The 135252-nt window shown below is 49.3% G+C and overlaps 12 protein-coding genes across 21 annotated transcripts; 7 read left to right on the top strand and 5 right to left on the bottom strand.

Annotated features, from left to right (window-relative positions):
- The first annotated feature begins 276 nt into the window (after nt 1-276).
- ANAPC1 (anaphase promoting complex subunit 1) lies at nt 277-25301 on the top strand. The gene is made up of 47 exons (XM_040059367.2): nt 277-526; nt 1301-1462; nt 1614-1665; nt 2232-2341; nt 2516-2598; nt 3443-3516; nt 3752-3897; nt 4520-4740; nt 5368-5577; nt 5858-5953; nt 6205-6295; nt 6385-6450; nt 6590-6727; nt 7060-7200; nt 7435-7495; nt 7774-7961; nt 8355-8429; nt 8570-8835; nt 9045-9136; nt 9426-9574; nt 10566-10644; nt 10721-10757; nt 10848-10918; nt 11033-11211; nt 13142-13368; nt 14511-14629; nt 15042-15313; nt 15826-16060; nt 16767-16858; nt 16999-17133; nt 17252-17334; nt 17447-17525; nt 17823-17897; nt 18424-18500; nt 18690-18780; nt 18874-18927; nt 19200-19393; nt 19621-19707; nt 20071-20188; nt 20956-21033; nt 21357-21424; nt 22376-22514; nt 22946-23032; nt 23469-23564; nt 23734-23932; nt 24399-24533; nt 25019-25301. Exons 1-47 carry the CDS (start codon nt 314-316, stop codon nt 25132-25134), a joined length of 5856 nt encoding a protein of 1951 aa, XP_039915301.1. The 5' UTR covers nt 277-313; the 3' UTR covers nt 25135-25301.
- A 14646-nt stretch (nt 25302-39947) lies between these two features.
- Nucleotides 39948-50442, bottom strand: BCL2L11 (BCL2 like 11). The gene is made up of 3 exons (XM_040059178.1): nt 50085-50442; nt 45377-45489; nt 39948-43067 (listed from the first exon to the last, which is right to left on the bottom strand). Exons 1-3 carry the CDS (start codon nt 50440-50442, stop codon nt 42978-42980), a joined length of 561 nt encoding a protein of 186 aa, XP_039915112.1. The 3' UTR covers nt 39948-42977.
- A 4411-nt stretch (nt 50443-54853) lies between these two features.
- Nucleotides 54854-66836, bottom strand: BUB1 (BUB1 mitotic checkpoint serine/threonine kinase). Of its 4 annotated transcripts, none has more exons than XM_040058654.1 (25): nt 66749-66836; nt 66536-66595; nt 66305-66449; nt 65790-65986; nt 65249-65289; nt 64891-64985; nt 64541-64587; nt 64247-64437; nt 63921-64069; nt 63199-63533; nt 62493-62545; nt 61854-61994; nt 60986-61078; nt 60573-60663; nt 60109-60187; nt 59403-59583; nt 58828-58906; nt 58209-58432; nt 57663-57803; nt 56964-57079; nt 56175-56336; nt 55895-56052; nt 55635-55812; nt 55372-55478; nt 54854-55188 (listed from the first exon to the last, which is right to left on the bottom strand). In XM_040058654.1, the coding sequence occupies exons 1-25, from the start codon at nt 66763-66765 to the stop codon at nt 54993-54995; spliced, it is 3276 nt and encodes a 1091-aa protein (XP_039914588.1). In that variant the 5' UTR covers nt 66766-66836; the 3' UTR covers nt 54854-54992. The 4 variants fall into 4 exon arrangements, with proteins under 4 accessions (XP_039914588.1, XP_039914590.1, XP_039914589.1 ...); XM_040058656.1 differs by having other exon boundaries at nt 63199-63416; XM_040058655.1 differs by having other exon boundaries at nt 63924-64069; nt 66749-66821.
- A 505-nt stretch (nt 66837-67341) lies between these two features.
- LOC120750238 (uncharacterized) lies at nt 67342-78774 on the bottom strand. 3 transcript variants are annotated; one of them, XR_005699938.2, is made up of 20 exons: nt 78708-78774; nt 78524-78606; nt 77826-77940; nt 76619-76747; nt 76303-76419; nt 75497-75615; nt 75251-75352; nt 74512-74638; nt 73421-73622; nt 72540-72684; nt 71353-71538; nt 71033-71097; nt 70663-70750; nt 70398-70467; nt 69631-69850; nt 69320-69410; nt 68950-69063; nt 68437-68555; nt 68030-68228; nt 67686-67816 (listed from the first exon to the last, which is right to left on the bottom strand). XR_005699938.2 is itself a non-coding variant. In XM_040058657.2 (19 exons), exons 1-19 carry the CDS (start codon nt 78726-78728, stop codon nt 67671-67673), a joined length of 2259 nt encoding a protein of 752 aa, XP_039914591.1. In that variant the 5' UTR covers nt 78729-78774; the 3' UTR covers nt 67342-67670. The 3 variants fall into 3 exon arrangements, 2 of the variants coding, with proteins under 2 accessions (XP_039914591.1, XP_039914593.1); XM_040058657.2 differs by lacking the exon at nt 68030-68228 and having other exon boundaries at nt 67342-67816; XM_040058659.2 differs by lacking the exon at nt 68030-68228 and having other exon boundaries at nt 67342-67816; nt 78524-78637; nt 78708-78731.
- Nucleotides 78775-78823: 49 nt separating this feature from the next.
- MTLN (mitoregulin) lies at nt 78824-79584 on the top strand. The gene has a single exon (XM_040058653.1). It carries the CDS (start codon nt 78838-78840, stop codon nt 79012-79014), a length of 177 nt encoding a protein of 58 aa, XP_039914587.1. The 5' UTR covers nt 78824-78837; the 3' UTR covers nt 79015-79584.
- A 1268-nt stretch (nt 79585-80852) lies between these two features.
- On the top strand, nt 80853-92501 carry NPHP1 (nephrocystin 1). Its single transcript, XM_040060053.1, has 20 exons — nt 80853-80921; nt 81027-81091; nt 81790-81850; nt 82253-82389; nt 82723-82918; nt 83110-83211; nt 83693-83784; nt 83905-83944; nt 84240-84324; nt 84921-85015; nt 85299-85427; nt 86233-86307; nt 86575-86685; nt 87632-87714; nt 88608-88684; nt 88967-89066; nt 89174-89286; nt 90538-90611; nt 90716-90760; nt 92168-92501. The coding sequence occupies exons 1-20, from the start codon at nt 80853-80855 to the stop codon at nt 92444-92446; spliced, it is 2028 nt and encodes a 675-aa protein (XP_039915987.1). The 3' UTR covers nt 92447-92501.
- Nucleotides 92502-94112: 1611 nt separating this feature from the next.
- On the top strand, nt 94113-96681 carry MALL (mal, T cell differentiation protein like). 2 transcript variants are annotated; one of them, XM_040057739.2, is made up of 4 exons: nt 94113-94264; nt 95335-95502; nt 95717-95845; nt 96194-96681. In XM_040057739.2, exons 1-4 carry the CDS (start codon nt 94163-94165, stop codon nt 96254-96256), a joined length of 462 nt encoding a protein of 153 aa, XP_039913673.1. In that variant the 5' UTR covers nt 94113-94162; the 3' UTR covers nt 96257-96681. The 2 variants fall into 2 exon arrangements, with proteins under 2 accessions (XP_039913673.1, XP_039913674.1); XM_040057740.2 differs by lacking the exon at nt 94113-94264 and adding an exon at nt 94292-94431.
- A 76-nt stretch (nt 96682-96757) lies between these two features.
- On the bottom strand, nt 96758-110199 carry ASB3 (ankyrin repeat and SOCS box containing 3). Of its 4 annotated transcripts, XM_040057732.2 has the most exons (11): nt 107119-107243; nt 105776-105835; nt 103426-103655; nt 102965-103126; nt 102066-102178; nt 101565-101700; nt 101189-101366; nt 99659-99856; nt 98705-98956; nt 97824-97957; nt 96758-97259 (listed from the first exon to the last, which is right to left on the bottom strand). In XM_040057732.2, the coding sequence occupies exons 2-11, from the start codon at nt 105790-105792 to the stop codon at nt 96913-96915; spliced, it is 1767 nt and encodes a 588-aa protein (XP_039913666.1). In that variant the 5' UTR covers nt 105793-105835; nt 107119-107243; the 3' UTR covers nt 96758-96912. The 4 variants fall into 4 exon arrangements, with proteins under 4 accessions (XP_039913666.1, XP_039913668.1, XP_039913669.1 ...); XM_040057734.2 differs by lacking the exons at nt 105776-105835; nt 107119-107243 and adding an exon at nt 110147-110199; XM_040057735.2 differs by lacking the exons at nt 105776-105835; nt 107119-107243 and adding an exon at nt 110107-110130.
- Nucleotides 104195-108972, top strand: CHAC2 (ChaC glutathione specific gamma-glutamylcyclotransferase 2). Its single transcript, XM_040057737.1, has 3 exons — nt 104195-104359; nt 106276-106311; nt 107056-108972. Exons 1-3 carry the CDS (start codon nt 104225-104227, stop codon nt 107437-107439), a joined length of 555 nt encoding a protein of 184 aa, XP_039913671.1. The 5' UTR covers nt 104195-104224; the 3' UTR covers nt 107440-108972.
- On the top strand, nt 110171-118456 carry ERLEC1 (endoplasmic reticulum lectin 1). Its single transcript, XM_040057736.1, has 14 exons — nt 110171-110476; nt 110992-111096; nt 111188-111268; nt 111696-111773; nt 111893-111956; nt 113041-113081; nt 114786-115009; nt 116065-116194; nt 116506-116667; nt 116968-117027; nt 117121-117245; nt 117744-117821; nt 117991-118066; nt 118197-118456. The coding sequence occupies exons 1-14, from the start codon at nt 110171-110173 to the stop codon at nt 118266-118268; spliced, it is 1602 nt and encodes a 533-aa protein (XP_039913670.1). The 3' UTR covers nt 118269-118456.
- A 3795-nt stretch (nt 118457-122251) lies between these two features.
- LOC120751074 (toll-like receptor 2 type-1) lies at nt 122252-127748 on the top strand. The gene has a single exon (XM_040060400.2). The coding sequence runs from the start codon at nt 122834-122836 to the stop codon at nt 125489-125491; it is 2658 nt and encodes an 885-aa protein (XP_039916334.1). The 5' UTR covers nt 122252-122833; the 3' UTR covers nt 125492-127748.
- Nucleotides 127749-129387: 1639 nt separating this feature from the next.
- Nucleotides 129388-130920, bottom strand: GPR75 (G protein-coupled receptor 75). Its single transcript, XM_040060786.1, has one exon. The coding sequence runs from the start codon at nt 130918-130920 to the stop codon at nt 129388-129390; it is 1533 nt and encodes a 510-aa protein (XP_039916720.1).
- Between the last annotated feature and the right edge of the window lie 4332 nt (nt 130921-135252).

Below are 135252 nucleotides of genomic sequence, written 5' to 3'. Positions count from 1 at the left end.
CGCCCGGCACCGCAGTGCCAGCGCTGGGCGGAACTGTGGCCCCCAAACGGCATTTTGGGGAAGCTCTCCCCTCAGGATACGCCGGGAGGCGCTGGATTCCCCCGGGGATACGCCGGGAACGACAGGAACGCCCCGGGCGCGGCGCGGGACCCCCGCGAGGCGCGGCCATGGCGGCGCCGGCGCGCGCGGGGCAGGGCGGGAGCGCCAAGATGGCCGCGCCCGCGTGAGGGGCCGCCGGTGCCGCTCGCCGCGCGTCCCGGTGCCCGCGGGAGCCGCCGGAGCGTCCCGGAAATAATGTGGATATCGGGGCCCCATGTCGGACCACTGTGACGAGAGGGCGACGATGATTGCGGCCGGCGACCTGCAGGAGTTCGCGCCGCGGGGCCGCGAGCAGAGCCGGCGGCACCCGAGCGCCCTGAGCCTACAGCTGCGGCGGCTCCAGCCCGCGCCGGAGCTCTGCTCCTCCGACGGCGCCGCAGGGCTCGTGGGCTCCCTCCGAGAGGTCACGATCCACGACCGGCACCAGGTACGAGCCTTCCTGAGCTAGCGGTTCCAAGGGGGTTACGAGGGAAGGGAACTTAAAGTCCATCCGGTTCCCGCCCGCCGCCGTGGGCTGCGACACCTTCCACCAGACCCGGCTGCTCCAAGCCTCCTCCAGCCTGGCCTTGACATCCCGGGATGGGGCAACCTGTGCCAGGGCCGCACCACCCTCCCCGGGAAGAATTCCTTCCCAATATCTTATCTATCCCTGCCCTCTGGCAGTGGGGAGCTATTCCTGTCGCTCCAGACCCGTGTCCAAGTCCCACCCCAGCTCTCTTGGAACCCCTTTAGGTACTGGAAGGGGTTTTAAGGTCTCCTTGGAGGCTTCTGTTCTCCAGGTGAAGACCCCCAGCTCTGATGAAGATCGAGCTGAAGAGTGGTTCCATCCGCATCCCACTTCCTCTCTGAGAAGCAGTTTAGGGAGCAAAGGGGTTCACTCTACATCTCAGAACTCCATAAAGGCTCTCCCATACCCATTCCTCCATGGCTTCTATCAAAGTAAATCTAAATGGATCCTGATTGTTCTTTACTGTGGGATGCCAGGGTTTTTTGGGTTGGAAGGAATCTTATGGATCATCTCATTCCACCCCCTGCCATGGGCAGGGACACCTTCCACTATCCCAAGTTGCTCCAAGCCCTGTCCAGCCTGGCCTCCAGGGATGGGGAGCTGCAGCTTCTCTGTGCCAGCACCTTGTAGCTGGCCAAACTCATCACACCTGTGGGTCTTGTGGCTTTTCCTCCACAAACCCCTGTTTTCCAGGAAAGTTGGCAGCTGAGGAAAGGCATCAGTGAGGTTGGGGAGGAGGTGGACTATGACGAGGAGCTGTACGTGGCCAGCAATGTGGTCATCTGGAGCAAGGGCAGCAGGAGCCAAGCATCCACCGTGTACAAGGCATTCACCGTCGACAGCCCCGTCCTGCAGGTACGGAAATGTGGGAAAGGGGCGCTGAGGGAATCCACAAACCCTTTCCAGACAGTGTTTTGGGGTGGGGTTAGTTGGGAGAACACGGGAGGGTGACGATGTTGGGGAACAGCTCATTCTGGATAATTAATGACGCTGTGTTGGGTTTCAGGCCTTGTGGTGCGACTTCACTATCCCCCAGGAAAAATCGGAGAAAGCTGATGGTGAGTGTCTTGCTTCTTGTGCTGCTGGGCAAATACTCTGAGCTCAGCTCCCTTGGCTTGGAGTCATGGAATTGTTTAGGCTGGGAAAGCCCTCGGAGACCATGGAGTCCAGCTGTTGCCAAGGCCACCACAAAACCACATCTCCAAGCGCCACATCCACATGGTTTTTATAGCCCTGTGCTGTGTCAGGGCTGGATACCCTTTTGGGGAGGAAACTTTCCCAAAACCCAGCCTGAATCTCCCCTGGTGCAACTTGGGGCTGTTTCCTCTCATTCTGCCCCTTTTTCCCTGGAAGCAGAGCCTGACCCCCAGCTGGCTACACCCTCCTGTCAGGGAGTTGTGCAGAGCCAGAAGGTCCCCCCTGAGCCTCCTTTTCTCCAGGATGAGCTTTCTCAGCCATTCCTTGTTTTCCAGCCCCTTCCCAGCTCCATTCCCTTCTCTGGACGCAATTCTCCTTTTCAGGAGCTCATTCACTACGACTTGAAATGTCAGAATTTACTTTTTGTGTATAAAAGATGTCTGAAACAGAGTGAAACTTCACTGTGTGATTGTTTTTTCCTTTCCAGTTTCAGGCAGTGAGGAATTAGTGGAGAAATGTATCTGCATTTTGCAGAATTCCTGCATAAATGTGCACAGCATGGAAGGGAAGGATTACATCGCTGCTTTGCCTTTCCAGGTGACTTCTGCCTTGCTTTTTGTCCACAACCGGAATGTTTTTTGTCCACATTTACATTCCTCAGCTCTCCATAAAAAGCTGGAATGTCTTATTTTCCTGTAAAACCCCCAAATATAATCAATACAGCAGATGGTTAGTCTTTTTTTCCCCTATAAATCCATAATTTTTTTATAGGTTGCAAATGTCTGGCCAACCAAATATGGGTTATTATTTGAGCGCAGCAGTTCTTCCCATGAGGTGCCTCCAAGTCCACCCAGGTATGGGATGAGGAATTTGGGTGGTTTCCTGTTGGATAGTCTAATAAGGAATGGAGGAGTTGGAGGGCAGTGGTGAAAGATCCATGTGTTTCTGATAGGAAAAGGTAAAGTCAGGTGGAAAAGGTAGAAGCTGTGGTTGGCCCATCCTTGGAAGTACTCATGAACAGCTTGGATGGGGCTTGGAGCAACCTGGGATAGTGGAAGTGTCCCTGCCTGTGGCAGGGCATGAAATGGGATCATTTTAAGGTCCCTTCCAACCCAAACCAGTCTGGGATTTTATTGATGTGATTCTTCCAGTCTTTTTATCCCATCCCAGTGACTCTGAGTGCGCGCTCTCAATGCCAAATGTTAAAAACTATTTGGGAGTGCTGGTCCTGGGAACAGGATCTGAGAAGCAGCAGCCTGATTCCATTAAGGTTTGTCCTGAGAATTGATTCCAGGCTGTCATGGACGACTGGGAGAGTCACTGAGGGATTGTCATCGAGACAGTTTCTCTCAGCTATGGGATCTCATTCCCTGTTGTCAGAGGATTCCATTCCCGGTTGGCTGAGGATCCCATTCCTTGCTGGGTGGGAATCCCATTCCCTGTTGGCTGGGGCTCCCGGCCCCAGTGGAAGCCCTCTGTGGATCCCTAAGGAAGCAGTTGGACAATGCACTGATGAGCAGCTTTAATCAACTCTTTTGGGTTTTCCCCTGGGATTCTCTAGTCCTCGGAAGAGCTGGGATTTTAGGAATAGAGGTCCTGAAAAGCTGAGTCTACTTGGTCGATCCAACAAGCCTTTGGAGATGGAATCTGTGTCCCTGCTGTCACATTCCAGGCTCTGATTTGTCTGGCTTTTCCTAGGGAGCCTTTGCCGACAATGTTCAGCATGCTGCACCCCTTGGATGAGATCACCCCTCTGGTCTGGAAGTCTGGAGGTATGTTGGATGTCACTGGAGTCCCTCAGGGTGGCAGCAAATCCCAGTGTGTCCCCTGGAGTATTCCCTGTATCAAAAAATTTGGGAAGTCACTTCCAAGGATGCAGTTAGAGCAGCTGCATGAACAGGGAAGGTGCTCAGGGAAGAACCCCAGTTTGTGGAAGGCAGAGAGTGTGGGAAATGCTCATAGTATTGTTGTGGAGCTGATCCTTTGGAGTGCATCCCTGTTTTCCAGGATTGTTTGGATCATCCCGGGTGCAGTACGTGGCTGACCACACGCTGAGGATTGTGTTCCTCAGCGCTGACCCTTCCATTGTGATGACCTACGACACTGTGCAGAGCTTACACATGGTCTGGGCCCTCAGGAGAGTCAAGCCAGAGGTACGCTTTATTCTCTGGGGAATAAAGATCCCTGCAAAACAGCTGTGTGCATTTCCATGCCCTTATGTGTGTTAGGAATGCCTGGGATTTGGGATTTGTTTCATTTATAAGAGTAAGATGCTGGGTGGGGCTGGTTGTTTTGGTTTTTAAGAAGTTTTTTCCATGAATTTGCCTGGAGCAGGGAGATCGTTTGGTGGTGATGGTCATGGATTATGTTATTGACATAATTGGACCAGAAAGTTTAAGAAAAGTGGGAAGTAACATAGTGCCATGAAAAATTTGACAGTGAAGGTTGTGAGGCCCTGGCAGAGTTTCCCAGAAAATCTGTGGCTGCTCCATCCCTGGAAATGTTCCAGGTTGGACGGTGCTTGGAGCCACCTCGGATAGGGGAAGGTGTTAACATGGTGGGGGGTGGAACTGGCTGGGTGTTAAGGTCTTTTCCAACCAAATCCTGGGATTTTGTGAAAACCATTGGAGCAGTTTCTGTGGGAGTGGAAGAGCAGTTGATGGGATTAACTCCGTAGGCTGAGCATGGATTTATAACACGTAACTGTCAGGAAAAGCTGTTGAAAAAACCTCTCCCTGGCTGTCCTTGCCCACATGCCATTGGTTTTCCTCCCAGGAGCAGAGCCTGGTGCTGAAATTCCCAGAGCAGGGGGGCACCCCCCAGCACATGGCCACCAGCAGCACCCTGACCGCTCATCTCCGGAGCCTCTCCAAAGGAGACTCCCCTGGGGGCTCCCCTTTCCAGAACTACTCGTCCATCCACAGCCAGAGCAGATCCGGCTCCTCTCCCAACCTGCAATCCCGCTCTCCCACCATCTCCAACATGGCTGCTTTGAGGTGGGCACCCACAGCAAATCCCAAAGGATGGGAGCTACGGAATACTGTGGACTCGTTTTGTTCTCTTGTCTTTCCATCCGAGGCTCAGGTGCCCCTTGTGTTGCAGCAGCTGAAATTCCCTTGGAATGCCCTTCCTGTGCCATTATCCCGATAGCACAGGACGATAATGCCTATGCCAGAGCCACGGGGACTGCTCTGTCGTGGATCAAGGAATGTCTGCAGTATCTTTGAGTCTCAGGAGTGTTTTGGGCTGACTTCTCTAAACAACTTACAGGGAAGAGGTTGGGAGGGATTTTTGATGGAATGGACCATCTAAAATCCTTTTGAAATCTCTTCTGTTGGATTTGGACAGGGATGCCTGGAAAATAACTAGAGAATTGTTCTCCTGTGCTAGAAAACTAAAGGAAGCTAACAGTGAGCTAGTTCCTGGTTTAGGGTTTGGTTGGGTTTTAAAGTCAGTACATGAGCTCCCTGGGATTCTCTCTGATTTTGAAGATCCACTTTTCAGCCGTATCCAATGTCCGATTCTATCTCAATTTTGTAGATCCACTTTTTGGCCATGTCAATGTCTGATTTTTCTGTGATGTTGAAGATCCCCTTCTCATCTATATCCTGTCTCTGTTGCAGCCGCTCTCATTCCCCAGCCCTGGGAGTCCATTCCTTCTCTGGAGTGCAGAGGTTCAACTTTTCCAGCAGTGCCCAGTCCCCGAGGAGACCCAGCATTACCCATTCCCCAAATTCCGTTTCCAATGACTCCTTCCTTGTGCCAGAGACAGAGCCGATCGTTCCTGAGCTCTGCATCGACCACCTGTGGACAGAAACAGTCCCAAGCATGAGGTCAGGTGGTTTTCTTGGGATGACAGTTGGGAAGCAGGAATTAAAGTGAAAACCCAGCTTATCTGTGTGTTTTTTCTGCAATTGGAGCCACCTTGGGGCCAATTCATGGCCTTGCACTCCCTGATGTTTTGGGGAAATGATGCTCCCTGAGTGCCTGGCTCCCTTGCAGAGGACTGAGCACTTGGAGCAGTTTTCCCTGGTGTGCTATCCCAGGCTTTCTGAATGGTTTCACGAAGTCTCCAAAGCAGGTTTTAACCTGCTCTTTGTGTCTCTTTTCCAGAGAGAAGAATTCCCAGGCATCCAAGGTGTTCATTTCTACTGACCTTTGTGGGCAGAAATTCCTGTGCTTTTTAGTGGAATCCCAGCTCCAGCTGAGGTGAGCATTCCTTGGTGACAGGTGAACCAGGTGACAGGAGAAGCACTCCAGAAATTCCGAGCTTGAAATACATCAGGGGTTTTAATTAACTAGAAAATTTAAAATAAGTTGATATATTTTGGGAAAAGCAGGGAAAAGGAGGAAGGAACCACAAAACCCACAAAAAATTCACTACACTGTTGGAAGTCTGTATTCTTTCTATGACAACACCCAGAACAAACCTTTTGTTTCCTGTTCTCCCTGATCCCTAGGTGTGTAAAATTCCAGGAGAGCAATGATAAATCACAGCTGATCTTTGGATCTATCACCAATATTCCAGCAAAGGATGCGGCTCCAGTGGAGGTATTGTTACCTGTGGAATGTCCTTGTCGTCCAGCTGTTGCCTCCTTAATTAAGCACAAGGACCTGAATGTGCTGCTTGATTATTCCAGGGAATTGACACTCTGCTGGTTCTGGAAGGCAGTGGGAATCTGGTGCTTTATTCCGGAGTGGTTCGGGTAAGCGACATTTACATGCAGTGCTGAAGGGGGAAGCATCCTGAAGCATCCATGACATTAAGGGGACAATTAAATCATTTTTCTGGGGGTTATTTTCAGAGAAAAACTTAACTTTTTGTTTCCTTTTCCCACCAAAAAGGTGGGAAAGGTTTTCATTCCCGGGCTTCCTGCTCCATCCCTGACAATGTCCAACCCAATGCCTCGGCCAAGCACTCCCTTGGATAGTGCCAGTACTCCATCCAAGTCTTTGAACAAGCACCTGGGGCCCCTGGAAGAGGTAAGAAATGAGGAAATATTCCTTTTGTTGTAGTGATTGGTGGTTGTTTATCTTCTGAGGTGTCTTTTGGAGTTGAATCTTTCCTTCTTGTTCTGTAAATCCTCTAAATAAACTGTGTTTAAAGAAGATTTTTGTGGTTTTGCCCTGTTTGTTTATTTCTGTTTGCCATAAAACTTCCAAGGCAGGGATTTGAAAGATTTGTAGTTGTTTCCAAGATTCTTGTCAGTACTTTAAACCAAACGATTTTAGCTGTTCTTGCCTCAGATCCACTTTAATTCTGAATACCAGTTCAATTTGAACTCTAAAATGGGCTCATATTTCCCACTTTCCAGAGCGTGCTTTTGTCACCGGTTCCAGAATTAAGGGATTCTTCCAAGCTCCACGACTCCCCCTACATTGAGGACTGCACTTTCCAGCAGCTTGGGACTTTCATCCAAGCTCTGAGGGATCCTGTCCACAACAGAGTAACTTTAGTAGGTATTTCCCTTTCATTTAGGGCAACGCTTTTGGTAGCAAAGATTATTCTAAGATAATTCCAAGGTTTCCAGTGTTTCACAGAGCTGGCACCTGAATTCCACGTCTTAGTGTAGCAGAAGCTGGGATTTGGGAATATCGTCACCACTAAGGAGTTCTGAATTGATAGAAAAGGACTTTGCCTGCACTTGATGCATTCCCTGATTTATCTCCACTTTTGTTGGATTTTCTAGGAGCTCAGCAATAACACCATGGTTCGGATCAGTATTCCTGAAATCGCCACCTCGGAATTAGGTAGGTTTCCAAAGCTTTAGATGGCTTTTGGTTTGCTTGGGGAAGGCAGGTTCAGACATGGCTGGTTTCAGTAATGAGCAAAATAAGGAGTATTTTTCCTTATTTTTGTTCCAAATCAGAGGATTTGTGCTCGGCTCAAGGAAGAGCTGTTGGACTTTTGTGGCTTTATCTAGAGTTAAAATCAGGTCCAGCAAGAGGAACCTGTGGAGATTTCCACCACTGATGAAGCAAATCCCAGCAAACCAGAGTTGATGGATGATTTTCGTCTTTTCCAACAGTGAAAAAATGCCTGCAGGGGGTGAAAGCCATCCTGCCGAAGGAAACAGCTGTGCAGATGTTGGTGAAATGGTACAATGCCTACAACGCCCCGGGAGGGCCCAGCTACCACTCAGAGTGGAACTTATTTGTCACCTGTCTCATGAACATGATGGGTTACAACACTGAGAGGCTCTGCTGGACACGGAATGTGAGCAAATTCATTCTTCACTTCTCGTTTTCAGGCCTGTTTTACTCTTGTGTTTGTCATGAGATGCATTTACAAGGTTCTTATTGTAAAAATAAATCACGATGATTTGACTCCAGCTCACACCTAACACTGCTGCATTGAATTTGGTTCATCTCATCCGTATTAAATTGATTCTGAGTTTAAGCACAGGTCACAACTCAGATTGTTGTTCCTTAAAGAGGATTTTGGATTTCTGAGGTTTGTTCAGCAAATCCAAAACTACCTTAAGCCACATCATGTCCTGCTTGGCTTGAGTTCAGATGTTGTGATTCACCTAGAAAACCTTGGGAATTTCACTCCTGAGCTGCTTTTATTTCATTTTCTATTTATTTCTTTTTATTTTATTTGTTGCAGCTCGATTTTGAAGGATCACTCTCTCCAGTCATTGCTCCAAAGAAGGCAAGGCCATCAGAAACTGGGTCAGATGAGGTAAGAAATGGTTCCTTCAGTTATATTTTGCTTGTTTTTTAGGGAAAAAAAATCTTCTGTAACAGTGCTTTGGAATTACCTTTCTGGAAATTATGTTCACTGTGGATCTTCTCTCTTTCTTCCCTGTTTCTTTGCTCTAGGACTGGGAGTATCTTCTGAGCTCTGACTACCACAAGAATTTCGAGTCTCATCCCATTGCCAAAGCTCTGCGCCTGGACCCTCTGGAAGTTCCGGCTTCCAAGGATGACTTTTCCCAGTGCCTTAGTTTGGATTCCTCCACCCTCCTTTTCTCCCACATTCCTGCCATTTTCTTTGTTCTCCACCTTGTCTATGAGGAGCTCAAACTGAATAGTCTGATGGGAGAAGGACTTCGCTCCCTCGTGGTTCTCCTGGTGCAGCTGGCCAGGTATTCCCACTGGGAAATCTTTTTGTTTGATGGGATTGCCCAAATTGGAGTAAACTTGCCCTGTATTTGAAGGAAAGGAATATTTAAAACCTTTCCTATCTGTTCCATGGCTCCAAATTCTTCCCCAGTAGTGCAACTGCCCAAAGGTGGCATCCATGAGGTTGGAATGTTTTTTTCCCAGTCTGTGACTTCCCTGCCTCTCATTCCAGGGATTTAAAACTGGAAGCGTACATGGATTATTACTACAGGGACTACCCAGCCCTTGTCAAAACCTCCAGGCAGACCTGCATAATTGACCAGGGTGAGTCTAAGCCTTTGGCTATTCCATGATATTTGGGTATTCCTTTTGTTTTTAGCATTCCCCTCATTCCGGAGGATTATCCCCTGCTTATTCCTTTAAGATAGTTTTTCTTCCTACATAGATACCTTGAGTTTTCATTCCTGTCAAAAAATCCCATCTGACAGGAGGGATCTGTAAAATTTTGGGGGGAAATGCTGGATTTTTGTTGTTGAAGGAAATACTGGAGGAAATGGTGAGGAATTCTTGTGCCTTTTCACTGGAGCTCATTGTCTTTGTTGTTCATCTTAAGTCCAAACAGGTTTCATGCTCCATCCCTCCTTTTTTTCTCTTGAGCCTCCAAGTATCTTCCAGTGGCTGAGTTCCTGCCTGAAGGGAGAGGCAGTGCAGCCTTATCCCTACTTACCAGGGATCTGTGAAAGGAGCAAACTGGTGGTACTGGTGAGTACTGGGGTGCAGGGAATACAGGGAATTGCCTTGCTCTGTCAGCATTGCCCTGTGGGCAGGCTTTGCTCCAGCAGCTGAATTTCCCGGGAGTGAAACATCCCTAAGGGAAGGTGAAATAACAGAGGGATTCATTTACTTGATGGATTTTTCAGGTGGGAAGGATGAATTGGAGCTGAGCAGCTTCACCGCTTCTGTGTTTTTCTGTGGTTTGTGTGAAGTCATGATGGAACTTGGAGTTATCTGTATTTTGGGAATGAAAATTCCCCGTTTTCCTCCTTGGGTATGCCCCAACATCAATATTTAGTCCTGTGAGTGCTCATGGTATCTCCTGGTCAGTTTCACTTCCTTACTCCTTGATGGGAAAACCCTTCCAACTGGGAGCAGAAGTGTTAAGCCTGAGGTTCCTAAGGAGAAAAACAGGGAGAAAAAGCCAGGACCTATTTTCCTCCTCTCTCTGCCTGATCTGTCCTTGCAGAGCTCAAAGTTGAAAGATCTTCATAAAGCCCACAAAATCATTTTACCTGGATATGATTTTTCCAGAATTGTTCAAATAGAGTGACTGATCCCTTGGATTTTGCTGGCTGGACCCAAGAGCTTTTCACTTGGAACCTTTACAAAATATCCAAGATGTGGAGGAAACCAAGTGGAAAAGGGTGTCTGCAAACTGTGTGTGTCTTGCAGGAGGAATGGAATATGAGAAACACAAGAAAGATAACTGGGAACCTGTTTTTGCATTGGGAAGATATTTATCTTTTATCTCTGGAGCAATGAGGGAAAATTCAGTGCATTGTTTCAGGGTGGATTTTTTTTCCAAAAGTTTAAAGCTAAAAAGTTTGTTGTTGTTCAGTTGTTTCAATCTCCTTCTCCTCACAATACACCTGCCCCACTTCTGAGTTTGTGTTCCAGTTATTTCCTGCTGTTTTTCTGGGAAGCAAAGGAATGTCGGCTCCCAAATGACTTTTTTGTTGTTGTCTCTTCTCCCCAGAGTGTGGCTCTGTATATCCTTGGGGATGAGAGCGCCGTGCTGAATGAAGCCTCCCATTACTTGTACAAGATCACATCAGGTAAGAATGTTTTGACTCCATCCTGGGAGTGCCTCAAGCTTGGAAAACATGGAATTAACAGTCTTGTCTTCTGTAGGCCAACGGAAGCAGCAGGTGGAGCAGGATGACAATCGGTATGGAGGCTTTTGGTGTTGTTTTAATGAGTTCGTGACTTCCTGCTGACTTCTGGATGAGCTTTCATTGGCTTCTCCATAATTTTCCAGGTGCAGTTTCAAAACCAGCATTTCTGTTTCCAGCCTGGCTGAAAAATTGGTCCTATGGATGACCAGTGTTGGTAAGAGCAGAACAACAACATTCCCAAATAACCATATGCTTGGATAACAGGGAACACTCTTTGTCTGGGATTGATAACACTTATTTGGGGTTTTTTTTCCTCCTTAATCTTAAGGTTTCACCTTGAGGGATCTGGAATCTCTTCCCTTTGGCGTGGCCCTTCCCATCCGAGACGCCATCTACCAGTGCCGGGAGCAGCCGGCCTCGGACTGGCCGGAAGCTGTTTGCCTCCTCATTGGCCGCCAGGATTTGTTCAAACAGGCCTGGGAAGGGAGCCTGCAGAAGGGAAAATCCGTGAGTATGGCCACAAAGGGATTTCCTAATCCCAGAGTTTGGGCAGAGCATTCAGCTCAGGAATTTCCAGCTTAATTCCCAAATTGAAGGCGACAAAATGGAGACTCTACATGTACAAGGTTTTGGTGTGAAAACCAGCATCCAGGAGGGATGGATAATCATGGATAGCTGGGAAGACTCAAGATAAATCACATTTTCAAATTTAGACAGAAGTTTTGCCTCCAGAGCTGTTGGATTCCTCCTTCTCCCATCCTTTGGTGCTTTCTCCAGAGGCTCTGCCATCAAACCATGGCAGAAGGAGAAGGAAGGGGGCATTTATCAGTGGCTTCTTGTGTTGTCATGGCTGGCATCCTCCTTTCCACTAGAAGAGCTAGATTTGGAAATAGACTTGCCATATTTCTCTTTTTTTTCCCAAAAAAAAAAGGTTTTAGTTATTTGTATCCCAAGGTAAAATGGTTTAAAAACCAGTGTGGTGCTTTTCTCTTCAACATTTTCTTCTGGTGGTGGCAATCACCAGCATCCCAAGGAATTGCATCTTACTGAAATGTCCTTTGTTGGAAGCTAAAAATCCTCTTAAGGCTGACGTAAAACCCTTTCATGGCAGAAGACTGGAGCCTTTTCCAAAGTCAGGAGTTGGGATTTGGAATCCCAAGTCCATCTTGGTCAAGATACTTTTTTGCTGTCTCAGCTTTGAAAGGGATATTAAAGTTGTTCCCATTTTTTATAATGAAGGCTTTATGACTAATTGCGTATCAAAGCTGTAATTAATTTGGCAGAAAGGTCAGTTAAGTCTAGGTCAAACCCCACCTGCCACCACATGAAAAATCCTTTTTGTTTGCTGCTGGTAGAAGCCGTGCCCAACCGAAACCCTCATGAATCGTCAAAAATGATGATAAATTTGATTTTATCAGTGACTTTATAACAATGCCTCAAATTAATGTGACCTTAAAAGGCCAAAGTGAGCTTCAAACCTCAAATTGTTTGTCATTTCTCAGGAGGGCAGGGTGGAGTTTCCTGTTTCAGAACGGACCCTGCTGCTCTGGGTGGTGCAGTTGCTTGTTGAGATTGAGCGTGGATTTACCAGAAGAAATTTGGTTTCATTCATCAGCTCTTCATTTACTCGCCTTCCTGGGGCCACATGTTCCCGGAGAACCACAGGAAGATCTGTTCCCTTTGGGTCCCCTCATCACCTCTGTGATGTAGCAAACAGGAGAGCAGGGTTTTAGAAAAGCATTTCTTAAATCTTGCAAAAAAAAAAAAAAAAAAAACACCTTGAAAAAGGGTGTTCCAAGACTGCTTCTAAGCTTTGATGCTTTTCTAGTCGTGTGTAGAAGTTGCAAAACCATTCTGGTGCTGTGGTGAACCGCAGATTGCCTGATAGTGAGGAATTTGGGGATTTTCTGCTGTGCAGGCTGTTTGTTTTAATGGGTAATTTGCTTTTCCAAGGTGGTTGTGGAGGGAATCCAAACTGATGTGTGAAAATGTTGACACTTTGAAAAATAATGCAGGATTTGGAACAGAGCTGCAAAACCGCAGCACTGGCTGGGCTGATCACAAACTGGGCTGATCACAAACTGGGCTGATAGTGTAGGGAGGGAAAGGAAACCTCTTTCCTATGACTGCTCTGAAACAAAGAAGGGCTTTGAAAGGACAAGAACTCCGTCGCACGTCACCTCCTCACTCTATTTGAGGTGTCATCTCTTGCCTTCAGTTATTTATCCCATTTGGTTGTACAAAAGTACTTGATTTCCATGTTTGGAAATCCTTCAGGCCTTTAAATTCCTGTGAGGAGCATGACAATGCTGTTACCCTCCATCCGTGTGTCCATCCCTTTGGTGTACAGACCCATCATTGTGCTGGGTGAGTTCAGGGTGTGGTGCCCTCCTGACAGTTTTCCCCCCTGGAACTGTATTTTCCCTTTCCCTCGCAGTCCGTGGGCACGGTGCTGTCCTCGGATATTCCATCGGCAGCCGAGTCGGAGGAAGATGAGGATGGCATGAACGACATGAACGAGGAGGTGATGTCCCTGATCTGGAGCGAGGACCTGAGGGTGCAGGAGGTGCGGAGGCTCCTCCAGAGCGCCCGACCTGTCCGGGTCAACGTGGTGCAGATGCCGGAAGCAAGTGACCACGAGTACATCGAGGAGAAGGAAAACAGGTAAGGAATCCTGGAAGCATGGAATGGATTGGGTTGGGTTGGGATGGGTTTGGAAGGACCTTAAAGCTCATCTCATTCCAAACTCTGCCATGGCCATGGATGCCTCCCACTATCCCAGGCTGCTCCAAGCCCCATCCAGTGTGGTCTTGGAACTTTCTCCGTTTCCAGCTGTCTTTATTTCGCAATATTTTGTTCAGCTGAAAGGTTGTGAGGATACTTTTGGAGGCTCAGAATCTAATTTAAAAAAAAGAAAAATCATAATCCAAGTCTTTGGAGTTCCGTGGATATCAAAGGTCTGCTGTGTTGGAGTTGGTGGCTCTTAGGAAGAGCAATTTGTGTGGACTCCAAACATCACATTGAGGTCAGTTGGGGTTGCAAAGATTTTGTATCACTTTCTTCTGGCCAAAAAACGAAATATAAGCAGCACATACTCTGTAGAGACCAAACCATCCATGCCCTGCCTAAAGCTGGAGAATCCTTTGTGATAGGCTGGCCTTGAATCAGGAGACCTTGGACTTCCACAGAAAGCACATTCACTGTCCCATTTCATTCCTTCAAACCTGTGCCCAGTAGCCTCAATTATCCCTGCCCTGCTTCTTTATTCACTTTTTTTTGTGGGGGCATGGTGTTTAAAAACCTCTCCTTTAAAAACCAAATTAAAAAGCAAACCTGAGAACACCATTACCATGCGACATGCTCTGAGTCTGACCTAGGGAGCTGAGTAATCTAATGAGTCTAGAAAGTGTTTCCAGACTAAATCATAGAGAATTGTGGTCGGCATTCTTGGGAGCGCCTTATTACATCTGTACGTGGGTTATTACTCGGTGTTATCACCACTCATAGCAGGATCCCACAGGGCAACCACCTTTGCTTGGCTTTCTCCTCTCACCTCGCTTCCGACACGGCTGGGAAGGGTCCGTGGGATGGATTTATTGAACCAGCTTTAAGAGAAAAGTAGTCCCAGGTTCCAACAGCTAAAAGGTATCTTGGAGATGAACCTTGTAAGGACCAAAGGTTTGGTTCAAAAGGAGAAGGAAAAAGTCACAATGAGGGAAAAATGGTTCTGTCTCATGCCTGTTGTTTGTAGGTCATTTATATTTGGGAAAATTTTCCACATGGTTTTGGATTCACCTCCCCACCAGGTTGCTGCAGCTGTGCCAGCGAACCATGGCACTCCCAGTTGGACGAGGAATGTTCACCTTGTTCTCCTACCATCCTGTGCCAACGGAGCAGCTGCCCATCCCTAAGCTGAACCTCACTGGTACGTTGGTCAGGGGTTCCTTCCCAGTCCATCCCAGAGCAGGATGGGCTTTCTTCCAGCTGTTATCTCATTACTGTAATTTTTATGGCATCTTCTCCACCAAGAACTTCACAGCTCAATTGTGGGTTTTGTGAGAAGCAGCTCCTTTGGGCTTTGAATTTCCCACCTGGAATGGTGGAAGGTCCTTCTGGAATGGTCAGGGCCACTGTTATCAAATTCCAAGACCTTTTATTTGGTACAGTAGGAGAGAGAAGTGGAAAACTGGCCTAAATTGCTCCGCACTGGGGTCATACAGGATGGAGATTCTGCAAAGGGCTGTCCTGACATTCCTGGATCACAGCTGTTCCCTCACTTGATACTGGATGAAGAGCTTGGCTTTTCCTGACTGCTGTTATCCCCTCTCCCATGGCAGGCCGTGCTCCTCCAAGGAACACCACTGTGGATCTGAACAGCGGGAACATCGATGTCCCCCCCAACATGGCCTGCTGGGCCAGCTTCCACAACGGGGTGGCTGCTGGCCTGAAGATCGCTCCTGCTTCCCAGATCGACTCCGCCTGGATCGTCTACAACAAGCCCAAAATTGCCGAGCTGGCCAATGAGTACGCGGGGTTCCTCATGGCCTTGGGCCTCAACGGGCACCTCACCAAGCTGGCCACCCTCAACATCCACGACTACCTAACAAAGGTGAGGCCCTCTGGCACATCCAAGAGCCAGATCCCGCTGGGATTGGATTCTGTAGGCAAAACAAGGAAGGAAAAGTCAACAGGTTTCTTTGAATTGTTGGACTGGAAGTTTCCTGGTGTGAGAGAATGTCTGAGTTGCTTCATTGTAGTCGTGGTGCATGGTTTGGGTTCGAAGGATCCTTTCTCAGTGTGAGGAAGGACTTCTTTCCATGGAACTGGTGGAGAGCTGCCTGTCCAGGGGAGGCATGGAGCCTCTGAAGAAACTCCATTCCTGGATGCATTCCTGTGTCACCTGCAGTGGGTGAGCAGGGGGGATGGACTGGATGATCTCCAGAGGTCCCTTCAGTTGTAGATATTCTGTGATTCTGTAGAATGAGGAAACTTCATTTCCGCTCAAGGATTTCCAGCAGTTTTACCACCAGACCTTTCCACCCAGCGCACTGGGATAGGCCACGGGGATAGGCATTTTCCCTGTCCTGGACGTGCCTCACTGCTCCTTTTCTCCTTGTCCAGGGCCACGAGATGACGAGTATCGGGCTTCTGCTGGGCGTCTCTGCTGCCAAGCTGGGCACCATGGACATGGCCATCACCCGCCTGCTGAGCATCCACATCCCCGCCCTGCTGCCGCCCACCTCCACAGAGCTGGATGTCCCCCACAACGTCCAGGTGGCTGCCGTCGTTGGGATAGGCCTGGTCTACCAGGGCACTGCCCACAGGCACACTGCTGAGGTGCTGCTGGCTGAGATAGGTGGGTGCCGACACTGGAAAAACGGGATGAGGGCTGGGATAGTCACCGTGTGCACCGGGGATTCGGGAGTTGTAACGTTGGCACCTTCCCACCGCGACGTTCTCCCATTTTCCAGACCTCACGGTCCCTGCTGGGAGCTTGTGCAGCATAAAAAGGAAAGTCACGGGATTTAGGAAAAGAAACGTGGCAGCATCGTTATTGTTCCTACTTCTTCCACCTGGAAATTTGGGATCCTACTGTTTGGAACATTGAGCAGTATTGACCACTAGGCTTTAAGAGCTGATGTGAACAGCAGATTTATGATCTCACTTGCGCTCTCATTCTGAATCCGTTTGTAACAGCTTTTCTCCATGTTTACATGGGACTATACTTGGAGACTGTGGTTTATTAAACAGGGAACGGGATAAATTTTAAGGGTGAAATTGTTGCATTTCTGGAAATTGGATATGTGCAATCCTTTTTTAGCAACAGCATTTGGATTGGTTCAGGATCTTAAAGTATCCTCAGTTAAATTAGCATTTTAACCATGGCTTTAAACTCCAACCATAACATTTCGGAGAGTGGGTGGATGAACTGCCAGTTCCTTGTCATTCCACTAAGGATTTCCCTAGGGAAGGACAGTTTTTTTTTTTTTCCTCCTTTTTATAGGAATTAAGCAATAAGCTGGAATTTTCAAAGGTGAATTTTGCTGGTTTGATTTCTCCAGGGCGTCCCCCCGGCCCGGAAATGGAATATTGCACGGACAGAGAGTCCTATTCCCTGGCATCAGGGCTTGCCTTGGGAATGGTGTGCCTTGGGGTAAGTTAGCTGCAGTTGGGAGACTCATTATCCATTGGGATGGCATTCCAAGAGTGTTACATCCTTGGCTCCCAGCTGCTTGTGGGTTTTTTCTCCTAGAGGAAGACACTTCCATGCTTTTCCTTCCTTCCATTCCTTAGCATGGCAGTAACCTGATTGGGATGTCAGACCTCAACGTTCCCGAGCAGCTCTACCAGTATATGGTGGGGGGACACAGGAGATTCCAGGCGGGAATGCACAGGGAGAAGCACAAATCTCCCAGTTACCAAATCAAGGTACGTGGTGCCAGTGCTGGCTCATTTAAGTTGGAAGTCTGACAGGTGTCTCCATGGCCTTGGGAGCATCATTCCCTTCCAAGTGAACCTGTGGGAGGTGTTCCCTGTGTTTTCCCAGGAAGGAGACACCATCAATGTGGATGTGACCTGTCCAGGTGCCACCCTTGCACTTGCCATGATCTACCTGAAGACCAACAACAGGTATTGACCTGGGAATTCCTGCAGGGTTGAACTGCCCTAGTGTTGGCTCTGCTGAGGTTTGAAATTGCTGGAATGTGACCTGGAAACCCTTTTCCTTTGCCATGCCCTGCAGATCCATTGCTGACTGGCTCAAAGCACCAGACACCATGTATCTGCTGGACTTTGTCAAACCGGAATTCCTTTTGTTGAGGGTAAGATTTTCCTTGGGTTCATTCCTCAGTCTGTTTAAATGATGGAGTTTAGGAATTCCAGCCCAACATGCCCATCATCCAGAATCCTTTGCTTCCCAGCCAAACTCACCCCTTCCAACAATTCCTCCTGGTAGTGTGGCAGCTTCCTTGTCATGGAGACAGAATTTAGGGAGAAATAGATGAAAGACACAATTTATGGGGAAAGATACATTAGATTTTTAGGTGTATTTTTATAGCTTTTCCCAATTCCATAGATAAATTTTCTCCCTCATGGTTTGGTTTTCTCCCTTTTTCCAGACCCTGGCTCGATGCCTGATTTTGTGGGATGACATCCTGCCTAACTCCAAGTGGGTCAACAGCAATGTGCCTCAGGTGGGTGTTTGTTCCTGTGTGGTGCGTTTGCTTCCCGGTTTTACACCCCCCTGGATTGTTTTCTATAGGGTATTTCCGTAGTCATGTCAGGAGCACAGGGAAATGAGCATTAACATGACAGAGGGGACTGTTCCTTGGGATTCCTGGATTTTAGGAGCACCAGGGACTGGAAAGGAGATGATTGAGGAGGAATGGGATTGTTCCAGACACAAAATGATGTGAGGGAAAGGAAGGGATTAAACTTTCCCTGCATTGCCAGGTCCAAAACTGCTTCATGGAGTTGAGCATTAGGAGGAAGTTCCCAACAGCGAAATCAGTGATATTCCAAGATACTGTATGGAATTTTTAAGACCAAATGAGTTAAATACCCATGAGAACTACAGGATGCTGATGGTCTCTGCTGGCGAAGAAACAGCTTTCCCTTCCCTTAGACCTGTTTGGTATAACTTATGAACTCTTGATGGCCAGAGCTTCATTTCATCATCAGTTTTCCCTTGGATTTATTTTGGTTTCCTGCTTTTTACAGATCATAAGAGAGAACATTATCTCTCTTCATGCAACAGAGCTGCCTTCCTCGGAAGACCTGAGTTTGGAAACACTGGCGTGAGTAACATCCCAAAAATCTCCTCGTAGGGAATTTTACTGTCCTGTAAAGGAGAGTTTTGTTATATGGGATGTCCTATAAAGGACGAGTCTTCCCTTTTACTTTTAAGGGATGAAGGAGTTTGTGCTGTGTATTTGGATGAGGAGAAGAGGAACACTTAGTCATTTCCTGTTTATGTTGTTCCTTAGGCAAGCTCATGTCTACATCATCGCCGGAGCGTGTTTATCCCTGGGATTTCGCTTTGCTGGGTCGGAAAACCTGGCAGCATTTCAGTGCCTGGTAAGGGGAGGGTTATTTTATTCCATTCACTTCCCAGGGAACTGTCGCTCACCTTTTGGATCCGTATTCACTGAGCATTTCTTTTCTTTCTAGTACAAATATGCCACGGATTTCCTGAAGTGTTTGTCAGCTCCAACAGCGTCCATAGTAAGTTTTTCTAACTTTTCTTCCCGCAAAAAGATGGCTTTGTGTGACCCTCAGCAAAACCTCAGTGGGAACAAGCCCAGCCCTTTTAATTCCCTGAATTACATGTTATATAGGATGTGGCAGGGCTGTGAATCATTGAAGGACTTTGCTGGCTCTCCCTCTTTCTGGGGAATGTGGTTTCCAAGCTCCGGGGTAGAAAGTGGTGGATCATCCCACCCAGAATATGTTGTTGGCCATGGAACTGGGATGAAACCTCTCTGTTGTACTTGAAGACAGGTCACTATAACCTGGAAACGTGCCTGAGTGTCCTGCTCCTGGCCCTGGCCATGGTCATGGCTGGCTCTGGGAACCTCAAAGTGCTCCAGCTTTGCCGTTTCATGCACAAGAAGACAGGAGGAGAGATGAACTACGGCTTCCACCTGGCTCACCACATGGCTTTGGGCCTCCTCTTCCTGGGAGGAGGAAGGTAATGGGCCTTTTCCAAAGGCAGATCTCAGTCCTTATTTCCATTTCCTCCATTTCCCTTTTTTTTATTATAATATGGATGCATAAAGGCATCTTCTGCTGGAAGAGAAAGTCTTGTTGTCTTCATGCACTTTTGAAAGTTCCTTTCCTCATCTCAACAAAATATTTTGGCCTCTTGTGTTTTTTTAGAAGGAAAACTAAAGGATAATGACTTTTTTTTTCCTACAGATATTCCCTGAGCACGTCCAACTCCTCCATTGCTGCTCTCCTCTGTGCTCTGTACCCTCACTTCCCTGTTCACAGCACAGACAATCGGTAAGGCTTTCATGGGGATCCCATTTCCTTCAACTGAACCATCTTCTTACAAAAGATAAATTTTTGGAGGTTCTCCATTTAAAAAAAAGTGGGAAACGGAAGAAATAAGTGACAGTGGTAGGGGTCCTTGGTCAGTGAGGAAGCACCAGCTCTGCTGTGCTCCTGTGGTGTGGCTGCTCCAGTTTGCTCAGCTGGAAAGATCTGTCCCTTATGCCCCTTAATCACTTTTGGTTCTGCTCCGTTAAGCCCTGTTCTGCTAATTAACCAATGCCGTGGCTACACCAGCTGTATTTGAGTGTGGAGCTGGAATTGGGTGTCTGGGATCGTTCCCAGCCCGTGCTGAGCTCCTGGTCCCCACCCCAGGTACCACCTGCAGGCTCTGCGTCACCTGTACGTGCTGGCAGCGGAGCCCAGGCTCCTCACTCCCGTGGATGTGGATTCCAACACCCCCTGCTACGCCCTCATAGAGGTCACCTACAAGGTAATGTGGCTGGGAGGCCCTGAAGAGCTTTGGGATGACGCTCGGATTTATCCCAGTTTTCGTTGGAGCGGCCTCCAGTCTTGGGTTTGGTTTCAAGCTGTGGTGGAGACGCGGTGAATTCTGTGAAAATAAGTGAAGGGTTGGGCTCGACCCACTCACACCTCAGATGTGCTTTGGTGGCATCTGGAGAGCAGAAAGAGACAGGGAGAGTCACCAGAGTCTTCAGACAGGCGAGGAAGGGTGTCCTGATTGACCCAGGTTCTTCTCCCTCTTCAGAAGGATTTCCAAAGACACAGAGGTGGCGAGAAGGCACAGAGGTGGTTTTTAAAGCCTTCTCCTAATTCTGAGATGAGCAACTTGGTGTTTCTCCTTGATGCTTCCATCAGGTGTCCTTCAGGGAAGAGTCCTTTCTGTGGGATTTATTTTATATGGCAGAAGGGAGATGCTCAGGATTGAGTTCTTGGAATTTTTAAGGGGAAGAGGTGCAGCTCTGCAGTTCTGACAAAGACTTCTCCATGGTCCCATTACAGCTTGCTTCCCAAACCTTCACATTTCAGCCTTGCCCAGCGTTAGGTGTTGATCCATCCATCCATGGCAAAAATGGCTTGGGAAGTCTGTGGTTCCTGACAGGAGTCCTGTGTTTACTTAGGAACAAAACCCCCTGCCTGCTGCCAGGGCAGTTGTTTCACGTGTTCCCCGTGCCCTTTTCCTTCCTTCTCCCATGGAAAGGAGCTTTTCTAATCTGTGGCTCCCGTGACGTTTTGCAGGGCACGCAGTGGTATGGGGAGGCCACCGAGGAGCTGATGGCACCCACGCTTCTCCCAGAGCTCCACTTACTGAAGCAGGTAGAGGAAATCTCTGTTTTAATGGAAAATCACCTGGATTTTGTGTCACAGATCTCAAGAGCTGAGATCTGATGGTTTTTGATTCCTTAGCCTGACTCAGGATGACATTGTCCCATTACGATTCCAAAGACAATTCTCTATCTTCTGTCTTGACCAAGATCTTCCAGCATCTGATGCAGCAGCGAATTCCCTGTAGGAGACACAAACCTTCTGAATTTTCTGTGTGGGCAACACTATAAAACAGCCCAGAAAAAAAAACCAGTAGAAACCTCTTAATTCAATGATTCTGGTTATGTTTAGTAATAAAATGTTTCTATTGACAGATCAGAGTGAAGGGGCCCCGATACTGGGAATTATTAATAGATTTAACCAAGGGAACGACTCATCTCCAGTAAGTGTTTTTTTAATGCTCAACTGAATCGTGACTTCGTAGTAATCGTATTTCATGTTTTTTTTAAACCCTCCCACAGCTCAGAAAGAAACCTGGGTTTCATCAAGTCACTGTTGTGCATCTGACAGCACTTTAGGGGGGAAGAAAGAAACTGCAGAGTTGGGTTTCACCCATTGAGGTGAATAATTCATGCAAAAAAACAGGGTCGGGGAAAACCTGATAGTAAAACCCACAGAGGCTGGCGGTGGATGGAGGCACCAGAGAGCAGCTACAGCTCATGGTTTTGGTTCGGTTTTGAGTGGCGGTGATGTCACGTTTCCCAGACTGTTGGGAACTGTTACTGCCCTGTGAAGTGCTTTTTCTCGTGTCACTACGTGTCACAAAGTGCCACCCGCCCTCGTGACACACTTGAAACGTGGAGGGCAGCTGTGGGAACCAGAGATTTTACCGGAACACAGGATTGGGCTGGGGGTGGAAATCGTTTTCATCTTTGCATTCCCCAGTGAGGGGTGGGAGAAATCAGCTGCATCTTTGCTCAGTCCTGTGGTGCTTTAAGGTCGTTTACTTGCCATTAATCAATTCCAGGATCATTTAGGTTGGAAAAGACCTCCCAAGATTGTGAGTCCAAACATTGACCGCCCTCTTGTCAACCAGAAGGATCAAACTGAGCACAGTCCACTAGCACAGCATGCTTTGGGTTGGAAGGGATTTATGGATCACCCAGTTCCACCCCCTGCCATGGGCAGGGATGCCTTCCACAACCCCAGGTTGCTTCAAGCCCTGTCCCAGCCTGGCCTTGGACACTTCCAGGAATAGGGCATTCACAGCTTCTCTGGGCAACCTGTGCCAGGGCCTCCCCACCCGCACAGGGAAGAATTCCTTGCCAATATCCAGCCTGATTTTCCTCTCTTTGAACCAATTCCATAAATCGGTCCCATTGTGCCGTTCCAGGTCGATCCTTTCCAAGGGTGGCATCCTGTACGTGAAGCTCCGAGCTGGGCAGCTCTCCTACAAGGAGGATCCCATGGGCTGGCGCAGCCTCCTGGCAGAGACCGTCACCCACCGCAACGCCGAAGCGCGGGCGTTCAAGGTACCAATCCCAGGATGGCTCCTGCCAGGAATGCTGCTGAGGGAGGGAATTCTGATGGCTTTGACAGGACAGCCATGTGTAGCTGCATCTGCCGTGGGCAGAGACAAGTGTTGGACGCGTCCAGCCCATGAAGGTGCTTATCATGGAATCATTTAGGGTGGAAAAGCCCTCCAGGGTCATGGAGTCCAACCTTTAGGTCATTGAATCCAAATTTTAGATCACTGAGTCCAACCTTTAGACCATCTAGTCTAGCCTTTGAGTCCAACTTTTAAATCATTGAGTCCGACCCTTAGGCATGGATTCCGGCCTTTGGTGTGGGTTCCGGTTTTCTCCCTTGTGTTCTGGACACTTTGGAAATCGGTTGTTGTTATCTTTGTGCACAAATCCAAAAAGTTCATTTTAGGAATGTGTTTTAATCCCTTTTTTTCCAGCCAGAAGCAATTTCCGCTTTCACTTCCGATCCTGCGCTCTTTTCCTTCGCCGATTACTTTTGCAAACCAACTGTGAACATGGGCCAGGTAGGAAGTGTTGGTGTGGACCAACACTTATTCCATGGATACAAAGTAGGGAAAACTTGCCTTAAACTCTAGAGCAGAATTTAGCCCTGCGGTCAGTAGGAACAGGGAATATCCTGCTGGATGTTGTATAATACAAGGGTGATCCTCTGATTCCTGTTGGTTTGGTATTGGGATTTTTTGTCCCATTCCTTGAGGAATATGTTTAACAATTCCAGAGAGCCCTGAAGCATTTTGTGGGAAGTCACAGAAGGTGCTTTATATTGAATTTCTTTTAAAATTATTTAAGGGAGGGCATAAACCCCTCTTTAATTACCCCAAGGAAGAAGTCAAGTGGAATCATTAGTTCTCCCAAATTCCTGTGATGCCCCTGCGTGGATTAACTTCAGTGGAGGCAGGAGCCTGGAATAAATTGTGCCTGACACCTGTCTTTCCTCAGAAACAAGAAATCCTGGACCTTTTCTCCTCCATCCTTTATGAGTGCGTAACCCAGGAGAATCCAGAGATGCTGCCTACGTACATTGCCATCGATCAGGTAGGAAACTCCTGTTCCTGTTGGAAACAACACTTTTTCCCACTTTTTGGGAAAAAAGCAAGGAGTGGCCATTCCATGTGCTTTCCCAGGGGAGGGAGGGCAGGGGTTGAGGAGTTTTTTTCCTCTCCTGTTTAATTCCTGCTCCAATTTCTGCTCTCCCCACTGCCAGGCTGTGAGGAGGCTGGAAAGGCGGGAAATGTCTGAGACCTTTGAGCTGTGGCAGATGAAGCTGGTGCTGGAATTCTTCAGCTCCCAGAGCCACCAGGAGAGAATGAGCAGGAATCCAACCCGAGGGCTCTTCATGAACTCGGAATTCCTGCCAGTGATGAAGTGCACCATAGATAACACCTTGGATCAGTGGCTTCAAGGTAAGGAGGAATTTCAGTCCAACCAGTGTTGGAATCCTGAAATGGTTTGGGTTGGAAGGGACCTTGAAGCCTGTTTATTCCGTCTCCTGTTGGTCACCTGGTTCCTGTCTTGATGATCCAGGTTGATTTTTGCCTCAAAAGTATGGAAAAGTGATGAGGGAAGAGAGGGCGTTTTCAGGTTGGCGTGGAACATTTCCTGGAGAATTGAGTTTGCCTGGAGTGGTGGGGTGCTTTTAGCAGGGAAGGTGATGTTTCCCAGAGGAAATTCCTTCCTCATCTTGCACAGGGAGAATTTTCCTGGAGCAAAAGCAAGCGGTGAACACAGCAGGGTGGCCATGGCAGGGGGAAGGAGGTCTGAAAACAACCTCCCAGCCCACCTTCTGTGGGGAATGGAGACTTCAGTGGGATGTATCTGTGGAAATCCTGCTTCCCAAATGTCACCAAAGGTATTCCTTGTGCCTTGCAGCTGGAGGGGATGTGTCCCTGCATTCCTACCTGAGTGGGCAAGCTCCAGAGGAATCCCAGCTGAGCATGCTGGCGTGCTTCCTGATTTATCACTCTGTTCCCACACCAGGGCAGCTGGCAGCTGGAGGCTTGGAAGGTGAGTCTGGAATAGGGAGTCAGGGAAATCCTGAATCCTTTCACTGGGTAGCTTTTCCTTGCCCTCCAGCAGCCTGGGAATATAACAGTCCTGAGGTTACTCAGGGAAAAGAACTGCAGCTGGACCTTTATTTTGGGCCCTTCTGTTCTTAGGGCTGGGGCAGGAATGTCCCCACATCCATGAGGGATCCGGGCCTATCCCGGGAATCCTGTGCTAGCCGCAAATTCCTGTGTTTGGTCATGCAGCTGCCTGTTACACACCTCTCTTCTGGGTGTTCTTCTCCTCTGTGTTCTCCTTCTCCCTGGATTTGGAATATCTTTTAAAAGAGAGTTGAGATCTCTTCTAGAACTTCACTTTCCAACCAGCGCACAACAAACAGATCCATGGGATGACACCTGCAGAGCTCCCTGGAGCTTCTCCCTCCAATTCTGGCCAAATCTTTGCTCATTTTTACACCCTTTTCTTTTGCTTTGGATGTTTTTTAGGGAGCAGGAACTTCTCGGAGCTGCTGCTGAAGCTGCGGAGGCTGCATGTGCCTGTGCGGGCACTCCTGCGCCTGGCTCCACTGCTCCTCGGGAATCCCCAGGCCATGGTGCTGTAGTCCCACCAAACTTCCCAAAATCTCCTTTTTGTACCTTCCCAAACACCAGACTCACCCCCAGCTGTGGTAACCACGACCAGGAGTTATTTATAAATTGTTATGAGGAATTTAAAAAAAAAAAAAAAAAAAAATCTATAAAAGTGAGGTCATAATAAATTTACTTTTGTAACGAAGGCTTGTTTGCAAATGTGTGTTTTTTGTGGGGAATTCAGGAAAGACCTTGGCTGGGAATGGCGCTTTTCCTTGGTTTTATAATTCCTTTGGTTGTGGTGGATCTTATTTTCAAACAATGGAGGTAATTCTTGTTTTAAACACTTTGTGTTCCCTTCTTCCTTGTGTATCCCCCTTGGATGAATTTGAAGCATGGCTCATTCCTTGTTGGTTCCGGGCAGAGCAGATCCTTAATTTATCACCAAACACATGGAATTTCTCCATAAAGAGCAGCCAGAGGTTGAGGGATTACTCACCCAGAGCAAAAGGTTTGGATTCTGCTTACTCTGGTTCCAAATGTAACCATTTTCTGTGGCGACTTACCCGGTTTTTTTCCCCAAGGAGGGGAATCCTCAAGGAGGGGAGCCAAGGGATTTTGCAAAGGGACAAATGGAGGGAGGAAGACAACCAGGAGTGATTAAAGAGAGAGCAAAAGTAGAAAAATTATACACGCCTGATGGTTATTAAAAAGAACAACTTTATTATGTATTCACTGAGGTTTTCCAATTGCTTGAAGTGTCCTGAAGGAGGCAGAGCCTGTGACAAATTCCAACTCTCATTCCCCCACCCTTTTTTTTAAAGCTGCTCTAATTTAATAGAAGCAGTTTAATTAATTTAACAAACCTGCTCCACAAGCACCTTATTTATGTGAATTCAATGAACCCATGAACAGATGGGAAATCAGAGGAGCTGCTAGGTCTCATGGGGCAATCCTGGGTGTTCTTTCCCTTGGAAGGTGGGTGCAGCTCCTTCTAAACTGAGGAAATGGGAAGCATGAAGTGCTAATTTTTCCAGAGGGGGTGATACTGAGCTTTGATGAAATCCTGGAATGGTTTGGATTGGAACGGATCTTAAAGACCATGGGCAAGGACACCTTCCTTAAAGCCCCATCCAACCTGGCCTCGGACACTTCCAGGGACGGGGAATGAGATTCCCCACTTTCTCGAGGACAGGTTTTTTTATTATTATTTTTTTTTTTTTACCTCCTCAAGTCTCTACCCCGGCCCCAGAATGAGCCTCCCACGTTTATCTGAGTTGGACAAAGCCGAAAATCCAAATGCTGGATTTGGAGTGGAAAGCTGAGAAACCTGGAGGTGTCCTAAATCCTCTTGCTATCCCGATGGATCCAGGGGTTTATCCCACGTTCCGAGCGTGATGCTGCCTAGTGGCCCGGCAAGCTGGAAGGTGAGGATTCACTTCACTACGAATAAGATAAAAAATTACGAGTGACGTGAGACCAAGCATCTCCAGCAACTCCCGGACGGGGCCTCGGGGTCGGGACGCTCCCGTTTTCCGCCGGATGCGGGAAAAGCGCCATTCCCAGCGTTTGGCGAGGGAGGCGAGTTCGTGGGCGGGGGTGGGCGCGGGAAGCTCTGGCGAGGAGCTCTGGGGCTTCCTGTTTCCTTCCTCCGCAGCTCGAGCAGAATTTGAAAGCAGCGGCTGCCGTGAGCTGGACCAATGATCGGGGCACAGCGCGCCCGGGCCGCCCGCGCCCGTTACCAATGCCCGGGGCTGCGCTTCCCGGCTCCACTTGGGAACACCGGCAACCCCCGGCCCGGCCCCGCCACCCGCGGTAAGGCGCTGCTCCCGTCGGCTGCTGTCAGGAATTGCGGGGAAAAAACCCATGGAACCGGCGGGAACGTTTGGGATTTCGCGCGGGCTGCTGCTCGGGATGTGCGCTTTGGCTCCTCCCGGAGGGATATGCTGGAGGAGAGGAGCCCTGGAGGTGATGTGGAGCTGGGAGGAATTTAGGGATGCACTGGGAGCTGCCGGGAGGGAAGCAGCGCTGCTCAGGCACGGAGAAGAGGGAGGTGGGATGTGGAGGGTGGATATGGAGATTCTCCCTGGTCCTGCCCCCGGATAACTCAATTCCCCATCCCTGGAAGTATCCCAGGCCAGGTTGGACGGGGCTTGGAGCAACCTGGGCGAAGGGAAGGTGGCCCTGCCCATGGCAAGGGGTGGGTTGGGATGGGATGGGATGGGATGGGATGGGATGGGATGGGATGGGATGGGATGGGATGGGATGGGATGGGATGGGCTTTATGGAACATTCCCACCCCAGTCATTCCCTGATTCCGTGATAATGGCACAGCTCGGAAGAGGGGACGGGCTCCGCTGGCGTCATGCCTACCCCCACAGCACTTAGTGCCTTTTGGGATATTTTGTGCCACCCTCTCCCACTCGTTCTGTGCTTTGCTTTGGGATTTGGGCTGGGAAAAGCAGCAGCGAGTTCCTCTCCTGCCTCTCCCGCTCTCCCACCACCTGCCATCCAACACGTCCCAAACTGCGGCTCCCTGGGGACTGCCTGTGTGCCCCATAGGCTGTCCCGGAGCTGACTGGCTTTGCCAGGAGCTGGGCAGCCCCGCGCTCCCTCCTTTTCCTGCCCTGGCTCAGCTATCGCCCTCGGGATCATCCTGCGGCAGCACATTCCCTCTCCAGGGGGGAATTATCCTCATGATCCTTTTTTAGTCCCGGCTGGGCTGTCCCTGGGGCGTTCCGCCGTGGGTGGGGGAAGAGCGCGGCTTCTCCAGCTCGTCCCGTCCCGTGGATCGTGGTGCCGGCTACGCTTCCCGGTGCATCACTCCCGGGAAGGTCCCAAAGCTGGGAGGCAGTGCCTGTTCCAGCCCGGTCCCATCGCCGCCTTCCCCAAAACCGTTCGCTTTGGTTTTTTGGCTGGGGCTCGCAACTTTTCGGCAACAGTGACCTCTGTCGGCATCGCCACCGGGGCCACCGGCGTGGCTCCGCCGTCGCCCAGCTGCATCCTACGCTTCCACGGCAGTTCCCACTTCTGGCACAAACGGGACACGGTTATTTGGGACCGATCCCGCCGTTCCAGCTGCTGCCGAATCCCACGGCAGAGCCCCGGCCGCGTTTCAGGAAGCAGCGGTGCCGGGAGGCGGCTGCGAGCGCTGCTCAGGACTGGGCACCGCTTACCGAAAGGTGTCCCCAGGACAACCCCAGAGCCTGGAACCCGAAAATCCCGTGTTTAATGGGCGGCCAAACCTCTGTGACTCATGTCAGCAGTGCCGCTGCCGCCGGTGACTAATCCCGGGTGTGCTGTCTGCCGGAGCTTGGCTCCATCCCGGTCCAAACGAGTGTTTGGCACGGTTAAATAGCAATAAAAAATCCAGGTGAGGTTACGGGAAAGAAGAGGTGAGTGGAGTCTACCAGGTTGGTGTGGAGGTCACCTCAGCCCCTCCATCCATGCCTGTGCCCACTCAGAGAGGCTTTCCCTGCTGGAAAATGCTTTCCAGCGCCTTTGGAGTGCGGATCAGCAGCTGCAGGTGGCGGCGAATTTTGGGAGGGCTGTGGGGCCGTGGCGGCGGCCGGGGAGTGACTCAGAGGCACTTTGGGGCTCTGTGGTTTTGCTTTCATGGTTTTGCTGTGACTTAGCAACTTGTTTGCTCGCTCTGCGGGAAGGCAGGTGCCGGCATGCCCGGCAAAGCAGCCAGATCCCGTGGGATCCCGGCCATCCCAAGGGATCCCAGCACCCTTGGGGTGTTGCTTTGCCCAGGTGGACGTGGCTGAACCCCACAGGTGATGCAGGCAGTGGTGTGACATGATCCTTTGGGATCTGCATCCTGCAGCAGTTCCGTCCCACTGGGAAGATCCAGCAGGAGCGGTTTCCACCCCTTTCTTTTTAGAAGAAAAATGGGATTTTTGACAGTGATTCTGGCATTCCCTAAAGCTCGCAGCCGCTCTGGAGAGTTGGACTGGAAGCTGGGCCAGCCACCTGGCGTTTTCCAAGGAGATGCTAATGATTGCCAGCACATTTTTCTGTTTTGTTGCAGTACTGGGGGAAAAAAGGTGGAAAGGGATCAGGCTGTTTTCCCACTGTAGTGGAAAATACTCGCAATCCTCATGTTCCTCCTTCTCATAGGATGCTAGTAGTGTGATTTCTTCCAGGAAGGTCATTTCCCAGTGGCTTGTGCTCTGCTGGGAGGAGCTCCGGGGATGTCTGTGGGAAGCACTGGACAAAGAGGAGCATCCATCTCCTGTTTTTTTGGGGGGGCGGGAATAGCCAAGCATTTGGTGCCACTGTAGCCAGCATCGTGCTCCAATGCCTTCAGAACTCCACAGTTCCTGGGTTCATTTGTAGGCTTGTGATCTCTGGAGTCTCAGCCAAGGGAGCTGGATGGGAAATGGGTGAAAGCTGCAGATGAGAACAAAAAGGGGATGGTTTTGGGTGGTTTTCCTCCCTCATCTGAGCCAAGGCATCGCTCATCCCATGTCAGCTCCCTCAGGCACTGCCAAGTTTTTCCTGGTACTGCACTGATGGTGCTGGATGGGTTAAAGCCACCAGCAGGTCCTGAAGACAGGGATGGAGGTTGGAATGCTCAGCTGGACCATGGTGTGGCCATGGAACACTCAGTACCAAACCCCTCTGCATCTCTCCGGTGTCATAAATCCAAGTTTGATTAGCATGGATTTGGAAAAGGCTGATGAAAGGTTCCGGGGGCTCCCCCTTCCCTCCATGTCACCCCCACAGGGCTCCCTGTTCCCACTGTGTCACCGCTCCCAGGGCTGCTCATGCCCCTGAGTCATCACCAAACTCCAGCTGGATCCGGGAGCACGGTCCTGGTCTAAGCCGCCGTGGGTTGCATTGTTTTCCCAAAACACAGAAGCTCCAAAGCACACAGAACAGAAATGGAGTTGGAAAAACCCGAAGTGGGGACACCAGCAGGGTGACAGCCACCCCCGTGCTGCAGGAGACAGGGAAAAGGTCCCTTAGCTGGGAGGGAAAGGGCTTGGAGTGGGGTAAGCATCTCCGGAGCTGTTCCCTGGGGAAGGGGGATGGTTTCCATCCCTCACTTGCAGCCAAGAGCCTCCCCCAAGGGATTTGCTGGGAGGTCATGGATTCTTTCAGAGGGGAATGGGGGAAAATGGGGCATTCCAGGCTGGAAGAGTATCCAGGTGCTTGAGAGCGAGCTTAGGGGTGCATTCCCTGGATGAAAGAGCCTCCCACTCCCACTCTGGGATATCTCATCCCCTTCCCAGCCCCCTCAGCAAAAGGTCCCCATGGATTTGGCTCCAGGCCCTGGGAAACGAGACCTTTCCCAGCAAAAGCTCTTTCTGATGAGAAAAAACTCCCTGATCCTTTCCCAGTGGGGGAAGTGGGAGAGCCCCTGGGCCATGGGAAAATCTCCTTCCCCGCATCCTGGCGGGAGGGATGGAGCCATATAAACCCTCTGCACATCCCGGGCTGGGAGCTGCGGCGAGGAGAGGCCAGGTAGGATGTGAGATGCGTTTGGTCGGGGATCCATGGAGGGATCCTATGGCGGGGGGATCCATGGCTGGCTTTGGGTATTGGTGTGTGGGGAATTTGCTCCAGGGGGATGCGCCTGTGCCTGGAATGTGGGGGGCTCTGAGCAGAGGGAAAGTGAGACTGAAATTAATGGAATTCCTACAGTTTTCCATGGCTGATGGATTTTTATCTGCCCCTTGCTCTGCCTGGACAGTTCCTGAAGCCCAGGCAAGGATGCTGGAGCCAAGGTTTCTGCTGTCACCCCAACATCCCCTCCCCCCTCACCATTCCCGTTAATTCTCAGTATCAAAGTGTTCATGACATTTCAGTAGAAACTGCTGGATGGGGCTGGGGTTTCCCGGGGAAGCTGATCCTGACCCCTTGTCATTAAATGACTGTAGAAGGAGAAGTGTGGGAAGCACGGGGATGAATCCCTGTGGTGGAGCATCCTGCCTGGGATCCGAGGGACACAAAGCCATGGATCATTCCCACCCTGCAGCCCGAAACCCACCGGCATAAACCTGGGAGCAAAGGGGCAGAAATCTCACTCTTCTCCTGCTTCCAGCATTCCCAGTGCTGCTTCCTCCATAGGTGATTCCCTCTCTCTGGAACAGAAGAAGCAGAAGAGGTTTTTCAAGCAGCACAAACTAAAAAAAATCCTTTTTTCCCTATTTTTCCCCAGGGAATCAGCAGGAGCGTGGCTGTGCCTCTGGGATTAGGACTGGAAAGGGGATCTTGTCCCCAATTATTTCAGTCCCCATTTAATGGTGGGAAACAAGTGCAGTCAGGACTTTGGGATTTTTCCACCCATTCTCATGAAAACATACCCAGTCCTGGATGTTCCCTCTCCCTGTCTCAGATGCTCCGGAGGATGTGGGGAAGAAGCCGTGAATCCGGTGAGTGCCTCCGTGGGATGGATAAATGTCTCTGTGGGAGGGTTGGGATGGCTTCAGGATGAGTGGCTTGGGCTGCAAAGCGCCGAGCTGAGGGGACGAGAGCGGGATGCTTGATCCGTGTCCCAGTGCCGGAGCGAGGCTGTGGGTGCCACCAGCCGTTCCAGCAGCACAAGTTTGGCTCTGGAAACTAGGGTTTGGGGAGCTGAGCAGTTCCTGGAACTGCAGGCCCACGTCATGGAGGGGTTGGGTAATTCGGTGACAGAGGAGGAAGGGAAAACCCCACGGAGCAGTGCCGGGAGGCTCCGGCCAAAAATGAGTCAGCAGTGACTGGGTGGCTGCTGGGGCTGGTTTTACTGGTTTGTACCCTCAGATACCGGGGTTACTGAGGCTGCTGGGGCTGGGGAAGCTGCTGATACTGATGGTGCTGGTGCTGATACCAGTGGTGCTGGTGCTGGTGGTGCTGGTGCTGATCCTGGTGGTGCTGGTGTTGATACCGGTGGTGCTGGTGCTGATCCTGGTGGTGCTGATCCTGGTGGTGCTGGTGCTGATCCTGGTGGTGCTGGTGCTGATCCTGGTGGTGCTGGTGCTGATACCGGTGGTGCTGGTGCTGATACCGGTGGTGTTGGTGCTGATCCTGGTGGTGCTGGTGCTGATCCTGGTGGTGCTGGTGCTGATCCTGGTGGTGCTGGTGCTGATCCTGGTGGTGCTGGTGTTGATACTGGTGGTGCTGGTGCTGATCCTGGTGGTGCTGGTGCTGATCCTGGTGGTGCTGGTGCTGATACCGGTGGTGCTGGTGTTGATACCGGTGGTGCTGGTGTTGATACCGGTGGTGCTGGTGCTGATCCTGGTGGTGCTGGTGTTGATACCAGTGGTGCTGGTGCTGATCCTGGTGGTGCTGGTGCTGATCCTGGTGGTGCTGGTGCTGATCCTGGTGGTGCTGGTGTTGATACCGGTGGTGCTGGTGCTGATCCTGGTAGTGCTGGTGTTGATCCCGGTGGTGCTGGTGCTGATCCTGGTGGTGCTGGTGTTGATCCTGGTGGTGCTGGTGCTGATCCTGGTGGTGCTGGTGCTGATCCTGGTGGTGCTGGTGCTGATACCGGTGGTGCTGGTGCTGATACCGGTGGTGCTGGTGCTGATACCAGTGGTGCTGGTGCTGATCCTGGTGGTGCTGGTGCTGATCCTGGTGGTGCTGGTGCTGATACCGGTGGTGCTGGTGTTGATACCAGTGGTGCTGGTGCTGATCCTGGTGGTGCTGGTGCTGATCCTGGTGGTGCTGGTGCTGATACCGGTGGTGCTGGTGCTGATACCGGTGGTGCTGGTGCTGATCCTGGTGGTGCTGGTGCTGATCCTGGTGGTGCTGGTGCTGATACCGGTGGTGCTGGTGCTGATCCTGGTGGTGCTGGTGTTGATCCCGGTGGTGCTGGTGCTGATACCGGTGGTGCTGGTGCTGTTCCTGGTGGTGCTGGTGCTGATACCGGTGGTGCTGGTGCTGATCCTGGTGGTGCTGGTGTTGCTGGCAGTAGTGATGCTGTTACTGGTGATACTGGTGGTACCGGTGTTGGTACTGGTGGTACTGATGGTACTGGTGTTGATACTGGTGGTACTGGTGCAGCATCTCCCAGCTGCTCCTCTCCCTCTCCAGTGCCCATCTCCAGGACCTTTGGGAAGCTGCTCTTCTCTCCTGCTGGGAATTCCTGGGAATCCCATGCAGGGATTTTGCCGTGTCCATCCCAGCATCCAGGTCCAACCCAGGTCCCTCTGGAGCCCGTTCCTGTGGTGTTGTGATTCCAAGGACACCCAGGCCATATTTCAGGGATTTGGGGCTTTCCAGATGTTTCTTTTGGAAATATTTGCCAAATATTTGGAAGGAAATCCTCGCATAAAGGTGCTCCTTCCCAGGCTCTCTGAGCTCTTCCACACTTTTCCATGGCATTAAAACCTGGGAGGGGAATTTAAGTCAGGAAAAGCAATTAAAATCCAGCAGGGCAATTAATTGAAATCTATCAGGGAAATTAATTACCACCATTCCCCTGCTTTTATATTTAAATAAATCCTATATTTGTATATTCGTATAAAAATTAAGTTCATGTAAATATATTTATATGTAAATGAAATTTGATATATTTATATATTACATACAAACACATTTATTTCTATTTAAATAAAATTATTAAATGTATTCACATATGTAAACTGTATGTTTATTGAATAATATGGTGATTAATACATCAAAATATGTTTATTAAATAAAGTTGAATAATAAACATATATTTATTAAATTTAATTTAATAACAGAGTGTGATTGAGTAGATAGAATTAATGTCATGTGATAAATACAAAGAAAATTATATAATTCATATAATAGTAATGACGTCCTTAGTGGTATAAATTAAGCCAGGTGGGGGGTTAATTAAAAAAAAATTAAAAGGTGAAAAAAGGATTATTTTTACAATGGGAAAGGATTGGGAATAAATCGAAGCATTGGGAGTCAATGCAAGGATTGGGAATAAATGGAAGCACATGAAGATTTAATGGCTACTGCTGAGAGAATCATGGCAGGTGTGTTTGTTGGCATTGAATTTTCCAGATTAATTCCTAGAGGCAAATCCCAGTCTCTGGGAAAGGCTTGTCCGATTTTCCAGCTGGGTTTCTCCATGCTGAATTTTTCATATTAACTCTCAGAGGCTAATTCCCAACCCCTGGGGAAATCCTGTACGATTTTCCAAGTGGAACATTTTTAAGCCAACTGTTACCATTTTCCTGGGATAAAACCCATTCCCCCTCAGATCAAAGGGATCCCCCTCAAGCCTCTGCTGAAAAATTATGATGAAGCAAAATCAGATCAGCCACAAATTCCCTTTTCCCCCCTGCTTTTCCATCCAGCTGCCCTCTCAGGGGGCAGTGTTGGCAGGGGGCAGCCCAGAAGTGCTGGAAATTTGACTGATAGGACATCCCGAGTTGAAATGGACACACAAGGATTATCAAAGTCCAATTCCTGGTGCTGAACTTCCCAAAATTCTGGTTTCTTCACCCGTGGAGAATGGAGTGGGAAATGCCTGAGGATTTGGGGGACTCTCAGTGTTCCACTCTCCCCACGAGAGGCAAAGCAAATGGATTTGTCTCACTTTTCCTTCTCTGCGCCCCTGAGGAAATATTCCCGGTGGGTTTGACCCCGGCAGAGGGAAGGGGACGAGCCAAAGCCAGGTTTATTCCCTGTCCCCTCCTTTTGCCACCTTTGGCTCAGGTTTGAGACTGATGACGTGGTCAGGGAGGGGAGGGGAGCGTTTGACTCGAGCAGCAGCGAGACGAAAATAGCGAAGTGGAAATTCAGCCCAGCTCAAGATTTGAAATGAAATCGCTTGAAATTAAAGATTTCATGCCTTGCTGAGGCTGTTCCAGCCCTGCTCCGTCCTCTGCCTGGGGTGTGGATGGCTTGGGAAAGGGAGCAGAATCCTAGCAGGGTTTTGAGGGTGCTTTTGGTCATTGTTTCTCGGCACTAAATAGAGGAAGAATAAGTTTCAAACGTGAAGCGTGTTTTGTTTTGTCACAGGAAGTGGAGAGAGCTTTGGGAGAGCTCTGAGACATTGACTCGAAATTCTGTATTTTAGCGTTTTCCTGGCCAAGCCGATGGCGTGGATTGGTGCCTGGTGGAAATCGAGGGGGACCGGGATGGGGGGGAGCAGGGCGGTAGGACCCCCCCTTTCCCAGTTATCCCGAGGGAGGAGGTGCGGGGCTGCAGGGGTTTGCGGGGGGAGGCACCCCTTCCTGAGGGCGCTGCTGGCCGCCGTGCCCTGCTCCGGGGAGCCCGAAATTGTGGTGTCCCGGGGCCGAGGGCTGGGCGGCCCTGGCGTTCCCTGCTCCGGGAAACCGTTGGAGCTGCTTTTGGGGCGCCGCCGGGCTCGGGCGCCGCCGGCAGCGGCAGCCTCAGGAAAAGGAGCCGGGTTTCACAATGGCTCAGACCTCCCCCGGCCGGGCAGCCCCCTCCGAGCCGCCTCCCGCCCTGAAAAACCCCGAAATTGGTTATCTCCGCGCCGAGGGGCAGCGCGGCGCTTCCCTCCCCGGCGCCCGGGAGAGCCTGGCGCTGCTCCCGCCTCACGGAGCTCAGCGCGGCGGGGTGACAGCTCCGAGCCCCCCCGGCAGCCCCAACCTCCCCACACCCCTCGGTTCGACCCCTCCGCTCCTGCGGAGCCGCTGCTGCTGCCGGCCGGGATCGCCTCCCGTGCCCAGCGTGGCGTGCGCAGAGGCGATGCTGCTCGAATTTCAACCAAATCGCCCAATTCCCGCTGCTCCTGGGGCATTAATTTGCTTTTTGGTTTCGCTATTAGTGCTGAAGGGCTGCGAGGTCAGGAGCGTTGGTTTTCGGTGGTAATTCACAGCCCCACTGACTTAATCCACGCTCTGCTGCCAAAACCAGGGCTCGCCCGGGATATTTGGGATGGGGTCGTGCCCACGGGTGGGAAAAGGCTGGGAAATGCTGTTTGGGATCAGGAAGAGTCCGGTGGGTCACACGGGGCTGAGCTCGGCTTCTCCTGCGAGGAGGAGATGGAATTAATTCCCATCAAATGTGGGTGCTCCAGGGGGTGGGCAGGGGCTGATTTGGTGTCACCCAGCACCGCCCTGGGGCTCGTCCCTGTCTTGGGGACAAAAATTTGGGCAAACGCTGATTTTGGGGTTAAATCTGCCCTTTTTCTCGTTGTGCTGTGGTTCTGCTGTGCCTGTCCTCCCTCGCCGCTGTACCCTCGAGAAAGGTTGCAAGCAGTTTTGGGAACACGTTGTCTGCCTGAAACATGACAGAATCGGCCACAAATTGCAGATGAGACTGATAACAAAAGCCAACAACAGAAAATAGGTAGAAAAACAACACGGTGGAGGCTGAGAGACCACTGAAGGGCTTTTTTGTGTGTTTTTCTAACCAGTTCTCTCATGATGGAAGTGAAAACACATGAAAAGAGAAACGTTTTTTGTTCTCCCACTCGAATTAAGATGCTCCAGCACCAAACCAGGGTTGAACCCCGTGGCTGGAGCTGCTGCCCAGCCCGGGGACTCATAAGCATTTTGGCACCGATGAGGGTGGTTGGATGTGTTTTTTGGGGGGGGTTGTGAATTTTTTTTTAACATTAAAAAAAGTGCCCTGCAGCACATGGGTAACTCAGCTCATTTTCTCAACCCAGCCTGCTCTACCTGAACGTCTCTGCTCAAATAAATCAGGCTCCAGCTCAGAGATCAGGATGAGGTTTTTGTTTTCGTTCTACTTATTTCATCTTTGTTTTTATAAATAAATACAAATCACTCAAACTGAAACTCGATGGCTTTGGTGATAATCAAAGAGCAGCCCTGGGGAAATTTTTCTTCATTACCATGTTCTTTCACAGCCCCCACTCGGGGTTTCGGGAGGAAAACTTAACCTTTGCAGCAGCAGCACCCGATGTTTTTTGAAGTCCCGGCACGCTCAGACTCGGGGTTCACATCGCGGAGCTGCGTTGGCATCACCTTTATTTCAGGGCCATATCAAGAGGAGAAATTCTCTCACCCCCCCAGCCCTTTCTCCCCTCAGTTCACCCCTTTTCCCTCCTTCAAAAAAAAATACAAAAAAACCCAAGAAAATGTTGGACTCCCCCCTTGAAGGGCTTGGGTTTTGTTGTTGTTTTTTCAGTTCTGTGGGGCAGCTCTGTTCTCTACCAGTTTTGTACAACATGTTTTAGTATTTGCAGCTCACTTCCTGTATGAGGTTACTTTGTTTATCATAAAACCCCTATTTTTAAACCCATTTCTGCCAATAAGTCATTTGAGTGGTGATGGCAGGCGCTCGTGACTGTCCCCTCTGCCCCTGGCTGACGGGGGGACTCCGGTGGCTCTGGGAGGGATGGGCGTCGGAATGTTGGCTGAGGGGGTCCCTTGGCTCTTCCCTCAGATCCCAGGGGGATTGTTTGTGTGAAAATCACCAGGGTTTCTGAAAATCCTGACTTTTTTAGCCTGGGGTCACATGTGCTGTGAAGATGTGGAGAGGCAGAGCTGCAGCGCTCACCATCCTTTCCATCCTTAGGGAATGGCCACGGTGCCATCTTCCAAATTTATTTCCATTAATTACCAGCCACGAGAGCTGTGGGATTGTAAAAAAACTCGGGATTGTCAAAAAGCTGTGGGACTGTCAAAAGTTGGCTCGGCCCACTCTGCTCGTAATTGCAGCAAGATGAGGCGTGGGTTAATTAACAGCCTGTGAGGCCAGGAAGCACCGGCTCCCTGTGTGTCCTCCCGGGAAAAGGGATGGAGGAGCCTGTCACAAAGCCAGCAAGGAGAAATCCATCAAATCCGGGAAGAACAGGCCCTGTATCCCCCACAAGGGCTGTCTGAGGCCCCCTGAGCTCCACAGAACAGCTTTTGTTGGAACAGCGGTGTCTCCATCAGGGGTAACCTTGTTGTGTGCCTTTCCTTGTGTTGCGGGACTCAATTTTTCAAAATTCCACAGGAAAGAGGTTTGGGATGCTCAGGAAGGGCAGCAGGAAGGTCCCCTTGGTCCAGCCATCCCTGAGCTTGTCTTACACCCTATAAAAACCCTGCTAGAGCACCTTCAACATCTCTTTATTGTTTCTAGGGCCCTCCCTGGTATCCAACACTCCCCATGTCCATCTGCGCCGGGTGTGACCCCAGGAGAGGTCAAGCATCCAAGGAGTTGCCAGAAAGGCAGAAAAGCCGCTGGAAAGAGTGAGCTTTGTTGCAATATGAAAATCAAATGCAAAGCTCGGGGGGTATTTTTAGCTGGTTTAGGCTGCACAGGTGTTTGAAAGGTCAGCGGCGAGTCATTGGAAAAAAATATATATTTATTTATCTGTGTGGGGAGAGCCTGGTGTCGCTCCCGTGGCTCTGGATGACTGGAATCTCATCCTCAGCTTGGGTTGCTTGGCATTCCTGAGGCCGGCAGGGGTGTGGGAGTGCAGGAATGTCCCAGTTTTGCATGTTCCCAACAGTATGGGCACATGGCAGCCGTAAGTGTCCAGCTCTGATGGACACAGGAAGCTGTGGCTTTTTCCATTAATAAAATCTGAGAGTTTGCTCCTTTTCAAGGAATAGAGGCAATTTGTCATCCTTAAAACAGAATTTATGGGCTCCTAGAATGTCAGAGCGTGGAAAGGGCCTGGCTCGTGGGGAGGAGCCACTGATGTGGCTTTGGTGGGCCTGGGCCTTGGCCAAGGTGGGCTGAAGCCAACCTGAGTTTAGTGGACCCACGACCGCTTTGGGCTTGGCCGTGACCAACCAGCCGTGACCACCTTTGTTGGCCTTGGCCAACCTGAACCGGGACCACCTTGGATTTGGCCATGGCCAGCGCGGGCCGTGGCCAACCTGAGCCTGACCATGGCCAAGCTGGGCCGGAAACCCCTTCCAGGTGGCCGTGACCCCCCGGGAGCTAGCCATGGCCAACCTGGCCCTGGCACGTGCCGCGGGCAGATCCTGATGGGGCAGCACTTCCCTTCCCGTTGTGTCACCAAGGTCACCGGGTTCAGGCAGGTTGCGAGCTCCTCCCAGCTTGAGTCACTGCAGGGTCATGTCCCAGGTGTGACAACTCACCTGGACACATCCATGAGCTCCCAAATTCCAACAGGACCACAGAGCCACCAGGAGAATGGAGCAAGCAGCTGCCACAGGCTTGGCTGGGCAATTAAACCTTTTTTTTTGTGAGCTAAAGAACCCCCCAAAATAGCACCTGAAACCAATAAACTTCCCTTTCAGGAACTTCTGTAATTTGAAACACACTCAAGAACAAAAAAAAAAAAAAAAATCCAGAATTTTTTTAGGTTGTTTATCAAGTAGGACTTGGGGGTTGTTTTTAAATCCTTTTCAGGTGGTGACTGCTGAGGAGTAAGTGGAGGGATAGAAAGGGCTGGAGGGACAAATGGGATGGAGGGCCAAGGCAGAGGAAGGCAGGACGGGAATTTTTAGGAGTAGATTTAAAACTATAACACTGTCATGTGAAATAATAAAAGGGAAAAAATAGTGATGCTCCATAACAAAATCAAAATAATGTTAATAAACACATTAAATAATAAAATAAAAATAAAACAAGACAGAAAGCATAAAATAAACCCCAGAACTTGTTCGATGCCAGTGAAAACCAGCTGGGGACGAGAAGTGCACGGAAGGTGCCCATCAGCTGGGCTTGAGCCCATAACCACATAATGTGAAGAAAAGCAAAAAAAAATTCCAATGACTCCCCAGATAAGTCCCAGATGGAGCAGCTTTCGGGGTTGGGAACACTCAAGGCAGCACCTGACAAAGCAAATTGACATTCAAGAGCTGCATTTTGGGTGGCCTGAAGCATCTTGGAGCTCCAGGACACCAAAATGGAGAGGGGGCCACCAGATCTGGAGGGAGAATGGGTGAAAAAGGGGAAAAATTTGTGATAAAGCAACAAATATCTTCTTCTCAGGAGAACCTCAATCCCCATAAAAGAACCAGCACTCGGGACAAATAGTTGAATGTTTTTATTCATATAAAACTCATATTAAGAACATAAAAGATTCTTAAAAACAAAACCAAAAAACAACCCCCCAAAAACAAGGCTCTTGCGATTATTTACAGCAGTATTGCACAAGTAAAGTGGCAATTACCCTGTCCAAAATTCATCAGTGCAAAACACAAGGAAGGCAGGGAAATTGCAGTCAAAAATGCTACATACGCTGGGTCCTGCGACATGATTTAGTGATTCACGTGATCCCACGGGATGGCTGCTCCAGGAAAACCTGGCTGGAGCAATCCCAGGGGGGTGGAGGAGCCAAATTCCAAATTCCCACTGAATTTCACTAATGCTGAAGTCTTTGATGTGCCTAAATCACTCCTGGGAAGTAGGGACTTAGGCACTTGGAGGAAAAAAAAAAAAAAAAAAAAATTAAAATCTTGCTGTCCACACCATGATGGCTTTGGAAGGGGATCCAACACTTCTGGCAGGGAGAAAACCAAATCTTCACAGGAACTTAAATAAGCAGGAAATAAATATACAACATTTCTACAAGTTACAGCATTAAACAGTAGAGTGCATTAATTACACAGGGAGGAAAAAAAAAAACAAACCAAAAAAAAAGGACCTACAGTATTTACCAATTCAGCTCTAAAAAAGTGTAGAAAAAACAAACAGGATTTTTTTTTTTTTAATATAAATTTTTTTTAGGTTTTTTAGAAGAATTTCTAAGCTGTACAAAACTTACAGGAAAGAAAGGAGAGGGAGTACATTGCACACAGATATTTGGCTCAGATGATGACAATAATATGGTGCTCTACTCTAATAAATATTTGTGTATTTACAGTTTGGTGGAAAAGAGGAGAAGCGAGAACGGGATCAATCTGGTTTCCAAGGAAAACTCTTCATCCTTTTGGTGCAACACAGAGCACAGGCTACGCTTAAACATGACCCAGAGCAGGCAGCCAACATGGCTGAAAGGAGCATAAATCCCTATTTTATATCATTCTTCTGTTTTGAGGCTTTTTGGGGGGCTTTTTCCCACTATACCTCACAATGCTACAGGAATCCTGCTTTTTGAGGGTTCCTCTTCCTATGATTTTTGACTGGGAACTCCTCCTGTGGAGAGCACCCTGGGAGACACTGCTAATACCTTGAATTTTCTTTTTTCCTTAAAATGAATGGGTTTTGTCTCCATGGGAGGATGGGGTAAAGTGCTCTTTGGTGATTCTTTGGTGTATTCCAAGGGACGCATTCCAGATGCCAAAGGTTGGGAGATCCCAAAGCACCATTTCATCTATCAGCAATGACGGAACTCGGCCAGGAGGAAAAAAAAAAAAAAAATCTCACTGGGTTTTCCCTCCTCTGCTGCCGAGTTTTATCTGTTTGATTTTACCAGTGGAATTCCATGGGAAATCCCTGGTGGCAACCTACAGTAGGGCTGGCAGAGGAAGCACAGCCATGGTGAGCCCAAGTCAGAGGCAAATCCCAAGGGATGAGGAGCAAGATCTGTCCTGGCCAAGCTCCCTCATTATCTGAACTGCTCACTCTCCACCAGGGCAAAGGTTTCCCCCCGAGAATGCTCCAAAATGCCCTTCCCAACACATTCCCTGCTCTTGCAACTGCTGCTCACCTTGCACTTCCAAGGAAAAAAGGGAATAAAATTGGCAATTGAGGTTAAAACTCCCTCTCTGCTCCTCCAGGAGCAAGAGGGGAGGTCCTGCTCTGACCCACCAGGCACAGCCATGCAGAGAGGTCCCACTAGAGTCTGTCCATCATTAATTAACACTAATTATCATCCACGGCACTCAGCAGCTTCTCCCTGTGGGAAGAACTACTCCAAGGGGGGCATGGGGTGGGGTTTTCCTTCTTTTCCTATGGTGCTGGTGGGACCAGAAACAACCCCGTCGCTTTTGGGGAGCACTTACACCAGCCTGAGGGAAGGGGGATGTTTGTGCATAGATAGGGGATGGCCGGAGCAGCCGATCCTCCAGAAACACCTGCTGGGAGACAACAGGAACAGCTGCGGATCCACAGGAGCCCTGGAACATGGAGCACCTGGGAAGGTCTCTGGGAGGACACAAAGCAGTCAGATCCCCTTGGAATGTCCTGGATGGATCCATGTCGCGCTGGCATCCTTCCATCTGCATCCGGGTGCTCGTCCCCTTCCAAACACGGAGGGGATCCCAGGAAAACACAATCCTGGAAACCTCTTTTGACAGCCACGAGTCACAGCAGGTTCCTGCTGCCATCGCCTCTGGCTGTGGTGTTCCGGGAGCTGCTTCCTGCCTCCAGAATGGTTTATTGCTGGAATACTCAGTCCCCCACATCTGATAGCAGACACTACAGAAGCTTTTTCACACATTTTATAGAAAGAATTTCTTTAAAAAAAGGCAACCTGGTGGCTTGGGGTTTGGTTGGTTGGTTGTGATGGTTTGGACCCTGGAGTTCAACAGCAAAGTCTTGAGATTCAGAGTGGATCAAAAAAATAGAGATATCAAAACCCCCAAAAAATCAGTCAGCAGGAAATAGGCTGATTTGCATGATGCACGTGAAGTTGGATTTGGGGCAGCATTAGGTATTTACAGGTAAAAGAAGTGCTGATTAAATCCCTCTGCCCTTTTTCCAGCCTCTTGGGGGGGCAAACACCCCAGAGGCAAAGGGAGAGGGGAGGAATCTGAGCCTCTGGAAGGCAAACTCTGCCGGCTCTGCCCATCAGCTGGCTCAGGTTTCCCTCTTTCCTGCCATGGGGCTCATCCCACAGGATTCCAGGAACGACGACAAAACATTATTCCGCATTTTCGCTGAGACTCTTTTGGGGAAAAAAAAGGCAAAAAAAAAGAATAAAAAGAGTGGAAGGAAACACCGAGTAAACGCCACTCTGCCATAAAACACCACGGTCAGAATGGGATGTCCACCCTCATCCTGCCACGTGTCCTGGGGGAGAGGCAGGGTGGGAACCCCACATTCATCCCTGTGTCCATCCTTCCCGGGCTTTCCCAGCAAGGAATTCAGTCCTGGTGGCTCAGGATGTGCCTGGCGCTCACTGGAGCCTCCAGATGAGGCGGATGATGTAACGCAGCAGGCGCAGGATCACGACCTGGGGGTTTCCCACCTGGTGATCCAAGAAACCCTGAAAGAGAGGGAGAAAAAAACAAACCAAAACAAAAAACAAACAAAACAAACAAAAACAAACAAACAAAGCCGTGACTTTAATTCCCAGCATGAAGCCCCCCATGCTATATAAACACCTGGAAATATTCCAGAGGCACAAAGTGAAGTGTTTAACACTTTGCAGCCAGTGGAGCCTGGGGCTTGTGACAGTGGTCAAGGGATGCTCCGACTTCCAAGAAAATCCTGGGACTCACAAGCCTTGCTGGGACAAGGAGTGGCTGGATGACGAATTGCCCAATTTCCTGGTGTCTTGTAGGAGAAAACGGTCCCGGGGGAGGCCACACCCCTGGGGAACGTGACAGGGAAGGCGCCAGGACCCGTCCAACAGCCCTGACCTGCCCAGCGAGTGCGGCTCTGGCACGGCAGCAGTTCACCATTTCTAACCTCGGGCTGAAAGGGCAAACCCCAAAGCCAGGCAGGGCTGGCAGGCACGAGCCCTTCCAGCCCTTCCACCTTCCCCTCCGGAGCTGAGAAAGCTCGGGAGCAGCCAGAACGCTTCCAGAAGGGAAAGGAACCTGTCCACAGAGTGGATGAGTGCAAAAGTGATGATAATCAAACAATGGCTTCAGTGCTCTGAAACCTCCCTGGTTTTGGGTGCAGGGAGTGAGGATTTGTCACATGCTGACTGCACCAGGTACTAAGTGTTTTTAGGGTCACGCATGATGTCCCCTGCTCGTGTCACCTGAGCAGGCAGGACGTGTCCTCCGCATTCCGCCCCTTGCTCCGGGCCAGCCCCAGGTTGGAACTGCAGCCACGGTGCCGTGAACAGCCTCATGCAAACCGGGGGGATGCTCCCTACACCTCACTCTGCTGCTGCCTGGGAAATACCCCTGTTCCCATTAAATGCACCCCCTTATCCACCACAGGGTTGCCAGGAGCAACACGACGTGCCCAGAGATTTCCAGCACCAAAGGAGCCGGTATAATGCTGGAAGGACATTCCTGCTCTACACAAAGTGCTCCAAATTTAAGGCTGGATCCTCTTGGAGGCAGGGAAGAGATAGGATAAGGGCAGTCCAGCACTGAACAGGCTCTGCTGGGAATGGTCACAGCCCCAAGGCTGCCAGAGTTAGAGGAATATGTGGACAATGCTCTCAGGCACAGGGTGGGATTGCTGGGGCTGTGCAGGGCGAGGAGTTTGGATTTGGATGATCCCTGCGGATCTTCCAGCTCAGGATATTCCATGGCACTGCGCATTACTTCCAGCTCCTCTGGATCTGCCTGCTGCCTCCGGCTTTCTGGACAGCCTGATCCCTCCCCCTTTCATTGGAAAGATATCCTTTCATCCCAAAAAGCAGCCACTTTGCATCACAAGGGATCAGCCTGGATGGGGGAGGTCAGAAAATTCGCATTTTGGAGGATTCGGGATATCAGCTTATCCCCATTTTTTTGCAGGTCTCCAATGCCAGGTCATTTGGGAAAAGTGGAGCAGGTGGAGATGATGTGGAAAAAGCAGGATCCTACCAGCTTGATTCCCCGTTTTGCAGGAAAGGCAACCCTGGGACCAGTGAGAAAGCACTGTAGGAGCTATTTGGGAGCTCAAGAGGACGGATAAGGATCCAGCATTCTATCACCAACACTGCTCCTGGCTCCTCTTCCCACAGCCAAGCCCAACTGGATGGAGCAGAATCCACAAGCAGGGACAAGCAGCCGTCGGGAACACTCAGCAGCCGAGACACCGGCGAGCTCCTCTTGCTTCACCCCCTGGGCTGGGCTGCCTTGGGCTTTTCTGTGGCATTACTGCATCGATTTGGGTTGCAACACCCCAAGGTGAGCAAGTTCATGAGCTTATAAAAACTCTTTCAAAACAGTCTTTGCAAGCGAAATAAGTTCTGGGACCGAGTCTCTTCTTTGCAGCAGCTGGGATTTAGGAGCTGAGCTGGGAATCCCACTGAATCCTTCCCTAAAAGCAACACTGCTGGGCAGTGCATCCCCCAAAATCCCTAACTTTCCCTGCCTCTTCCTTTTTAAAAGTTCCTTCATCACCATCAGGTCGAGGCTCAACCCAACACCTCCGCCCCAAAACCACTATGCAAACATGGTGCCCTAAAGCTTCCAGCCCCGACTTCAAGGTTATTTTTAATTGATTTAAAGGTTATTTTTCATTGATTTGAGGCCGCCGCTGCTGATTTGCCTGGTCCAGGCCACCCCCCGCCCGCACAGCCTTTTCTCCGTCTGAGTGAACGAAACGCTCACCGCAGAGAGAGTTTCCAGAAATGATTCAGCCTCTCTCTTTGAGAGCAATGGAAAGTGAAGAGGGGAAAGTTACCCTGCGTGGACAATAGGAGGCATTGAACTCGTCCCCGATGCGCCGCAGCTCCTGCGCGATCCAGATTTCCGGCTGCACCTCTTCGGCTGGAGACTGGGATCGCCACCGGGAAGCTGAGTGGGAGGAAACAGGAGAGATGGAAACCCAGGAACAGGAACTAATTGTACAGAATTTACTACATAAAACTCTGTAGTAACCCATCAACTCCTGCCATTCTTATTCCTACTTTTTATTACTATTATATTTTAACTCTCTTAAATCCCAGGGGCGCATGCAGGGACTCACTGCATGCAATAAACAGGCTTCTATTCCTTGTCATTTCTGTATTATTGTTACTACTATTAGGCTTTTCTTTATTTATTGTAGGCTTTCCATGGGAGCATCTCCAAGCTTTGGTCCCTCTTAATCAGGGATAAAAGCCAAGATTCCAAACTCCAGTTTCCTTCCCTTACCAAACCTCCTCTTTCCCCCTTTATCCTACAGCAGTAACTCCTCCCCTAACCTTAAAAACCCTCTGCCTGGATATTTTCGTCCAATTCTCACTTTTCTTCCCCCCTTCCTTGTCCAACAAGGAAAACCAATGGATTTGCCATAGGGTGGAGAAAGCCACAGTTAGATCTGTGGGTGGAGAAACCACATTTCCAGCAAATCCAAGTGCTGGCTTGAAAGATAAAAGAAAGAGTTAATGTATTTACTATTCTGCAGGATATATAATTATTTAGGTCTCTATCTTAAAGAGTTATTAAACGTGTGATAAATCCTCCAAATAACCAGGGGAAAAGAAAAGAGACGGGACTATGTATGATACCAGCACCACTTCATCCCCTTTCCTTAATGTTCAGAATTCGAGCAGGAATTGCAGCCTCAAGGAATATTAAAAAAAAAAAAAAAAAAACCACTAAAAAAATAAAAATAAAACAACCTCACACAACCAAAAAAAAAAAACCAAAAAAACAAACTGCACAAAACAAAGCAGTGTTTTGGCACGACAGTTCAGACGAATCACAAGAGAACAGGAATAGCTTCCAATCTTCCAAATATTCAAAGGATTAGTAGGGCAGTTAAATTAAAAAGAAAAACTATATATATTAAAAAAAAAAAAAATTAAATAAAAGCCTGGCTCCAACCTGACTGGAAAATGCATTTCCGAGCCAAGGCAGCGCTGCTTGGCCGGAGGATGTGTTTTGTTTTCACGCTGTAGTAGCGCAGGAGCGGCGCCCGCCGCCTGCCCCGAGCGCTTCTCCTCCCGCCGGTGAATGAACCACGCGCGGCGCTCGCCATCCTCCCTCCCTCCCTCCCTCCCTCGCTCCCTCCCCGGCTCCTCCGGGGAGCCAAACGGGATTCGGCCGGGGCGGAGCGACCTTCCCAAACACCGCCGCCGTCAGCAGGGCCGGCCCAGCCGGGGAAACAAAAACACGCGGCGAGCCGGGGCAGGAAGAGACGAGGAGCGCCGGGGACGTGAGGAAAACCACGCGAGGGAACCGCGCCGCTCCCGCTCCATCCTTTCCGCCCTTTGCCGTCCTTCCTCCCTGCCCGGCATCGCGCCCGCGGGGCTCCTCCGCCCGAGAGACTCGGGCTGGGCTCCGTGGCTGAGAGCGAAATCGGGCTGAGGTTTTCAGAAAGGACTTTCTGCGGCGTTGCCGAGCGGCGGCGGCGAAAGGGGCCCAGTCATAACTGGTCCCCAAACCAGTCACGGGCGCTTTCGGAGGCGGGGGGACACAGTCATAGCGCGAGCCAGCGCCCGCCACCGAGGGTGACGCGGCGGGCACGGGCACGGGGACGAGCCGGGGCCACGGGCACCGCCGGGATGCCGCGGCTGGCTCCAGCCCGTGGGATGCTCCAGCACGGAACGGCCGCGGTTGCGGCTCGGAAAGGCAAAAAAACCAACCTCGAATTGCAACTTCAGCTCCCGGGTTAGGTATTCGACCCCCCTGCAGGAAATCCTGGAGAGCTGGGAGAAAAACGGCAGCAATTCCAAAACAAGAGCATCAGGCCATCACCACCACATTCCCAGCTCAAGGTTTTCCCCTTGAGTTCAACAATTTGCACACGGAGAATCTCCTTTGAGAGCAACAGGAGGTTTATGCTGCTTCTCTCATGGAAATACACACCGGGATCAAACCAGCACTGGGAAAACCCATTTCCAGAGCACCTGCTACAGCCATGTTCTCAAAATCCACATGCAAACAAATATGTGCCTTCAAACTGAATATCTGACTGAAGGAAAGGAACCTCTTCCCACAGAAATACCACACGCAGTCACCCAACCCCTCCACAAAGGGTGAGTTTGTTTTGGGTGACTTACACTCCCAGCTGGGAATTCCCCATCCCTGCCAACCTCTTCCCTAAAAAGCAGGATCGAGCCTCTTCCTCCAGCACAACCAAATCAACTCACCCTTGCTCCTTTCCTTTCCATCCCCAAAAGCATCTCCCTGGATATGCCAGGCTGGCACCGCAACCCTTGTTCCCTTCCATCCCAGAGCATCCACTTGCTGCTTTTATCTCATTTCCCAAAAAACAAAACAAAACAAAACAAAACAAAAAAAAAACACAAAAAACCAAACCAAACCAAACCAAAAAAAAACAAAAAAAACCAAAAAAAAAACAACCACCAAAAAACAGCTTTGGAGGCAGCTGGATGCGTCCCCTGAAATGTCAGAAAGGCAGCATAGCCCAAAGCATCACCTCCCAAAACCTCCACACCAAGAGATCTTCCTTACACAACCCAAGGCATTCCCAAGGAGTGCCTCCACCTTTATTTGCCCTCATCTAAACCTTTGGGGAAGGTTTCACAAGACTCAGAAAGGGACTTTCGAGGCAGAACACGAGTCTGCCGTGCTGGAGCAGCCTTGGAGCAGCTCCCCACTGCCCATGGGAGAGACCGGGAGCATCCGTCGCTCCTGCTTGCAGGAAACGCCTGTTTACTTTAATAAAAATAATAATTATCATTGCTTATGCTTCCAAGAGAAGCTCTCCACCTTGCAGCCTCTGCTCACAACAGATAAAATCAGTGGGTAAAAGCACTACAAAAATATCCCCTTTGCTTCCTTCCCGAGGGACTAACCCACTTCCATGTGGAAAACTTCACGGCACACATCCAGCTGGACGTGGCCAAGGTACAAGGATTGAGGAGGAGGTGTGCAGGGCAAAGCCATGGATATTTCCCAAGGAGAGCAGCATGGGAAGTCACAGCCTGGGAGCTGCAGGCCTGGATGGGGATAAAACAGCTCTGTAGCTCCATGTTCCCAGCTTAATCCGTTCAGGAGTATCCAGGAGTCCTGGTTAAACAGCACTGAGGATTTTCCATTTGCTTATAGTTGTTTAGGATGATGCCCCTAGCAACACTCACAGACCAAAGGCTCCAATAAAACAGCTGATGAGAGTACAGGAATTTGGGGAAGAAAAAAAAAGAAATCGGGAAAAACTTCAATTTCTTCCTGGATAAAAGAAACCAAAGCCCCGGCTCTCCCGGCAAGGAATTCCAGGAGCATCCCTGCCTGGCCATGCCAGGGTGAGGTTGTGAAACTTGAATTAAGCTGTAATTACTGCAATAATGCCACAAAATCTTTCTTAAGGGCACATTACAGCCAGGCCTCCACAGCCAGAACCACAGCCCGGAGCCAGGAGGGAACAAAAACATCGCCAACGGAAAAAGATGGTGTTTAGATCCCAGAAAGCTTGGAGTTGGTGTTTGTTTATCCCGTGCCCCGGTGGAAGCTAAAAGGTGGAAGTTCAAAGGTTTCCACCAATTAGAGGCAATTCATCAGGAGAGGGGAATGCTGGCCATGCAGGCAGCTCCCGCGGGCAGGTTTTCCCTGCTGGAGAGCCTTCACCTGGCAAAGCCGCTGGTAAACACGCCCCCGCCCGCCTCCGGGCCGCTTCCCAGCGGGATTTCGGGACGCATGACCCCAGCACCTCCGCCACCGAGCGATGAGAGAGCCGGCAGCGACGCACGAGCCAGGAGCCGCTCGCTTGGCAAAACAGCCTTGGACGAGCGAGCCCCGAGTAGGAAGCTGGACTCAACAACTCTGTCCCCTCCTCCCCTGGCAGCGACTGACCGAGCCCGGAAAAGAATAAACATCATAGTAATAAAAACCCCGGCGCTGGACGCGCGGGAGTTCCCCAGCGCTGTGTTTGCTCGGCGGGCCCGGCCAGCTTCCACAAATCCCAGAGCGCCGGGAGAGCCTCGCGGCACGGCTGGCTCGGGTGCTCCCAAAATCCACGGGGCGGGATGCGGGAGGTGCTGCCGCAGGTGCCTCGCACGGCTACCTGCATCTTCCATCATTCCAAGGGAAGCCGAGGCAAGGAGCAGGACCCCTCATGCACCGACAACCCCGTGGCACCGGTGCTCACAGCTTAACGCACCTGTACGCAAAGCCCGGCACTTCACACACCGCCACGAGAACCCGCGTTTTCCACGGCTCTGAGGAGCGCCAAGCCAGGTGAGGAGGGAAAGGTGAGGAAAAGCCAAGCCAGGTGAAGGGCGAGAAAACCGCTCCTGCACTTTCAACCTACCCTTGCACTGCGTATTCACCCTCTACGTACCTCCCCCGGCACTTTCACACACCCCCACAAGAACTCGCGTTTTCCACGGTTCTGGGGAAAAGCCACGCCAGGTGAGGAGGGGGGGAGGCGAGGGCAGCCGATCCCGGCGAGGAGGGGAGGCGAGGAGGAGGAGTAGGACGGGGAGCCGCGCCCCAGAGCTTACCCATGGCGCTGAGGCAGTGGCTGAGCGCCTGGCAGGGCGGGCTGGGGGTCTGCGTGGCCTTGTCGCAGCCCAGGGGCGCGGGGCTGCGCTCGGCGTCGAACGAGAAGTACCCGCTAGAGGAGCGCGGCAGCAGCGGCGACCTCCGCACGAAGATGAAGAGCGGCGAGCGGGTGGCGAAGGGGCCGGGGCTGGCGGGCGGGCCCCGCGCCGCGGCGGCCGCGGACACCGGGCCGGCCCCGGGCAGGGCGGCGGGAGCGCCGGGGCGCAGCTGCGCGCCCGGGCCCGGCCCCTCCGCCGCCGGCAGCCGCCCGCCCTCGCCGTCGCGTCGCGCCTTCACCTCGGGGGGCTGCTTGGCCATCGGGGCTGCCTGCGGGGAGCGGAGCGCGGTGAGCGGCCGAGCGCGCCGGGGCCGTCCCGGCCCTCCGCCCCCCCGCCCCATTGTTCTGCCGAGCGCGCCCCCGCCCCGGCCCGGGCCCCCGCCCCGCGCCCCCGGCCCCGCTCACGGTGCTGCCGCCGCTGGAGCGGCCCCGGCCGCGGCTGCGCTCGGGTGTGCGCGGGAGCGGCCCCGGCCCCGCTCCGCCCCGTGTTTACAGCCCCAGCACCGCCCCGGCCTCCCCCGGCCCGGCGCCGCCCCGGCCTCGGCGCCGCCCCGGCCTCGGCGCCGCCCCCGCGCCCCGCCCCGCCCGCGGGGCGGCGCCCGGGCTCGGGCTCGGGGCGGCATCGGAGCCCGGCACGGCTTTACACACGCGCCGGGACGTGGCGCTGCTGATAAACGCACGGCGGGGCGCGGCACGGCCTTGCACACGCACACACGCGCTCCGCACACGAACGCGCCGCAGAGCGCTGTGTACCGATACCTTTACTCTTCCCACCCTGCGCCCTGCGCGCACAACACGCGCCCCACGGGGTTCACGCGCCCCTAGACACACACACCCCGTGTACTGTGGGTGCTCCCGTTACCTGCGCAGCCCTTACGCGCCCCAGGCACGCCTTGTTGCACCCCGTGTGCCCACACACCTCACACCCAGGCGTGTGCTTGCTCTTCGCACACGCTTTCCCCACACACGCTCCGCTGCAGGACACCTCCTGCACGCCACAGCCCCTCCTGCTGCCCCCCTTGCACACGCGTGTGCACACACATCCAGCACTGGTGCTGGTGCATCCCTCCAGCAGCAGCAGCATCTCCAGCCCGTGGAGAAACACGGCTGTGGAGAGGAAGGTCCATGGAAAGGAAGGAAGACGGTGGAGAGGAAGAAGGACTATGGAGAGTTAGAACCATGGTGTGGAAGAAGCTCCATGGAGAGGAAGGACCACGGAGAGGAAGGACCCGGCCCATCTGCCACAGGTGCTGAGCGCCACTGCTGGAGCAGATTCCGGGGTGACCACAGGTCGCCCATCCCACCCCAGTGTCCCCCACCTCAGCCAGGGATGGTCTCACACACTGCTGGAGCATCCCTGGCTGTTGCAGCTCTGTTCCCACCACCCCCTTCAGCCACTCCAGTGGGAGGAGAAGGAAAGGTGTCTGTGGGTGTTCAAGTGGGCAAAAATAATTAGGGGCATTTGTTAGGAAGACACATTAGGGAAAAATTTAAAGACAGGGACCAGCGGCAGAAGGGAAGGGCTCAAAGTTCTGGCCATCAGTTTTCCACACCAGAAAAGTAAGGGAGAAGCAGGGCTGAAGATCAGGCTTGTTCCTCTTTTTCCAGCCCTCCAGAAGCAGTGCCCACAGCGCAGAGCTGGTGGGGCTCCACATGGCCCCGCTTCCCTCAGATCCAGGAGCCACCCGAGGCTTTTCCCCTTGGCTAGGGCCTGCCGAGCATCCTGTGGTGGTGGGGCAGAGCGAGGGGGACACTCGGGAGGCACCAGGGCTGCCAGGACTTGGGACTAGCCAGCAGATGTTGAGTCTATTTTCTCCTCCTGGGTCGTTTTGGTTTCTGTGTGGGTGGCTCACGTGAGCAGAAAGGGGATGGGGAACAGCCTGGCCTTTCCAGCACCCAGCCTTGAGCTGGCCCTTCTCCTCCTGCCTCCGGGTTTTTGGAGAGCCAGGCTTTCATTTTCCCACAGTGAATCATGGCTCCAGCCTCGTGGAACAAATCCGTTTTGACGTTATCCTCGTTCCTCTTGTCGTGAGCCATCTCAGAGGAATTTGCACCGAAGCCGATCCTAAAGGTCCTTCATTTTTGGCACTGTGGGCAGATTGAGAGAGGGGGAGTTGAAACCTGCCCAATAATACTGCCTCAGGCCCTGCAACATCCATCCCCAACTCCCTGGGAATGCTGTTTGGAAATGCCTCTTCCCAGCCCTCCTATTGCACCCACCAGCATCCCACGGAGATGAGGAAGGAGAAAGGAGAGGGATAGTGTGGATCCCATGCTGCTGCTGCAGCACTCCAGCAGTCTTACCTCCCACCCAGCCTTCCCTCTGTGCCATTACAAGAAGCGCTTAAGTTGGAAAAGGCCTCCCAGCTAATGGAGACCAGTCCAATCCCAGGAGGTTGTTCCTGCCACTGGGAAGTGGGCAGGGAGGAGGTTGGAGCAAAGGAGATGGGGCCTGGCTGGAGGGAACACAGTGCCATGAAAATCCCCAGGGAAAACCACTCCCAAGCCCCCCTCCCCACCCAGCAGGTGTTCACCAAACCCATTCTGACCTGAACAAAGCACCAACGGAAAAAAATGACACCTTGTTCTCCTTCTCCTCCAACCATCATGACAAATGTTACTTCACTCGTGCTGCCAGATAAAATCAGGTTTGAGCCTCACATGAGGCTTTGTCTGAGCCAGTCTTGGAGCCTGACCTTTACCGTGCTCCTGATTTCAAACACCAACCCAAAATTACACCCTCTGTCATCAGCGTGGGGGTGCTTGAGCAGCAAAGGTTGGGTAGATATAACAACAGGTGGGTTTTCTTAAATAGATGCATATTTTAGTTAAAGAAACCCCCAAACCCTCTCTGGGGGATGTCACTACTCTCCACGCATCCATGGCAGCGACAGTGACGTGGAGATGAATCAAGTGACAAAAACTTTGCCCACCTGAGTGGTCCCAAGGGGCAGGGGGCGGCACTTGGATTCCCCGCTGCAGCGAGTGAATTTGGGACCTGCTAACGTACATTTAAAGTTATTTATTGTTCCTAATGGGGCAAGTAACATTGCCATGCGTGACCCCAAGGAGGGGGACCGGGAGTGCTGCTTTGTTAGCGTGTGCCTGACTAGTTACTGAGGTAACTGCAGCTTTCAACAACCTCACACTTCATCCTTGTGGATGGCCATCAAAGCCATAATTAAGAAATTTGGCCAGGGCTGGGTGGTGATGGGCCACCACCAGCAAGGGATGGAAGAGCTGGGAGAGAGCCCCAGACCCCAGGAGAGGGCCCGACTCAATGGCAGAGGGTGAAAAATGAGTAAACCTGGGTTTTCTGCAGAAGAAAAGGCAGAGCCACCCACCCACGCACCAGGAAATCTCTCCTCTCCGTGTGGGTGGTGGAGGCCCCGAGATGAGTTATCTCTAAAGGGCGACTCTGGGGATACCTCGAGATCTTCAGCGGCGTGGAGCCGGCGCGTGCCGGGGAGGAAATATCACCCTGCCAGCTGGGCCCCGGGCTTCACTCCTGTTTTAACAGCTTCGTTTCAATCAAGTACAACAGCAGAACCGCCAGCCCACCTCGTGACTCCACTGATCCCTTTTTACCCCTCACAGGGTAGTTTTAACCCTTCTCCCCCCTGCATCCCATGGGATGATGTTGGGACAGGGGCAGAAGCAGGTGGCTGGGACAGGGGGCTGTTTTTAAGGGTGTTTAATGTAAAATAACAGCGCTCATTAAGGGCAAAGCTGCAGCTAAAAGCTCCAACGTGCTCACAATGCTCTGAAAAGTGCTCCTCCACATATCTCCCTGCATTATATGAGGAACTAAAAAGAAATCATTTACAATATAGATCTAGAAACTTAAGCCTGGCAGAGATTTTGGCCTGGCCCAGAGGACAGCTGGCTTCGGCTCAGCTCATTAAAAAAACGCAACTAAGGAGAGAAAGTGAACAAAAAAAGCCACCCCAGCATCCAATGTTTATGTTTCCACCAGCTCCTAGGCTGCTCCAGCTGATCTGCCTCCTGGTGCAACTCACTCTAGCTGAGTCAGGAACCAGCTGCTTTGGATCAAAGCCTAAGGCTTTTCCATGTGCCACAGGAAGCAGGCTGCTTCCAAGGGGAATTCAAGAGGTTCTGCCATCAGGGCAGGGAGAGGCACCCCAGCTGCAGGGAGAACAGCAAACCCTAGGAGAACCAACACATCCCAGCTCTTCTTGACTATCCCAGGCTGTACCTGGTGCCGAGGCTCACCATGGCTTTCCAGCCGAACAATTTAAGTAGAGGAAAAACACCCCTGAAACAGAAGCAGGAGGGAGAATAGGGAAAGCTGTTGTCTCCCTCCTGTGGGGAGATGCAAAAATCAAATTAATGCCCTCTCTTCCCTCGGGGCGGGTAGTGCTGCTAACATATTCCTATTGAAGGAACACTTTTTTCTACCCCCCAAATTCTGCCGTTACAGGCAAACAAGAGACATTTGTCTTCTGGGTTTCCCCTGAGCTTGAATAATGATGTGGGGGAAGGTCAGAACTGGAGGCGCCAAGGGTGGGTTCAGTCCTGTCCAACTTAAGTCTGACCTGCAAACCTCCATTTCCTCCATCTTAGAAATTCCTGAGGACAGGAAGAGCCCAATCCAAGCACACTCATTGCCTCCCAAACCAATTAACCACTCAATTTAGCATATTTCCCCCCCCAAAAAGGCACAGAAAGATGCAAGGCATCGTTGCTGAAGTCAGCCCCAAACCCATTTATTATTTAAAACCAAGTTATTACAAAAGGATTCCACATCCATAAAACCCCCAAGTCCTTGGAAACTGTGCAAACTCAACCTTTATTTCCGTGAGCGTTTGTGCTCGATGAGCAACACGACGAGTCTGTTCCGAAGGAACTTGATTTCCTTCGCATAGGACCTGCAAAATAAATCCTTGAGCTTCTGGCGCAGAACTCTGAGGGAAGGCAGGTTGTGGCAGCTGGGAATATTCAGCAAGCTCTCAAAGAACTCCTTCCACAGCTCAGCATTGGCAAGCCTGCAAAAAGGGACAAAAAAAGCATCAAAAAAAGCACTAAATTCAGCTGTTAAAATACTGATTTTTACTCTGCATTCCCAGTTAGAAAAGCTGTGACAGAACCTGACCTCAGAGCAATGTGGTACGAAATGCGGGTTTCTAGGAAATCTAGGCAAAGATTTGGGGAATATTTTGGACACCCACCTCCTGAAGGTTCCCTCAGGCTTCCAGACCCCGTTGTCGTCCTTGAGGCGCATGTATGTGCCGAAGAGCATGCAGTACACGGTGGCTGCAATCCCAAAGTAGTCTGTCTAAATCAAAACCACACCAGTTTTGTCAAAAACATAGCCAGAGCACTAAAAATGAGCTGAAAACACCCCGTGGATGGGGAGAGGCTCTGCAAGAGGCTACAGCTCCGGTAGAGTCCAATCGTGCAGGAAGCTCTGAGATTCCAGGCCGTCCCTTACCTGGTAGTTCCACGGTTTGTTGGTCAGCATTTCCACACACTGGAATCCAGACGTTTCACACCTAGCAGTGAAAGCTGTTCCCTCGGGGAAGAGCTTCATGTCGATGCTCTGGCCCAGGTCAATGAGGGTCAGCCCGTGGCAGAGCCCGTCAATGTCACACGTGTCGTTGTCCAGGAACCTTCAACCACGACAAGAAACAACACCCTCAGCGTCTCCAGGCTCCCGTACGGTGACATCTGGTGACAACAGGAGACACTTGCCTTTCTCCCAGGATGAAATTGTCGGGTTTGATGTCCCCGTGGATGATTTTGCAGCTGTGCAACTCTTCCACCATGTGAAGGATTTTGACGGCGAAGTAGATGACAAGGGCTTGGGGCATCACCTTCTCTGGGAGCTTCTTGTAAATGTTAATGGCATTCTGGAAGCCAGAGACACACACCATGGATTAAGGAACAACATATTCCCAAAGAAGGTAAATCAGGTGGAGGAAACGCTCTGAAAGAGCAGAGATGCTCCAGAGCAGAAGCTGATGGGACTCACGAGCAGCGTTCCGTAGTTGTGGAGCTCCCCCACCAAAATGCTGCCATTGGGGAAGAAATGGGCGGAGTAGAAGTGGATGTAGAGGTGGCGCACACTGGGGCTCAGCCTCTCCAGCAGCTGGGTTGCAATGTAGAATTCCCAAGGGTTGGCAGGCTTCTGGACCTGGAAGAAAGAAGGGGATATCCTGGGAAATTCTGGGAGCAGTAAAAGCTGGAGTTCCTCTCAGGTTGGGTTTTGCTGTTGGTTTTTAATGGCAGATCAGGCATCTTCCCTCTTGAGCTTATCCCAGAATGGTTTGATTCAGGAGAGAACTGAAAGATCATCCAATTCCATCTTCCACAGCCTGCCATAGGACACTTTCCACTATCCCAGGTTGCTCCAAGCCCCGTCCATCCTGGCCTCAGACACTTCCAGGGATCCAGGGGCAGCCACAGCTTCTCTGGGCAACCTGTGCCAGGGCCTCCCCACCCTCACAGGAATCAACCTCAGCTGATAAACTCCGGGATTAATCCTCTCAAATCAAGACTTCAATCCCATGCCACAATTCCACACACTCCTTGTGAACCCCTGATGCTCCAAAGACAGCATAAATCACATTTCTGTCCTGAAAACAGTTTCACTTCAGGGGTTAAAGAGGGGCTTTAGTTTTTCCTGAAGGACTAAATGTCAGAAAGATCCACTAAAAGGTCCCAGAGGCAGATCTGACGTGGAAAGGCCGAGGATGTGTGTGAATCTCCCAGGGGGAGGGTCAGAGTCCCAGGAGAGCTGCTGTGGCCCAACACCACTGACCTTGAATATCACTTTCTGATTATTCCGAGGGTTACTGGCATCCAGGATGGAAGCTTGATAGACTTGGGCAAAAGCTCCTTCTCCAACCAAGCAGTCCACATGGAATGTGCTGGAACCTTTAAAAGATTAACATTAAATCCTGCTTGCCAACTCCACAGAGGAAAAAGGTGCTCCGTTTTTTCTCCACAGGAGGAAAACGAGAAAAACCCCAGCCCATGTGAATTATTTAATCCTAGATCAAGTCTTTCCTTAAAAATCTCTTCCTGCTAGGAATAGGAGAGAGCAGGAGTGCTGGACGTGCCACACACTCGACCCCGGCATTTCTATTTTTGCCTGACCCCCTGGAAGCAGTCAAATTCCAAAGGGCATGCCCTGGAAAGTAAACACTAATGTTTAAGTCCCACAGGGATGTTGCAATCCCTGTCCTACAAGCTTTTGTTGACATGGGCCCGCTGCTGTTCCGCACAAAGCCGGAGAGCTGTGGCCCAGTTTACAGGGAAACTGGGAAAAATGCCTCATCCGAAAGGCTCATGCTACAAAAGACAAACAAACCAACCCCAGGCCTAATTCCCAACCTGAGGCTGAGATCATCTGGAGATACACACACAAGGAAGCTGAATTCCCACATACTTCTGAGAAGTTTTCCTAGAAAAAGTTTCAAGAAATGTTTGGCAATGATAAGATCGAAGGAGCTCTTACCCAGTGAGAGTTCAGCCTTCAGTTTGATGAATGGAAGAGGAGATCTCCACTCAAAGTAGTCAGCGTAGGTGTGGAGCGGTTTCGGAAGCTCCGACAAGAATTTGCCAATCAATTCTTTGTCCCAAGGGTTCTCAACAAGGACTTCGTGGAAAAAAGGGAAGTGTTTGAGCCCTAGGTGTCATTCCAAGGAGGTAACACAAGTTTGGGCTTGAATGAGCATCACTAATTTAAAGAAAATAGTTAACCAAAAGCCCCGGGAGGAATAAGGATATGTGAAGCATTCCTTGATTTCCATACTCCAGCTTTTGCACCTGCCCAGAAATCCAGAGTTTCCCAAGGTGTTTGAGCCTCAGTGAGCCCAGAACCTGCCAGGATCCCAAGTATTCCTGCACTCTGCAGTACCCGTGGCAATGTGCAATCCAGGTACAACCCACACCCAACCCTAACCCTCCTCACATCCCTCGCAGGTATCATGGAATTGCTCCCTCCAGTGCACAAAGCACTGCCCTTGGAATGCAGGGGAGAAAACCAGGGAACGCTGTGTACCTGCAGGTCTCCCGCTCCAGGCTGTCCTCTCCTGCCCAGCTCCACACAGCCTCTCCTGGGAAGTTCTCTCCACCCCAAGGGAGGAGGAATGTCCAGTTCTGCTTTGAGCTGTCTGCTCATGCAGTTGTTGGGAAGCAGCTACAGCAATTCCCTGGATTCCAGTCCCTCGTTTCAGGACATTGCCATGAAGCCCTCTCTGGTCTGGGACATGTTCGAGAACAGGGCTATGGATTTAAGCAAAATATTAATAATAATGTTATAATAATATAATATTATATTATTAACCTTCTGCCTTGGTGGTTTGGCACCTTCAGGGAGCAAAAATGTGTCAAATGCCACCGTGGCCAACATGGAGGTGAATAAAATGGAATTTTCTTAGGAAAACTAGATTTGGTCAAGTCACTTTACCCATTCCCTAATAATTCTCAAGTTCACCAAGAGAAGAAAACGGTGGTTTTTTTGGCCAGTTAGTTTTTAATTTCAGTGGGGGAAAACTTAACTCTTGGAAGGATGTTTGGGGCATGGTCACCAAACCCAGGTCCCTTTACCCCCAGAGTGTTGGACAAAGCCAGGCTGATACAGTGGAAAACCTTGGAAAATTGGCATCCGAGCAGCATACCTTAAATTCTTGGGCTTTGGCTGCCTGTGCAGTTCTCCAGAGAACTCCAAATCCATTTGGGGCAAATTTTCCTTACAGGCTGAACAAAGAGATCAAGAACAAGAGCAAATCAATGTTTATTTCCCCAAAAGCAGGAATATTTGGAATAAAGCAGGAATATTTTCATCCAGCAGCTCTGAAAGCTGCTGCCACAAAAACCAGAGCTCAACAAAGCCTCATTTCAAATATCCAAGTTAAAATAACAGCTGGATTTCTCCAGGGAGCAGATTCCAAGATTAAAAAGGAGCAGAGCAGCATAAAGGTGCTCCCGGATGGGATTCAGCCAATGTTTGGATATTCCCAACCCCTTGGAATGGTTCACAGCAGCAGTTGGACGCACAAAGCTTCTCTTGTCCCTCACCACTTCCTCTTAATCCAATTAAAAATCCTTGGAGAGCTGATGAGCTGCTGTTCCACAGGGAATGTGGACTTGGAAGTGGCAGCAGTGGGAGCCACACCTGGGTGGGATTTGGGCCAAAATGGAGTCATGAGGCACCAAATTCAATCTTTTCCACCCCAAATAATCCTTATTTTACCTCTGTCTTCCAAAGGGGGCTGGGAACGAGCTGCCAGGTAATTAAAGGGTGTGGACATGAGCTGGGCAGCTCGGGCAAAATCCCTGGTGTCGTCTGGACTGGGAGCCAGGGCTTTGTTGCTGCAGGGGCCATTCCACACCGTGTAATCATCCCTCAGGAATTCCGTGGTCCCTGTTTCTTCCTAGGCAGGAAAAAGAGAAAAAAAAATAATCAAGGTTCAAAATTAAACCATCAAAATTATCCCAAAACAAACAAAATCCCGTGTTTCCATAATTTTAGACTAGGTCTGAATGCTGGTACTAGTCAAAGCAACAGCAAAATGCCAGACAACCAGAAATTGCTATGAGAGCCTGGAAAGGTCAATCCCATGGGAAGGGATCTCTTTCATCCAAGTTTTATCCATCTCCTTGGCTGTGGAAGCTGTGAGCAGGCTGCTGGAAGATGAAATGTCTCTTCTTCCCCCAAACTGATGCCAGCTCCACGCATTTGAGAGGTGGAATTCTCCATCAGTTTTATGTCAACCAACAATCAAAAAAGCTCATCCCATTGGCAGGAAATGAGAAAAAGTATCCAGCCTTCAGCCAGGCATCATTCCTAGGAATATTATGGGATTGGGATAGAGCAGAGGTGAATCCACCCACTCTGGTAGCCCTCCTAAAGTGCATAAGCCACTTCCACGGCTAATCCCTGCAGGATCACCACTCACTTCTGCTGCACAGTTGGTCACAGGATGGTCTCCAACAAAAGTTCTGGGCTCTTCTGGTTTGTTCTTGTGCTGTGGGATCCTGAAAAATGATCCAAAAACTATAGAACAGCTTTTCCCCAGGAGCTTTCCCAGGCACACTGGTCACAACAAAGGATGGTTTGTTTTAACTCGAATTTTAAATTTTATTTTAAGAGCCCCATTTGCAGCAACTCGGAGAAGCTGCAGCAGCTCAGAGTTATCCCCAAATTCTCCAGAGAATTAAACCTCCCAAGCACTGTCCAAACAGGGGAGTTGTGCAATCCCAGAGCAGCAACTCCTGCTTTTCTCATGCCACTCCAGGCAGCTGCCACCAGCTGTATCTGAGCCAGTCCTGGCACAGCCACTGCAAAGTCCCATAGAATGGGATCGATTTTTTCCATGATTTTTAAGGAGCTGAGTTCAACTGCTCCTTTTTCCCTCCTTACCTGCTGTTCTCCTTGTCCTCCTCATCCTCAAAGATGGCAAATGCAGGAGTGACAGGGACAACGGTATTACTTTTCAAACATCCACCTGGCTCTGAAAATAAAAGATAACCCCTGTTATCTTCACACAACAAAGATTATTTACACAGCCTCATTCTCCCCCCTCTCCAGGCATGTGATGAGCAGGGCTCCATCCAGCTGCACCTGCAGAATTCCCACTACAATCACCTTTCCTACAAATTCTTGGAAAGATTTTTCCAGCCCAACCACAGATGTGAAATCTCTCTTTGCTCACTCTTGTAAAGCCCCTAGGTTTCAGACTGGCTCAGCTCTCACAGCAAATACTGGTGGGAGGTGTCAGTGGGAAATAAAGAATGGAATTCCATGGACTGGGAAAATAAAAGAGCACACAGCACCTTTTCTGCAAAAGGCTTCAAATTGTTCCTCACTGTCTTCCAGGACAGATGGCTCAGGCAAGAAGGGTGTTTGGAACATATCCATGAGAACACCTAAGAAAGAAAGAAATAATAAAGGAATAAATAATAAAGGAATAACACTCCCAGGAAAATAATTTTTCAGAGATTCTTCCATTGTGTAGTAACCAAATCAAATGCCAATTAACTCTAACAGCCTTAAATGCGAATTAGTAATATTGTTAAAATTTATCAGCAGTCAATAACCAATTTCTCCTCCCTCTTACATTTAAACACCTCAGACAACCGATCAGACACCAGAAGAGCCAATCTGGCCAACACACGCTTGGTCATGGCCCTGTTTACTCCCTATCCAAGGGGAGATTCCAAATTTCCGAAAAGAGCAAATTCTCCTTTAATTTCTCAGATTTTTTGAAAACTTAGATATTTGTAGGACTAATGAATGCCGCAGGCTTTTTGGGTTTCTTTTTTTCATTTTTATTCAGCTCAGTATCAAGCGGAGCTGACTGTGAGCTCCCAAATTAGTGTGGTTTAGGACTTCACCTCCCAAACAGGATTCCCTGGAAAAGCAGCTCAGACAACACACTCCCAAAGAAGCCTGGCAGTGATTTGTCCAGGAATTGATGGGATGTGGCTGCTGGGATGCTGATAAAATATCAATTTCCGGTCAGAAGTTTTGGGTCACCCAGATAATCCCAACAGACAATTAATGATTTAATGTAATTTTCCTCTTTGAATGGTGCATGTGCCCATCCCTGAACAGATCCTTTGGCTAGAAAAGGCTCCTCTAGCATTTCCAGGGGAGAGCCCACGGACTCCAGGGGAAGGAGAACTTTATTCCAGACCTTACCCAAGGCTTCCTTCGTGTGGACCGTGGGTGACGGCTGCACCTTGAAGGGCGTCGTTGTCCCCATCACTCCTCCTAGCGAGGTGTTGGGGGTGGCCTGGGAAGCATTTCCACAGGCAAAGGAGGAATTCCCAACTCTGGAAGCTGGAAAACACAACAGCAAGATCATTCCTGAAGGAGCTTGGGATTGTTTATGAGCATTCCAGCAAAACATTCGTAGGCAAAGTAAACAAAAGGAGCAGCAGCACTGCAGAATTTGGGGAGAGATTTTGGCTTGTTCAGAGATTTGCATGGCAGATTCCCAAGGGAGGCTGCCCTGGAGGGCAAGAGGGACCTGGGACTGCTGGGTGGCTTCCGAGGAATTTATCTGCAATTCCAAGGAATGCTCTATCCCAACACAGAAAGTGAAGCAGGAAGCCAGCAAGGACAGTGATTCCCAACCATGCTCCAAAAAGAACTGCTCAGAACATAGGAACAGGGACTGGATCCATGTTCCATGGAAGGGATAGAGGCATGCAGGGATGGAGTTTGGGAAGTCAAGAAGCTTTGCCAGGGTTGGAACTGGTGTCCACATGCAGTTAATGATTCCCAGACGGAAACAGCCACACCAATGGCATCAGTCTCCATCCAAAGGTTCCTTACCTTCCTTCGCATCCACAGCAGGGGTTAATCCAGTGGATCCCTTGTTAGGGGACCTTCAGAAGAAAGAGTCACAACATCACCTTTGAATAAAAGCTATTTAAATAAATCCTATTTAAATCCCTATTTCAATGAAGTGATAGCTCCTTTAATAAAGATCACCCTGGAAAGTTTCTCCTACAGCTGCCAATAACCTGGGAGGGAGCAAAGTCCTTTAAAAATGTTAAAATGCATTAAAAGCTCTCCCTGGACACAGTTTGCCTCCAAGAAATTCCAGAATATGAGTGAATACCTGTTCCCACCTTGGCCAACTCCACTGAGCCACCCTTGCTTTGCCAGCCTGGGTTTCTCCCTCTGCCCCCCCATTTTGTGGCCGAGTCCCACAGCAGAAGTGCAGGAGAGAAATATCAGCACTTTTTATCTCTCTCTGGAGACCTTGGAGTGGGATCTGCAGGAGCAGATCCTGGGGTTTATTCCAGGCATGCTGGGGCCAGCCAGGCATTACACACCAAATTTCCTCTTTACTGCAATTAAACCACAAGATAAAAGGAATTAAACACGACCGTGTTTGAGCTAAGTTTAATAAATAGTGGTTTCAGGCAGGTTTGTGGTTTTTTTTCCCAGAAGGGGAAGAAAGGTTTATTTTTAGCTAATTCTCAGTGTGGACCCTGAGGACACAACTGCAGGCGAGGAGCCCGTTCACACTCACAGTTCTCTTGCGCTCCGAGGCAGAGCCGGCTCGGGATGAGCCCGTTCCTGAGCTGGAGCAGCACTGAAGGGAGGGTGCAGCAAATTGTTCTGGAGCTCCCCAAGCTCTGCCCGAGCTCCAGCCGGGTCCTTCTCTGGTGCTTTCCAGGGAGAGGTGGCTGGGATGCGGCTGCCGAGGGGCTTTGCTGGCTGCAGGGTGGGAGCGGTCGCTGGCGGTGCCTGGAATTGGGGCTGCTCAGGCACCAGAGCTTGGCACTTTGGCACATCCAGCCCCAGAGCAGGTGCCATCCAGTTCCCTGGGACGTGAGATGTGCTGTGCCTCACAGGTGGGGGCACCTTTAGGGATGAGAAATGTTCTGTGACACCCAAATGCCCCCCAAATGCAGTGATCCCCTTTTTCTCTACCAGCACCATGTGACCAGAACGTAATGGAACTTGTAACCTACAAGTACAGCCATTCCCATTTTTCCTGTTATTTCCACATGCCCAGAACCCAAGAGAACTTCTAGCAGCATCTCAAACTAAACTGTAGAGAAGCAAAGCCACACCTTGGGGTGAAACATTTAAAATCTGGGTGTTGCAAGTTGTGTCAGATTTCCACACTGGCATCGCGGCCTCAACCTCCAGACTGGGTTAACAACCAACCCTGGTTTCTACAGCATGGCTGGATTTTGTGGGATAAGCCCAGGTAGAGCATTCCTGTCCATCCCAGAACCCACTCACCACCCTCTGGCTTGGCTCAGCTGCGGGTTCCAGTCTCGTTTCCTCCAGGCTTCTGGAGAGCTGGGTGAGCTGGTCCAGCTTCTGCTGCAGAGCTTGGAGTTCCAGGACTGCTGACTCCTTTTTCCTCATGGAGTCTTTCTTCTCCTCCTCTAAGGATCAAACAACGATTTTAAATGAATATATATGGCCTGTATGACGTGCTGATGGCTAGCTGTGCCTCCTCTCTCCTCAAGAGAGACACCACTAAGGTGGCACTGAAAAGGGGAGCCCAAGGGATGAGCTTAACCAGGAAACAGCCATTTGGAAAGCTAGAAAAAGGAGGATACCCAGTGCCTGCTGCCTCCTGAGGAGCTCATATTTCCTGAAGTATCTCTTGGCCCTCAGCTCCTCGAAGGAGAGCTCGGAGCCCTTGCACAAGAGCAGGTTCTTGTCGTACATCGGGACCTGCTCCCACCCCGCGGCACCCGACAGCGGCTTCGGCACAACCTCGGACTTGGAGATGTAGGTCACGTAGTTCCTGGGAGGAAAAGGGAGGAAAGGGCCAGGGTAGGGGGGATTTATCCCAGGAGAGAGCTAATTTTCCCACAATGGGACTTTAAAAGAACCGCCCAACCACTTACACTTCTTTTCCAGCAGCACAGGACTGAGGATCAGCAGCATCTGGACCCTAAAGCATGGAAATAAAGCACCAAAAAAATAAATTAAATTAAATTCAAACAGCACAACTGGCACAGAATCTACTGCTATTATTCCTGTGATTTTTGGAATGTGTCAGGCCACTGAGTGTGTCCCAGTGCTTCCCAGAGAGACATTCCTATGGAGAAGTGATGTTTGCAGCAGGAAACAGCAGCAAGATAATCTCAATATCAGTTTTGAGATACACCAGAGAGAGTCACTCTACTCTTATTCAGCCAGGCTCACCAACCTAAACTCTACATGAGACATCTTTCCCAAATAATTCATAATTTACCTGATTTTTGCAGGGATTAGGGCTTGAAACACCTTTTGGAGGAGCCATTTGATTTGCAGCATGGGAAGTCTGAAGTGGTTTTACAACAGCAGCATCTGGGACAGAAAACATAATATAAGTATTTTCCACTCATTAATGAGTAAAAATTGTTTGCTCCTTTGTGAGTTTTTATTAACTTGAAACACTGGAAAATTAATAACTTTTTCCAAATACACCGCCCTTAAGAATTTTTCATGCAAAGAGGGGAAAAAAAGTGGTTTCTACAGGGAATTTGTTTTCTTCAGTCACAAAACTCACTCATTGAGGTAAAAAATTCATTTAATGGAGTTAGAGATCAAGCAGGACTCTTCATCCTCACCTGGCACAGGAGGATTCTGAGGATCATAACTCTGCAGGGAGCTAAATTGCAAAAAACCCCATCAGTTATTACCATGAAATCCCCTGTCCCTCACCCTTCCCCACCTCCCAGCAATCCTGGAATTCCGTATACAATCATGTCATGAAGTGTAACACTGAAAAGCATGATTTTTACTGCATATGGACATCTCCACAGCTGCAAAACTAAAAAACCTTTCAAGAGGCAGAAGAACAGAATTGGGTATTTGTTTTGTGTTTTACATTACATTTTACTTTTGGGGTTTTTTTTGCATTTAGCTTTCAAGAATTAAATGCTTAACCCCAAGACTCAGCTCAAGGATTTGCTTCACTCTGGGATATTTTTTTTTAATATACATCCCCAAACACCCAATAAATATTCAATACCAAAGCAGCATTATTAAGTTTAAACCTCCCAAAAATAAACACACAGGAAAAAAAATAGCCTGCTACCCATGGTTCATTATGAGTAATTATGAGCACTCTGAGTCCTGAGTAAATGAGTAAAGGGGCCCCAGAGTTACCAGTGGAGCTGCTGCAGGTTGTCCCGGGGCTGTGCCTGGTTGAGGAGCCCTTTCTGGAGCACAGCTCCTGCTCCCTGCACGTTGCCTTCCTTCAGCAGCAGCTGAGCCCAGGCCAGGTAGAAATCCGAGGTCTTGGCTCCGATTCCCTGCCCGTGCAGGTACTCAAAGTACTGGCAAGGGGAAGAGATGAACTCTGCCTGCACGACACAAACGCACAAAGCCATCAGCACTTCCAGAATCAGCCAAGGGAGTTGCAGGCAAAATAAAAGACGTTAGAATGGCTTAGTGATCACCATAGGAAAGCATCATTTTTTAAGGATAGGAGAAGTTAAGGCAAATCTCTCTAAGCTACACAGCTTAAAAAACACACTCTTGCTTTCTTCTGGTCCCCCTGTTCTGCAGAGGATCAGAATTCCTGAGGCCCCCTGCTCCTCCCAAAGCTCTTTGCGGTCCCAGAACTGCCGCGTGAATAACTAAGGATAATTTAATTTCCAGAAAACCGCAGCGGTACCCACCAGCTTGACGCAGTAGCTCACGAACCGCGGGTCCTGATGGTACCTCTTGTCGCCCACGAACACCTTCACCAGCTCCTCCAGGAGCCCGGGCCAGCGGGTCTGCTTCTCTTGGGGAGGGAGACATCCCTCTGCCCACTGCAGGTACCTGCAACCGTTCCAGAGTCAGCTCCGATCCAGGGAAGAAGCAGCTCCCGGGCAGGGATGGGGCACCCCGAGCCGGGTGTGGCTCACCTGTCCCACGGTTCCAGAGGGTCGGGCCCTCGGTAATTCCGGATCTGAGCCTCGTAATTCCTGCAGGGAAAAGGCCGGGATCATAGAGGGTAGGAAGCGCCCGGGGCGGGCGGAGGCTGTGCCACCCCCGCGGCGCCGCGTGGCCACGGCACCCTCACAGCTCCGGGGGTTGCTCCCCATCCCGCTCCCGTTCCCGTTCCCCATCCCGCTCACCGCCCGGGCCCGTCCATGCCCGCCCTTCCCAACCGCTCCCGCTGATTCAAACTGGCCGCGCGCGGCCCCGCACCGCCTCCCCATTGGCCAGCCCTCGGCCCCGCACCGCCTCCCCATTGGCCAGCCCTCGGCCCCGCACCGCCTCCCCATTGGCCAGCCCTCGGCCCAGCGCCGCCTCCCCATTGGCCCGCCCTCGGCCCAGCGCCGCCTCCCCATTGGCCCGCCCTCGGCCCAGCGCCACCTCCCCATTGGCCCGCCCTCGGCCCAGCGCCGCCTCCCCATTGGCCCGCCCTCGGCCCAGCACCGCCTCCCCATTGGCCGTTGGCCCCATGAATGACCCAGGAACCCCCGCCCCCTCCCCGCGGGTGCAGTTCCCCTCGCAGCCGCTGGACGGCGCCCTGGGTCCATCCCCAAGGAAAAAGGACGGCCAGGAACGGAACTGGGAAGGCCATGGGAAAGCCTGGGCAGCGCACGCGGCGCCCTGAGAGCGAGGAGCAGCCCCGACTCCTGCCCACCCCTCCTCATTTCCCACCTCCGTGCCCTGCACGTTAGCACGGAGCAGCCGCGACCCTCTCCCATCATTAACTCGGAGGTTTTTCCAAACTGCGGGATTTATTGTGCTAAAGAACCGCTTTATTCAGCGTACACAGGTCCAGAGCTGCATATAAAAGTGCTGCGATACAATTCCAGTTACAAGTAGTTATTCCATTACATACTGCCCATGGCACCGTCGCTCTCCGGGAGCAGCCGGATACTCTGACATCCCCCTGCATTCCGGACATTTATACGAGACTTTACATGAGATAAAGCTCCTTTACAGGACACAGCTGTTTGCTCCCACCGTGAAAGCTGGGCCCCACGCATGGGATCAGCCAGGGAGCACCTGGACAGCTGGGAATCAGCTCCAGTCCCTGATCCCCCCTCATGCTGCACTCTCAGAACTCAGGCTCCTGGGAACAGCCGAAGTGGGGGACAAGTTTAGGATCTCTTCAAAGGAAGGACCTTCATCCTCCAAGGGTATCTCTGCCTCGAACATGCGCTGGAGCAGAGCATCCACTGTCCTGTATCCTGGGGGGACAAAAAAATGACCTATAAGCACCAGATGTGCTCCTCTGGATACCTTAAAGGCCCATGTTTTAAAACAGGTAAGACAATGCCCCAAATTACACTCCCTGCTGTTCCACCCCACCTGCTTTAACTACTCTGAGCCCTTCTGGAAGATAAGGCCGTTACTTGGGATTTGAAGCCCTTCTATTCCCACACAACGGGAACCTGACGTACAGCAAGAAAGCCAAAAGGAGGGTAACAGTCGCCGAGCCGGAGGAAAGGAGGACACGGTCAGCCCGTGATCCAAGGCAGCAGGAATGCTAAGCCCACAGAGCAAGGAGAAAGGAAAACAGGTGTCTTGGCACAGCAGGACCTCAGCCACCGGGCCACTGTCTCCAGAGGGAGGTTCAAGAAGAGAAGAAGGACAGAAGGGCTGAGGTGAGAGAGAAGATGTTACAGAAGTAAAAACAAACAGCAAATATCAAATGTCCACAGTTATCCCAAAGCTTCTAGGTGGGCAGGTATCCCTTTTATAGCCCCAAGGGAGCAGCAGGGCTTGGGAGTTTCCCCAGGGAGGATGCCTTGCATGCCTTCCCCAGCTGGGCACCTTGGACTTGGACACCCTGGAGGGTCACACTTACGTTTGGAAGCAATTTTGAACACCAGCCCTTTGCTCTGTGGCTTCGTTCCACCTTCCCCCTCAAGCTCGTGCTCTGCACTCTCCATGTTGTCAAGCAGCTGTTCACGCTGGAGCTCATCCCTGCACAGCAAGGGCCAGGAATTACCCTGGGAAGGGGGCACATCCTACCCTGGGAGCCCAGCAGTGGTGGGTTCTCAGTAGGGCAGGACAAGCACCAGCCACAGTGTTATCTTCCAGCATCCTTCCTGTCCTCTGGGCTGGAATTCCCAACTGGAAGGGCCATGGGAGGCAGCAAAGCCAGTACCAGTGGCTTTCTACTGGCATCTAAACCAGCAGAGGAGCCAGAACTTCATGAGAGGCAAGAGGAATCTCCATTTTTCAGGAATATGAGCCAGAACTTTGTGAAAAGGAAGGGGAATGTCAGCTCACACCTCGACACCACAGAGGGTGGTTTTTCCTTCATCAGCGGTGCCAAACTGGCCACACCCAGCACGGTTACATTTGGGGGGCTTACTCTTGAACTCCCATTCCCAGCTCCTGGATTTTCCGCTCGATGGCAGTTTCCACTTCGCTCTTCTCCAGGGAGTACTCCACAAAGAAAGCTTCCAAGATGAATGACACAAAGATACTGAAAGAAACGATGAGCAGAAGTGAGGCATCATTTCCTCACTGGCATTGACTGTCTCAGTATTCCCGGGCTCATCTCCCAGCGCTCCAACCCCTCCAGGTCAGAGCAGCACCCAGTGGGGACAAGAATACAGCAGATCTCTCTAAACACAGCCCACCTGTCTCCCACAGGTGACACCAGGCCCACTAGCAGTTCCCTGGCAGGGGCAGATCCCCTTTTCCATCTAAAGCAGAGGAAATCATCCCAAAAAACTTACTTGACAATGATTATCACCATCACAATGTGGAAGGCGATGAAGTAGAGCTTGGCAGGCTGAACTGTCACGTTGGCAAATCCATTGGCAAAGAGTAGAGTGGGAGTTAAGGGAAAAGAGGGAAGGAAGAGCTGAGGGCGGAACCAGGAACCCAGCAAAACCCTCTGAGGGACCATCTCTGCTGCCTGTGCCAGGGGATGCACATGTGCAGTGCCAGGGGAGGAGTGCGGAACTGAGAACAACCCAATTTCCCACAAGGACCATCAAGCCCAATTCCCAAGGATCCAGCAGGGAATGGGCACCACAAAGGATATCGTGCCACTGGTTGACCACGGTGAGCTCCATGAGGACGATGAAAGATGAGGCAAAGTTGTTGAAGTTGTTCTTGCAGTACTTCCCACGGGCAAACAGGGAATCCTTGAGAGCTGGATTCCCACATTCCAGGGCATGAGGAGCATTTGAGTTGGCCGGGAAGTATTGGATTTTCCCATGGAATAACTCCATGCCAATGATAGCAAACACACAATACACAACCTGGGAAGAGAAACCCCATCACCTGCTTCTCCAGCAAGCTGCAAGCCGCAGGGCAAGCTTAGCATCCCAGCAGGTTTTCCAATTTCCACAGGCACAGCAAGCGGCTGGAGGGCAGCACAGACTCCAAGACCCCCAAGCCACCCAACAGCATTCACCAAGCAGGAATAATTAGCCCAGAACGACAAACACATGGATAGGAAATATTCCCAAATCATAACAGAAGCTCATTTTAGGAAATCATTTGAAATCCAGGTTTCTCATTCAGCCTCTTGCCCGAACCATGATTTGATTCCTTATGATGCAAAGCCCAGGCTGCCAGAACACCCCATGGACCAAAGAAGGATGCCCTGATCCACGAAAAAGCAGGAATGCAGTCCCTCTGCACCCTTTGCTTGCGCAATGGCCACGATTCAAACGGACACTTACAGCTCCAAGGGCCTGCCATCGAGGGAATTGCATTTATCCCCTTGGAAACAGCACAAGTGTGAGATTTGAGACATTTCTGTGAAACTGGAGAGCTTTGAGCCAAGACACCAGGATTTCTTACCAGAGTGAGCCCACCAAAAGTCAGCATGGTCGGGACGATGTTTATCAGGGTGTTCATGATGACTTGGAACCTACAGAGAGCCCACACTGGTTATTGTCACATCCCCAGCAAAAGCCTGCAGAGAGGCTGCAGCCACTGGGCTCATCCCAGGCAGGCTGGGAGAAGGCCTTGGGACACTTCGGGGGGTGGCCACGGTCAGTGGTGGGCCTCTGACACAGACCAACCCCTCCCCCAAAACCATCTCCCACCCCACTTTCTTCCTCACCTCTGAATGCTGTCAACAATCCGGATCAGCCTGAGGACTCTTAGGATGAACACAATGTCCAGGATCTGCTGGCTGTTGTACTTCAGGGCTGAAAAAAGAACAAAGACATTTTTATTATGAAAATAAAGCTGGGAAGTGTTTAGATAAAATTCTTTCATTTGTTATTACTGTGTCCTTGTTAAACACTATAACAGGGAGCTAAAAAAAAAAGAAAAAAAAGAAAAAAGAGGAAGACTGGGTTAGTTCTTAGAAACCCTCCAGAAATTCCTTGTCTGGTCACAAAGCCTCTCAAGTCTGAGGTGCTGGCAGCAGAAGGTTGGGGAGGACACCAAGATTCCCAAGGCATGCAGGCTGCTCAAGCTACACTTACTGGACTTGAGGGTGGCATTGAGAATCGTTGCAGTCAGGGCAGCAAAGATGATGAGAGTATCAAACCTGGCACGAGGGAAGGCACTGCTGTTAGATTTTGGGGGACAGGAGTGGGGTTTAAACAAGGAGTAACCCCTGCTCCTCACATCAGGGCCAGGCAGCCCCGGGTCAGCTCAGACTATGGGCACATGGGAGAGCTTTGTCACAACATCCTCTGGTTCATCTTAAACACACCCTGGCACAGGAGTTCAGAGCACTTCAGTCCTCGGGGAGCTGAGTACAACACTCACCACACTCCACACAAACTTCCAGCCCACTTACCAGTTCCAGAACTGGGTTTTGCCGAAGAACTCCCTGGGTTCGTAAGTGTAGACCTTCAGGAGAACCTCGATGATGTACAGAGCAAGGAACACCCACTCCGCATAGGAAATGTAGGGGCTTTCCTCATCCAGAGCAATGAAGATGGCATTTATCAGGATGATGGCATCGTAAGTCCAAACAAAAGCCCTGCAAGAACCAAGAGAGATCAGTCTACAGCTCCCAAGGTCAAAGCCACACAGTTATTTCAGAAGCTCTTTGCCTCCTCTCTCAAAAATTCTTTACCCATCAGTTCTCCCCAAACCTGAGAGTCTGGGGGAGTCACTGAAGAATTTAGTTTTGCTCTTGAAGTCCAACATAGAATTTGGTTAACAGGTCCAGGGAAGCGATTTTTCCCTACCTACTCAGTGCTGCTGAGGCCACACTTGGGAGGTGCTGAGGGAGGAACCAGGGGCAGCTGGGCTCCCCAGTACAAGAGAGGCCAGTGCATTAAAGGGTCACAACACTGACAGAAGGACAGGACAGTGGAATGTGATGTGTTGGGAGAGCTGGGGTAGTCCAGCCTGACAGGAAGAAGGGGCAGGAGCAGCTCGTGTGCATAAATACCTGACGGGAAGGTGCAGGGAAGACGGAGCCAGACTCTTCTCAGTGATATCCAGTGGAAGCACAAGAGGCAAGGGGTACAAGTTGAAATACAGGAACTTACACTCAAACGAAGAAGTTGCTTGTTTTTTATTTTTTAACTGGGGGTGATCAAGCACCGGGAGGTGATGGAGCCTCCATCCTTTGGGGATACTCAAGACCCAGCTAGGATAGCTCTGAGGACCCTACTCTGGCTGACCTTGCTTGGAGCAGGGGGAGCTCCTCTGGCCCATCCCTAGATGCTCCTTGCAACCTCAGCTACTTTGGGATTCTGGGAAGGCTCGGAGGTGAAAGAGAGCTCTGGAGAACTCCAGACCTCGCAGAGCTGATGAGGCAGCAGGACACAGCTCCGCAGCAGCGACTGCTGAGGCAGGGGCAGATTTAAGTGCAGCACTTTGGTCCTGCATGGCAAGGACAAAGCCCAGCTCGGGCAGCCCACACTGACCAAGGCAGGCCAGGAGCACGGGCGCAGCCCCCGAGGGTGGCCTGGCCGCAGTCTGTCGCACCCAGCAGCACGCCCCGGAGCCCCCGGCCCCGCCAGAACTGACCTGTGCCTCACGACGCTGCGCAGGAGCCGGCTGGGCGCAGATCCGTACAGGCGCGGCGCCCAGCGCGCCAGAGGGTGCCTGCGGATCCGCAGCGTCACCACCTGGATGTTGAGCAGGTCTGCCAGCTGCACGAAGGACTTCTTGTCTGCAGCAGAGTGTCACGTGTCAGCCTGATCTCATGGCAAACAAACAGTGTCTGCTAAATGCACATCCGAGCCCACACGGGCGGCAGCGATCTGGACTTGGTATCTGCTCCCAGCAAAGCCAATCCCAGAGCGGTATCCACCACAACAGGCTGAACTCGGAATTCAAGCAGCTTCTCCGCCCCGTTCCTGGGGAATTGGCTCAAGCCACGGGCCAACAACCCCCACAGAACAATTCCGAATGAGGAGACTGACCAGTCTCTCCTGATACTCCCGCTCCAGAGGCCTGTGTGGGGAGATCCACTGCATCTGTAACAAGGGAGGCTTTCCACATCCTCTGCTAAGAACAGGAGGTCCCACATGCCATGGAGAGCTTGGCCTGATGTCAAATGGCTGTGAAGGGCCACTCACAGTGTGTGGGACATGGGCTATAGCACAGGCAGCAAGAACAACCTATCAGGACTCCAGGAATCTGGAGGGAAACAGGAAGAGGGGCCTGGAGCCCCCATTCCTGGAGGTGCTCAAGGAATGACTGGACGTGGCACTCAGTGCTTTGGGCTGGGTGACCAGGCGGGGAGCAAGTGTGGGTTGGACCCTATCTTGGAGATTTTTTCCAACTTCAGTGACTCTGTGATCCTCAGTCCCTCTGGGGCCATTACAGATCCAAACTCCCAATGCCAAACTCCTGGAAGGATCAGGCTCCTGGCCCCTGGCTCCTCCCCAATCCCCAGTGCTCACCTACAAACCCTTTCTGCTCATCATCCGAGATGCGGAGCAGCAGCTCCCGGTGGGAACTGCTGGTGTCAGGAGCCACCAGCTTGACCAGCTGCTTCCACCGGGCTTCCCGAACCACAAACTGCTCTCCCTCCTCTTCCTTCAGGAGGTTGAAGGCCTCGATCATCTTGCGGCGCTTCATGTAGGCGAGTTTACGGATCTCGTTCTAGAGAGTGCGTCAGGAGTCAGGCAGCTCCGGGTGCCCTTCCCCTTTTCTTTAACAAATAAACTCGTTTTCACAGCACTGAGATGCAAGAAGACACCCAGGGGAATGACATGGACACAAAGCACAGCACAGGTAGTGTGTGGGGGGGTGAGAAATAGCGTTTAACAGGCAGCTGTGGGTTCTCCAGACAGAGCTCTGGAAGGATCAACAGACTGCTGGATGCTGGGACAACACTGAAAAACCGGAAGGAAAGAGAAAGGGTAGCGTCAGACAGGAAGGAGGTGACAAAGATCATGGGATCTGCATGGCCACAGAAGGAAAGAGGATGTGTCCACACATGCTTCCCATCCACAACTGAATCCTGCTGAGAGCAGGGGTGGGGATCCTCTTCTGCACATGACTGAGCAGAGGGACATCCAGCACTCTGCTTCCCGAGAAAGATCCAAGCCCCTCATGGGAGCGCCCAGGAATTCCCAGCTCTCCCCCTTTGATCACAAGTCCCCAACTGCCCCTACCCAGCTCAGGTAGAAGAAAAATTCTGATTTACTCAGACCTCCCATTTCCAGTTCCAGTCCTCTAAGAGCACATGCTAAGATGCTGTGCAAAAACGGTTCCCAGCATGGAGACAGCATTCCTGAGCTAGGACTAAGCCACCAAATTAATGCAGAATGTGCTTCTTATCTGTTGGAAACACCATAGAATACTTAATTCAATGTCAACAGCGTAACTCCCAACAGCCCCATGATATGAAAAGTGGGTCTGTGCTTGTTTGCAGAGCACCAAAGGCAAGAAGCTGCTTCCCCTTCTCAAAGCTTTCCAAGGGAAAGCCAGAGGTTCCTTTCAGAGAACAGCAAGAATCCACTGGTCATCAAGCCCCTCCAGGCATTACCTTCAGGTGTTTTTTGTAGTTGTTGTAGACCACGGCCAGGAAGAGAGACATGAAGATGTAAGTGTTGATGATGACAAAGGCGATGAAGAACAGAGCGTACCAGGAGCTGAAGTCAAATGCCGGCATCCTAGAGAAGGGGAGGGGGATTGCTGCTTGTCAGACTGACAAACAGGGAAAGTGAGTCCACAAGAGAAGACTCCCACATGGATTTCCAAGTGCCATTTTGGACTGCCAGATCAAACTTGTCAGATAAAATCTAAAAACTGCATCAGTTCAGCTAGAGAACACCTTTCTTCTGCTGGGTTTTCATCCTGGTTTGTCAGGCCCTGACTGAAGGGGTGCAGAAGACAGCACAGAGATGAAATCTCCGCCAGTGTGGCCAAATTTAAGAGCAGACATGAGGCAACGCCTCAGTCATATGCTATTTTTTTGCCTCAGACCCACTTTTGCACTTACTCTTGGATGAGCAGCATTTTATTTCCCAGTTTAAATTCCCAGGGTCCCTGTACCATCCCAGTTGTGCTCAAGATATTTGCAGCACATAGATGACCAAGCCATTCCTCCCTGCCCTACTCTTGACAGTACCTTCCCAGCACAAACTACAGTGGGAAGCCAGAAGAGATAGGGATGGAAAGCCCTGCACAGAATTTTAACTCTGCCATGCAAATTAGAGGCTGCACAGAGAGCTCTCAAAACACTACGAGAGAAAGATTTGAGGATCTACACGTGTCATCCATACATGACATCTGGGCTGTTTGCCGTCGTCACCAGCACATAGAGGTCAAACACAATGTCCAGGTAGTTTTTGAAGTAGGGCAAGCCTTCTGCTGTCTGGAGATTCCTAGGAGGAAGAGGACAGCCTGGAGTTAAACACTGGCACCACATGTCCTGCAACAGGAGCTGCACCTATCAGCAGTGCTTGCAGTCCTTAGGAATTGTTTGGAGTCTGCCCAAAGTATCCCAGGAGCAAAAGAAATATCCACACCTCTCTCCAAACAGCTTCAAGGCCATGAGGGAGAACATGAGGAGGCTGAACATGAAGAGCAGGAAGACGTAGGTGATCTCCGGCAGCGTGTTGCGGATGCTGCGGAAGGCCCTCCGGATCTGCCAGGGACAAGGGAAGTGCTCAGAGGCAACGTGGCACCCCTTTTTCCCCTCACCATCCCATCTGGATCAAAACCCTAAACTGGGGTGCAAGAGTCCCAGGCCTTTCCTCCTTCGTCTCTGGCAGGGGGATCCTAGAAGGAAATGCCCCAGCTACGCATCACAGTGAACTCAGGAGCCAAGGGACAGAGGCACTGCTGAGATACTCTGCTGCAGGGAACCAGTCAGGGACAGAAATCCATCATTTCAGGCCACAAAACACATGCTCTGAGCCCAAATGTTGAGCTGCTCCCTCCCCCCAGGCCTCCACATGACAGCTTATTCATTTGTAAGTCAGGGCCAGACCAGTCTTGGGCAGCAGGACAAAGATCTCTCCGTGTTGAGAGGAATCAGAGTTCAAATCTGGACTACAGGTTTGAGAACTCCATGACAGTTGTTTACTCAGGAGACTTCCAGAAATCAGTAACCTGGTCCCTGACTCAGGGAGGAACACAGGTTTTTTCTGTGTACTGTGTGAATCCACCCTTCTTCCCACTTCAAATTATTGCTTCAGGCTACTTCTGAAACAAACCTTCTCTCACAGGACCCTAAATTCTGCCATAAAACCTTTCTGCTAATAAAGCCTGGAAAGCAGCAGGTTGTCCAGAAAAACAGGATCCTGGACATCCCGCCAGACCTTTTCCTTACCTGGCGACTCTCTGTGAAGTTGATGAGGAAGACGGGCCTCACAATCCTTGACCATCGGATGCTCCTCACATCATACAGCCTGAGGACCCCATATACGGCCAGGTCTATCAGGGATAACTATAGGAGAAAGAAGGAAAGCTCCCAGAAGTAATGCTGGAAAGTGTCTAGATAGCGAACAGCGTTCATTGATACAGGAGAGGTGCACACACGACAGGTTTGTGAGAGCTGGTTGGTTTGGCCATGGCTCACGCCTGCCAGGTCTAGGATCACAGCATGAGGGGGAAAAAGAAAACCACCTCCCCTGGGCCCAACTCACCAGGATTGCCACCATGATGCAGATGTTCTTGGTGTCCTTCCAGAACACGTTGTGCAGGGTGACTTTGGCAAAGTGTGTCAGCCGGACAAAGAACACCAGAAGGCACAACACCTCCAGCACTGACGTGGCCTGCAGAGAGAGCAGGGCTCAGCCAGCACAACCAGGAGCAGCAATATTCCTTTTTGCATGATAAAAAAACAGGCAGAGCAATATTTTCAGGCTTCCTTTTGTGGAATTCCCTGCCACAGGCAGGTTAAAGCCAGCAAGTCTGTGTTTGCTTAGGATTCAAGGAGTACATCTGTCACAATCACAGTAGTGCAGGACAAATAAAGGCTGCAGAAAAGTCTGGCCTAAAGTAAAACTTGGCTTCTACCTTCACACATGAGGACGGGACTTGTGTCCCAAATAAGGCTGGAATTGGTCTCTGAGCTGATGAACAGCAACATGACTTTGTCCACAGTCACATGGGCCATTGCTGGTGGCCACAATGGCTCCTACAGTCCGTGGCCAGCTCCTGTGCCTTTTTTGTCCCCATTTCATACAGATCACAGAATTATAAAATCACAGAAACATTTGGGTTGAAGGGGACCTTAAAGATGATCCCATTCCACAACCTGCCATGGGCAGGGACACCTTCCACTACCCCAGGTTGCTCCAAGCCCCGTCCAACCTGACCTGGAACACTTCCAGAGATGGGGCAGCCACAGCTTCTCTGGCAAACCTGTGCCAGGGCTTCACCACTCTCAAAGGGAACAATTTCTGTCTAATATCCCATCTAACCCTGCCCTCTGGCGGTGGGAACCCATTCCCCCTTGTCCTGGCACTCCAGGCTCTTGGAAACAGTCTTTCTCCATCTTTCTTGTTGGTCATTTCAAGTACTGGGAGAGCCAGTTAGGTCACTCTGAAGCTTCTCCAGGCTAAACAAGCCAAATTCTCTCAGTTTTTACTCACAGCAGAGCTGCTCCATCCCTCTGACCAACTTGGTGGCCTCCTCTGGACTCATTCCAACTTTCCATGTCCTTCCTGTGCTGAGGACCCAGAGCTGGATGCAGGACTCCAGGTGGGATCTCAGCAGAGCAGAGGACCAAAGATATCCACAAAAACATCACCATCCACTGTCTCTTGGCACCTCTGACAATCACTTTGAAACAAGCAGCCCTTGCTGGCTGCAGCAGCTGCATCTGCTGCTCCTACACCACAAACTCACCAGGAAGGGGAGCGGATACACAGCGGGTTCCTCAAACAGGGCAAGGGATAGGTTGAGGAAGATGAAGAAGTAGGTGGCTGTTCGCATCATCCAGTGGTTATAGAGGCGATAAAGCCTGAAGGAAGAAGGCACAGGCACCATAAATAAAGGCTACAAGGCACATCCCCAGGGCATCACCAAATGAGTCCTGGAAGAACAGCACTTACTATCCCAAACAAACATTTTTGCCAGCAAGGAATTTGACTATTTGTTTCCAAATTAGTCTCAGAGTGGATGGATACTATACCACCCTTCAGAGCAGGGTTAAATAACAGAACATTTATTACACATTTATTATAGTAAACAAGAAGATATTTAACTGTGCAGCCACCTGGTTCTGCCACTCCAGCACCTTCCACACAGCTGAGGGCTGACCCAGCCTCCCAAACTCTTCAATCCCGCAGAGTGGGAACTCTTCTTGGAAGAATTTACGTTAGTTTTATTTTCTCCCCTCCAGCACACCACAACTTTTTAATGTCGTTTCCCATCCTCATACAGATCCACTGAGCCCCCTTTTAAGCATTTCAGCTTAACTCCAGTTCTTGGCACCCCACCCATTCACCCTTAGCACCCAGGTTTTTCTGCCTGTTGCTGTGTGACCACGGACGTGGCCGGCCCTCCACAGGTGTGGTTGGGGCGGGCGGCGCATCCCCCCTTACCTGACGGCCTCCGGGGAGGTCTTAAAAGGAATATTCCTGTTGTACTGCGCATCGGAGACAAACGCTGCTGCCAGCAGGAGATCCTGGGGAAAACACAAGACAGTGTGCGAGGAGCTTCGGGGAAATTCTGCGGGATTGTTGAGGGGAGGGAGAAGGGGGCGAGGGCGCCCGGCGATCGCGCTACCTGCGCAGCCGCCTCGGCCATGGCGCGGGCGGACGCGGCGCCGCTCCGGCCCCACGGCCTTTAACGGGGCCGGTCCCGCCCCCGCGGCGGCGGAAGCGGGAGGCGGTGCCGGCTCGGGAGCGGGGCCGGGATGGTGCTGGAGGCGCTGCGGCCGCGGGTCGTGCGCTGGGCGCTGCTGGCCGCCTTCGCCGCCGGCGCGGTGGTGGGCTGGCAGGCGGGCCGGGCGCGCCGCCGCTTCCTGCGCTGGCGGCAGCGGTACCTCCAGCGCCGCCTCGCCGCCGCGCAGGAGAAGCTGGAAGCGGCCTGAGCGCCGGCAGCCGCAGCCGGGCGGCCCCCGGCCCTGGCAGCGGGCTCCGGGTGGCTCCTCCGGCGGCTTCGGTGGGCGCTGCCTGAGCCGCTGGAGACGGGTGAAGCGCCGCTGGGGAAGGACAGCGTCCCTGGGATGGCAGGGCTGCCGGCTGGACAGCATCCGTGGAACTGCAGTGCTGCCCGAGAAGACGGCATCCGTGGAACAGGACTTCTGCTCTTCACAAAGCAAGATCCCAAACTGTGTCAGACTAACCTAACAAAGAGCTGAGGATATGCGAGCAACGATCCCAGACCTGGAACGGACTGCTCAGGGAGGTTTGGAGTCCCCGTCCCTGGAGGTGTCCAAGGAACAACTGGACGTGGCACTCAGTGCTCTGGACCGGGTGACGAGGTGGGATCGGTCACGGGTTGCACTCGATGAGTTCGGAGATCTTTTCTAACCTCAGCGATTCCATGATTCTGGGATTTCCATATTTCACAGGGTTGTCTGCACTCGTCCAGCTCTAAGCCTGCTGCTCTGCCCTTGCCTGGAGGAAGCGCTGCCAACACAATAAATTAGCAAAAGTCATTGCCTGGTGTTCCTAGGTGTTTATTTCTTTAATAAATGTGAAAACGTGCCTTATGGGTACATGTAACGAGTCCCATTATGGGTGTGCGTGGGGACAGTTAAGTGGTGAAAGAGCTCATGCGTTGGCTGGGTGAACGAACAAGTGAAATAAAGGAGTCAGAATTCCTCCTGGCACTTTGGATAAGTGACTTATTAAAGAAATATGGCTATTGATCTAGTATCGATACCCAACTGTGACGGACAAAAACTCCCTAACAGTTTAAAGTTAGAAAGTGTATGTTTATTACGGCCGGGCAGTACGGGGGATAGTTCCCTAATTCGCACTGCGAAATTCACAGGTAATTACAAAGCCTTTTATTTACAAAAGTGTTGAATATCCAAAATACAATTACATATTCATACCCCTGTCACCTCCCATTCCTCGCTCTGTATGCTAATTGGCAAAAAAGGCTATTAAGCATGCGTACTTTGTTTCTTAAAATGAGTCGGGGGTCTATTTTGGGGAGGGGTCACCCAAAATGAGGAAGTAAGATGACTCTCCCTCGTTCTGGCCTTTCTGCCTTTTCAATGCATTCGTGACAAATGAATCCTTGTTAGAACTTACAGTTTCCTGTGTTCAATGGGTCCTTTAAGCAGGAAATGTGCAGCTATCTTATGCCCTATTTACCACATTTTGTTTTTCATTACAAGCACAGCTACACAAACATAAAGCTGACAAGCAATGAGTTACTAAATCTGGGATAGCTTATCTAAGATATGGCTTCTGTTAACCGCGAACAAAGCTCAGCAACTTCTTAACTTTCCTAAAAATCCTTAATTCTTTAAAATTAATGTCTCATAAGGAATTGTGAAGGTAGCTGTAGCAATTTTTTTTTCTTCCCATTGCTAGGGAGTTCCAGGAGGAGTGCTGGGGGATTCATTGCAGGCTGCTGGTTTTCAGAGGTATTACGGAGTTCTAAAATCTTCGGGGGAGAAAAAGCGCCGCCCAGAGAGCCCCTTAAGGCTTGGCCTTGGAGCTCTTTCCCGAACTTCACGATCCTGCCATCGGACTGGATGGCCTGCAGAGGTGCCTTCCAACCCCACCTATTCTGTGATCCCCCCACCGGGATCACGAACGGCCGCACCGCGTGTCCCAGCCGAGTCCCGCCGGCGCTGCCCGGCTCCCGGCGCTGCCCGGCTCCCGGCGCCCCGCGCTGCCGGCCGCGGGCGCGGCCCCGCCCCGGGCCCGTCATCCGGCGGCGCCGGGGCTGTCCCGTTGCTCGCTGGCGATGGCGGAGCGGCGGGCGCGGGGGCCGCTGCAGCGGGTGCAGCGCCGGAGCCGGGAGCTGCGGGCGCAGGTAGCGGGGCGGTACCGGGCCGGGTACCGGCGCGGTACCGGGGATGTGCCGGGGCCGGGGCCGAATCGGGTGTCCGGCCCCTGACCGCCCACGTCCCCGTTGCAGGTGGAGGCGCTGGTGGCGGAGAGCGCGGCTGCAGCCCTCGGGCAGCGGGAGGCCCTTTGGCTGAGGTGAGGGGCATCTCGACCCATCCCGAACTCCATCCCCGACCCCGTCCCTCCATCCCGCCGCCCGGGCGCTGTTCTCACCCTCCCCGCTCGTACCCTCAGCAGCGTTCGTTCTCTCTGTGCCTTTTCTCTCCGAATTGAACAGGTTTCTCCCGGCCCCTTCTCTCTCCGGTTTTCCAGACTGGCTGTTTCCCAGCCCTCTGGGGCTGAGTCTGGAGAAGGGAAGACTTAGAGGGGATCTCAGCAATCCATATAAATATCTCCAAGGCAGGTGTGAAAGGGGATGGTGCCGTTCTCTTTCCGCTGGTGCCCAACAACAGGATGAGGAGCAGTGGCCATAAATTAAAGCACAAGATCTACTTCAACGTGAGGAAGAATGAGGGCAGCAGGGAACTGGAAGAGCTGTCCAGGGAGGGTGTAGTCTCCTCTCTGGAGACATCCCAAACCCACTTGGATGCATTCCTGTGTCACCGCCTGATTTAGCAGAAAGTTTTTATGAGCAGTGGGGTTGGACTGAGTGAGCTCCAGAGGTCCATTCCAATCCCAGCTATTCTGAAATTCTGTCAAATGCTGCTGTTTGGGCTTGGAATTCTCAGCCTGAAGGGACACACAGCAGCGAGAATGACACTTTTCAGTCAGCAGCTGTGGTTTGGGTCAGAATTTTAGGAGAATACCATCTGCCTGTCTTGCTTTTAATGCAGATGTACACAGCTGAAGAAATTGGTGGAGGAGAATACAAATGCTCTTCATGCTTTGAAAAAAGTAAGTGTGGAGATTAATTTCTGGTTTTCTCCAAAATTCACCATGGAAAGTGTTTAAAGAAAATCAGTGTTCCATCTTAGATGCCTCAGGACAAGAGCAAGGCCCAGCACTGCACAATCTCTGCTTGTCATCTCTCCAATTTATATATCTTATATCCATGTATATAATTTTAAAACTCACTTTAATGCTTTATTTTACCCAAGTCCCAGGTAAAAACTTAACAGAGAATTTCACCTTGGCAGAGTGAAAGTGTAAGAGAATTGTCACTAAAGAGGGGTGGCAGCAGCCCAGGAAGGGGAAAGCTTGTAAGACATGTCTGGAAAACTTCATTAATAGAGGAACTTTGATTCTTTTATTGGGGAACTTTGATTCTTTGGGATTATTTGTTGGGTTCTCTGTCAGGCTGACGAGCCCGCGCCGGTGGGGAATTACAGCCAGAGGAAGGAAGAGGAAGAAAAGCTGTTGCTAAAACTCTCCCAGCAGCTGCAGAAACTCCTTCTTGTCTTGGATCAGGATAATGTTACAAAGAATTATCCAGGGTGAGTAGCTTAAACATACAAATGCAACCTGGTTTTTTAAAGGATCACTGGAATGGACCTTGAAAAATCATCATCTCACCCCCTCAATTAGCTGAAGAATAACAGAAGGATAAAAAAGTGCTCAGGAGAGAAGTCATTTATGCCTTGCTGGGTTTTTCTCAGGGTGCTGGATAATGGTTGGAGTATAAGATTCAGAGGAGTTTCTTCAGGATAGAGAGCGAAACACAGGAATGAAAATGCTGTATCTGAATAATGTCCTTGCAGAGGCTTGACAGCATTTCAAAAAGTTTGGTGGAAATGATACTAAAAAATAGTTTGATTTGTTTTGTGTAGGGATGAGGAACACCAGAAAGGTCCCCGTGCAGAAGAGGGAAATGAAGAAGAGGAGGAGAGTGAAGATGAAGAAAGCGAGGAGGAAGACACTGAAGAAGAAGAAGATGTGGAGAAGTTGTTGGATAATCCAAATGTTAGAGAATGTGTTGCTGTTGGAAACTTTGATGCTCAGCAGGAAGGGGATCTCACATTTGTGGTAAATATCTCTCTGTAAAGGGTTTTTACTGCACATCACTCTGAGTTAAGCAGTAACTATAATGAAGTCCTATGCTTTTGGGATTTAGCCAGTTGTTGGATTTGGGGGAGAAATTGGAATTAGGTCCTTTTTCATTTAAATATGTGAATTTTTTTTTTTTTTTGTCTCTGTCTCTTCCTGTGATGCCAAAGAAAGGTGAAATCCTGCTCATACATGACAAGAAGGCGGATGGCTGGTGGCTAGCTGAAAATTCCAAGGGGGAAAGAGGCCTCGTTCCCAGGACCTACCTTGCGGTTGGTGTGCTGCAACCTCTGTCCTGATCTCTGCTCTTTTATATAGATTAGTGATTATATATCTGCACAAAATGGGTCACAGTGCAGTGTGTTGTTTGGAAATAAAGCCAGTTATTTGGAAATAACCCCATGTTTTTATCCATGGGGATGGAGATATCCATCAAAAGCAGCATTTCTGTGCCTTGTGAAGTTGTGGCAGAGAAGTTTCTTGAATATAAAAGTCAGAATCTTTGTCACTAAAGGTCAACTCTGAAGACTCCAAGCCGCTGTGGGTTATTTTGGGGTTTTAATAATTTATCTGCAGTGGGAGTCCATGTAAATGTGGGACAATTTTCTGCATCACAAAGAGAAAATCTCCTTTTCTAAACGTACTTAATTTTTTCTAAACTTTTATTAACATGGGCTGTGGTTGGAGAAAGCATTTTTAAGACCAGAACTGGGAAGAAATCAGGCCCTTTTCCATTTTAAATGTGAATTCCAGGTTCCTAAGGAAGAGGAAGAAAGCCATGAGGAGTCAGAAGAGCACATAGAAGTGGTGGATGAAACAGCAGATGGAACTGAAATTAAAAAAAGGTGAATGGAATGTCTCAGATATGGTTATGAAACTGTTGCTATTTGAAAACAGAGCAATATTTAGTGGTTACATTTTTGTTCACATGAGGATTTACTATAAATCCCTTTATTTTCTTCCAGAACAGATTCCCACTGGAGTGCTGTCCGAGCCATCACAGAGGTAAGGTGCCCCTCTTACACTGCAGCTGCACCTGCCATAATCTTCATTATTTTGTAGACAATCTGTGGCTTTTCCCAAGCACTGTGTCTCATATCACAGATCATTGTTCTTAATCAGCATCTGTGTTTTGGGAGGTTTTGGTAGCAAGAAATGCCACAGAAATGCCTCAGGGGAGGCGACTGATATCCCAAGTTTCTGGTTCTAAACAGAGCTGTAAATCAGGATGAAATTTGCTGTTAAATAGCAGGAACAGTAATATCCTTTTTTCTTTTTTTTTCTTTTTTTTTTTAACTAGAATGACACTGTGGAGGTACTGACCACCACCGGGGCAGTTCCTGCAGGATTCCGTCCATCCATGCTTTCCCAGCTCTTGGAGGAAGGTAAGGATTTCTCCTGGCAGGATTCTCAGGTGTCTGTGGTGGCTTTCTCACCCTGGTCACCAGCCCGTTGGACCCCAATCCATATTGCTTAATTTTAGTTAATTGGGTAACTGGCTATATCTGGCCTATCAAATAATGTATAAAAGATTTTTTCCCTTAAATTTTAATTTATCAGTGTGAAATTCTGACAAATTTCTTCATGATTTTAAAGAGTTTCCTCTCTGGAAGTTCATTCCTGTTGACTGTGCAGGAAATTATGAGATTTTTTTTTTTTTTTTTTTTTTTTTTTTTTTTTTTTTTTTTTAAATCTTCCCTTTTTCTCAAAGGTTTTTTGTAGTCTCTTCACCAAATATATTAAGATACATCATGTTTTGTTAAGTTTTTCTGTTTAATCTCTTTTTAAAATTAAGTTATGGTGCTTTTGGAATTAAATACTTCAGAACACTCTCAAATAATAAACGGTGCTCATGGCAGATAATTCCATAGATTTGTTTAGTCAAATATTCAACTGGACGTGAATTTTGGGTGTTGTCCTTTTTGGCGCAATAAAGATCATTTGAAAAACAAAGAGTTTTTAAAGTTTCCTCTTGCTGTAGGTGAAGAGTTTCGAGCAAGTTACTATTTGCAGCCTGAGCTTACTCCATCCCAGCTGGCTTTCAAAGACTTAGTGTGGAACTCTGAGAGAAATACTGTAAGTATTGCTGCTAAGGAGGGCACCAACTTAATTTGCCTTCTTTCCTTTCGGCTAATGATTATGTCTTAATTTGCACCATTTGTGGAATATTTCTTCTGCTGGGACTTTCTGTCTGTCCCACTGAAACATCTTTGGGGCAGAGCTGAAGGCTTGTGAAGAAGTCCTGCTGTTACTGCTGCACTGGGTTTGTGGTTGGGAGAATCACCTCAGCCCAAAAACACAAAATGAGACCACGTGCAGACGGCCCTGTAGGTTTAATCCTCCTTCTGCTGTATTTCAGATCCATCCTAGACCCACCAGAGTGTCCCTGATTGTCACTTTATGCAGCTGCAAGATGATCCCTTTCCCTGGAACCGGCGTGCGGGTCCTCAGCCGGCATGTCCGCCTCTGCCTCTTTGACGGCAGCCGGGTAAAGAACGTGTCTACTTCCCAAAAAAGGACTGGAGGAGGTTTGGAACTTCCAGGATCCTTCAGGTTCTGGTTCCTCTCTGTCTCACTCAGAGACACACACCCACAACCTGCATCCCAAGCTGCTTAATTTATGCTCAGATGAGTCTGGTTTGAGCCCACTCACCCAGGAAATAGAACTGAATGATAAAACAGGCCGGACCGCATGGATGGGCCTGGCCAGGCAAGCTCACCCAGCCCTGCTTCCCACCCTTGGTACTCCACAGAGCACTTGATCCCTCCCTTTTTCTGCCTTTGGTTTCTCCCCCTCTGCTTTCCTCTCGTGGTAAATCAGGTGCAGCCCCAAAATATCCCTGAGCGAAGTGAGGTGAGCCAGGGAGCTGCTCCTGACTCGGGGTGACAGTCACACCCAGCCCTGGGGCTCAGGGCTGTGCTGGCTGGCCCTGGGAGGGGCTGGGGCGGGAGCTCCATTTCCCTGAGTCCCTAATTTCGGGTCCCCCACCTGCCATTGTGCCTCCTGGCTCCTTTGTGTTCCTTGAGTGTTTCCCGGGCTGATCTGTCTCCTGGGATGGGCCTGGGAGAACTGGGTCCGAGTCAGACTCCTCCACATGCCCTTGATTTTCTGTTCCTTTGTGTGTGTGCAGGGCAGCTTTTTATAAAAACATAATAACTGCTGATTATCCAGCAGTTTTCTTCCAGTTGTCTTTGATGTGTGCAGTGTTGGACCCATCTGGGATAACCCTGCATTTCCTGGAAGCAGCAGGGCTTTCCTGAAGAACTTGCCTTAGCTTTTTTCCCCACTTTAGGTGCTGAGTAACATTCACACAGTGAGAGCTACGTGGCTGCCTAAAAATCCTCAAACTTGGACCTTTTCTCCAAGGGTAGGTGACACAGCCACTGGCTTTTTACAGCTTCTTCGTTCCGTGTAAGTAACACGTTCCTTGGTGGCACAGCTGTGCTCCATGGAAAGACAATAAGAGGGACAAGGTTTTGACTGGAATTGGTTTTCTCCTCATTTTTATATGCAGTGGGATTGGGCCTGAGGTCTTGTGTTGAATGAGGGTTGTGCTTGATGACCTTTGAAAATCAAGATTTTTTTTTTTTATAGGTACATTAACTTCTTTTTTTCCTCCCTCTCTCTGTGTCAGGTGATGGGCATCTTACCCAGCTTGCTTGATGGTGACTCTTTTGTCAGGTCCAACTCCCTCTCTTCAGACATTGGGATATTGTTTGAGCTTGGCATCACCTACAGGTGCAATGTGAGTGTGGGGAGGTGCAGTGGAAATGGCTCCAAGTGCAGGTTTATAAAGGGAACCAGCTGTCCCCAGTTAGAGAATAGGACTGGAGAATATCCCTCTCTAGAGAACAGGATTAGAGAATGGGATTACCTGGGAGGAGCCTACTGGAAAGATGGAGAGAGACTTTTCACGAGGTCATGTAGTGATAGGACAAGGGGGAATGACTTCCCACTGTCAGAGAACAGGGATAGGTGGGATATTGGGAAGGAATTCTTCCTTCTGAGGGTGCTGAGGCCCTGGCACAGATTTCCAGAGAAGCTGTCCTGCCCCATCTCTGGAAGTGTCCAAGGCCGGGTTGGACAGGGCTTGAAGCATCCTGGGATAGTGGAAGGTGTCCCTGCCCACGGCAGGGGGTGGAACAAGATGATCCTTAAAATCCCTTCTGACCCAAACCATTCTGGGATTCTCTGATGGGAGAATATCCCAAATTAGAGAATAAAAGTCCCTCTGAGACTCATGGACTTGAGTGTCCCTGTACCAACACTGAAGTAAGTTGTGCCAAAGATCCCGTGCCATGGGATCACAGTGGACTAATTCTCTCTTCACTCCTGCAGATTTCCATCTCTGTGATTTATTTCAGACTATTTTCCTGTATGGTTTGTAAACTAAGGTTTTAACTGTAAAAAAAAGCAGCATGGACAGTGGTTTCCAGCTCCACTTTACACAGATAGAGCCTGTCCATCTGGGGTATGCTGCTGGAAAGCGCAACAGGTAGTAAGACAAGAGATAGTAAAGCCAGAAAAACTACTCTCAGAGAGGGTAGATTGTGATTTTTAAACACACAAGGGTAAAAGCGGAAAAGGGGGATAACTACAACAATTTTGATGTGGTTGCTGTTAATAATTGTGGTTCAGTCACTCATTCTGGGTCAGCTGCTCCAATAATTTACATTTCTCTTTTTTTCTAGCTAACAGGTGACAGAGGAGAGCTGAGCTGTGGCTGGGCCTTTCTGAAGCTTTTCACTTCCAGTGGGGTTCCTATTCCTTCCAAGTGAGTTTGTGGCCTTTTCCTGCTCTCCCTGTATTTACACATAGATGTACGTACATCTGCTTTAGACTAAGAGTAAAGCTCATCTTTCATACTTACACACTGCTGGGGCAAGGGGCATCCAGACCAGTCCTTTATGATTCTGGCTGTACTTTGCTGCATTATCCCTTTCCCATCTGAAGATTGGGAGACTGATTCCCAAGACCTGGAGTCAGATAGGAGTTGCTGTGAATGAATCTCTCACTACTCTTGGAGTGTGAGTTACATTTTGCAGCTGATTTACGATTAGTGGGTCCAGTCATCTGTAAGAATAATAAAGTGTATAAGTATTTTTATTTTATTAAATGTAGGAAAACTTTCTGCTTATTGACAGAAAAAATTCATTGTAGCTCAGACTTTCAAGACTCAGTTTTTACCAAATATTGTATATATATAGTATATATCTAGTGTATATGTATTCTGAATTTATCTGGGTTACGGTACAAAAAAAATACCACAGGACACCTCTACTGCTCTAGAAGTCTCTAAATCTCTTTTAAGTCTCATTTTTAAAATACTGTTCTGCTATTTCATGAATTAAGCATGGTATCACAGATTTAATTTCATGTTTGTTTCAGCAGTGACTTACTTTTGGCAGTACTGGGGTTACATTATTCTTTAACAAATTTTAAATATGGAAGATTAAAATTGTTGAAGCGATGATTCCCCAAAACCATTTCAGTGAAACAATTGCTACATTCCATACAAGAAAAATATTTGGGCTGTGGAAAAGAAACAATGTTGTTAATGGCTTTTAAAATAATTGACCTCCCAGTGCAATCAAATTTCAAAAATAGTTGAATTCCCAATACTTCAATTTTGAATTCCCAAGGCTTCAAATTTCTCTTTATTGACAGGATGTACGAGCTGGTCCTGAGTGGTGGAACTCCCTATGAGAGAGGCATTGAGGTTGACCCATCAATATCAAGGAGAGGTGTGGTTTCTTTTCAATATAATATAAACAAAATAATGTGATTAATGCTGCATCTCCTTGGACATGCACAGCTGTCCCCATAGCCTGGTTTGGGTTTGTGTATTCTACTTTTGCATGTATTTCATTATTTATCTGCTTTTGCCTTGGCTGCGGGGAGCTGGGTGGTGCCAGGTTAACTAAACTCGAAAGAGTTCTCAACCCACTGAAATGCCCATTTTTGTAATATAATTATTACTGTTGTTTCAAACTGACTGTTTGAACCTGGGGTGTTTATTCCTGCAGCGGGCTCTGGGGTTTTTCAGCAGTTTATGAGCCTCAGGAAACAGCCTGTGCTTCTGGTGAAAGTGAAGTCACCAAGTGTGCACTCAAAAGACATCCTGAAGTGAGTCCTTATACTTCCATAAAATGAAAAAGTATTCCAGATAGCCTAGAGAAATCTGCAGTGTTTGCAATAAACATCTCAGCTGCTGTCCCTTATTTTCCCAACAGTTTTCTCCCTGAAACATTAGTTGGGGGCATGTGCTACATCCATCTCCTAGTGTTTTATCGGCAGATCCTTGGAGATGCCCTCCTGAAGGACAGGATGAGCATGCAAAGCACAGGTGAGCACTGGAGAAAGATCAGGTTCTTCCAGGGAATGACTCTCTCTAGAGTCTCCCTTTGGTAAGAGATGCTTTTGGCACTCAGGCTAAGTTATCCTCCTTATTTTTGTCTTTTTAATTATTATTTACTTACTGACAGCAGGGAGAGATAGAAGTTGGAGAATTCTGGTTTTAGAACTCAGTGTCTTGCCCTGATTAATCAACAGAACTAACGATAGTTTATAGCCTTCTTCATTTTAAAATCGACTTGAAATAAGGAAAAATCACATTTCTTAAGTGCACTACATATGAATTTATATAGGTGAGAACTGCCACACTTACCTGATTTGATCTTCATAATTTAGGACAGTAGATCAGGCTGACAACCTCTCCTGGAGTCAAATTGCATCCCTTTGGGTTCAATGACTTCATTGAACATCTTTATCCCAGAAGCCGTTCTGGTAGCTGTGCAACTGAAGAGGATTTCTGTTATTTCAAAATCCATCATTACTTAAGGAATAGACATCTGAAGATGTCTGTTCTACTTCCCGGAAGTCATCAGTTGTGGATCTCTTACCTGAAATGTTTTGGCATTAGTAAATGCTTCATGTTTACCAAACTTCCCATCAGCTTCAAGGTGAAGAAACAAGGGTATATTCAATATTTGAAATCACACGATAAAGAAAACACCTCAGCCAAAATTCTGCTCTCTGTCACTTGGAAAGTCATCCAGTCTCAATAATTAAAGTAATGACAGGAGCAGAGTGATTTCTCATGGAAGTGACCCAAAAAGCACCGAGACAGCTGTGCAGTCAGGTGTCATGCCCCATCTACTTGGTCTCTGGTTCTCCTAAAATGCCACACCAGACATGCCAGGCCGAGGTAGAACCCAAGCGTGTTTATCCATAACATCCAAACCAAGCAGCACAACTGCAGCTGTGTATAAAAAGGACAGGTGCAGAAATGAGGGAAAACACCCCTGGCAGGTAAATTGGGAAGGACTCGTGTTTGCTGGCATTCCCAATGCACAGCACTGGGGTTTGTGTGTCTCCTCTCCTAGTTTAACTGTCTCCCAGCCACTGAGAATTGGCTGCAGTCAGAACAGGTTTTAGGCAGTTCTCCCACCTTCCCTGCTCTGGAGATCTGTTACAGCTCATTCTCCCTTTGGAATAATTGGACAGGAGGGGACACGCTGAATATCTGGATGTGCCAATACTTTGAAAACCATCCTGATTCATACTTAGTCTTGAATGTGTTTATTTTCTGTTTCAGACTTAATTTGTAATCCTGTTTTGGCAACTTTCCCTCAACTTCTGGATCAGCCAGACCTGATGGATGCACTTCGGGTATGTTACCTAGTCACGATTTCCAGGCAAACTTTGAGCATCTTTTGTCCTGGGAGAAGACAAAGTTCTGCACAGCCTTGGTCTGATTTTACATTTCATTTTAGAGTGCCTGGGCAGACAAAGAAAGAACATTGAAGCGAATTGAGAAGGTAACAAACTACAGATTTTTCTTTCCATATATTCAGGGTAATGGCAACTAGCTGCTCCCTGCCTGTGCAATTGCTGCTTAGCTTTTCTTCTCATTCTGTTTAGAAAATAGAGATATGTAAATGCAGTTCTTAACATTTTTCACCCAGATTTATAACAGTAAACCAGGAGCAGGAGGAAAATTAAATTAAATTGTAACTTTTTATTTCAGTGTTGTTAGGGGGGAACCTATTACAGGTTGGTACCCAGAGTGTGGCTCCCTGTCATGATGTGCTTCCAGTAGTTGGCTGGTAAAAGCTTCCCATGGATACAAAAGGGGCTGGTGTATGCCCACAAAATTATCTTGCCTCCTCCAAACTCTGAGCTTTAGTCCTCCCATAATCTGCCTGGGAAAAAGCTCCAAATTCCTCAGATCTCCCTACCCCAGACTGTTGTAGTCCCACATAGTCCCATGTAGTTTTGGCACATAGCTGGAGAACTGGTTGTCCCTGGGCTCACCCTCACCTTGTCATACCCCCCGGACAGATAGCACCTGCAGGCAACTGAATGAGAAAGCCATCAGCTCTCAATCCTGGATTTCCTGGGAGCAGCAGTGGGATTTCATTCCCTCTGCATGCTCCTGAACTGATACACAAGGATGGCTCCCCGTTTATGCAGAGCAAACACCCGCTGAGTCAGAGCGGCTTTTTCAGGGCCATTCATCCAAAAGGAAAGCAGATCTGCTCACGAAATTGGCAACTCCCCGGGATCCCAGAACCATCCAGTTCTACCTGATTGCCATGTGCCACTCCCACGGGAGGATTGCTGCCTGCTGAATGCGCATCCCTTGCGTGGCTCTGTGAGGCCGAGCCGTAAAATGCTTCCTGTGAGGCACAGTGCCCCTGGGGCTGGGACACTCTGGACTTGGATCTTTCCCATGTGCTTGATAATTGACCAGCCTGATCCTTTGTCTCTGAGTTTTCCAAACTGATCTTTACAGGGGAGCACACAGGTCACACCGTGCACAAAGAGTGGGACAACAGTGCCCAAGGGCAGCATCACCTCTGCGTCCAAGGAGTGGGATCAGAGCCACGCTCCGCCTAGGACAGCAGGGAAATGAGAAGAGTTTGGGCTTCCAGGGCAGGGAGGATGTGGCACAGCTTTTAAGAAATACAAATACCCCACACCAAAGGATTCTCACTGCCTGTAGTTTGTGGGAAGGCTGGCAGAGTTCAGGGTGCAGGTTTGTTGATATGCTGGAGGCTTATCTGAGATAACGGATGTGTGTTTAGGAAGGTCAAATCTCTTCCCGTTGTTTTTCTGGGAACTGGGAGTGAGTTGTTTGGGTTTTTTCCCGTGTACAATACTTTGGAAAAGTGCTTGGCAACACGTGTTTGCACTGAAGTATTTTCAAACACTCTTCTCTGCAGAGAGATCAAGAATTCTTGAAGTCTGCATTTGTCCTGGTGTACCACGACTCTGTGTTCCCTCTGCTCTGCTCCACGTTCCTCCCCAGCTACAAATGGGCTGAGGAAGAGGTGGAATTGTCTCGCTGGAAAGTGATCCATGACTTCCTGAGAAGGAGCCAGGAGAACGACGGTGCACTGGAGTACCTGCTGTCATCAGAAAATGTCCACAGAGCCTTTGATATCTCAGAGCTGGCCTATGATTTCTTAGGAGAAGTGAGTGAAAACAATCCTGGACAATGAACAATTCAGGCTCTCTAAGGACATGGTAACAATAAAATTAAATTCTTACCAAAAAGATTGTGTAGGATCTGAATTGCAATGGATATTTTAGCATTTATTTTATCTGTTTATCTACTGGAAATTGTATTTTAAATTTGTAACTTTGCAGTGTTAAACAAGGCTCTGGTTGCCTGTTACTACCTGTTGTGGCCATGTCAGGTGCCATATTTTGCCAAAGCTCAGGTAGCCCTTTTCTCCTCTCATGCAGCTTCCAATTAATTTCCAGTGTTGTTTTAATCGGGTGAACAAAAGGCTCTTTGTCCCAGTCCCCCAGCAGGCTGGGAGCAGGGAAGGGAAAGAGCAGCAATCTTTAAGAATGCTGCTGAGCAAGGGCAGCCAGCTTAGGGGAAGAGCCCTCTCTTGCCCTGCCAGTGACCAGCAAGTTGCTCTGTTTTCAGACTGCCTGTTCTTCTCCCCCACTCAGGAGCGGGCTGGGTTACTCCCAGGAATGTTCCTGACCCAATACAAATAACAGCTGGTGGGAATCCTGAGAATGCTGCATTTCCCCAGGATTATTTCCTCTGCTGACCCCTGAGCGCCTTGGGACCACAGGCTCTGTGTGCTGCCCACTCCCAGGGAGTAGTGATTAATCCACTTTCTCTTTAGTGCTGGAGCATCTGGATGCTTCCTGCAGGGCGCTGGGACATTGCCGCCTCATCACACATGGATTTAAGCAGAGGCCAGGCTCAGTTATGTCTGGTGAGATTTAAAACAAGATTTTTGAAAGCCTCCACTGCATGGAGCAAAAAAACAGCTCCCACTGGAGCATCTGTAAACTGGAGCCTCCAGAAATACCACAGAACACTTCCCTCAGCTAAGGAAGGGCCCAGACAAGAGACATTGATCTTTGCTCTGTGTTGTGCAAGAGCTTGGCATAGAAGCTGAGTTCCTGGGGCATCATCTGTCTTGCCTAGCAGAGCTGGGATATCTCACTGGGACAGTGTCCTCCACCTGCTGTAGCCCATTGCCTGTGTTAATGGGATCATTCTGTCCTCTCTGGGCCACCAGGCAGAAGTGCCATCCCCAGCATTTCATCCCACCCCTTATAATGGGAGCTCTGGTGCCAGGTGGAGTGCACTGGATGAGACAGCAAGTGCTTCCCGAATTCAAAACGCATTTGCCAGGAGGCAGAAATTCCTGTAGCTCTCCTTCAAACCTTATTGGGCACTTGGGAGCGTATTGCCAAACCCTCCTGGTGTGTTTGTAAAATTTACCTGCTAGTTTCTGAAGGCTGGACGTGCCTGGAGGGTGTGGAAGGGGTCTGACGTGACCACGGGGCAGAAACCTGAACAGAAAGGGGAGGAGGCAACAACAGTGGAAGCAGAAATATTTCAGGCTTGGAAGCGTGCCAAGGACAACTGTTTGCAGGAAACATTTCTGTCCCGGCAAGGTGTAGGAAGTCTTTTTTTCCTTTCCCCTCCAGTTAATGACCTCGCATTGGCGCCTAGTGGGGTCGGGGTCCCGCTCTGTCCCATCGCGGCCGGCAGTGGGATGCACAAAGCCGCCGCGGTCTCTGGCGGTGCCAGGGGCTCGTCGGGCCGGGGCAGCGGCGCGGTGCCAGCCCGGGCCGGTTCCTGTGTTACGTCCCGCGGGCGTGTCCCTTAAATCCCGCACGGGAGCGGCGCGGGGCAGGCGAGTGCCAGCGGAGCCGAGCGGAGCGCTGTCAGCCGAGGAGCGATGGCCTCGGTGGGACCCTCCGCAACATCCACGCAGCCCGCCCTGCCCTCCGGACCCGCCGTCTTCAAAACCATCCCCTACGCCTTCATCCTGCCGGAGATCGTGAGTATGCCTCGCTCCGCTGCATGCTCACGGCACCCGCTCCTGGCTTAAAATCCCCCGAAACCATCCCGAAGGCGACATTACTGGGAAGTGACATCTTGTCTTTGAGCTTATGCTGAATGCACAAAGTATTCCTGATGGGTTTTCAGGAACGGCTTGAGGACGAGGTACACTCGGCTCCATCACAGCCTGTGTGAGGGTCACTGGCTGCCCTGGGGCTGGGAGAGGCTGAAGAGTTGCTGGCTCGTCCAGGGCAGACGAGCAGCTCTCGTTATCGTGAAGCAGCTCTTGTTAGGTAGAAATGGCTTGAAAATCAAGGGAATTTTGCTCTCCGTATCAAGTTGTTCCAGGGGTTGAAGGCAATTGGGCGTCTTGTAATTTGTGACATTCCATGATTCTTTCAATTGCTTCTGGGTCCAGAGGGCATTCGGTGGGACCGGCCAAGATAGCAGCTGGTGTACTTTGTCATGGCTCACAGGGCTGGCAGCCCACACACCCCGTGCTCCACAGGCACAATCCCTGCCTGTGGCAGTGGGCTCAGCTCCTTGCTACAATTCCAGGGGTTTCACCCACCGCAGCTGGGAGGGCACAGGCTGGCACAGGCTCATCCTGATAACCCCGTGTACTTTTTGTGCTCAGTAAATATTTTGGGTGGATCCAGAGCATGCAACTCGCTTCAAGCTGATGCGTGGAGCCGAGAGGAGACTTCCTCATGCTGTGATTCCAAGCCCCGGAGATTAACGAGCGGGCAGGGCTGGGCTGAGGCAGCCATTCACTTTTCCCAGATAAAAGCACATTTTCTGGCTTCACCAAATCCCTTGGGGTGAGACATTTCCTTGTGTGGAAGGCGGCAGCAAACCCTTGCCTTTTGTGTGAACACTCATTTCCCATGAGCGTTCAGGGAAACTGGTGCCAGCTTGCTTGTTGTCTCACCGGGATGCTCTGGGAAAGATGCAGGGGTTCCGCTGGCTGCTGTGACCAGCCCAAGAGGGAGGCCAGGAGGGAATTGGGAAGGAAAAGAGCTTTTCCTCATCCCACACTCATCAGAGGCGCCTCTTTGTCCCTGGCAGCTCTGCGGGACCTGGGTGTGGATCCTCGTCGCTGCTACCTCCGTCTCCTTGCCGCTGCTTCAGGGATGGGTGATGTACGTGTCCCTCACCTCCTGCCTCATCTCCCTGCTGCTCCTCTTAAGCTACATCCTCGGCTTCCACAGGAACAGCGAGAACTGGAAAGTGCTGGTAAGGAGGAGATGGAACACGGGCAGATGTTGGCAGCAGCAATGTGGGCGCAGGACCACCATGGCTGGTGACCCACCAACCCTTTCCTTCTTTTGCTTTGACTAGAAAGTCCAGGGGAGCTCTGATGTGAAACGGCTGCCTGGGAGGGTTCGGTCCCAGCCCTGTCCAGGCACATGTCCCCCTCTGGGGCACTCACAGGTGCCTTCTTTTACAGGACAGCTTGTACCATGGCGCGACGGCCATTCTGTACATGAGCGCCGCTGTCCTGCAGGCCAACGCAACCATCAACTCTGAGTTCGGCACCAATGCGCCGCTCAACTACCAACTCAACTGCGCCGCATCGGTGAGTCCAGAGCACCCTGCCAGCCTGCAGAACACACAGTTCTGCAGCCTGGGAGAGGCAGCAGCACGGGCCAAAGCCACAGCAGAGCCACCCCAAGCCCCACAGTGTCACACTGGGCAGAGCTTCAGCTCCTCACCTCTGTGGGTCACGCGGCTAACGCTGGCTTCTCAGGGTCCACCAGTTCACGGACAGCCTGACGTGGCTGGAACCTGGGAAAGGCTGAGGCTTTGCCTCTCCTTTGAGGCTGGAGAGAGCTCTAGGCTGCGAGACTTCCGCAGGCTGAGAGCACTGGGAGAAGATGGGGTTTGACTCTGCCAGCTGACCCTCCCTCTTCTTTGTCTTGTGCAGTTCTTTGCCTTCCTCACGACCTTCCTGTACATCCTCCATGCCTTCAGCATCTACTACCAGTGATCCTGGCAGCACCAGATTCACTTTTGCAAGATGATGTGGTTCCCCAGTGTGAAAGACCCTGCTGTCTTCCCAAGATGTCCCTGCCCCAGCCCTGTCACCAGGCCTCAGGAGCAGCAAGTCCTTTTGCACTTCATCACAGGAGGGATTTTGCTGGCACACTGTTGGTGTGCCTGCGGGACATTTCCTGCCTTGCCTGGGGGTTACACAAGGGGAGCGACTGGGCGCAGGCCCCAAGCCTCCAATTCTGATATTCTGCCAAATACTGACACCAAGGGAAGTGGAAAAAAAAAAAAAAAAAAAAATCGCTGTTTCGCTGTTCCTTCAGCAAACAATCTCCTTTCTTACGTTATTTGCCTTTCCCTGGTTCAGCTCCATCCCTCCCCAACACAAATTCATAACAATGATACAAGATCACGTTCCTTGACTTTCAGATGGTTTCATTTGGTAAATGCCGTATTTGGAATAAAGTACCCACTGACAGATTTTGACTACTCTGTAAGCTGTGTTCACTGAACAAGCTCATTTTACTCCCCAAGAGTTAGGAAAGAAATAGAAAATGTTCGCTTAGAAAGCTACAACAGATTTTAAACAACTAAATCATAGAACTCATAGGAAATTTCTAGACGTAATATAAAACTACAGCGTGAAAAGAATGATTACAACAGACATTTACAGCAGTTCTTCTCCCTAGTCTCCTGATTCCCATTACAAAACCTGCAGCTGCGGAGACCAGGCACTGGCACCGCCGCCACGGAGCACTGGTGTCCCTCTTCCATATCCTCAGCCTTGGAGTGACTGGAAGGAGCTCCCTCCTCTCTCTGCTCCAGGGAATCCTGCAGGTCTGGGATAGCGTTGGCTCGCAGCACATCCAGGTAGAGCAGGTAGTCCTGGAGGCAGGCTGGCAGTGGCAATTCCCGGATGGCGCGCTCCGAGCGCAGGCGCTCGCTCCCCAGCAGGGCCCGGATCTCCAGGCGGCACAGATGGGACAGGGAAGGAAGGAAGGCTGGAAAATTAAACCCCAAGTCAAACACGGAGCAGCTCTTACTACACAAATATATTTACTAATAAAAAAGGAAACAATGAGAGAACTTAATCTAATTTTCTCCAAATAATCCCCTTTTGTTTTTTTACTCCAAAAACATCCTCATTAGCTTCAAACGTTCTAAAGGAAGTATTATTAAATGACATTATCACTTGGACAACTTAAAAATTATTACAGACCCTTTTAAAGAAGAATTTTCTTTGAAAGAAATCATTAACAGTGATGCCTAAGTGCAGTTTTTTAGTCAAATAACACATGGCCCGCTTTTCTGAAGGCTGAACTACGAAAAAATCCTGCACAACCAACTGAATCTTTTTGGCTGGTCACTTTTTGATTATATTTGATTTTTCTGGTTTGTATTTAATTACTGTCCAATGCTTACAAAACAGGACAGATGCTTCATTGGAAATACAAATCTAATTAGAAAAATAAAACATAACTAAGTCATACTGTCATCTTGTACTAAATCTCCCCACCTGCAGCCTGGAAGCTGGATACGTGGATTTTCCTGCCTGTATTCCTTACCAAAATGGCTCTTGGAAGTCCAAGTGAACTTCTCCTTGTATTGGGAAAGAAGTTGTTCCACAGTGGGAGGAAGTCTGCTCCAATTCATGAACTCCAGGACAAAATTAAGGACATCCTCACTCATGGAGAAAATCCTGCGTAACAAAGACTCCCCTAAAATACCTTTTAAAAGCACTTGTAGATTACTGAATAAAAGACCAAAAAGCATTGCATGTGATACACAAGGACAGTGAGATTCGTTCAGTCACTGAGTTGCAAACTTGTAAAACTCGTAGTGTGTTTACTACAGCCTGCAGAAAATACAAATATTTTGTAACTCTAAGTTTAATCGTGTAGTGCCCAATTAAATATAAAACACAACCAAGCTGCTATTTACATGTGGAAAAACTTCAGTAATAATAATAATTTTAAAATCCTGACTGTTGTTTAACACATTGTGTTAAACAAAAGTCTCAAACTGCATCCGTTTCCTCTCCTCCCAGCCTTGGCCCAGCTTCACTTCCCATTTGTTTCCCATCCGTCCTGACCGGCTTCTCCTATTGGAATTTCTTCTTACCGTGGCTGTATTAAAGTATTACACACACAATTTGCAGCTAAATTTGGGGGTTAATTAGAGATGTTTGATATAGATTTGGGAAGTGATGCTTTATTGCTGCTCTAGAGAAAGGCAATTCCCAGTCTGGCTTTCTTCCTAAATAAAAATGTTTTACTGTCTCCAGACATGATGTGTGAATGATTTATTTCAGACTTTCCACAACCCCTCCCGTTCCTGATGGTGGCAACTGATTATCAAGGGCCATCCTGTGAAAGCCCTGCTCAGCAGCAGCTTTGCACATTAGCGTGAGATGTTTAAGTAAATAAAGACAGGGCTCCCTGCTTACCAGGACCTGCACATGAAATTCACGGGGTTGAAGCCAGCCAGGAGCAGGCAGGGCAGCCATTCCTTGTATTCCTTCTGCACGGTGCTGCTGTAGTGGATGAAGTCCGTTAATTCCTCCTCCAAGGGCAGGGAGCAGCCCAATCTCAGGAAGCGCCGGAAGAGAGCAAATTTCTTATGGCACAGGCAGTGTGCCAAATTAATCCCACGCAGCGTGATCCCATATTTCAGGAGAACATCAATGAACTGATAATACCTGTGAGCGGGAGAAGGAACAGGGCATCCCATGAGCTTTCCCTCAGAAAGCACCTACCACTTCTTACGTCTGTCTTCAATAAAACACTTTCAAAATGGTTTTGTTAAAATCCTTTTGTCGTTACCCACCGCAACAAGGTAATAGGATAAGGACTGAGACTATGACTGGTGTTGCTTTCTAGTGATTAGGTGGCACATTACTCTGTGGAAGTGGTGACATTTGCTACCTGCCTCATTCACAGAGCAATCACCTGCTCTGTATCCCTTCCTAAATTATTTATTGTAAAGGAACACCAGGACAGGAAGGGAAAAATGGTGTCCGAGGATTTTTAAAGGCAGCTTCCTAGGACCAGGCCACAAACTAAATTCACTACTAACAAACCTCATTAAATGGCAGCATCTACGCCACAAATAAATTTCAATCCATGTACAAGAAATAATCTGTTAAAATCTGAGAGGATTCAAAACCCATTTTTGAAGATGTTTTCCTTAGTGCAGCACATGAGTCACATTCCAGGATTTCACATTAAGATTCCCAAGGAGGAATATTAATGAGTGTCTGCAAAAGGGGAACACACCGGAATTCTGGAAAAATATTCGATGATACAGTTGAGTGAGGAAGGTGGGAAACTACACATTTAAAGTAAATTAATTAAAGCAAATATGATGAGGAATAATTTCAAAATAGAAGAGGTTTGCTTACTGCTTTTGGAAGATCATGCACATGGGGGACCTGCAGTCAAAGTCCAGGCACTCCTGAGCATCTGGGCTGAAGCCCTGTTTGAGCAGCATTTCCAGGCACTCGCTGTCCCCGCCATACAGCGCGGAATACACGGGGCTCACTTTGCCCTTACCCTTGTCACAAATCCGGTCAGTCTTTGGAATGAGCAACTCCAGTATCCTGCAATGATTAATATGAAACACACAGTCATTTTTTCACAGGGTCACTGCAGCTTTGGAAGAAAATCATGGGTTTTCACTTTTGAATTTGCAGCTTTATAATTCCATACACAGACCCCTGGCAAACGTTGTGCTTTGGGCTGGATTTGGGCTGGAAAGAAGTATTTTAAACCAAACCAGGGACAGCTACTTCCTATTACCCAACAACTCTTTTTACAGCAACAGAACACGACTGCACATTAAATCCCATCTCCAAGAAAGTTTGGAAGCAAACTGGAAATGTGAGCTGCAAATGAAATTAATTATTAGTTCTGTGAAACAGAAAAATCATTCTATTTACAGCTCACACCCCAGGCCACATCACACTAGTGACAAACACCAGTTCCTTTGCTGCTGGAACTTACTTGTGCTGAGTAAGAGCTGCCAGTGATGTACCATCATTTATGTATTTAAGTGCTGACCATGTGTGAATCATGGAGAGATCCTTCTCCCCAATGGTCTATTCCCAAACTCTTGGCTCTCTGTGGAACTGACCTGTATCTCTGAAACTGGGCAAAGCTACAAATGCATCTCTGGAAAGATTAAAGAAACTGTTTTGTGGCTTTGGTTTTTCTGGCTGGTCCAGCTAATTCAATATTTGCATAGAATAACTTCTGCTACTTAATATAGAATTCTAATTAGCAGCTGTTCAAGTCATGTATAATGCATAATGCGATTATTTGTACTTTTAACTGGAAAAGTAATATGACCATGGAGTGAATTGATATCTGATTCAGCACTTTAAAAGACAAAAACATCGGGATTATTTTAAAGAACACAGCTTGCTTCGTGGAAGGTTTAATCCAGATGTAAATAACACTCGTCAGAACCTCAAACACTATAATTCATTAGGATATGGATCAAACCCAGGTTAGATGCTGAATTAAAAATCATATAACCATAGAATGACTGGGGTTGGAAGGAGCCTTAAAGATGATCCAGTTCTATCCCCTGCAAAGGCCAGGGACACTTCCACAATCCCAGGTTGCTCCAAGCCCCATCCAGCCAGGCCTGGAACACTTCCAGGGATCCAGGGGCAGCCACAGCTTCTCTGGGCAACATGTGCCAGGGCCTCTTCACCCTCACAGGGAACAATTTCTCCCTAATATTTCATCTCAACCTACTCCCTGTCAGTGTGGAAGAAACTACTAGGACACATTTAAAATACGAAAATAATCAGAACTTCTAAACTACAGATCAGTTTGAACAATCATTTTTTCTCCCTTTTAGGGCTGAACTTCCTCCTTTGGGGATCAGATTTGTCTTCTGTCTGAATGCCTCTGCAACCACCTACTTTGCATGGCCCATCTGAGCTGCTGCATGAATGGGTAACTGCCAGTTATCCTCGTTACAGTAGAGGTTTGGGTCTGCCCCTGCAGTCAGCAGCAGCTTCACACAATCCAGGTGTCCCTCCTGTGCAGCAATCAGCAGGGGGGTGGCCCTGTCCTTGGCCTGGCAATTGATGTCTGCGCCTGACACAAAACAAAACCAAAGTCATGTCCATCAGTCATCATCTTCCACAGGGTGGCTTCAAACTCAACAAGTTTTCCACAGCGATAAGGAAATAAAACCTCTAATACTCAAAATGATGACATGCAAGAGCAGAGCTAAAATTGCATTTAGTGGGAGTTGGTGGAAGCGTAGCGAGGGAAATGAAGGATTGTGGTTACCGTGGGACAGGAGCAGCCGCAGACTCTCCAGCTGGCCGTACTGAGCAGCCACAAACAGAGGGGTAATTCCAAAGTCATCACGACAGTCCTTGCTAGCCCCTTTCTCCAGGAGCATTTGCATTATCTCAGTGGAACCCTGAAATAAATGCTTTTAGACTTAACCTGCAGGAAAGCGAGGAAATTACATAACCTGGATTTCCCCACATGTCCCAGACAGAAAGAATAAAACCCACAACATACTCAATATTCTGAAGATGCACTAAAAAATTAATGGTAAAATAAATTAGGCAAGTTCAAATTGATCACTTTTGCTCATTTACATGATGAACTCATTTGTATGTGTTAGAATCATTAAGCCAACATATTTTTAAGTACAAGTTTATGACTGCTAGGGTAGGTTAGGAAAAATTACCTGACAAAAATGCAATAATTATTAAGGAAATGTTTATCCTCCAGAATACACCAGTTACATGGAAATTACAAGATGTGCTCACAGGTTACCTGAAAGGAAGCTTGGTGCAAAGAATTCCATCCAGACCAAGAATGAGAACCTTCAACATTTGCTCCATGCTGGAGCAGAAACTTGACAACCTCTGCATGTCTATTTTCAACAGCTTCCACGGAACAGTAAGGAAAAAAAAATAAAAAATCTTATTGAAGAATTTTAAAAAGAAATAATTTAAGTATCTGGATTTAAAAGTTCAAAAGGTCTCATTGCCAACTTCCAGAAACAATAATCATAATTAATTTAAACTTGCCCATTATATACTTAATTGCCTTTTATATTTAGATCCCCAAAACAGTGTTGGAGAATAGAAATTATGCCAAAACTCCCCCAAACTTGGAAAAGACTTGGAAACAAAGGTAACATGGCACCCATGACGTCTGGGTACAGAGGCAAGTAAATCAATAAATGTATTTAATCAGACGATTTAGACCCTCAGGATTCACCATAACAGAAGTTTTAAGCATTCAATTAGGTCAAACATAAATCACAGAAAAAATGCTAAAATAATGGACGTTAACTGCCAAACCAGGAATGTCAAAAACTCAGTCTTTTTAGATCAGAATTAGGGAATAATTGTAGAAGTCAAAAAAGCCTTGAAACAGCCTCATACAGATGTAATTTTGAACCTCCAGAAGTTTATCTGTGCTTGATGCAGAAAACCAGTTTGCTTTTATAATTTTGTTTTAAAACACTGTCTGAAGTAGATTTACCCATAAACAAAAGGTTATTTCCACACCCACTCCATCTCTAAGTCTAAAGCCCGGTGTTTAGGCCTACAAAAAGACGCCACATGGCAGGCAAGAAAGAAACTCTGGTCAGTTTAAACTCTGAAAAACTTGAGTTTAAACTGGTGAGTTTAAACTCTTTGGGATTTCAGGGAAGCTCTTGTCACCTAGGAAGAGCGGAGTAATGGCGGATTCAGTGGTGACATTGTTGAGGTCAGCCCCAGCCTCCAGGAGAACTCGGAGACATTCCACAGAGCCATGACGAGCCGAGAGGTGCACCGGACACAGACCTTCGAATGTCCTCGAGTGGATGTAGTCCTCAGCTGGAGCTGCAGAGGAGCATAATGAAGGGAAAAAAGGGATATTTGGCCGTGAAATATAAAACACAATAATTTTAAGAAAATAACAGATTTATTCTGAGATACATGGCCTGCGGAACACCCATGAACGGCTGTTATCACCTCAAGTATCACCCATGAACTGCAGCGTGTCAACTTCTCTTTACCGCAGTTGGGAAACCACACAAAAAATCCCCAAACAAGGACAGGATAAATCTATGTAACTTGTATTTTCTATGGCAGGGTAATTTAGCAGAAAACCACACTATTTCCCATTACGTTTTCCTTACCTGTATCAATGAGCAGCTTCAGGCACTCACTGGAATTGTGTGCTGCTGCTTCGTGGATAGGCAACCACCTCCTGTTATCCGGGACATCGACACTGTATCCCCGATTAATCAATTCCCTCAGTATTTCAACATTTCCTTCTCTGGCTGCAAGGCCCACGGCCGAGCACCGGTCAGAATAGGCTTCCGTGAAATCCATCCCTGGCAGAGAACTCTGCAGGAGGAGAAAAGGACTGGAGAGGGAAAGAAAAAGAGATGTGTGTTGGTACAATATAGATACGGGAGGGAGGGGCGTGTGTGTGTTTTGCAGAGGATTTGGTTCGGTTTGTATGGAGATGGTGGTTTGGAGGGGTTAGGGGGAGGTAGTTGCTTGGGGCGGGTTGGGGAAGGCAGTTTGCGGGTTTTGAGGGGAGATGGCTGTGGGGTCTGAGGTGAGGTGGTTGTTTGGAAGGTGTCTGGGGATTTAAGGGGAGGCCGAGTTGGAGGAGAGATGGTTGTTTACGGGGTTAAGGGGTGGTTCTTTGTGGGGTTTGGGCCGAGGTGATTGTTTGGAGCAAATGTGGTTGTTTGTAGGGCTGGGGGGCGAGGCGGGTGCTTGGGGGAGCTTGTTTGTGGCTTTGGGATGTGGCGGCTGGTGGGTTTTGGGGAGACGGTCGTTTGTCGGGTTGGGGAGGCCGTCCGGGCCGACGAACGGCTCCCCGGCAGCGGCCGGCCCCGCGCGGTCCTGCCGCCGCACCGGGGCCGCCGCCTCCGCCCGGGGCCGCCCCGCGGCTCTGCGCAGGCCCCGCCGGGCCGGGCCGCCATGTGGGTGTTCGGCTACGGCTCCCTCATCTGGAAGGTGGATTTCCCCTACCAGGAGAAGCTGGTGGGGCGCGTCCGCGGCTACAGCCGGCGCTTCTGGCAGGGCAGCACCGACCACCGCGGGGTGCCGGGCAAGGTGAGTCGGGGCCGGGGGGAGCGTGGCCGCCGCGCCGGGCCCGGGCCCTGAGCCGCGGCCGGAGCCGCCCGCAAGGGCTGCACAGAAAGCCACGAACGACGCGCTTTAAAGAGGGCTCAGAAATGCCCTCGTTTGTCATTTAGGGCGTTGAATACCCTCTGTGAGGGGCGGGTGTCAGGCCGTGCACAGGGAATAAGAAAAGCCGGAATTACTGATCTAAGTAACCCCCACCCCTGCTGTTTTTTAACTTATTTTACTCTCAGGTAAAAAACCATGGATTAGGAAATAATTAAAGTTCTAAAATTGTTCACAGTTTGGAAAAGGAGAAAAAAAAAAAAACCAACAAAAAACAGGGAGAAAAAGAAGCTAAAATTCCAAGTGAGCAGTCCCAGTGTCGTGTGTTTTTAAGCCACCGGGGTGAGGATAAGGTATAACCAGCACCCAGGTAACTCCACTGTAAACCTGAAGCGGCTTTAAAAGAGAAAAACATCGGGATTATTTTAAAGAACACAGCTTGCTTCGTGGAAGGTTTAATCCAGATGTAAACAACACTTGTCAGAACCTCAAACACCATAAAATAACTTGCACAGAGCTCAAAGACAACGGAGCTTGAGCCACCACTGACACACGTTAAAGAATGGCAACGAGGAAAAAACAGTTCTTACAATTATACAGCAGATTACATGTTAGCTGTATTTTAAAAACATTTTTAGAGGGTTATTCCCAGTAGTACAAAGAGTAGTTAATTCAACTGATCAACAAGCATTTATTAATTTGTTTCTTAATGTTTGTTTTGAGTAGTTCCCGGCAAGACAAGGACTCTGCAAAGCAATTAATTAAATATCCTGCCCTTCCTCAGGCAAACAGATCCTTTTCCATCATACAAACCACCTGAACATGAAGTTCTCCTCAATACTGCCCTTCATATTCTATCAAATTAGATTTAAATGAAATTTAATGAATTTTGGCTACAGTTACAAACATTCCTAGCAAGGACAAGAAAGTTGGTTACCACCACAGAATGTCTCTTTAATCCATGATTCACAAAAGTCACTCACAGCAAGTGCACAAGTCAGAGAACTATCAATGACTCTGGAAAAAACATTCCAAAAGGAACATCGAAGTTATCTTTGATGCCTCATGGATACAGACTCATTCCTCCTCAGGAAATAGGAATCATTCATGTAACTTTGTTGCCTTATTTTATCAGTCATATCAGGAATAAATGGCTCACGCTGGGAGAAAACTAATTTGATGCCAAAAATAGCAATTTTAAACTGCAGATGTAGTTCAACATAGGGTTTTATGTTTTAAAGTTTTATACAACTTTTAAAGTTTTATACAACAAACTTCAACGATTTTATTTCCAGTATTTATAAACTAGCTTCTTACTTTTTCCTACAAGAATTAACTTACTGGGGAAAAGAAGCCATTTGCAAGGTATCCTCCCTCCATCCAGTGAGGCTCCAAGGGCTCCTTGAGGACAGTTTTACGTTAATGAAACTATTGATTATCACCGTTATTGTATTGTTAATTAATTGTCACTGTTTTAAACTGCAGTAGGATTGAGTCTGGACAGCACATGTAAAGCAAGGACATTCAAACCCATCCCCATTTCTGACTGCCTTTAATTTTTGTGTCATAGAATTCATTTTTTGTGTCAACAGAGAATTTAACATGTTGTTTATTTTATCTAATACACATTAAAATCTACTCTCACAAAATACTTACGGTGGATCTGGAACTTACTAGAATTGTGCTGGATTAGTTCTCTGAGTATTTCATCCCTGTTCCTTGTGGTTTGTTTCTTTGTTTTTTCGGGGGGGTGGGATTTTTTTTTTTGTTTGTTTGGTTTCGCTCATGATTTAGGGCAAAAGCCTCTGACTGAATGATGATTTTTTTCTTTTAAATTTTAGCCTGGAAGAGTTGTGACCCTGGTTGAAGATGCTGAGGTACAGTACTGCTGCACAGAATGTCCTGTTGCATTTCCACTCGTTAATTTTTGCTTTTCTAAAAGCAGATAACTGTCTTATCTGTACGGAAAAGTTCTCTCTGTTCTTAGAGATCTGTTATTACCACAGGGATATTTTAAAGTATATTCTGGAATAGTCACTTTTGTCTATCCAGTTGTGAGACGCAGAATTTGATATAAAGATATATAAAACATACCTGATTTGATATCGACTTGGAATGGTAAATGTAATTGCTTTAATTTCAGCTTCACAAAGGTTTAAGCAGATTGTGAAGGCATCTCAGCACATCATACCAGCTCAGGTGTGTAACAGGTGTAGGTGACCCTCACGTACTTGCCAAACTGTCACTAAACAGAAGGGGCCTGATCAAAATTCCCTCGAATTCAGCATTTTTTAAATTTGTCATTTTCAGACATAAATTTTATGAGGTCAGGGAGAAACTCTGTGTCCTTTTTGCCAGCTTCTTAGTGGGCTGCACCGAGTCTGTTTACTACTCCAAATATTAACAAAATAAGAAATCGCTCTGTTGGAAAAACCTCAGCATGAGCAGAAAGAGGATGATCGGTGTTTTCACTGATAATTGCCTGGATAAAGCAGCCCTTTTATTTTGGGACTCTTAGGACAGTGCAAAAAGCAGCAGAAGGGCAGAAAATCGGTTTACCGAAAGTTTTGCCTAAATGCAATGATTTCTGAGTATCCTTTTAACCAACTCTCCTCGGCCAGGGGTGCGTGTGGGGCGTTGCCTACAGATTACCAGCTGGGAAGGAAGGAGAAGTGAAGGCCTACCTGGATTTCCGGGAGAAGGGCGGCTACAGGACCACCACGGTCATCTTCTACCCGAAGGACACATCGGTGCAGCCCTTTGACGTGCTGCTGTACATCGGCACCCGCGACAACCCCAACTACCTGGGCCCCGCGCCGCTCGAGGACATTGCGCGCCAGATCCTGGGCGCCGCCGGGCCTAGCGGCAGGAACACGGAATACCTGTTTGAGCTGGCCAACTCCATCAGGAATCTCGTGCCAGAGGATGTGGATGAGCACCTCTTCTCCTTAGAGACGCTCGTCAAGGAGCTTTTGAACAAGCACCAAAATCTCAACTGTCTATAAAGCAACCTCTTAACAACCTGGGTCTGTCTTCTGAGGAGAGGTTTTGTTGGCCACGAGTGTGTGACAGGGAGGAATGCTCCTCTGTATTGCACTTTCCTAATTAATACCGCATATCTTAATTAATGCTGCATTCGGAATAGGAGTTGGTTAATTAAAGCTGCCAAAATCATGCTTTCGGGAATCCAGAGAAAGGCAAGCAAGGAAAGTGTTCTGGGTTTGAATTTGGTATCTTTGCTTTTCATCCAAAGACTACACCTAGAGACAACCACTTAAACTTCTGTTTATGTTTTATTATTATTTCAGATTTAAAATAAATATTTAGAAAATTTTTGAGGTCAAAATCAGCATGCAAGTTCCATAGACTTATGTGATAGTTTGTTCTGATTCCAGACCACAATGCAGGAATTTTAAGTGGTTGGCCTAAATTGTGTAGTAGAACATTTATATCAACATTCACCTCCCCCGAAATGAAGTTATGCCACTGAATTAGTCATCTCACCCTTTATATGCTAATTTACCCTTAAATGCAGAGGCTAAACCATTTTATTGTAAAGGAAATAATTCCTTCCCTTGGCTGCTGTCAAGCCCTGAAAACCAAAGCTCTGGGTGCTCTGACTCAAACAAGCCATAACCTATCAGTGCCTCATTTTCATTTTTAATCCTGATATAAAGAATAACCCCAAAATATTAACTCAGAGCATGACTTGAAGTCACAACACAGCAAGAACAGAAACTCTCATCTCTGTTACTTCAGGTGCTGTTTGGAGCCCCATCTCTTTAAAAATCCCAGCTCCAGGGATAGATTTTTGTTTCAGGGATTCACCAACAGAAGGTAATTAAGGAAGGAACCCTCTTTCCAGTAACCTTAGGGGAGTTTCCCAAGAGGATTGGGAAGCCCCTAGTTTAGGCCAGTAGGCTTCCTGATGCAATCCATCAGCACACGGAAGAGTTGTCTGTCCCAACATGGATTTGTCTCCCTCCTCAAAACTTCTATTTTAATTAACTTTCAACCAAGTATATTTTTATATCTTAATATAAAAAGTCTTGTTTCGAACACCATGTAACGTCCTGTTTTCCTGTCCAGGGAATGTGTAAGTTTTTAGTAGCAGCCTGGAAGCCTGGATTCTGCATCAGTAATTGCAAAAAAAGTGTGTTTTTTCCCTAAAAAAGGTTGACCCTTTCTCTTCTTTACATCTGATTTATATTTGTAAAGGTAAAAATGTGCAATGGGCACTCTCTGCTTTCTTTAAAATCCTTTTTAGATTTAAAAATTCCTTCCTCAAAGACTTAACCTTGTTCCTTAAAACAGGGCAGGGGATGCTTGTGCTCGGTAATGATCCAGAACCATCAGGGCTGATTTCCTCTTTAAAATGCTCATGATTTAAGTACTGTGATTCTGTGTAGCTCCACATTCTCTATCTTTAATTGGCTTTGTTGGCTCATTTGCTTCCCAAATCCGTAAACCATTGCAATAATACACTTCCCTGTGTGCGTGTGTACGACTTCAGTGCAATAAAAATGTATTTCAATGACTACTGGGGTCAGAAACTTCCAGAAATGTTATGTTTAAAGTGTGTCTGTGTGGGGATGGACATCAAGGTGTGCGTTCATTGCACCTCGCTATAAAACTGCCGTTGGGGCTGAGAATGACAACGCAGGGGCTACTATAAACTGTGCCACATTAGGAATTAATTAAAGCATGGGAAATATAAATACATACATTTGCTTTTGTTTTGTGGGATTAAAGCCACTGCTCTGCCCCCAGCTTTGGTCACTACCAAAAACCACCCAGATGTGTTACCTCAAAAATTTTAGGCCGTTTAGGCATCGTTGGGGTTTTTTTTCCTGACCGGTTAAACTCAATCTGTATTTGTGCAAGTACAGATTTTAGATCTGTAGGCTTGCTACACAACCACGCTGCTTAACCTGTTCTCAGTGTTTGGGGAAACAACAGGCACCTCCATGACTATCAACAGAAGATAATGCAGAGAGCAGGGAGAGGGAAATCCAGACTGAAGGGCTGGACTCCGTAATCTCCAAGGTATTTTCCAACCAGATTAATTCCAAGGCTCTGTAATAAGGTGCTTCTCTGTAGCATGGCCAGTTAATTTCCTGTCTTTCCTTCAGTTATTTATCTGCTCCGTGTTTCGCGTGGATCAGATGGGACTGGGCTAACCTGCTCTGGTGTGAAGACTGCTGCCCCCCTAGGGTTCTCAGGTGTATAGATACACACACACATACAAATACACACTGTGTGTACAGAGTAACACACAGAGGAACCCTTAAAGTGCTCTTTTACACTCATAACCTCATACCTGTTGGTGATGTTTAACCCTTAGTGCTACCACTAATGACCGAAGTTAATTATTCGCATCCCATTCCCCCCATTCATTCCCGCATTCCCCCCCCGCCTCTTACTCGCCCCCATTTTAACCCTCCCTCACTTCCCTCACTCCCCGCTCGCTAACTCGCTCGCTCACTCACTCACTCATTCACACTCCTCATTCCCACTTCTCCCTCACACTCATTCCCTCACCCATACTCCTCATTCAGATTCCTCACTCCCTCCCACTTCTCCCCCCTCACTTACTCCCTCCCTCCCGCTCCTCACTCCTTTCCCGTACACGCTCACTCACTCGCTCGCTCGCTCCCTCCTCAGTCCCCTACCCTGCTCCTTCTCTCGCTCCGTGCCCGCCCGGCCCCTCACCTGTGGCGGCGGGCGCTGCCCCGGATGCCGCTGCCCGCGGCGGGCGCTGCCCCGGTTGTTGATCGCGGCTGCCGGAAGCCGACGTGGCGGCGGCGCGGCGCGGCCTCGGCGGAGCCGCCGGCCGGCATGAGGGGCTGCGGGCTGCGGCCGCCGAGCCCGGCCCCGGCCCCCCGGAGGGGCTGCGGGCCGCGGCCGCCCTGCCCGGCCCCGGCGCTGCTCTGCGGGCTCCTGGCGGCCGTGGCGGCGGTGGCCGAGGGCGGCCGAGCGCTCCCGCAGCTCAGCGACGACATCCCGTTCAGGGTGAACTGGCCCGGCACCGAGCTCAGCCTGGTCCGTACCGCGCCCGGCCGGGGGGCCCGCACGGCCGCTCCGCCCGGGGAGGGGCTCTGAGCCTCACCGCCGCACAGCGGGGCTTGCCTGGGGCTGGTCCGCCGCCCGAGGGAGCCCGGCAGCGGGGAGAGAGTCCCGGGGGATTCTGTGCCGGAGGCGGCGTGGGGAGAGCTGGGGGTGAAGGGGGATGGCTGGGCCTGGGGGCTGTAATAAAGGTTTGAAATGGGTGGGCAGGAGTGAGGGGATCGGAGAGGATCGGGGATCTGGAGGGAAGCAGGAATCTGGAGGGGATCGGGGATCTGGAGGGGATCAGGGGTATGACTGGAAGTAGAATGTCTAAAGCAAAGGCAGCAGCGAGCAACTCCCAGCCAGGTTAACCAGCAAACCCCAGTCTTGTGGTGTAATTAAATCGCAGGAAATACTCTAGAGCACCACTCAGGAATTCAGGGGTATTTCTAATGAGTAGCATTAAAAAGCCCCTGCCTGGCTGATCCATGGGTTGGTTGTTTTTGCAGCCGAACACTGGTGTCTTGTACAAGGAGGACAACTATATCATCATGACCACTGTGGATAAAGAGAAGTACAAGTGTCTCCTACCGTTGATAGCCAGTGGCAACGAGGTGAGTCCAGGCGAGTTATTCTGTAAATATAAACTGTAACTGAGCCTTTACATTATCAGTTTTAATGTCGTGAAATATCCTTTTGTTGCAGGAAGAAGAAAAGGACTATAAAGGTCCTACTCCAGGGGAACTGCTGGAGCCTCTCTTTAAGCAAAGCAGCTGTTCCTATAGAGTATGTTACTTCTGTCTCGTTCATTAAATGCCAGTTAAAAGGTTACAGGCCAGTCCATGTCAAGGTTTAGGGTAGCAAGTGAGATACTAATACAGTCTGAAACAAGGTCTTTACAACTTTATGTCTTAATATTGGTGACAAAAGTCTGTGTGGATAAAGATGTCAGAATTCAGATAAATGGGTTGCTATGGTAGCAGTTAAAAATGTGGATTTTTTTTTTTTTTTTAATTTAATTTTTTTCCTTTGTTTTATCTGTGTGAAAGTCAAGAAAGTCTTCTCTGGTTTGTTTGGGCAACACTGAGACCACTCGCTGTGCTCTTGTTTTTGAGGGTGCTCCAGCATTTTGCTGCAAAAGCCAACATTTGGGTGGTTTTGTGGTGTGTAAATACATCTAAAGATAAGTTTTAAAATATATTTTATTTCTAAGATTGAATCTTACTGGACTTACGAGGTCTGCCATGGGAAACACATCCGTCAGTACCACGAGGAGAAGGAAACGGGGCAGGTAGGCTGCTCACAACCCCCTTCTCCACTTCTCCCTTCTCTCCTGCTGAACTCCTCCAGCAGACTTGAATTCCCTGAAAAAGCTTGGAGAGTGGTAACTGATGTTTGTTTTGATTGTAGAAAATAAACATCCAAGAATACTACCTGGGGAATATGATAATGAAGAACCCGTTGTCAGAACCAGGTGTGTTTTAGATTATTTCATTCTGCTGATGTTAATGAATTTTTTGGGTTTTAATTATTCCTATCTAACCAGTTTGAGAGCCTTTTTTTTTAGGGAACCCGGCAGAGATCCTCAGAAGTATTCAGGTGCCTCGAGTGGGACTTGAGTGGAAATGAGGTCGCTGAGCCCCAAACTCAAAGAGCAGTTTAGAATAGCTGATTTTTGGAGATTTTTTTGCATGTAATTTAGTTCAAAGAAATCTTCCAAATTCACAGACGAAGTGTTCATTCAGGGTTGATGGAAAGAACAGAAACAGGAGAGAAAGACATCACCTGGGCTGGGGTTTGTTTTGTTCTAGGCTAGTGTGTAAACGGTGGACACCACTGTTTTCCTAGAAGTGGTTAACTGGAATGCTGCAGTCCTTTGTGGGGGATTTAGTGCTGTTCATGCCACTTCTGGATCCCTGGCTGCAGCCCTGAGTTAGTCAGCCTGAGATCTTGGTCCTGGAAAGAAACAGGGCTTCAGAACCTGCGTTGTTTGGCCTTTCTGGGTGAGTGGGTGGAGCACCTGTGCAGAGGTGCCTGGTTCCGCTGCTGCACAGAGCACAGGATGATTGATTCGAGTCGCGCATTTCGTGGGGCTGGGTGTTGAAGTGTGATGGTACCTCAGGTCACCGTGGCTGAGTCTGTCAGGCTGTTGTCCCTCTGCCCTTCCTGCTTAGGTGGCAGATTGTGTCCTGTGTCCTTTCCCTGCTTCCTCTCTGGCAGCTCCTGCTCCTCCCAAAGCACCTGCCTGTTTCCTGTCCAATTCCCACCCTTCCCAAACAGCTGCAGTGACGTGTTCTCCAGCCCTGCCTTGGTGTCAGGGCTGGATTTGGCCTGTCCTTCCAGCTCCAGGTGGTTTTGTGATGAGCTGATGTGTATTTTACTCTGTTTGCCGTGGGCCTCAGATCACTGGTTATTTCCTTTCTTTCCTCTTTTGCACCTGCAAGTGGCTCTTGGCAGTGTATAAAGCACCAGCAAATACACAAAGCAGAAAAGCTCCTCTGTGAAATTCCATTTTATTTCGAGTGCACAAACTTACCTCGTTCTTAATTATTCCCTAGATCAAGAAGAGAAGGAAAATTCCAAAGATGGTGCAAAAGAGGCAAGTGAAAAACATCTATTTTAACTTCTGGCATCAATAGTGGAGACAATCTATATATGATCATAGAATTCCAGAAGGGTTTGTGTTGGAGGGCATCTCAAAGATATCCAGTGCCACCTGCCATGGGCAGGGACACCTTCCACTATCCCAGGTTGCTCCAAGCCTCATCCCGCCTGGCCTTGGACACTTCCAGGGATGGGGCAGCCACAGCTTCTCTGGGCAACGTGTGCCAGTGCCTTCCCACCTTCACAGGGAGGAATTTTTTCCTAATATCCAATCTAATGAGAAGATGATGTAATTAGTCCCCTCCCAAAATTATTATCAAGAAATTAAACTGTTCCTGAGCTGCACTTCCCTTGCTTTTAATTATCAGTCCCAGCTCAGAAAATTTATTTAGTCTTGCTACTCAAATTACTTACTTACACATAACAAAGCCCTACAGCACAAAATCCCTGAAGAGATGGAGCTGACTTGCTGACCCATCCCATAATACTCAGTGCTTCCCTTTCCCCTTAGAGAGCTTCCCCACTTGTTTAGGCCCCAAAACTCAAGTTGCTGCTTCTATAGCAGAACAATGGGAATACCCGAAGGATGCTGGTGTTCGGAATTAGTGAGAGCAGGTTTGGCCTTATTGCCAGTTGCCCTTCATTTTCATGCTGAAATGAAGTTTTTGTGTCTGTGGCCTTTGGAATAGCCCAGGGTGGTGGTTGTGTAGTGATCTCAGCAATACCCAGGCCTGAGGAGCATTTTCAAAGTCATGTGGGGGCAGAACATGGCCTGTTCTGGTGGCAGTGGCAGCTGTGCCTCTTGGAAAGCCAAGAAAACAAAGTTTTGCAGTGCAGCTTTTTTTCCTTCAGCTTCAGAGGAAATAAAGTCTTTATTGCCTTTTTCTTGGACAGTATTTATGAGGTACTTGCCATGTCGGGATTTCCTGGAATCTCTTATCAGGAAAAGGCATGTTGGCTCTTTATCTCGTGAATGTCTTCACTCAGGGTAGAGCAGTTTCTGGGAGGAGTCAGTGGCCTGGGACAGGGTGACTTGGCTTGAGAGCCAAAGCAGGTGAGGAGCAGAAAGGTCCTGGATCCCTGGAGTGTCCTGACCCCAGAAAGCACCTCTGTCTTTTAGCACAGACCCCTGTCTGTTCAGCACTGAAAACCTTCAGCAGCTCGAGCAACACGGGTAAAAAAGAGTCAGTTTGTGGGTTTGGGCATTTTGGGAAGCCAGGAGCTCCAGCTGCTTCCAGGATAGACACTTTATCACTTTAGGGAATTAATGTCTTAAAGAGGGAGCTGGATGAAACACAAAGGAACAAACCTGAAGAGAGCGGACTGGAAGGCGTGACAAAGTGGGATTTACTTTGTATACACCGTTAATTTTGTTAGCCACAGCCATGGGTGGTATGGGATCCTCTGGATAAGGAGCAGCCTGGGCTGGGAATGCTGAGAGGTGTAGTGCAGGTGCCAGGGTGACTTCGCAGGGTTTTTTTGGATTTTTTAGGGCCTGGTGCTGCAGGTGATGAGCCTGGCAGACCCAGTCTGGGTGAACACCAGGACAGGTCTGGATGTTGCAGAAGCACTGGGTAGCCACAGAGGGTCTGGTTTTAACCTGGTAATGCTGGCTCTGCCCTGAGGAATAACATTTTTTGTTTCAGAGGAGTCTCGGGAGCTCTCCTGTGGTTATGACCTGTTCCTTTCCCTCACCTAGATCCCCACAAAAAACATTGAAGGGCAGATGACGCCCTACTACCCCGTGGAGCTGGGCAATGGCACTCCCTGCAGCCTGAGGCAGAACCTGCCCAGGTCCAGCACAGTGATGTACATCTGCCACCCCGAGGCCAAGAACGAGATCCTCTCCGTAGCAGAAGTCACCACCTGTGAATACGAGGTGGTGATCCTGACCCCGCTGCTGTGCAACCACCCCAAATACAGGTACAGTGCCCAGGACAGAAGTGTATCTTCCTGGTATTTGAAGACTGCCGATACAGTACACTTTAAAAGTCTGTAAAACCAAAAGTATCTTCTGCAACCATAACCTTAACCTTGATTTCAGCTCCTCCCAACAGGAGGAGGTCTCTAGAAGCCATTTCCATTGTGGAGAATTCACAATTTCAGTGTTATTTTCCAAAAATTAGGTGTAGGCTTCTTGTTTCCTCCCCTTCCCTGAACTGTACCGTGTATCTGAGGGACCCCCTGCATCTTTGGACTTTCCAAGGGGTGTAAAGAAAACTGCAAAGGGAATGTGCCATACAGACAAGGGGGGATAATGGACAGGATTCCTGGATTTACGGAGGTATTGGAACAAGTGAGCATTTAATCACTGATCTGAAACAGGTCACAAGGTCTGAAGGCAAAATCCTGCATTTTGTAAACACTTTGCAGTTGGAGTTACTAAGTGCCGCTACTTTTAATGCTTGGTATCCATTGTAAATTTCCTCATGTGGATGGGTTTGGTCATACTCTGTTATCTGCTGCACTTACCTGTGGCACTGTTACCTGTTTGTTGCGTGAGTCTTTTAAGCCTCTGTAGCAGTAGAAAAAAACCCAGAAAGTGCACAGGGAAATTGTTCTGTTGCTTGATAAGGATAAAATCTGGAGCTGCTGCCTCCTTCCAAAGGGTAGGCATAGAAGGGTTCCTGACCACCAGCAGGAAACACTGAAAATAAACGCACAGGATCATCACTCCTCCCCTTATGTCACCTTGGTAAAAAAGGAAAGGTGGAGGTGGCAGCCTGAGAATGCTGCCCAGTGACTTCACAGGGATCACAACTCAAATTCCTAGTTCAGTGCCCTTTTTTTCCTGTTGTGTGTTCCCAAAACAGCCCCGAGCAGTGCCTCAGCCTCTGGGGCTTTCCCTGCACACCTGGCATCTCATCCAGGGATGCACCTGCACCACCTGAGCAGCAGCAGATCCAGAAAGTCGGAGCGCTGAACTGATGGCTGTACTTGAAGGTGTAACAGTGACATGTTCTTACCTTGCTGGGCAGGTTCAGGGCTTCCCCTGTGAATGATATCTTCTGCCAGTCCCTGCCAGGATCCCCACTTAAACCCCACAACCTGGAACAGCTGGAGAAACAGCAGGAAATGCTGAAGATGCCTTTTAGGAGGGTTAAGGAGGTAGGATTTGTTTCATTAACTTTCCATCTTTAAGACATTTTATAAGATGAATGTCAGTCTTTCATTGATCTTTAAGCTTGTTGAAAATAATCTGTAACTCACCCTATTTGGAAGGAAAACAAAGCAAGTGTGGGAAACTGATTTGAATTTTTGTAGCCTTTATAGCCTACAGTTCACAAATGTGTGAAGGTTTTGACTGGAATTTTCTTTTGGCTAAAATTGACCAAAACAGCCAACGTGATTTAGTGTTCAGAAACTTCATATAACTTGTAAGACTTTGTAGGGGACTTAATTGTATCCTTTAATTGCAGGAAGAAATGCCTTCAACGAAAGAAGAGAAATTCTCTTCTATCCACAAGCCTGTGGCTGTTGGGAGCCACCAGCTGTTAACAGTGGGGACAACCCACATTTCCAAACTGACCGATGAGCAGCTCATCAAGGAATTCCTCAGTGGTTCCTACTGCTTCCATGGGGTGAGCAGCAAAGCCACATGGAATAAAGCTATGTGGAATACATCCTAATTTATGTACTTGTTTAATTTTTATCTTTAACTTTTCTGTTGAGATTTGGTTTATTTGAGCAGACAGCGAAATGAAAATAGGTAACAGAATTAGCCATGAAGGATTTTCGTTAACTAACTGATATGGAGTACTACGGCTGAAACAGCTGGTTTAGGGTCTGCGGGGAAAAGGATGGGTTTGTTTTGGGGCTTTCTGTTTGTTTTAGGGGTTCTGTTTGGTTCTTTTTAACACTGAGGTTGTTCCTCTCCCCAGGGTGTTGGCTGGTGGAAATACGAATTCTGCTACGGCAAATACGTTCACCAGTACCACGAGGTGTGTCCAAAGACTTCTGTTAGTTCCTTTAAGTTCCTGTTAAGAAAATACAATCCTCTGGACACGGTGTAATGATAGTTATTCATGTTTTAGGATAAGGAAAGTGGCAAGACCTCCGTGGTGGTGGGTACGTGGAGCAAGGAGGAGCACATTGAGTGGTCGAGGAAGAACGCGGCCAGGACCTTCTACCTGCGAGAGGACGGCACCCAGACAGTCAGGTACCAACCAGGCTCTGCCCTGCTCTCACACCTGGGACACGGGGCCCAGCCCTGCGACATATGGCTTATGAACAGATAAAATAAACTGCCAAGAGCAGCACGTTCAGATTTCGCCCCCAGTCAACATCACAAATAAGGAGTTCAGCACTTCGGATATGGCGCAGAGGAAAATCTTTCAACTCCGAACAACTCTTTCCCTCTGCAGTAACTGCAATGCAGCCTATTGCTATGTAATAGTATAATAGCTATATAGAATGGCAGTATAATAGTGTAATAATATATATAGTATGTATATACTATATATGATAATACTATACTGTATAATATATATAAAAACATACAGTACAGTGTAGTATGGTATCATAATATATTTGTTACTATTTGTTTGTATATTAAATACTTGACCAATGATGAGGTGCTGCATCGCACCACTGAACTGCCTGCTTTAAGATTGTGTTCAATACTTCCAAACTCTTCCATTCTGATCTTTTGTGGCAGGATGGTGTCTCATTTCTATGGAAATGGAGATGTTTGTGACTTGACAGACAAGCCAAGGCAGGTGACTGTGAAATTGAAGTAAGTGGACTTTTTTTACAAAGTGATGTTTTGTGTCTATTTCCTGGATCAGAGGAGAAAGCTGCTGCCGTTGTCACCAAGCTCAGAAGACAGTATCTGACTGAATGAAATGCTCGTGTTACAGTGTGCTTATTGCCTATCAACCCCCCGATTTCTCTTCTATTTTCAGATGTAAAGAATCAGACTCTCCTCATGCTGTGACCATTTACATGTTGGAGCCTCATTCTTGCCAATACATCCTTGGGGTATGTACAGAGGTCAGGGCTGGTAGCAGAGCACATCTCCAGGTCTATGTTTAAGGTGGCCCCTTTCTCCCAGTGACTCTTCCCAAGATTCCTGCAGGGCTGAGTTCATGGTTTGGTCTGTCTGTTCCAGGTGGAGTCTCCAGTCATCTGTAAAATCCTGGATACAGCAGATGAATACGGGCTCCTCTCGGTGCCCAGCTGAGGACAGCAGAGCCCCCAAGGCCAAATCCTGGCATTCCCATGGGAACAGTGTCTGTGAGCTGACAAAGGCCTCACCAGCACAGCTCTCCAAGCTGAGGGACTCGTGAACCACTTTGTGTATAACTATGTGTATATAAGAGCTTATTGATAAACTTTTAAAGATTAAAACCTTGTCTTGCACTTCCTGCCTGGCTCGTGTGTGACACGTTCCCCCCTCGTTGGTGCCATTGTTAAGCTGTAAACTCAACTCAGAAAAGGCACAAAAACAACTGAAGCTTCAAGGGAGGAGTTCAGCTGTCAACAGAAAGAAAAGGTGGAGCCAACACTTCCTGCTCAGGAGACACAGCACCATTCATGGTTTTCCTGCTGTTCCTGCTTTCTCCAAACACCGATGCTACCTCACTCTAACTGCTGGGAATTGTATTCTCCTGTCACTGTACCTCACACCTCTTCAGTTGCTATTTCTGGACAGTTGATTCCCAGGACATTTCATTTATTTATTTATATTCAACTCTGTAGGGTTCATCTTCCTACAGTTACTTTGCTGAACGTCCTTCCTGCCACCAGGTCCAGTTCCCTGTAGTGTCTACCTTGCAAAGAACGTTTGGGAAGTTTTAATCTGCTGAATTCCTACAAGTAAATTGGGAGGGATCAGATAAGTTGAAATACTGCTGACAGGAGGATCGGAAGTAGATTTACTTTATATTTTAAAAAAAGTTTGTAATGACCGACACCCAGCAGAGCTTTGAATGTTTGGGGCTGTAGCAACAGTGCCCAGTCGGTGCGTGTTGGTCACTTCCATGTGCCCACCACATTTCCTCTTTTCTGCAGCCCTTGTGCAAGGCACAGGAATTTCTGATGGCTGTGGGGAGGAATCTGCCAGTCATGTGGCACATGAGTGGGCAAATAATGCCCAAAATACTCCCCTGAGCTGGTGGACTGTTACAACAGAACCTGTTTTAGTGTCTCACCAAGCAGAAAACCCAAACAGCAGCAGCGGTATGATTTGGCATTTAAATTGACTCACTGCTTCTGCTCATATCCTGATTTGTGAGGCTCAACAAGGTGGCAGAGGGAGCTGGAAAGGAGGAGGAGTCCTTTACATAGATTATTTCCCCAGGGAAAAGCCTTGTGCCTAGATTCTCCCATTCCCAGCCTTCCTGCCAGCCAGAGGCATCAGCAGCCGACACAGAGTAAGAAAAGATGAAAGCATTTCACCTTCTGCTGGCTGTGCAAGGGGCTGGCTGGATCCCCTCATTACGGCTCCGAGCTGCGCAATCCCTTGGGAGGGTTTTATTTTGGATCAAGACTGCCCTGATGAAAGGCTGGAGCCACCCAGCTCTGGGCAGCCTCAACATCCCTCAGGCTGTGCCAGGGAAGGGAACACAGCACAGTCACTCTTCCTGCACATCCCTCCTTGTGGTGATTAGATCTGAGGGCAAGCTGAGAACAGTTATTTTGTGGAATGTCAGAATTCCCCACGTGGGAGGGAACTCCCTGGCAGGAGGGGGAAGCACACTCCTGGCTCAGAAGCCACAGCACCTGGTGCCCCCCAACAGCAGCTTTTGCCACGGTGTGAGCAAACGGGCTCTTGCCAAACCCATGTTCCTCAGCCTCGACTTCCGATCGCACAGGAATCTCCACGCTCACAGCTATCGCTGCCCGGCACCCAGGCTGCCCCAGCACCCACATCCACCTCCAAAAGAAACATACTTTGCTCCCCCTCCTCTCCCATCCTCTCCTGACCAACAGCTGAGTTAGATTTGCTCCTACCTCTACCTTCAGGAGGTAGAGCTGTTTCACACAGACAAGTGCATTTCCAGGTCATAGATATATTTTTATCCAGCACGGAAATCCAAGCCCACCTTAATAAGAAAAGCTCCTGTGAGGTCTGGTCTCCTCAAAGCTGGTGCTGATCCTGTTTGGATTTGAGCAGCACCTGTGCAGGTTCAGGTCTCCTCCATTAAATAATATTTCCAGTGCACAAAAAAGCTTTTCCTGCAGAGAGAGATAGAACAAATGGCACATGACCTGTACTGTGAATAAAAACATTGGTCTTGCTGTTGGCCACATGGTGTGAACCTTCCTTGCTCACTCAGACCTTTCTTATGTCCTGCTCTTCCCTCAATTTCCAAAATAAGAGGTCACTTTCAAAAAACAAAACAAAAAAAAAAAACCAAAAAAACCCCAAAGAAACAAAACAACAACAACAAACAAAAACAACAACAACAAACCCACAAAAACAAAACAAAAACAAAAAACAAACAAACAAAAAAACCACCAAAAAAACCCACCCCACAAACCATAGAGACGGTGTTGGATGAAACAAACGACAGAGTAATTCCAGCACAGGAAGTTGGTGGAATAACTGTTCTTGTACCAAAAAGCTGCCTTTTTAACTTTTTAAACTTTTAAAAGTTTTCAACTTTGTCCCTTCCAACCATGATTGACCCTCTCTGGGATTTTGCTGGCCCCTGTGCTAGGATGTAGCTGTCCCATCTTCCCAAAGGAAAGCACAGCCCAAGGCTCCTGAGCAGCACCGGTGTATTTAGATGGAGAATTGTCCGGCTACAGGCCTCACCCCACACTGACAGCAGGGCTGAAAATTTCCCCTGACATATTCCAGCTTATCTATTTCATGTCCCTTTTATCAAAGCAGGTTGGGATCTGTCTGAAGAACGGAGGGCCGTTGGGCAATTCCCAGCACCTGCCGCAGCAGGAAATTGTCCAGTCAGACCAGACAGACAGCACAAACCATCTTGGGTTTTCCAGCCCCCAGGGCAGGACACAGGGGCCTCTGGGCTGCTCTGAGAGTTTCCAGTAGCTGGTGGTTGCAAAAGAGCAGACAAAAAAAAAAAAAATTGGAAGTGATATAAAGGCAAGCTCTGACCCCAGTGAAAGCTCCAGGTAATAATTTAGAGTAAGGTGCCCCATGGGACATCAATTTACCCCCAGGATGTGTGGATGGCCTCTCCTCTGACCTTCCTCCCCACTCAAGCTGTTTTTATATTATTTTCTTTGAGGGAGAGGCAAAGGTGAGGTTACAGTCGATGTCATTTCATGGTTATGAGGAGCTGGAGTGACTTTGGTCATCAGCACGGGCTATTAGCACAAGTAACCCGAATTACTGAGTTAATTAAGCCAGGGCCAGCTTTGTCGGGATCATTCCTTTGGCTCTGTTCTCCTTAGCAGCGTTGCTTTTGACAGAGCATGACCGCAGCACCAGGGTGCCGCTCCGTCCTTTGCTCGGCGCTCTCCCGGGAGCAGCACTCCAAGCTCCCTCAGCATTCCTGCAATCTGCCCCTGCTGAACTCTGGCCAACACGGAGTTCTGCCCTCCTTGCTGAACTTGGTTCTCGTTTTTTTCCCCCACCTGCGATGCTGAGGCAAACCCTCGGGACGACAGCGTGTGATGCATTAAAGGAGCAACTTCCACCTTTTATTTCCCCCGCGGCCACAGGTTGGGCAACGCCCGAGAGCGGCGCGAAGGGGAAATTTTGACGGCTTTCAGCGGGGAGGATCATCTCCGCCAGCGCTTCCTCCCGCCCCGCCGGGCACAGCGGAGGGAGGGGGCGAGGCCGGGCAGCCCCGCCGCGCTCCCTGCTCCATAAAAGGCACCCGAGGCAGCAGGAGCTGAGCGAGGAGCGCCCGGGAGAGCAGGTACAGGGAGATGGGAGAGTGGCTGGGAGCGAGGAGAGAGCTGTGTGCTAAGCTGATGCTGCTTTTCACAGCCCGGGGGTTCCTGGCTCGTTCAGCCCTGTGCCGGGCGTTCCTGCGGGGTGTGGGGTGGGCTGGGGGTCCTGCTGGCAGCGGGGCACAGAGCCGGGAAGTCACGGACGCCCCTTCCCTGCAGTTACATCTGGTGGCCCAAGGCCGGCGGGCAGCGAAGGGGACTGTGGTGACACGGGCTACTCACACGGAGCTCTGCGCCTGCCTTTGCAGGGGACAAATACACGGCTTGGAGCAGCGGGGTCAGGGACTCCTGACAGAGACCGGAGACAGGGCTGGAGCCGGGCAGCGACGCTCCCGGCGCCGGGAATGCTGTCACCGGGGCAGTGACCTCTCCCGGCCGCCTCCCATACACCGCTTCCCTGAAAACTTACTCCGACAGGCAAGGCCAGACAAAGGGTCACCGGTAAATCCTCGGCAGAGCAAAGCTCCAGGGGCAGATCCGTAGCCACACAATCACGTGGAGCTCCCTGGGGTGTCACTGAAGTGGCTGGACGGGTTTTGGAGGGGTCAGACTTACTTGGTTGTCATGCACCGGGATGAGAGACACAAAACCCGAGTCTCGCAGGGCCATGAAGGCCACTTCAGATTCTGCGGGGGGAAGATGGTATCGAAGGGGCTGCCTGGGAAAGAAAAGAAAAGTTCAGACTTTATCTACCATGACCTCAGGTGAACAGCGCTCTCCTTCAAATCATTCTCTGACACTCACTCTTACTCTGAAGTAAGATGTGTTTTATTTTGCTGGATAAAGAGGGATTCATGGATATAACTAGTGAAAAAAATTCTGGACTTCAGATAAACTAGGACTATTTTTAAGGGTATTCATTAACATATTATAATGATGGGTTTAACATTAATTTTCTCCAGAATGAAGATCCTTCCTGGCTGCCTTCATTTCTACTTGATTCCTTTCTTACTCAGCAGAGCCCATGAATTCCTAACGCGGAGGACACCTCCAGCCTTCCTGGTTTATAACTACTCCTATTCAAATCTCTCCTCTGTCTCAGAAGCACAAGCTCCAAAAACAGCAAGAGCTCTCAATTTCTCACACAATGTCATTGAAAAAATTACCAAGACAGACTTGGAAGGATTTGACTGGTTAGAAGTTCTGGACTTTTCCTACAATCAGATCAGGGCTGTTGAGCCTGGAGTGTTCCAGAGTCTGCTCAACCTGGTTTCTGTGGATTTATCATCTAATGACGAGAAGCTGTTTCTGTCAGACATCCCACCCCACCTGAAGATCTCACCCGCTGGCAAAGCTCCGAGGTCTTTGCAGCTTTCCAGGAATTCTGGTAAATCCTCAGGGGCTGCTCTGGAGACTTCTGCTCCTGCCAAGGAGCTGTCACGTTCTAGAGTTCCGTCTCTCCTGCAAATCCTTAGCCCCAGGCTCAGGAGAAGCACAGGGAATCTTTTTCGTAGGGGAGAGAGGAACACAACGGCTCTTCCCACAGCCAGACCCTCTGAGCCCACTCTCTGTGGAACTCCCATCAACGGGACACTCGACCTGTCCCACAGCAACCTCTCCCAGGATGAGCTGATGTTAAAACTGGATGACCATCTCTGCCAAGCCCAACTGGGCAGGATTTTGGAGCTTGACATCAGTCACAACAACGTGGAAATGGATCTTTTGTCACTGTTTTCCCTGTTCTTCCCAATGGAAAATACACTGTCCATCGACGCCAGCTTCAACAAGTTAACCATTAACATCCTAGATGCTGAGTTCCTCTGTAAGTTCCCATCCCACCGGCTTTTGTTCCTAAATATCAGCAACAACCCCATCAACAGCCTGGATACACTGTGCCTCCCTTCCAGCATCAAGGAAATTGATTTGTCCTTCACCAACATCAGCCAAATACCTCCGAATTTTGCTAGAAAATTGTTTAACTTGGAAAAAATGTATGTTCAAGGAAACCACTTAATCTACACAGCATTCTCAGAAATCAGGAATATGCTTCCAATGTGTGTCCCTCCCCCTGGAACTGTACACATCAACGCCATCTCCTTCGTCAGGAACGAGGCTGGGACACCCATTGAAAGCCTTCCCGAGAAAGTGAAACACCTGGGAATGTCCAACTGCTCCATTGTGGAACTGCCAGAATGGTTTGCTGACACAGTGCAAGAGCTGTTATTTCTGGACCTCAGCAGCAACCACATTTCTGTACTTCCCAATTTCCCCCCCTCCCTGCAGCATCTCGACATCAGCAACAACAACATCAAAGTCATCTCCCCCACTCTGAAATCCCTCTACAACTTAACAATATTTAGGATTCAAAGTAACAAAATTATGGATATACACACTGAGTATTTTCCATCAGCCTTAAAAATATGCGATCTTAGTAAAAACAAGGTGAAGGTGTTGTCCTTAACTTCTGCCCTGGAGAAGCTGGAACATCTCAACATTTCTGGGAACCTGATCACACGTCTGGAGCCTGCCGGCCACCTTCCTGCACTGACCAGTCTGGACAGCAGCCACAACCTGATCCCAGAGCTGCCCGATGGCTTTGGGGAATCCCTCCCAGGGCTGAAGTATTTTAATCTATCAGGGAATAAGATCTCCTTTCTGCAGCGTGGCTCTCTCCCAGCTTCTCTGGTCGAGCTGGACATCAGCGACAACGCCATCACAACCATTGTGGAGGCCACCTTCAGCCCGCTGACGAGCCTCAGGGTTCTGACTGTGCAAGGGGAGCATTTTTTCTGCACCTGTGACCTCTACTGGTTCGTGAACGTCTACATCCACGAGCCCCAGCTGGAGATTAAGGGCAGGGGGGCCGTGAGGTGCAGCTTCCCCCCGGAGCGCCGGGGCTCCCTGGTGGGCAGCAGCCGCCTGACGCTGCTGCACTGCTCCCTGGGTGTCCAGCTGGCCGTGACCGCTGGCGCCGCCGGCCTGGCCGTGCTGGCCCTCACCGCGCTCTGCTGGCGACTAGACGGGCCCTGGTACATCAGGATGGGCTGGTACTGGTGCATGGCCAAGAGGAAGCAGTACGAGAAGAGGCCAGAAAACAAACTCTTTGACGCCTTCATCTCGTACAGCGAGCACGATGCCGACTGGACCAAGGAGAACCTGCTGGAAAAGCTGGAAAATGATGGGTTCAGGATATGTTACCATGAGAGGGATTTCAAACCAGGGCATCCTGTGCTTGGGAACATTTTTTACTGCATAGAGAACAGCCATAAAGTGCTTTTTGTTCTCTCTCCCAGCTTTGTGAACAGCTGCTGGTGCCAGTACGAGCTGTATTTTGCCGAACACCGGGTCCTGAATGAAAACGTGGATTCCCTCATCATGATCGTGCTGGAAGATCTCCCACCGCACAGCGTCCCACAGAAGTTCAGCAAACTCAGGAAACTGCTGAGAAGAAAAACCTATTTGAAGTGGAGCCCTGAGGAACAAAAGCAGAAGATGTTCTGGCATCAGCTAAAAGCTGTCCTAAAAACAACCAACGAGCCGCTCGTGAGAGTGGAGAACGGATCCGCTCTGGAAATGCAGGAACTGGAATGAGACCCAGGGAACTCTGAGGGCCGTGCCTGGAAAGCCTGTGGCCAGATAAAAGTATTTACCTTCTGCAAAGACTGCTGTGATGCCCAGGGGTTTGTCTGGATCAGTCCCAGGAGAGGTTCCTAGGCGGACTACAGCATACCCATTATTCCCTCTGATAAAGAATCCTGACGGGATGAGACCTGAGCACTGATAAAAAGCTTTTTCCTCCTGGATGCTTGATTTTGTTCAGCTATTCCCAGTATTTCTGTAAGTGCTGTGGATGTCAGCTGAAAGGAAGAACTGCTCGAGACACAGTGCATGTCCTTGCTGCCCTCCTGAGGTGGTGGCAGCGAGAAGCAGTGTCTTAGGACTGGACTACAGACTCCCGGTTCTGGGACAGCTTAAGGTGGGATCACACCCGCTGTGCAGGTAAGAGAGCCACAAACCACGCTGGCACACAGGAAGCAGCTCCCTGGCGTGTTTTGGCAGGGAAAGATTAAAGATTGACTTAATTTAGCCCTCTGAGAGAGGCGAAACCCACACTGCTACAGATTTTGGGTTCAGTGACTGCTGGAAGAGATGAGATTTGAAAATCTTTTGTAAATTCAGAATAAAATATACAACCAGTCAGTACAAAAAGGACCAGCAGAGTGTGGTGGTCTCTGCTGTTAAATAACTGGGGCGAGCTTTGTTTAATCACGAATCTCTGGAGAATAAGCAAGTTCTGCACATAATTATTTAAATTTAGGAAGGTTCCACCTTACCTAGTCACCCTGACCCGCTTCCAATGGATTCAGTGCTACCTCTGCATGGTCCTTGCCCTCACCTAGTACAACTTCGTAATTTTATTTATTGTGCCTGGGGAAAAAAACAAAAGAAATTCAGCTGATCCAACATTCAAGGGAAATCAACAGACTGTGACAGAAAATAAACACCAGGTGAGGACAAATGATTTGGTTTAGCACGACTTGGACTTGCTCCTACAATGAGCAAATACAAACAACTTCCCAGTAGAAAATTCCAAATCCAGGAATGCAGCATGTTTGGAACACAGACTCTGAAGAGGAACTGGCTCTGCTGTGACAAAACAGGACCAATACCAACCTATTTGCTGCCAAAAGGGGGAACATGCAACAAAAATCTCCATTGAGAGAGATCCCTTGGAACTCAGTGAAAACCCATCTTTCCTCAGCAAAATGATTTGGCATCGTCAGCTTTGAGGTTTTATGTATTAGGATAAAACCCATGATCCTGCAGGCCAGCAGCTGAAAAATCCAACTCTTTTCACCACAGAGATCTAGGGCTTAAAAAGACTGTGAATTATAAAAATACAAATATTTTTGTTCATTTAAGCAACCAGAAGTCACTTGTTAATGAGATTAATGAACCCCATGTAATTAATCAGTTGTTTTTCTAGTAGCCTTTATGCTTTCCTCTTTCTAAAGCGCTCTGTGGTCACATTTCTCACTTCCTCTCTTCCCACACATTTCCCACCTCCACATTCCGCTGCTTGCCCCTCAATTCCATTGCTGCTTGTTAACCTTGCAGTGACTCTTTACTGGTTCTTTACTGGTTCTTTACTGGTTCTGTGCTCAGCAGGCTTCTGATAGAAGAGGCTAAGGGAAAAAAAGAAACTATACTCCAGAAGAGTCAAAACCAGTTATTTTATCAAAAATTTGATTATTTCAGTCCATGATTCACTGCAAAGTTGTACCTGCTTTCAGATCTACTACACCCGTGAACCTCCCACAATACAACTATTTAGTGCAGCTGGCAACTTAAATGAGGTTTTGTTCCTCCTGCAGATTAAAAGGTGTTGCACCTTCTCATCTGGCACTATGATACTGTACAGATTAACACCCATATTAATTGCACAGGTGGTGTTAAGAGCACAGCTGGGACCAGGAGTTAACAGAGAGCAAACTACAAAGAACTTTGATGGGACTTTAGTTCTTTTGTCACATAAAGGCAATAAAACCTCCTGCTTGGCCCCTTCTTGCTTTGCTCCCACGTGAATACTCAATGCAAATGTTTTATGAGGTGTGAGTGGTTTAATTTTGAAACACGTGATGAAGTTCATGTGATCTAAAGGCACAGGAGAAGTTGTACATACACACAGCAAACCCCCAAAACTGCCTCGTGTGTATTTTCCCCTTCAGTACATTATACTGAAGAGAAATTCAAATACAGAAAAGTCAAACGAGATCTTTGCATTATCTTTTATACTTAGTTTAGAAAGAACCGCATTATTCATTTAGAGAAAAAAAAAAATCTGGGCAGAGAGAAGACTTATGGAAATAATTTCCATTTTACATTTGTATTAGAAAGTTGTTCACACTGATTTTATTGCAAGAAAGCTGGTTTGAATTATTCAGAATTAATTCATATTCAGTGTTAAAACAAAGAACAGTGTTCCAGAAGAATCTTGAGAACAGTTTAGTTACCAAAAAGCCTGAACCAGCAACTCACAGACGGCAATGATGAGGACATTTTTTGCTTCTAAAGTAACAAATCACGTTCCCATCACTGTCATTTTCCTGAAGATGTGGCACTTTCCTATAGCAAGGCATCAGAAGCCTGTGGCACAATTATTTTGGAGACACTGAGGCTCTGCTGAAGTCCACATTGGCTGAATGGTGATTGCTTGTCTAGAAGAGACCTGGCCACTTAGAGCAAGAAGTGTCAGGAATGCCCCTGAATTCTGTCTCTTAGGGAATTCTCACAATAAAATACAACACAAATGGGGGAATTTATAAAAAAACCCCTTAACTTCTGTTATTTGCTTGCTGTGTAGACCAACAAACAAAATTTCTAAGCAAACAGATGAAATCAAACTGACGTTAGACTTAACAAAAACTCAAAAACTTGTCATTCTGGTTTTAGACATGTTAACAGCTGCCAGTTCTGCCTGTCAGGGATAGCCAAATCCCAATTTATACAAAGTCAAGGGCAAAAGAGCAAGCAGTAACATGACTCCGTGCCTGACAGCTGACCAGTCAGGGAATTCCAGAGGTGACTGTGCTCCTCCTGGTGTATCAGTCACATAATATTGCAAAATTCATCTTTATCCTTAAGTAATGCAAATAATTACGCAGTGCATGGTTATTTCTATCAGATGTAAAACACTTCTCCAAATTATTTTGGGATACAGAATGCCACCATCATTAAAATCAATGCCCAGCAGATATTAATGTATATACTGCAGAGGTTTATCCCAGTGCCACACTTCAAAAAGGTCCCTCCCCAGTGGAAATATAACACTGATCAAACAAAGCCTTGTCCCACTTGAAGAAGTTGAAACTGAAATCCTGAACTTGAGCTGAGTTCACAGAGATTTTGCCATTTATCTCAACAGAACCAGGGTTTCACCCCATGAAGATAAAAGACTTTTGTTATTACTGAAAAACATCTGCAATGGGAAGAGTTTAGACTCAAACACTAACAGGCATCTCCCCTGTTCTTCCTTTCTGAAAATACAAGGTATTTATAGTATTTGGCGTTATCATAGAATGGTTTGGGTTGGAAAGGACCTTAAAGATTATCCAGTTCCATCCCCTGCCATAGGCAGGGACACTTTCCCCTATCCCAGCTTACTTTGAGCCCCATCCAACCTGCCCTTATGACATAAAGAACCACGTAATCATGGTATCTAGGGTTTTGGGTTTTTTTTACTTGCCCAGCAGTAAAATTTAGTAACAAAACCACCCTCGTACAACAATTCCAAATCTAAAATATCCCCCTTGTTGGCTCTCCACGGGAACTCCAGAGCGCGTCACGGAGGCGACAGCTCCTCGTTTGCTTCAAACGCAAACGGGCACGGTGTTTCTATTAACTGGCAGCAGTTATCATGCAGCTCGGAGCAATTCCTCCCCAGAGCAGAGCAGGGCACGCTCCGGAGCGGCTGGGCGGTGCCACGGCTACACGGAGGGCAGCGGCCCGAGCCTGGCGGGAGCAGCGCCGCAGTCCCGCGCCGCGCTGCCGGAGGGATGGAGCGCGGGCCCGCACGGCTTGGCAAAGGCGAAGGCGGAGCCCGCGGGCTGCAGGCTGTGCGGGGTGCTCACCTCCGCCGAGGGGCTGCTGTTGTACACGCTGTAGTAGGGCTCGATCCGCGTGTTCATCGGGGTGGAGCTGCTCTGCCCGTAGTGCTGCTGCCCCGCGGACGCCTTGGGACTCAGCACGCTGTCCTTGGAGTGGCTGGCACCGCACGCCTGCTCCAAACCCTTCTTCTGAAGCTTTGGAGACAACACGTAGGCTGAGTTGGTCTCGTGGTGGGACGACTTGTTCCTGTTGACCTCCAGGCTGCCTTTGCCCACGGCTCGAAGCCTCGTCTTGTGCTTGCAGCAGAAAAAGACCAGGGCCACGTACTGCAGGCACCAGAGCACGCGTCTCCGCAGCCCCGCGCTGTTGCGGGAATATATAAAGGGATTTAATCCCGACTTGAAAAAAATGAGGGTAAACCCGCACAGCTCAAACTGGTAGAGCACAAAGCCACCGCTGCCGGACTGCACGTCCTGCACCAAGGAGATAGCCAGGGGCAGGCAGCACACCAGGACGGAGAGCACGATGACCACGCACGTCACCACCGCCTTGGAGTCCTTGGCCGTGGCCAGGTTGACGGCCGAGGCCAGCGGGAGCCGGCCGGCGAGCTTGGCACGGCCGTGGGGTGGCTTGGTGCAGCTCTGGGTCCTGTACAGGGCGGGCACGGCCCCCGGCCCCGCGAAGGACGGAGCCCTGGGGGTGCCCACGGCCACCGCGGGCGGGCACTTCCTCACCCGCGCGTTCCTGCGCAGGGCCTGGGCGATCATCACGTAGGACACGGACACGACGGCCACGCAGCAGATGAAGTCGCTGACGTAGAGGTAGAGGATGAGCTTGCCCTGTCCTCTGGGCAGGCTGGCCACGGGCAGGCAGAGGCGGGAGCCGCGGGTGCGCAGCGTGGCCAGCGTGGCCAGGGTGAAGCTGGCGGCCCAGAGCAGCAGCGTGAGCAGCAGCGAGCAGGGCGCCGAGGCGGCGCGGTGCGGGTGCTTGCCCAGCACCATGCGCAGCCGGTGCAGCGCGATCACCGCCACCGTCTTGAGCGACATGATGATGAAGCCGGAGCTGGTGAGGTGGAAGGTGAAGCAGAAGGTGCCGGGCACGCCGCGGGCCGGGCCGAAGAACAGGACGAAGGCGAACATGGGAGCGGCCACGCCGCAGATGAAGAGGTCGCAGAAGGAGAGGTTGAGGATCATGAAGTCGAAGTCGGTGCGGAATTTCCGGAGCGCCGGGTCGAAGAAGGAGAGCAGCACGATGAGGTTGCCGTAGGAGCCGAGGCAGAAGACGAGGGCCAGCAGGGAGGCGCAGGCGGCCAGTGTGGCGGCGTGGGTGCCCTCCCGCAGCTCCGCGGGGCCGCTGCCGTTCGCGCCCAGCTGCTCCGCGGGCCCGGCCGGCAGCCGCCCCGACCCGTTCATCGCCGCCCAGCCCCTTCACAGCCCGCTCATCGCCGCCGCGGGGCTCCCGCCTTGCCTCTTCACCGCCCCCTCATCGCCGCCTCAGGGCTCCCGCCCGGCCCCTCCGCCGCCCGCTCACCGCCGCCTCAGCGCCGCCCGCCCCGCCATGGCGCCCGGCCCGGCCCCTCCCCGCTCCGTTCCGCTCCCTCCGCCGCGGCGGGGCCGAGCCGGGGCGGGCGGCGGGGACAGAGCCGCAGCCCCCCGCCGCCAAGCACAGGCGGACCCGGGGGAGGCGGCATCGAGCTCCCCAAAGCCCCGCTGGCCCGGGGAGGCGGCACCGAGCTCCCCAAAGCCCCGCTGGCGCTGCATCCCCGCCGCGCGGGGAGCAGCGGTGATGCGAGCGGGTGGAGCAGCACGGAGTGTGATCTAGAGAATCCCAGAAGGGTTCAGGTGGAAAGGAGACTGCAAGACCATCTCGTTCCTCTCCATGCCGTGGGCAGGGACATCTTTCACTAGCTCAGGTTGCTCCAAGCCCTGTCCAGCCCGGCCGCGGACGCCCCCCGGGATCCAGGGGCGGCCCCAGCTTCCCGGAGCAGTCTGTGCCAGGGCCTCACCAACCTCACAGGGAAGAATTTCTTCCTATCCAATCCGAACCTACCTTCTTTCAATCTGAACCCATTCTCCTTTGTCCTGTCACATGCTCTTGTAAATAGTCTTGCCTCATCTTTCCTGTAAGTTTCCTTCAGGTACTGGAAGGCTGCAATTAGATTAGCCTGAAGCTTCTCTTTTCCAGGCTGAACAATCCAAATTCTCTCAGCCTTTCCTCAAAGCAGAGCTGCTCCATCCCTCTGATCAACTTGGTGCCTCCTCTGGACTTGCTCTAACGGCTCCTTACTGTACCAGGGACCCAGAGCTGGATGCAGTGTTCCAGGTAGGGTCCCCCCAGAGCAGAGGAGCTGTGCACCAACAAAACACGTGCCTCAACCTAAAACCTGTTCAGCATCAACATCAAAGTTTTGCATGCTGCTCCTGCCCTGCTTGCACTTCTGCATCACTTTCCTGAGCCAGCTCAGCGGGGCCAGGGTGCCCTTTATTTGCTCAGAAGCACAGGATCTAAGGCAAAACATCTTCTGTGTTCCCATGGGGAGGGAAAACAATCAGCCTAATTTCTTCATCTGTTAACTACCAGCTGCTATCACAAATATAGTAGTGATGAAGACTATTGGATGAGCGTAAAAGGGATGGTTTTGAAGTACTTACAGGGACGTGAGGGCGAGGAAATGCTCAGTGACCTTTCTCTGAGGTGGACACAGCTGAGGGGCCTCCATGGCACTGGAAATCCAGGTGGAAGAGACAAACTCCAGCTAGGCAAGGCACAAAAGCATTCTGAAAATACAGTAGAGCCAGTATTTCTGACTTATGCATGCACTTGTCTTACAGTCATTATATATACATAATCTATTGTTTTAATAACCATCCCCTAGCCCAGTTGCTTTGTAGAACCATCCAGACAGCCACAAGTGTGCAAGTTTGATACCTGAAAGCTTCCCAGTGCCACCTGCCTGTTTATTTTTCAATACATTCCTTTCTAAACCCCAGAGCAATTTTTTTTTTTAACCCTCTGGCTGCTGACAGCAGCTTGGCCTATGAGCCTTGCCCTGCTAAACATGCTCCCAATGGCAATGGGGGTGGATTTGTTCTTGAGGGAAAAGCCAGCAGTTGGCTGCAGCAGTGCCTTGCAACCTGGGCAGGTGAATTTTGCCTTGGTTTTGTCCTGAAGCACCATCTCCTGGTGTACAGGATGGGGAAGGTTCAAAACCCAAAACATGGTTTCCTGTGGCTTCAAATTTTGTCCTCTCTCAGCTTGGCTGTCTCTTATTTTCCCTTACTTGTATTTTTGTTCTCCAGTCGTGGTTAATGTGAAATCTGTAGGTGAATCTTGGCCCTCCTGAGTTGTTTCTTCATCGACAAACTGGGATCTCCCTCCATGAATTTTCTTATGTATAAATATCAGATGACACTGAATTATGGGATTAAACAAGAGTGACAAAATGTTAGCGTAATGCAAGACTGGGGTTGGGTTGTTTTACCCCTCTACAGTTATTACCTGTGGTTTGAAATGGAGGGGAAAGTGTAGCTGGTTCAAGCCTGCAAGCCTTAAACATTCCAGCAGAAAATGAGAAAGAATTGTTCTCAGGGGGCTAGGGAATGAGCTGAGGCAAAAAGGATCTCCATGGGAGCACTCTTCCCAGGCCTTTGGCACAGCCAAGCGTCTCACCAGTCTGTCCCCTTTAAAGCTTTTAAAATAATTGCCAAAGTTTGGGTGGGGGAGAAAAGCAGTGGAGGAAAGTGTTTTGCAAGGTAGGAATTACTAAAGCAGAACTTACCTTGCACAAAGTACAAGGCTATTTACTCTTTGCAGCACTCAAGCCTTTCCTCAAACTAGTTCCTTAAAAAATCCAGTGCTCTCTAGACATATCAAGCTTCTCATTGTTCAGTCTTGGAGTTTACTGCATAAGGAGAAACAATGTTCCCAAGGCATTTTTGACAACAGTGTTCTTTTGCAGATATTACTGGAAATTACTTTTAATTGTTAAATCTGCCCTCATCTCAGTCTAAGATTTGTATCATATGATTTTAACAAAAGAGTTCTAGGGGAAAGCAGCTGGAATATTAAAAGGGAAGATTAACCCAGAAAAAAGTAGAAATAAAAGCCAGGAGAGAATAAATAAGAGTAGCAATGAAAAGCTTTTAACAGAATATTTTCAGGGTGAACTCAGCTGGGCTTCCACCTGGATTTACTGAAATCTGATTGCACTTATTACTCAGAAAGATTTTTTTTGTTTATTGCTGGCTTTCCTAAGAAGCCAATCAGAAATGATGGCATGTCATATTCCCCAAGGGAAGTGTGTGTCCAGCTCCACCTGCAGCAGCAAAATCTGCTCAGCAATATTCTACATCTTCCACAGAGTTTGTCTTTGACATGAAACCAGGCTGTAACTACCTCAGCACCAATGCCCTGAGGACCTTGCCTTGGATTAACTACCTGGAACCCCTTCCTTGGAGCAGGGATTCCTCTGCCTCCTAGCAACTGGAAAGTCTAGAGCATGCTGAGGTTAAATTCCCCTCCTTTTATTAGAAATCCCCTGAAGCTGCCTTCAGGATGCTATGAGGATGCAAAACACATCAGCTGGTAACTCACAGCAGGGTTTAACTCTTCCCAGGCCAGTGGCCAGCAAACCCTTCTACTGCCACAGGGCTTTATTTTCCTCCTTGCATCTTACCAGATTATTGTGTTTTCAACAGCCCTGGGGAAAAGAGAGCTGGAAGCTCTGCTGCATGATTCCAGGAAGCCTGAAGCTGTGGAATGAAGTGTGAGACTGAGCAGGGTGTGGGATGCTGGGGATGCCTAACTGAAAAACTGACAGGAGACATGATCCAGCATACCCAGCACAGCAGTCCCAGCAGCCTGGGAAAGAAGGAAAAAGGAAGGGAGATAGCTGGACATAACAGGAGTACAGTCATACCAGAAACAAGGAACTTCATCCCTTTGCCTCTTTAATTAAAACCCAAAGCCATCCATACATGAACTTGTTAGCAGTACAATCCACCAATGCTGAGACTGTGGCACCAGCCAAAAGCGCAGGTTAAAAGTCCAGTTTGTCTACTTGGTGATTTTCTTATCTATCAAAATAAGGATCAAATATACCCACCTGATTATGGAAATATGGGAGAGCACACCACTTAATGGTCTAGCAAGAGTCACTGAGCAGTACATCACTGGCAACTTAAGTGCTTAAAAACCAAACTAACCTCCCCCCCCCCCCCAAAAAAAAAAACAACAAAAAACCCCCCCAACCTTGGCAAACCACAATACCTCCCAAACCTCCCAAATTCTGCCTTACGTCTCTGCCTTTCTTTGCTGCTTCCCCACGATGGTCACAGGTTATCTGTGCAGTCTGACAGGTGGTCACTAAGGATGTTGAGGGTATCAGACTAGCCTCAAGATATTTTTCCATCTCTTTTCCCGTTCCAAGGGGAAAAATTCTCTCTTCTCATGCTAGAAATCTCTTCCTTTCCAGACTGAGGTAGTGCAGTTTGTTTATCTTGACAGCTTCAGGGAAGAGACAGTATAAGACAGCAGTGATGGAATTTCAGAATTCAGGATGTGGGTGTTGCTTGGGGAAAGTTAGGTAATAAATCCAGTAATGGAGTTGTGGTATTTGGTGAAGATTTGGTGAGATAAAATTGTTGCTGTTTTTTTTCAGGACAAGAGACTAACAACCCTTCCCTCACCAAAACTCAACCAGCACAAGTCTGCTCACACTACCACAGGTATGTTTTATCCTCTAG

Source organism: Hirundo rustica, chromosome 3, assembly GCF_015227805.2.
Source record: "Hirundo rustica isolate bHirRus1 chromosome 3, bHirRus1.pri.v3, whole genome shotgun sequence".
NCBI classification, from domain to species: Eukaryota; Metazoa; Chordata; class Aves; order Passeriformes; family Hirundinidae; genus Hirundo; species Hirundo rustica.
This window is presented reverse-complemented; position numbering and strand designations above follow the sequence as displayed.

Bases quoted from the DNA above. Each gene is read 5' to 3' on its own strand.
- ANAPC1 (XM_040059367.2), top strand. From the start codon at position 314: ATGTCGGACCACTGTGACGAGAGGGCGACGATGATTGCGGCCGGCGAC. The intron at 7,496-7,773 runs GTAGGTTTCCAA...CTTTTCCAACAG, and splicing joins AATCGCCACCTCGGAATTAG to TGAAAAAATGCCTGCAGGGG. The intron at 10,758-10,847 runs GTATGGAGGCTT...ATAATTTTCCAG, and splicing joins GTGGAGCAGGATGACAATCG to GTGCAGTTTCAAAACCAGCA.
- BCL2L11 (XM_040059178.1), bottom strand. From the start codon at position 50,442: ATGGCCAAGCAGCCCCCCGAGGTGAAGGCGCGACGCGACGGCGAGGGC. The intron at 45,490-50,084 runs GTAAGCTCTGGG...CCTCCCACTCAG, and splicing joins CCACTGCCTCAGCGCCATGG to CTTCCCGGTGGCGATCCCAG. The intron at 43,068-45,376 runs GTAACTTTCCCC...CCTCTCTTTCAG, and splicing joins CCTCCTATTGTCCACGCAGG to GGTTTCTTGGATCACCAGGT.
- BUB1 (XM_040058654.1), bottom strand. The intron at 61,995-62,492 runs GTAAGGAACCTT...TGTGTTTTCCAG, and splicing joins TGCTGTGGATGCGAAGGAAG to CTTCCAGAGTTGGGAATTCC. The intron at 57,080-57,662 runs GTAAGAGCTCCT...AATCTTTTAAAG, and splicing joins GAAGGCTGAACTCTCACTGG to GTTCCAGCACATTCCATGTG.
- LOC120750238 (XM_040058657.2), bottom strand. From the start codon at position 78,728: ATGGCCGAGGCGGCTGCGCAG. The intron at 70,751-71,032 runs GTAAGTGTAGCT...TTCTTTTTTCAG, and splicing joins CAATGCCACCCTCAAGTCCA to CCCTGAAGTACAACAGCCAG. The intron at 69,064-69,319 runs GTAAGTTTTTTG...CGTTTCTTTCAG, and splicing joins ATGGTGATAATCATTGTCAA to TATCTTTGTGTCATTCATCT.
- MTLN (XM_040058653.1), top strand. From the start codon at position 78,838: ATGGTGCTGGAGGCGCTGCGGCCGCGGGTCGTGCGCTGGGCGCTGCTG.
- NPHP1 (XM_040060053.1), top strand. From the start codon at position 80,853: ATGGCGGAGCGGCGGGCGCGGGGGCCGCTGCAGCGGGTGCAGCGCCGG. The intron at 81,851-82,252 runs GTAAGTGTGGAG...GTTCTCTGTCAG, and splicing joins CTCTTCATGCTTTGAAAAAA to GCTGACGAGCCCGCGCCGGT. The intron at 84,325-84,920 runs GTAAGGATTTCT...CTCTTGCTGTAG, and splicing joins TTCCCAGCTCTTGGAGGAAG to GTGAAGAGTTTCGAGCAAGT.
- MALL (XM_040057739.2), top strand. From the start codon at position 94,163: ATGGCCTCGGTGGGACCCTCCGCAACATCCACGCAGCCCGCCCTGCCC. The intron at 94,265-95,334 runs GTGAGTATGCCT...TGTCCCTGGCAG, and splicing joins CCTTCATCCTGCCGGAGATC to CTCTGCGGGACCTGGGTGTG. The intron at 95,846-96,193 runs GTGAGTCCAGAG...TGTCTTGTGCAG, and splicing joins AACTCAACTGCGCCGCATCG to TTCTTTGCCTTCCTCACGAC.
- CHAC2 (XM_040057737.1), top strand. From the start codon at position 104,225: ATGTGGGTGTTCGGCTACGGCTCCCTCATCTGGAAGGTGGATTTCCCC. The intron at 104,360-106,275 runs GTGAGTCGGGGC...TTTAAATTTTAG, and splicing joins ACCGCGGGGTGCCGGGCAAG to CCTGGAAGAGTTGTGACCCT. The intron at 106,312-107,055 runs GTACAGTACTGC...CTCCTCGGCCAG, and splicing joins CCCTGGTTGAAGATGCTGAG to GGGTGCGTGTGGGGCGTTGC.
- ASB3 (XM_040057732.2), bottom strand. The intron at 98,957-99,658 runs GTAAGCAAACCT...TCCCGCTCACAG, and splicing joins TGCATGATCTTCCAAAAGCA to GTATTATCAGTTCATTGATG. The intron at 97,958-98,704 runs GTAAGCAGGGAG...TTTGTTACGCAG, and splicing joins AATTTCATGTGCAGGTCCTG to GATTTTCTCCATGAGTGAGG.
- ERLEC1 (XM_040057736.1), top strand. From the start codon at position 110,171: ATGCCGCTGCCCGCGGCGGGCGCTGCCCCGGTTGTTGATCGCGGCTGC. The intron at 111,774-111,892 runs GTAGGCTGCTCA...TTTTGATTGTAG, and splicing joins AGGAGAAGGAAACGGGGCAG to AAAATAAACATCCAAGAATA. The intron at 116,668-116,967 runs GTGAGCAGCAAA...TCCTCTCCCCAG, and splicing joins GTTCCTACTGCTTCCATGGG to GGTGTTGGCTGGTGGAAATA.
- LOC120751074 (XM_040060400.2), top strand. From the start codon at position 122,834: ATGATGGGTTTAACATTAATTTTCTCCAGAATGAAGATCCTTCCTGGC.
- GPR75 (XM_040060786.1), bottom strand. From the start codon at position 130,920: ATGAACGGGTCGGGGCGGCTGCCGGCCGGGCCCGCGGAGCAGCTGGGC.